Source organism: Sciurus vulgaris, assembly GCF_902686455.1.
Source record: "Sciurus vulgaris genome assembly, chromosome: 19".
NCBI classification, from domain to species: domain Eukaryota; kingdom Metazoa; phylum Chordata; class Mammalia; order Rodentia; family Sciuridae; genus Sciurus; species Sciurus vulgaris.
Genome location: NC_136480.1, coordinates 4,379,556 through 4,523,734, shown reverse-complemented (window position 1 = coordinate 4,523,734; position 144,179 = coordinate 4,379,556). Strand labels below are relative to the sequence as shown.

At 37.3% G+C, this 144,179-nt stretch overlaps 1 protein-coding gene and 5 pseudogenes across 6 annotated transcripts; 1 reads left to right on the top strand and 5 right to left on the bottom strand.

The window, feature by feature from the left end:
• Positions 1 to 10,606: 10,606 nt before the first annotated feature.
• Positions 10,607 to 11,868, bottom strand: LOC306650429 (ankyrin repeat domain-containing protein 46-like; annotated as a pseudogene). Its single transcript has 2 exons — positions 11,845 to 11,868; positions 10,607 to 11,285 (listed from the first exon to the last, which is right to left on the bottom strand). The product of its transcript is annotated as an ankyrin repeat domain-containing protein 46-like (transcript).
• A 23,066-nt stretch (positions 11,869 to 34,934) lies between these two features.
• On the top strand, positions 34,935 to 125,178 carry LOC306650484 (uncharacterized protein; the record flags this gene model as incomplete). Its single annotated transcript, XM_079122491.1, has 4 exons — positions 34,935 to 35,069; positions 47,736 to 47,817; positions 61,424 to 61,502; positions 124,142 to 125,178. 4 exons carry the CDS (start codon positions 34,935 to 34,937, stop codon positions 125,097 to 125,099), a joined length of 1,254 nt encoding a protein of 417 aa, XP_078978617.1. The 3' UTR covers positions 125,100 to 125,178.
• On the bottom strand, positions 57,109 to 58,008 carry LOC306650324 (dnaJ homolog subfamily B member 6-like; annotated as a pseudogene). The gene has a single exon. The product of its transcript is annotated as a dnaJ homolog subfamily B member 6-like (transcript).
• LOC306650428 (ankyrin repeat domain-containing protein 46-like) lies at positions 58,928 to 60,805 on the bottom strand (annotated as a pseudogene). The gene is made up of 2 exons: positions 60,784 to 60,805; positions 58,928 to 59,737 (listed from the first exon to the last, which is right to left on the bottom strand). The product of its transcript is annotated as an ankyrin repeat domain-containing protein 46-like (transcript).
• Positions 93,575 to 97,941, bottom strand: LOC306650427 (E3 ubiquitin-protein ligase RNF168-like; annotated as a pseudogene). Its single transcript has 2 exons — positions 97,874 to 97,941; positions 93,575 to 95,325 (listed from the first exon to the last, which is right to left on the bottom strand). The product of its transcript is annotated as an E3 ubiquitin-protein ligase RNF168-like (transcript).
• Positions 111,843 to 122,334, bottom strand: LOC306650426 (ankyrin repeat domain-containing protein 46-like; annotated as a pseudogene). The gene is made up of 2 exons: positions 122,314 to 122,334; positions 111,843 to 113,768 (listed from the first exon to the last, which is right to left on the bottom strand). The product of its transcript is annotated as an ankyrin repeat domain-containing protein 46-like (transcript).
• Positions 125,179 to 144,179: the final 19,001 nt, after the last annotated feature.

Here is a 144,179-nt window from a genome sequence, read left to right as displayed (position 1 = left end):
GAAACATTTGCACAGATAAAATGTGAAGTAAAACTTTTATCAGAAGAAGATTGACATTTTGCTCTACTTTTTATTTTATTTTGCTTCATTGTGGCCACTCATCAAAATCATTGTGCTGTCCTTTTACATGTATTGATACTTTATACAAAATCTATCTGCCAGATTCTTCCCAATAATGATAATGGATCTCTTTATTAAGTATCTCCTTAGAATGTTTTTAAATATTCTATGTAAACCATCTTGTTTTATACAGAATTTGTTTTTTAACTTCTCTTTACTTGTGACTTGCTTTGTTTATTAGACATTGGCTTTGTAATTGGAGGCTTGAAGGAAACCATAGCTTTGTATGTCTTCATTTTATTACACCTCAAGTTCAGAGACATACACATTCTCATCTCCCTGCATTTTCAATAGAAGAAACAGTTAAAAAAAAAGCCTATTTCTCAGTACATTAATGTTCAAAAATGTAGTTCATAGGTGGTAAGTGAAAAATATCAAAAAGAATAAAAGACTCAGAAATTTTAACTCTTTATATTCTGTTCTTCAATGTTATATCTCAGTAATGTCATAAAAAACAAAGCATCAATCCAAAGTTGAATTATAATTTTAAAAAAGTGAATGCTTTTACTTTCATTTACATGAAAGGTTGTGGTTTTAGTGCATTAAAAAGTTGCTTTTTTTGCATATGACCTAAAATGAAAATTTAATCAATTTGATTTTATGGCACTCTTAATATGTTTGCATTACTCTTCTCAGTTATAATAACTATCAATAACTGCTCTGAAAATTCTTTAATTTCAGACTTCATTTTGACATTTATGTTCCTTTTTATGAATTGTAGGCCAGGTAGACTTGAAAAACCCAGGAAAGCATTCAGTGGATGTTTGACAACATGCCCTCAAAGATTACAAAAAAAGAAAAAAGAAAAGTAATAGATCATTTTGGGAGTATGCATTAAGATATGAGAAATTCTTGGAGTGGTAGGTATATATTTGAAATGATCAAAAAGGATTCTTGTTGCTATTTGCTTTGCACAAACTGCTGAAAATATTTGAATTCAGATTCATGAATGAACTCTTGTTTAGTGTTCTACCTCACTGTTTTTCTTAGACCAGTGCCACTGGCATTAATAGAGAGCTTGCTACATACTCAGAAACTCACATCCTGTCCCAGGACTAGTGACTCCATCTATGCATTAGCAACACGTCCAATCCTTGTCTGTGCTCATTACAATTTGGGAAGCAATCATCTAACTCAGTATAAGTGTCTCATCTGAGAAATATACAAAATTCATTTAATAGAATAAAAATGTAGTCCTCAAATATAATATTATGTTTATTTTAATTTTAAATTTCACAAATGTGTAGAATATACCATCTTTTCAACTGTCTTCCTCTTTCCTCAGAGTTACATAATACACTACACAAGCATGCTGTTATAAAGTATCATATTGAATCATTGAGGTTCCTCATCTTTGTCAGAACCAGTTCTCTTAACTCTCATTGGGTCAACTTAAAATCTCTGTGAATGATCATGTGGTCAAAGTGTCATTAATACACATATTCTTATTTCAGGAACCCTTGACATTCATGGATGTGGCCATTGATTTCTCCCAAGAGGAATGGGAATGCCTGGACCCAGCTCAGCAGAAATTATACAGAGATGTGATGTTGGAGAACTACAGAAACCTGGTCTTTCTGAGTGAGTGAGCTTCCCTTCAGAATCTTGATTCACTATCAGTACTGAGTGTCCTTCCTTTGTAGAGTATCTCTTGGTAGCTTCCTCTGTGCATGAATGAGTTTCAGACACTTTCATGGAAATATATTGGAAAATTGTTGATATAGACAGGAAAATGTTAATTATATTTCTTTTTATGTTTAACCTCATTCTTTCTTGATATGATGTACACCCCTCCCTTCAGATTTGTCAAAGAAATTCAACAGGATCATATATTGTGACCTACCCCTTAAATGCATTTCCTCATCTTTGATTCATTCTCTTTACTGTTGATAGTTGGAAATTGTGCTCAGTATTAGAAGAGTGAAATGTTTTTTATATATTCTAATGGGTCTGTCAAGAAACAATACTTGGGGAAATAATTTTCCAGAATCTGGTCTTACTCTAATGAACACAGTAGTAGGACATAAACATCAGTAATTACAAGAGGATTCCCAACAGTCATTCCACTTTCCAGTAAACAATCCTCACTGTCTCCAAGCCATTCCTAGTCACCTTTATGGATCAAAGGAATGATCCATGGAATCTAAAGAGACAAGAGACACTAGTTGTTTTAATGAGTTTTTTTTGTTTGTTTGTTTGTTTTTTGTTTTTTCTGCTGTGACCAAAAGATCTGACAAGATCATTTTAAGGAAGAAAATTTTATTTGTGGTTCATGGTTTCAAAGGTCCTTGTCTATAAGTAGCCAGCTCCATTTCTTGGGGCTTGACAGGAGGCTGAACATTATGCTGAAAGGGTTTGCTGGAGGAACATGGTTCACATGATGATCAGAAAACTGAGAGGTACAGACTCCAGAGACCAGTTACAGAGACGTCCTTGAGGTGTGCCTCCAATGACCCACCTCCTCCAACCAAACCTAGCAGACCACAGCTACCTACAGCTCAGTTAATTTTATCCAAGGACCAGTTTTCTGATTGGGTAAATGGTCTCATAACCCCATCACTTCACCCCCAACCTTTTCACATCATCTCACACATGGGCTTTTGGGGATAATTTACCTCCAAAATATAAGAGCAGCCATTATACAGGTGGGTAGATGTGAATAAAACCAAAGATTACTGAAGATAGGTCCCAATGTGAAGGAGGAAACCACACTTAAATATGTTAATTGAGAAGCTCTAATCCAATAGAAATGAATTTTCAGAAACCTAGTTTTATCTGTCTTGCAGTCATAAAAGGGCATACCCTTCCGTATACTTATCATAATTTCAAATCCTTTTAGGGTTCTTCTTCCCCTTAGTGATCCCTGAGTATATTCAAAGTAACAGCCAAAGTACCCCCCTTTGTCTATTAGGTTCTGCATCGTCTGACATCACTTTATTGATTTTGAAGGCCACTAGAATACCTGTTTACATTTGTGACTGTCTCTAGGTTAAATCATTGCAATATATTAGTATCTGGAAACAGTTTCTCTAATATGATTTAAATATTTATTCATTTAAGTTTTCTCCTCAGGGCTCTTTATTGCTCTGGGTTTTCTGTTAGTATTCTCTGCCATGTAATGAATGTTCCTTACAATTCCAATTCTTTGTGAGTGCATAGTTATGACTCAAAATTATCATTGTAAATAGGATTTTTCTAATAATATGGTTATTGATGATTTTAAGGATTAAATTTTCTATCATTTTCATGCCAATGTGTTTCATTGTTTAGAATAGGTTCCCTGTTGAGACATAGATGGGTTTCCTCCCATCAATGAATAATGTGTTTATTTTTGTAATGTTTACATTATGATTGAAAGTAAACTGCTTTTACTTCACATTTTTGAACAATGTAAGTTGAAATATGCATGAACTATGTGCCTGTTCCCTTAGAATTACATGTTTTACATGGTTTTATAAATATTGCTCCTGTTTTGTTTATGATTGCATATTGTGTCTTGTTTCTTTTCTCCATCTAGGTATTTGTAGAACTTATCTAATGAACATGTGGATATATGTACATATACTGAGGTTTGTACCCAGGGGTGCTCTAATCCTTAGTTACATCTGTAGCCCCATTTTATTTTTATTTTGAAATAGATTCTTGCTAAGGTGTTCAAACTGGCTTCAAATTTGCAATTCTTCCTCACTCTTTCTCCCAGTCAGAATTACTAGCATGCATATCATATGTTTATTGATAAAACTCTTCCCTTGTCCAAAATAAAGATTTTAGCATTTTAAAGTAGGACTTTCAAATATTTTTACATTTCTGTTTATCTTTTACGTATTTTTTAAATGTAAATGCAATAAAACCACACAAAATTAAACCCATTGTTTCAATATTTCAAGTGCTGAAATAATTCAAGTTGTTTTGCAACATTTTTCTTAGAAATTTGCATCTTCCAAAACAAAGTTGGATTTTCCCAAAAATCAAGTGCTCCTTTGTTTCCTATCACAAACACCATTCCTTCTGTGCAAAGGGTTTTATTCCTTTAGATGTCTCATATAAGTAGAATCACACAACATTTGACTGTTGATGAATGGTTATTTCAGTAAGCATAATGTCTTTAAGATGAATCTTTATGATAGATGGTACACAGTTTCTCATCTATGTAAAGTTGAAAAATATTTTATAGTTTTTTTTTTTTTTTCCCAAATTGCCCTCATTCATGCATATGAAAGGACATTTATTTTTTGCTACCCCTGTTGGCCCTCTTGAATGATTTAATGATTGCAAGTGTGTAACTACGTCTTAAATCACACAAATTAGTGAGGATTTACTCTGTTGTGTTCCATATGGCTACTTTTCTGAGTCCATTTCCATATTAATCTATGGAAAACTGTAGCTTTTTTTCCCTGTTATATCACAAAGCATTACTCAAATTTATTTCTATTTTGAATAATTTTGAATCATTTATAAGCTCTTGTAATTGCGCAGGATTTTAAACAGTCTTTCTGAGTTTGAATTTAAAAATATTGGAATTTTGATAGCTTATACCAGGACTCTCTAGATCATTTAAGTAGTATAGACAATACCTAATTTTATCTTTCATTTCTTGAATGAGCCCATGTTTAAGAGTGCAGCATTGCACACATTTTTGGTGTTTTGGATGTCACTTCCCCTTTTTTATTATTATTATTTTTATTTAGATTTTAGTTTTTTACATACTGCATTTTGCTTCATTGTACACAAATGGGGTACATAATTTCATTTCTATGGTTGTACACAGTGTAGATTCATACCATTCATGTCATCATACATGTCCATAGGTAATGATGTTTGTCTCTCTCCACCATTTTTCATACTCCCCTCTCTCTCATTTCCTTCTACATATTCTAAAGTTCCCCCATTATTCTCTCATTCCCCACTTCCCACACCCATTAGATATCATTCTCCACTTACGGGGAAAACATTAGGCCTTTGGTTTTTTGGGCTTGACTTATTTCACTTAGCATGATATTCTCCAATTTCATCCATTTATTTGCAAATGCCGTAATATTATTCTTCTGTATGGCTGAATAGTATATACGAGAGTTTCTTTATGCATTCATCTGTGGTAGGGCATCTGGGTTGGTTCCACAATCAAGCTATTGTGAACTGAGCTGCTTTAACATTGATGTGGCTGTGTTACTGTAGTTTGCTGAGCCCACCCCCACATCAATTCCCCTTTTGATTTCTAATTTCCTATAATATGTGTATAAAGTCATTTAAATATTGTCATTTCTTAAGGTATTTTCTGCTTTTAAGCTGTTCAATCCAGAATGTTTCATGAGTTATTGAGAAGGTTGGGTCTGTAATCTAATTGATTTATACTACTTCCTGAAGTCTTCTAGTCCCTGTTTACCATTCTGCCTGGTTTATTTTCTCTCAGTCATTGGGCATTGGTGTCTCCAAATATTACTGTGTCACTATTTCTTTCAATTCTTTCAAGGTAGCCTCTCTATATTTGGAAGTATAATGTGAGTTAAACATGTATTCAGTAGTATTTTAAGGTTTTACAGATTGGTGTCTTCTATCTTTATATAATACTCTAGTTTGTCTCTTTTCAAAATATTTTCCCTTAGGAAACTTTTTATCTCACATAACTTTTTCCTTCATTGTTTTACATAATATTGCCATCTCTGATTTCTTTCTTTCATCTTTGCATGTAATGTCTTTTTCATCATTTCACTTTTACTAAAACTGACCCTAAATTTAAATAAAATGTCATGTAGAGACCAAACAGGAATTTTGAGATTTAATCCTCTTAGTCATGTTTTGTGTTCTGATTGGTGTTTAATAATAATCCATTTATACTTGGATAAATTACTGAAAATAATGCACTTATTACTGTTACTTGATACATTGCTTTCTCTAGTTCTTATAATTGTTTTCCCTACTTTTTTGTGTTAATACTCAGTTCATAGATTTTTATTGTGACAAACTTTGAAGTCTGTCCATATTCTCTTTATATATTTTATGGTTATTATGCCATTAGATTGGGATTATATGAAACAGTTTAAGTTTACACTACATTATGTATTGATACTAAATTTACTTAAATGCCATATAAAAATCAACATCTTTGCATGTCCTCTTAAAGTCATTATTGATTTCACAGCTATTTTATATTGTACACTAGTTAACAGGTTTATGAGAGCCTCGTCTTTGTCTTTGAAATTCTATAGCAAAATTCTGTTATGTATCATCATTACAGTGTAATAGAATTCATATTTGTGTGTGTTTGTTCTTTTACCAGAAAATTTTTAGATTTCAAATGATTTGTTTTATGAAGATTTATTTCACATTCAGTTGAAAGGATTCATTATAGAATTTCTTGTAGGAGTGGTCTAGAAGTCAGAAACTTTTTTTGCATTTGTGTATCTTGATATGCTTTCCTTTAATTTGCTATTGAAAAATAGTGGTTTTGGATATAGTATTTATGGATGTCAATTTTTTTTCTTTTTTTTATTCATTGGATTATATATTCCAGTTCTTTTCTGGAAGTCTTCGTAAGAAAATCAACTAATAATTCTATAGATGTCCTTGTAAGTGATACATCTGTTATCTTTTGATCCTCTCAAAATTTGAATGTGAATTTTGAAACTTTGATTAGATGTGCTTTATTTTGAATGTTTTTGTGCTTATTTTTGGAAATGCTTGTGCCTCTTAATGTTTGACAGCTTTCCTTCCTCACATTTTCAATTTCTGTGACCTTATTTTTTAAGAAATAATTTATGTACATAATTTCTGCTGATTTCTGTTACTAACATTTTTCTTTCAATTAATTTACTTCAATTATTTAATTTATATTTTCAATTTTTATTAATTTTTCAGAATTTTTACAGACTGCCTTTGGATTCATTGTACACAAATGAGGGTACATCTTTTTCTTTCTGTTTGTGCACAATGTAGATTTATACCATTCGTGTAGTCATCTGTACATAGGGTTGTGATGTCTGTCTCATTCCACCATTTTTCATACCCCTCCCTCTCATTTCCTTCTACATAATATAATGTTTCTCAATTCTTCTCTCACTCTCCCCTCCTCACCTCCATATATATCATCATCCCTTATCAGGGAAAATATTCAGCCTTTGGTTTTTGGGATTGACTTATTTCACTTAGCATGATATTCTCCAATTCCATCCATTTATCTGCAAATGCCATAATGTTATGCTTCTTTATGGCTAAATAATATTCCATTGTCTATATACATTAGTTTCTTTCTTCATTCATCTTTGAAGGGCATCTAGGTAAGTTTGGTAATCTAGCTATCAGGAATAGAGCTGCTATAAATGTTGATGTAGCTGTGTTACTCTACTATGCTAATTTTAAATCCTTTGGGTGTAAACCAAGGAGTGGGATAACTGGGTGAAAAAGTAGGTCCATTGCAATTTAAAACTCCACTAGCAATGTAAAATGTGCTTTTTTTCTCAAATCCAGGGCACCATTTACTATTATTATGTATATATTTTCTTTTTTTGCACGGTACTGGGGATTGAACCCATGGCCTTGTGCTCGCAAGGCAAGCACTCTAAAACTGAGCTATCCCCCCAGCCCTATTATTTATATTTTTGATAGTAGCCATTCTAATTGGAATAAAGTGATATCATAGAGTTGTTTGAATTTTCATTTACTTTAATTCTTGGTCAGCACATTGAATATCACAAAAATGGTTATTTCATCTTGTTTAGTAAATTCATAACTTTGGCATACTTATTGTCTTTTCCTAGTTTTTTTCTATTGTTGCTTTGATTGATCCAAGTTTCCCTTTTTTCTTTGTGTGCTATTATTCCCACTGAGGTTTTTCTACTTAAAAACAAGCTTAGAGTAAATGATTATAGTTATTTTGAAAATGTTTGGAAATTACTAAAGAAATAAACGCTAGATAATATAAACAGACACGTGCCTATAATTCCAGATAAGTGGGAGGCTGAGGCAGAATGAATGCACGTTTTGGTGATTTCCTGTCTCAAAAGTAAGCAATCTAGAAAAGGCCTGGGGGGACTGTGGTCGAAGCTCAGTGCTAGAGCAGTTTCCTACCATGTGTGATCTTGTGGTTTTATCCTCTGCACTCCATAAAATCTAAGAAGAATAATTTTTAAAAAAGGTAATAGGGATTGGGGAAGTAACTCAGTGGAACCTGCCCCTGTATTCAATCCCAGTTAAACTCCCCTGATGAAAGAAGAGGGAAAAAATGAGGTAAGAAGTCAGTTGTGGGGCTGGGGAGATAGCTCAGCTGGTAGAGTGCTTGTCTCCCAGGCACAGGGCCCTGAGTTCGATCCCCAGTACTGCAAAAAAAAAAAAAAAAAGAGAGAGTCAATTGTTACATCACTTGACTCATATGTGAAATCTGAGCAAGTTGAATTTTGGCGCTATGATTTGGGAGATATTAGAGTAATGTCAGTCAAAGTTTTTATTTTATTTTATTTTTTCGTGGTGCTGGTGCTTGATCCCAGGGCTTTTGGTTGCATGGCGAGCACTCTACCAACTGAGCTATGTCCCCAGCCCTGCTAGTTTTTATTTTAATGGGCAAACGTCAAGTGTCTGTACAGCATGGTGGGTGTAGTTTATTATATTTTTCTTTTTATTTTGTATTTGGAATTGAGCCCAGTAGACTTTACCACTGGTCAATACCATCAGCTCTTTTTCTTTTTGTTTTTTAGTTAGTGTCTTGCTAAATTCCTGAGGTTGGTCTTGAATAGGCACTCCTTCTGTCTCAGCCTCCTGAGTCACTGGGATTAAAATTATGTCCCAACCACCATGCCTGGCTAATATATTGTATTCCTTTTTTTTTTTTTTAGAGATTTATAAATATATTATTAGTGGTTTTACTTAATAGTGAATCCAGAGAATAGAAAGAAATCAGCACTTAAAAGGAAACATTAATATTCAAATCAGTGTAATATATTTACATATATTGACCAGTTTTCTATGTTTAGAATTACAAACAAATAAAGCTTTTATTCTGAATACACTTTGAATTTGAGGTTTTTTTTGTTTTTTTTTTTTTTTTGCTCTATTTATACCATGTATGATTAATTTGGTTCATATCTAACCTAAAAGCAAGACTTTGCAAGATGATCATGAAACAAAACAGGAAATCAGAAATTTTAAAACTGCTTTTTAGTGGAGGATAAATCCACACAAAAGAATAAAGTTTCAATACCAGATAGATAAATACAAAGGAGGAAAATCAAGGAGCAAACAGAATCACAAGTACCAATTCTATTCTAACTGTGATTTCTAATTCTAGCAACAATTCAACCAGCAGTAACTTAGATGCGTTGTTCTAGAAAATAAAAGCATTAATTCTTTCACTACAACTTTCAGACTTCACTTGAACAATTATTAAGCATTCAGATTATTTTGTATTTACAGAAAAAATGATTTATACATATACAAACATTAACAAAAGAGTCCTTCAGGCACTGCTGAAAGCCACAATATAGTTTGGGGGCCATATTTCAATGTACATAATGTTATGAGTAATAAAGAGCATATGACAGTACAGTACTCAGGACTGTTGACTGAGTACTCCACCTCTTCGTACCATTAAAGAGTCACTGATGTGGATGGGACTGCAATGACAGTACTGACAGACTTCTAAACAGGACTCCCTTTTAATTAATTATGATACAACTGTGATGCACAGCTAGCTTATAGACCTGATGTTTCCACTGTAATAGCACTACAGAATTCTAGTGACATTAAATATTAGTTATTTCTCCCTGCTAATTCTTCAGCAGAAAAACAGTTTTCTGACTGCATATTTGATGAACAGAAGAGCTCTAAAGTACACAGAAAAGGAAAGTAGAAAGTGAGCAAAGTGAACTCCCAAAGCTGATTTTTCACAGATACTAAGAAGCAAAGCAGTTTGCAGTAAATCAAAATCATCCTAAAGCAAAGATTAAATCAATCTGTTCTGAAGAAAATATAGCTCATTTTGAAAGTTTTGTTTGGTTTGTGATTAGACTTCAAAGTGTTGAAATAAACCAAACAGATTCTAACAATATTAATTTGCCATACAGGAGTTCAAAGGTTTTATCCTCTCCCCAGAGAAAGTAAATAAAAAGAAAAAAGGAGCTCTTGCAAAAATAAACAAAACTAAACCCACCACCCCAAACATTCATAAATGGAAGGCTTTTTCCTTTTTGAATACTTCAGTTGGTCCAAGATCAGGGTAAGGTTTCTATCCTAAGGACTTCTACTGTCTTCCTTTACCTTCTGTTCTCCAGTCATTTCCATGTGTTCATCACACAAGGCTATGGGCAGATTTTCTTAAGAAGTCAGGTTGAGTCAGAGGTAGCATTAGGATGCACTATAGTTGACTACAGTATGAAGTTCAAATGAACACATTTTTCTTCTAGAGGATTACAATAAGTGAAAGTGCCTTGCACTAAGCAAAATTTTGAGAAACTGGGAATCAATGTTGGGAGCCAAGAAATAGGCATTGACTTCACCTCTTTGAGCTCCCTTAATGCACCAGCTCAGGCTGGTTTTCCATGAAGGGCAGCACTCCACTCTCGTAGTAGGCAATGCCAAGAGACAGCAAAGCAATGGCAAAGATCAGGAGCAGGACACTCCAGAAGCCCAGATCCTCTACAAATTCCTGCCAAGTGGTTTGAAAGCTGGACAGGATACCTTCACCTGGCTGTAGGGTGGGATAAGGACAGAACAACTTTCCGTGGTACTTTCACTGTCAGACATCTGCATGGTCTCCAGTTTTGAGTGGGTTCCTCTGTGAAATCCTTTTACCTCCTGTTCTTCCAAAGATTCCAGCAATCAGATGACATCTTTATTCACTCCCCTGCACTTTGCCAGAACTAAAGGAGCTGCACCATCGTGATTGCATGTATCAATTCTTGGAAGCCAAGAATTGAATGGAATCCACATGGCCACAGAGGTGAGGAGCTGTTTCCTTGATAATCTGTGGCCAGCAGATCAGCAGCCATTTTATGCAACAGTTGGCAGATGGCTACATTCCCTCGGGCTGCTGCAAGGTGAAGGCCTGTCCTGCCTCTGCTGTCATGGATATTTGAGTCAAAGCCACTTTCCAGAAGCCTCTTAGAATAGGTAATATCTCCATCAATACAGGCTTGTAGCAATGGCATATTAGTTTGAGAAGAATCATTTGCAAAAACCTAGGAGCTTGTTCTAATGCGGCTGGAATATGGGTCAGCTGTAAGATGAGACTTTCCCTCCAGTGGTCACTCAGCAGTTTCTCTCAATTCTTAAGCAGGTTCAACAAAGCATTCACTAATATATCAGCAAGAATTTGCGAGACAAGCAGCAGTGATAGCAGGAGCACCTCTCTGCAGGTTGCAGAGGGAGTAGGCGCAGCCACACTATATTGTTTTTAATGAGTGCTACTAGAATGTATGTAAAGTTTACTAAAAATACATCTAATTATGTAAAATAATGCATGTATTAATTACTGATATATTGTCATTTGTGTGCCATAGAATATGAAGTATATAAAAAGTTATTAATGTAATTAGGTAATAAATAACAAAATCTATGAACATTAAAACCTCAGTCTTTTTTTTTGATTTCTATGGTTTGACTTTATTCTGGACATACTGAAATCAACTGTGATAGGCTTTTGTTGCCCCTCAAACCAGTTTTTTGCTGTATCTTCACTAGATGTGTGTGTGTACGTTTCTCCCACTGTAAATGCACATATTTCTTATTAAGCAGTACTTTTTTAAACCCATGATGAATCATCTTTGGCACTGTCATCCAAAATTTACCTTTTATCTCCAGCTCTCTGTGCAGACAAAAACTAGTTTGCATAAAGGTGTCAAAAAAGTCATAGCTATTTGTTTGTTTCACACTTCCTGTTTGCTCATGGGAGAATAAAGGGGTTGATAGTTTTTTTTTCTTATTACACAATGACCTCCTGTGGTTTAGGAATGACTGTGTTGATCAAAGTAACACATTTTCCTTTTTTCTACTATGTGACTCACTCTAGTGTGCTCATCTGAGGTTCTATAAAATCTAAGATGGTTTTGGAAGTTCTCACAAGTCAATTTTTCAGTGCATTTTTATGAAGTTTATTTTTATTTGTATTTGTTCTTAGTAATATATGACATTCACATCCATTTTCATAAAATTTTACTAGCATGGGATATATGTTCTTCTAATTAGGATCAATTCTTGTGGGTGTTCATGCTGGTGAAATTCACTTATCGATTTCCATATGTGTACATAGAAAAATTATGTTAGATTTATTCTACTGTCTCTTCCACTCCTACCCTCTTTATACTATGATTTCTTTATTCATTCGTTTGTTGATTTGCTTCTAGGTTTGTTTCATACCTTAACTACTGTGAATTGTGCTGTTTTAAACATTAATGTGGCTGTGTCATTGCACTATGCTCATTTAAAACACTTTGGATATGTTGAATGTCATAACTGGGTCAAATGGTGGTTTCATTCATAGTTTGTTTTCACCAGGTATTCAACCCAGAGGTGCTTAACCACTGAATTGCATCTCCAGCCCTTTTAATGTTTTATTTAGGGACAGGATCTCACTGCATTGCTAAGGGCCTCAGTATGTTGCTGAGACTGGTTTTGAACTCATGAACCTCCTGCCTCAGCCTCCAATGCTCATCCCTCCTTTTTGAGGAATCTCCATTATCTTGCTCAAATTTTCAGTCCTGCAGTGTATGCACATCCCCTTTTCCCCTCATCTGTGCCAACATTTGTTGTTACATGGACTCTTGGTAATTCCCATTCTGTCTGGAGTGTAGAGCAATCTCAGTATAGTTTTATTGTGCATTTCTCTAATTGCTAGAGATATTGGTCAGTTTTTATATATTACCCCTGGTGATCCTTCCTATTTCTTCTTTTGAGAAGGACATGTTAAGATTTCTTGCCCATTTATTGATTAGGTTTTTTGGTTTTTTAATCTATGGATTAATTATAATCTTGGATTTTCTTTGCTGTTCCCTTTCTGATGTCCTCACATTGAAAATAACTTCCTTTTTTTTTTGCAAAGTATATTCACAAGAGTGTAGCAAATCAAATAATTTATTCCTTTGATTCCTTTCAGTTATGTATTCTCATCAAACCCAAGAATTTTCATCAGAGCTGGGAATAAAACGTTCATTTCATCAGGTGATAAAGGGAAGGTATGGAAACTGTGACATTGAAGATATATGCTTAAAGAAAGAATGGAAATATGTGGAGGAGAGTAATGTTCAGGAATATTCTCATGGTGAATATAATAGTTGTGAGATAGCTGCATAATACAATTTTCATCACAAATTGATATCAAGAACATATGAAGACTCAGAAAAACCTCAATTTTGCTAGTCAGTTTTGAGGACGGTTTTGAGTGTCTTGAAAATTTATCTGCACTTACTTTTTGATAATATAACCTTGTGAAATGAAATTTGAAAATATGGAATAAAATCTGTTGCATGCGTCAGTTCATAATAATAAACATTTGAAATGTAGAATTTCTTTAAAGTTTTACTCAAATATTTTTGTATATAATAGATTTAGTAATATAAAATAAATTACTAAGTCTGATCAGTTTTTTTAACATAATGAAGTATCTGTTGTACTACATTCAACAAACAGTCCTTCCTTGTGTCAAAATACAACATTTTAATGAATGTAGGAAGATCTGTACTTATACATTATTACTTGATATAGAATCAGGTATAGCTATTTGGTGAGAATCCTACATTTATCATAATATTTTCAAGACCTTTCATCCAGGTCTCTACCCTACATAAATATGAGTGCATTTGTATTGTTGAAAAATGTAAGAAATGCAGTGAAACTCACATATTTAATATTTTTTAAATCCTAGAAAATATCATTGTGATCATTTTGCAAAGAAGCTTTACAAAGGCAACAAATGCAAACAAGTACTTCATCAGTGCTCAAAATTTATCATTCCAAGCATCCATATTCAAGGAAAAGATTGCAAACATCAACAAGGTGGAAGAATTTTAAATAAAATCACAAGAATTATTCAGTGCAAGAACATTCAGGTGGGAAGAATGCCGTACAGATTTAAGAAATGTGTTAAAGCATTTAAGGATTTCTCAACCCTTTTCCACAGTAGTTATAAACCCTATAGATGTAAAGATTGTGGTAAAGATTTTAATCAAAGGTCAGTCCTTACTGAACACAAGAAGAATCATGCTGGAGAGAAGCCCTACAAATGTACAGAATGTGGAAAGGCATTTATTTTCACCTCAAAACTTACTAGGCATCAGAGGATTCATACTGGAGAGAAGCCCTACAAATGTACAGAATGTGGTAAAGCATTTACACGATTTTCAAACTTCACTGAACACCAGAAGATTCATAGTGATGAGAGACCATATGAATGTAAAGAATGTGGCAAAGGCTTTAAGTGTAGTAGAGTCCTTATTCAACACCAGAAGATTCATAGTGATGAGAGACCATATAAATGTAAGGAATGTGACAAAGACTTTAAGGATAGTGCCACCCTTTTTAGACACCAGAGTGTTCATAGTGATGAGAGACCTTACGAATGTAAGGAGTGTGGCAAAGGCTTTAAGTATAATAGAGGCCTTATTCGACACCAGAAGATTCATAGGGTTGAGAGACCATATATATGTAAGCAGTGTGGGAAATGCTTTATGAGTATTAGTGCACTTATTAAACACCACAGGATTCATAGTAATGAGAGGCCATACAAATGTAATGAATGTGAAAAAGAATTTAAATATATCTCATTCCTTATTCAACACCAGAAGATTCATACTTCTGAGAAGCCCTACAAATGTGCAGAATGTGGGAAAGGATTTATTCAGTTTTCACACTTTACTAAGCACCAGAGGATTCATAGTGATGAGAGACCATATGAATGTAAGGAATGTGGCAAAGCCTTTAAGTATAGTACAAACCTTTTTAGACACCAGAGAATTCATAGTGATGAGAGACCATATGAATGTAAGGAGTGTGGCAAATGCTTTAAGTATAGTGCAGTCCTTATTCAACACCACAAGATTCATACTGGAGTGAGGCCCTACAAATGTGCAGAATGTGAGAATGTATTTACTCACATTTCACAATTGACTCGACACCAGAGGATTCATATAGATGAGAGACCATACGAATGTAAGGAATGTGGCAAAGGCTTTAAGTTTACTACAGCCCTTATTCAACATCAGAGGATTCATAGGGATGAGAGACCATATGAATGTAAGGAATGTGGCAAAGGCTTTAAGTGTAGAAGAGTTCTTGTTGAACACCAGAAGATTCATAGGGATGAGAGACCTTATGAATGTAAGAAATGTGGCAAAGGCTTTAAGTGTAGTAGAGCCCTTAGTCGACACTGGAGGGTTCATAGGGATGAGAGACCATATGAATGTAAGGAATGTAGAAAAGGCTTTAAGTATAGTTCAGGACTTCTTAGACACCAGAGGATTCATAGGGATGAGAGATCATACAAATGTAAAGAATCAAATGTAAAGACTGAGGCAAACCTTTTAAATTCATCTCTTCTCTGACCGAACACCAGACTCTTCATACTGCAGGGAAGCCATATAAATGCAAATAATGTGGAAAAGCTTTTATTCATAGCTCACATCTTATTCAACACCACAGGATTCTTAATGATGAATTTAAAGAGTGCTGCAAAGGCTTTAAGGACTGCCCAACCCTTATTAAACATCACAAGGTTTATAGTGATGACAGACCATACAAATGTATGGACTGTGGCAAAGATTTTCAACTCAACCCTTTCTCACTGCCAGAGAATTCATATTGGAGAAAATTCATGTGAATGTAAAGAATGAGGCAAAGCTCTTAACCGGAGTTCCTTTTTGTTTTTTAACTTGACTTGGTTTCCCTTTTGATTGACTTTTTCTCTAGTGTACTTTCTCCCTCTGCTGACTTTCATTATTGTCTTTCATTTTGTCTTCATGGAATATTTTTCTTAGAATGTTCAGTTGTCCATGCTTTCAATTGTAAATTCTCTTAACTTTTGTTTATCATGGAAGATTTTTATTTCATCATCAAATCTGAATGTTAGTTTTGCTGGGTATAAGATTTTTGGTTGGCTTCCATGTTATTTTAGACTTTGAAAAGAGCTATATCCAGTGTCATTTTATTATTTCTATGCTTATTACAGAAAATATATATGATGTAAGAGTAATCATTTTAATTTTTAGTGGTATTAACTACATTCATATTATTGTAGAACTTCAACTACCAGCCATCCCCAGTAACTTTTTTCTTTTAAAATCAACTCTATCATTCAAGCTAGAATTCCCCATTGCCCTTCTTTCTGAGTCTCTAAAATGTGCCATTCTGTTTTCTGATCCTAAAAATTAGAAGAATCTAACTCTACTTTCTACATGTGAAATATTACAATAATTTTTTCTTTCGTAATACATTGAACTTGACACAGGGTCTTGAAATTTCATCTGTGGTGAACCATATGCCATAATTTCCTTCCTGTGGAAAGCCAAATAATTCCATGCCAGACTTTGATTATAGATTTGTCTACTTGGGACATTGTATTGTTTCTACCATGGGCTACTGTAAATGATACAACTATAAGCATAGGAATACAAATACTAGATTCAATCCCTGAGTTCAACTTTTTTCCTGCTGAACACATAGAAGTACAGTTAATGGACCATGTATTAATTTATAGTGATAAATGTTAACATATTTAATTAGGTAAAAAGGAGATTACTGAGAATATAGAATTAAAAAAGTTGCTGTACTTTTGTATGTATATATCAGTATGGGTTAACATTAGTCATGAAATTTAGCCCCACCTCCCAATTATCCTTTCCTGATATCAAGCAGAAATTTAGAATTTTGTGTCAACTCAGAGGTAAATGATTGAATTATCTATTACATATTTGCAATCCACATGTACAAAAGTAAAATGATTTATCTAAAATTTATAAAACCATGTATTTATTTAACCTAGAATACACACAGACTATGTCACGATTACAAAACTGTTCAGTGGCTCATTAACAGAACTCATCCATCATTTAATAATTAATTAGTATACTCTTTATAAGGGAATGTATGCTATAAGGATTTCAAAAATTCATAAATCATTTTTCATTAGTGATTTACAGCAATGTACTAATTGTGGATAGCTGCTAACCACCATGATGGGGCTAGAATCATGGACTGGGTCTGGGTCATTGTTTTGCATAGTACTTGAAGAAGAGATGATGCAGTCCAAACTGTAGAGGAACATAAAGAATCCCATGAACAACAGAATGGACTGTGTGGCTCATTTTTCTGGGGATGCAGTTAAAGGCAGGATGGAACTGTGAAGGTGCTGGGATTACCTCTTACACTTGCACAAGGGAGTCACCATGTACCCACTCGAGAGGTCCATGAGCCCCAAAAAGACACATCACTGAATATTCCCAATGTAGAAAATAACTTATGGGTCAAATTGTGTAGGATTCAGTAATAAATATAAGACCATGCATATTGACCATGGAGTTTATAACAGCAAAGATTGAGAAGTGGACACTGACTGACATGTAGAAGACCCACAGGAAAAGAAGGAACATGGTCTCTGATGTGGACTTATGTTTGAGGTTTGCCAAGCAGGAGTTTCTGGGGTTGAGGTTGATCATCTGGGGTACAATCTGCTGGCAGGTGGCACAAATGGAGAATCCCCTCAACAACCTGTGCAAGTAGATTAGTGATTTACATTTGATGTCATCCCCCAAATTCTGAGATCAAAGAACCTCTGTAGCTATGAGTTCCATGATGAGCAGCATTTCTAGGCAAGATGGAGCCAGGCGACCAATGGTCAGATCTGTGGGCTTGAGCCTGTGCTGCAGAAGGAATGGGAAGGTGTGGAAGAGAAGAAGAATGGTGTTGCCTGAGATCCGAAGGACCACATCAGAGAAAAATGCATATCTCAATAATGGTATCATATTGGAATCAAATGATAAGTGAGGAGAAAAGCTGAAAAATTATCAAAGATCTCGACAGATCCATCAATCTCAGTATACACATAGCTATTGAGGATGCATGTGGATTCCTCTTGCTTCATTCTTTCCTGACACCCTCTAGAAGGCATCATTTTATTTTACTCAATAACGAATGGATTTTTTTTTTCTCCACTCCTGGTCTGCCACATTGCATCTGGTTTTCTGTACCTTCAAAATCATATGTAGTCTGGGTCAGGAATATCACAAGTTCAAATCCAGCCTCAGCAAGTTAGTGAGGGACCCAAGCAACGTACTGAATTCTTGTCTCAAAATAAAATATAAAAAGGGCTACCAATGTGACTCAGAGATTAAACATTCCTAGGTTTACTCCCTGGTATAATTTATCTTGTGTCTTAGAAAATATTTCCCCATTTTTACCTCAACTTGTGGTTTTCAGAGGCTGTATCTTATTTGATTTTCATATTTGTCATCTTGTGAATGGTCAGATACATATTGAATGCTCTACAATTTTTGGTAAATTCAAATGGGTGGATTGCATAACTAAATAATTCCACTTTCCTATAATGGTTGATTTGAATTGTCAACTTGATTAGATTAAAAGATGCCGATGATTAAGGGGATTTGGGCATGTCCATGAGGGCATGTTTAGGAATGATTGGGATGCGGGATAGTTAAGTGAATGTGCTTCTGTAGCTTGGGCAGAACCACTGAATAGGATAGTAGTTTGGATGGAATAAAAGTTGGAAGAACAAGGAAGAAGATTCAGGGGCAAGATTGACACTTCTTGAATGAGTTCTTGATTGCTGCTTCAGTTGTCTGAGGATATTGGGCACTTGCTTCTTCACTCTTCCAAAGTGGACTTTGCCAGTGATTCTCCAGGTAGTTTTTAGAAGCCTTGGTCTCAGGCTAGGGTAGCACTTTTGCTCATTCATGTTCTGGGACTTCCACTTCTTAGACTGCACAGCTACAGGTTCTTCCAGCTCTCCAATCTGCAGACAGCAATTGTGGACTATTCAGCATGTAAACTGCTCCCTTTTTACACTTGTACTTTCTGTTGATTCTGTAGAGATCCCTGACTAATACACTTCCCAACCAATGAGTCAATGAAGTAGACAAACCATAGATGTGCGATTTCAGAGCTGTCTTCATTTAAATTTATTACCATAGCAAGTATCTTTATATAGTAACCAAGCAAATGTTGATAAATGTGCATTCTTAGGACACATTGTTTGAATTTATAGGTGTGATCTACCATTGAGTACAAGTGTGAATGTGAAGAGTCTATAATAGTAAACTGGTCGACTTATCTAGGGACAGTCTTATTATGTATATCCTAGAGGCATTATATATGACAGAAGATGAACTATGCATACCAAGTATATATGCTTTATCATTGTAAATGGAGAAAAATTGAAAGCATTCCTTCAAAACACTGGACCAAACAGGGATATCCTCTTTCACCACTTGTACTCAAAAGCATCTTTGAAATTCTATCCAAAGAAATTAAAGAGATATGAATAGGAAGAGAAAAACTCAAACTATTACCATTTGCCAATGACATATTTCTGTATAGGAGGATCCAAAAATCCCTCAGAAAACTTGTAGAAGTTATAAAGGAATTCAGAAAACTAGCAGGATAAAAAATCAAAAATCAAAAACCTTATTCATTTCTATTCATAAGTGATGAACCTTCTGAAAGAGAAATTAGGAAAACTACCCCATTCACAATAGACTCAAAAAAAAAAAAAAAAATACATGGGGATCGATCTAACAAAAGAGATGAAAGACCTCTACAAGGAGAACTATAGAACACTAAAGAAAGAGATTAAAGCACTCCTTTGAAGGTGGTAAGATCTACCATGTTCTTGTATAGGCAGAATTTATATTGCCAAATTGGCTATACTACCAAAAGTGCTACACAGATTCAATGTGATTTCAATTAAAATGCCAAGAGTAATAAAACTTACATGGATTGGGCACCAAGATAGGCAGGTAGACCAATGCTATAGAATAGAGAAAGCAGAGCCAAATCCACATAAATACAGTTATCCCATACTACACAAAAGCACCAAAAACATACATTGGAGAAAAGGTATACTCTTCAACAAATGATGATAGGATAACTGTAAATCAATCCAGCAACATGAAACTAAACTACTCCCATCCTGTACAAAGCTCAAAGTGGATGAAGGACCTAGGAGTTATACCAGAGACCCTGCACCAAACAGAAGAAAATGTATGCTCAGATCTTCATCATGTTAACTTAAAACCAGTATTTCTTAACAATGTTCGCAAATTGCAACAAAGGAAAACAAGAATCAATAAATGTGATGGATTCAAACTAAAAATCTCTTGTCGGCAAAGGAAACGAAAGTGTGAAGAGAGCCTACGCAGTGGGAGAAAATCTTCACCACACACACTTCAGCTAGTGCACTAATCTCCAGAATTTATAAAAAACTCAAAAATCTTAACACCAAAATAATACCTAACCCAATCAATAAATAGGTAAGGAACTGAGCAGAAACTTAAGACATACAAGTGATCAATGAACATGAAAAAGTGTTCAACTTCTCCAGTAATTAGAGAAATGCAAATCAAAGCTACCCTAAGATTTTATCTGTCTCCAATTAGAATGGCTATTATCAAGAATACAAGCAACAATAAGTGTTGGTGAGGAGGTGGAGAAAAAGGTACACTCATACATTTCTGGTGGGATTGGAAATTGGTGCAACCACTCTGGAAAGCAGTGTAAAAATTCCTCAGAAAACTTGGAATGAAAGCACAATTTTACCCTCATGTCCCAGTTCTTGGCCTATACCAAAAGGACTTAAAATCAGTGCACTACAGTGATGCAGCCTATCTGTGTTTATAGCAGCTCAGCATACATTTTCTTCTGTTTGGTGGAGGGTCTTTGGATTGTGTAGGGGGAAATGAGGGGAGAGGAGGGGCAGTGGAAATGAAAGATGTTTGAATGAGACAAAGATCATTACCCTGTGTACATGTATTTTTCATAAATGGTGTGACTCTTCATCGTGTACAGAAAAATGAATAGTTGTACTCCATTTGTGTACAATGAATCAAAATTTATTCTTCTGTCATGTATAACTAAATAAAGCATACATTAAAAATATACTCTAAAGTGGCAAAAAAACAACAATTTCAGAGCAGGGTGTGGTGGTACATGCCTTTAATCCCAGTGGCTTAGGAGGCTGAGGCAGGAGGATTGTAAGTCCAGGCCAGTCTCAGCAATTTAGAGAGCCCCTAAGCAACTTTGCCAAATCCTGTACCTACATATAATATAAAAACTGGTAGAAATAGTTAAGCACCCCTGGGTAAAATTCCTGATACACGCACACACACACACACACACACACAGAAAATATCCATCTCAATTATACCCTGTAACCAATAAAATAAAAATAATGTTCCAGATATCTGACAAAACTTATGTTAATTCAGCAGGACAATTCATGTAACTGAGGAATGCATTAAAAACAAGTAATTGTGTCTGATACCATAAACATTTGTTGATATTAAGAGTAACTAGTATTTGGCTTTTGGGGTAGCCCCACCTTTTTTTTCTATTTTCCTAACAATATAACCCTTCTCCCTGTGGTTTATCCATTCCTGAATTTGGGTGGTGTCTGACAGTATCAGCCAGAGACAGGTATCAGGGCCTGTCTGCTTCCTTTCTTGGTGACATCAGTTACTGAGGATAATGTAAAATTTCACCTCAGTCCTTGAGGTCACTGAATACAAAGAAAACTAAGAGGAAACATCAGAGTTCTGCCAATCACAGAAAGAGACTGAAGGAAAACTTCTAGCCACACTGGACATCCTGGAGGAACACAGGAAGGCACTAATTCTCCCCTTTGTGGTGTCCTTGTCTTCCTTGCAGAGCCCTGGAGTCTTGGGTGGATTCCCCTCTGGTCTGAAGATTTACTCTTTTCTTTGAGCTCCCTGATATCTTTTGATTTTGAGGTACCATGGGTTACTTTATGCTATGAGGAGAAGCTTCACCTCTGGACTTGTTGACTTTGTCAAGTCACTAGGAAGAGTTGCATTTTTAAAGTAACTAATGGGGTGGTGAGATATAAGTACATTGGATTAGACAAAGAAAATGAAGGGAAAGGAGGGGAATGGAAAACAAAAATACAATAGAATGTATGGGAAATCACTTCCTATGTTCATATTTGAATACATGACCAGAGAATCTTCACAACATGTACAACCACAGGAATGGAAAATTATAGTCCATGTATGTATGATATGTAAAATATATTCTACTGTAATGTATATCTGAAAGGAACAAATGAAAATTAAAATGGAAAGCAAAAGCAGTTGCAATAAACTGTCATTACTACAGAGGGAAAAATTCTGACTTCCTATTCTGTTTCATGGCGTGGTTTGTTAAGAAAAATCTCAAGACGGCTGTTCAGATCAAATAGTCAGCACATGGCAATTGTCAAAAATTGTTGGCTAGATTGCTCAGGGGAATCTGGTATGCAGGGCCATGTCTTGGTGACCTGGGCATTAGGGAATTATTGGAGCTCTAATCATTGAGGACAGAGATCTCATGGGAGGTAGGTAGGTACCAGAATCTGCTGGTTAACAATGAGGTGCCAACCAACTGTGAATAGATATATTCACAATGATCTGCACCATAGAAATAATGGGTAGTCCATCATCGTGGCATTCCTCATTTGGGCCTCAGTTCTGGGGGAAGAGGTTACAGGATTAAGTCCAGCAATAAAAGGAAAGTGGCTAATAAACATGTAAGCACATAAACATGTTGCTATGGGAAACAGCTCTTCTAAAATGCCACATCACTCTGAATCTAGGAAAAAATGTGAAATAATAGGCCATGAAGACATTAAAGGTTGCTGGAGATTCAGAAAAACTGGGAAGACTGAACATCTGAAGAAGGGGAACCTTGGTGTGGTGAACTGAAACTGTAAGTCCCTGTGATGGTGGCTACTCAACAGTATGATTTTTGTCAACAGTTATAGAATTACAAACCAAATAGTCTGTTTAATAATGATATATTGACATCAATAATTATAATAAGTCTTTCAGAAATGCAAGGTGTAAATTACAGAGGAACCTCAGGTGAATAGGAAGATGGGAACTCTGCATTATATCCTCATTTTTCTGTCCATGTGACTTTGATCTAAAAAAAATGTTTAACTGAAATAAGAATATTCTCAGGAATTTTCACAGCCTCAGAACTACCCTCTGCAGAATGAGCCCTCACCCAAAGAACACAGATGCATTAGTACTGATAATTAATGATGCAGAATCTATCGCCCTAATTTTTACATAGTTTCTCTTTGAGGTTTTGGTGGCCCTTTTCTATCAGTAGGTCAAACAAATTAATCTTTTCTATTTTCACACGTTTTAATGAGAAGCATGAAGTTCTTAGGAAGGAAACAAGTTCCTTATGTTCACATGAATATTTCATTCATCCTTCCATCACACAAGAGGGATTACTCATCTCCCAGTATTATAATTAGTAATTCCTTAAATAGTGAAGAAAACGTGTCCCAACATGATTTTACTACACTCGGGCTTAAGGAGAAATTGACCTGAAGTCATCCTAAAATATAGTCCAGCTAATGGCCAGGCATGCTTGCACATGCATTTAATACCACAAGTCCAGGAAGCTGAGACAGGAGGATTCTGAGTTTAAGACCACACTTAGTAACTTGGTGAGGCTCTAAAAAAACTTAGAGAGACCCTGTTGGCAAATAAAAAATAAAAAAGTGCTAGGGTTGTAGCTCAGTGCTTAAGCACCTCTCAGTTCAATCCCTGGTAGCAAAGAAGATAAAAGATGTAGCTTCTCTTGTGACAGATTGGCTCATATAGATTGGCTCGTAAGCAGCTTCACATCAAAAATGACACTGCAGGAGTTGGATGGTTGCAAGCTTGTGGCAAGCAGATTGTAAACTTGTTTACCGAAGGAACAGTTATGCATTTTATAGATTTCTTTTCCATTCACAATGCACCACGGGGGGTCAGACCACCAGGTTCCTACAGGGGTTCCCTTGGTAACACTGAGTCAATTTGGAGGAGTTGTGTGCTTTCTTACGTGCTGAAGCGGGACGCTCCTCCCTGCAGATTTACACACTTCAGACGTTCACCACTGCCGGTCAAGAACTAGGATTTCTCCCAACAAAATGGGATGAAGGATGGTGGGTGAGAAGTGAAGGAGTATTTCTTATAGCTCAGCTACTCAATGGGAATACTGCTTCTTCCTGAGATGAATGAAAATGGAATTGCACTAATATTCAATATTGGGCAAAGAGTGTGAAGAAAAATAGTTTGAGTAAATTAAGTGAGAAAAAGGGACAAAATTAGAGAAAGCTGCTTTGCATAAAGGGTGGAATTGCCACACAGGATAGAAAATGCTGAAAAATTCCAGAAACAGGTTTAATGAAGAAATTCCTGAGGCTAACTGGTCACACACCCTAGCCAATACAGAGGATGTTTGACTCCTGAAGTCCACAGAAGACACAATGAGACCAGCTATCATCTGTGGGAAGCTGGCCCAGGTGCCAGACAACATCTTTGGATTGCCATGCACCAGTGCAAAAGCAATTTTGAAGTCAGATTTGGAAGTCTGCAAGTGGGTCAGCATAACTTTATCTGAGACTAGCAAAGACATTAGTGAGCCCAGCAAACCAGGGGACATTCAGACCCACCTCTTTTCCACTGTTCCATCTGGCAGCTCACAGGTGTAACATATGGAAAATGACAAACCCCAAGTATTGTAGCCTGGAAAAGGGAGTGAGGACGAGGGCTAGACATTGATAACATTGATTCATTTTCAATGTATTCTTTCCCCCTGACAGGACAATCCTTAGAAAGGAAGTGAACAACATCTTGTGGCAAGACAAGTCCTGGGAAGGAGACATCCATCAAGCCTAAAATGACAGTCTCTGAGAAGAATCCAAAGATTGTTCCTTCCCCAAATTAATTCATTCCCAGTGACAGTACAATGGGACCCTGAAGGGAAAGAGATAAGCACTGAATGCTGATCCCAGACCCTCCATTATTCCCCAAGTAAAAATATTGCCCAGGAAAACAAACATCAAATTCTCAAAAACCTGTTTCCCGAGTGTCCAAACTGACATGCTGTGTCCATAATTCACCTCTCAGTGTAACCTATGTAAGCACAGACTCCCGCCTTGACCAGTGGTTCATTTTTCACCAAGAATGTGGGTCCATCAGAGGATGGACCTATTCCTCCTTTAATGTCCTTCATCATTGATGATTAAAGGCTGTGTGATTCAAGAAGTTTGCAGCTGCCTCAGTCATTCTGTGCTAACATTTTGATTCCCAGACCAGGGAACAGAAAAAGGTAATATTTATTCATTCCCTGAGTCTCAAAAACACATTCACTCTCCCCACAGTCAAAGTTAAATGACTGATGAGTCCTGGAAAGTGACCATCGAAAGTCCAGCACTTCTGTGATTTTCTGAAAGCTGTGGGTCACCACAGTCACCACTCAGACAAGCTATGATTGAATCTCCAAACTCACTGTGCCAACCATCCTTGTAGAATGTAGTCCTGTTGTGTCCAGTGCGGTCCACTCTAGCTGAGCAACTACCAGCTTTTGTGTGAGAGAAATTTGGTGTGTGGGTGGCCGACAAAAGGCAAGTTAAGGCAGCTTGCCAGGGCTGTTCTCTGGTGCTGTATGAAGGTCTTATATCTCACATATGGTTCTAACAACCCACAGGGTTACCAAAGATCAACCAGCTGCTACATTATTGCAGCTCCATGCCACATGAAAAGTGCGAGGATTTATGGCAAATCCTTTATTGGCATTAAAGTTGTCCCATTTCTATTTTCTCCCCTCCCCAATCTACCCATCCCTACACACCCAGAATACCTCATGAATCAAAGACACCTGCCATTCTGCTGCTGCCTGCAAGAATGGCCTCCACATTCTCCCCAGAAAGGTAAGACTCCATCTCTCTCCAGCAGATAAGTATGTACCCTTTAGCTAGCCAGGGTAGATTCCTTGCCACTGGGGTTTCCTTGCCATTGAAACTGGGTGAAGACTTTCCTCTAATCCCCAGTGGAAAAAGTCCAGACTAGTGACTGGCACACCTATGGCATATGAATCCAGACAATGCTCTGCCATCAAATCATCAATACCATTGAGCCTCTCCAAACATGGGACTTACCCAATCATTTTCGAGGACACCCAGTTGAACTTTCTCTTTAGCAGTTTTAAGAACTCCACTCGCATGGGCTGGGGAGATAGCTCAGTTGGTAGAGTGCTTGCCTCACAAACACAAGGCCCTGGGTTCAATCCCCACCACCACAAAAAAAAAAAAAAAAAAACCTCTACTCACAAACTGACCTCAAATTTCAACCCCTCATCAGGCTCAGGACTCAATTTGGCCATAGTACAAATTAGATAACCAGTACACATGTCACAAGAACAGAATTGTTGATAAAGATATTCTCCAGGCTTTGGGAAAATATTTAATGCACAATGGCAAATGGTTTGAGGTTCTCTACATTCTACCTTTGTTTTCCTTTACTCCATTACCACATATACCACCCTACACCTTCACACTTTTAATGATACTCTCTGACCAATTTATCAATGGGTCTGCACTTGATACCATAAGAATCACAAACAGAGAAGGGCACCAAGTCTTCTCAGAAGCAATTTCTAGATACTGCTTTCAAGACCTTAACAATAAGGAAGATGAGGCCAACAGGAGAAAGAAATTCATGTTAAACTAAACACCAATTCTGAGCCCCAGCCATCCATGGACCTAAAAAAGTCACTGCTGTTCTTGTCCCCACCGTCCCTCTAACAAAACCCCCTGAACCCTGTTTCTGATATGGGTAGACTGCACTTCGGGCAAAATCTTATTATACCTCAAAATCCCTATGAAGCCACATCCCCAATGCTGGCAATGGGGATGCTGGAAAGCATACCTTCCCTGGGGAAAATCAACCCTTCCTCAGTGCAGCCTAATTTCCAGGTCCCATAATACATCTGTGGAGGTCCATGTTATAGGGATGGTGAAGAGCCAAACACCAGGTTAATATTGCCATTCTGAAGAGATTTTAAGGGTAGAATTATCTGGCAAATGTTCTCCCTTACTTAAAATAATTATCAAAAGTGTAATTAGTATCTTACATTCTGAGTGTGTTACATTCTCAGCCTCAAGTTATGTAAAAAGGAGTCATATTACAATCCTCCACCCTCAGCTTACACAGCACCCTCATCCTCAAAATAATGGGAGATGTTTCATAATTGTCTGCACCCAAATCTGGCCAGCCTGATTACCAACCAAGGAAAAAAGGGTTGAAATGTTTTAGGCATCAGTTTCCCTAGCCAGACCATGCTGAAGCTTGCATTGGAATGTAGACAGCAGCAGCCTGCAGGCTCAGCAAGAGACTGATCTGAGACTGAAGGAACAAAAATGTCAGTTTAACTTCTCTCTAGCTTCTCTCTTCCACTCTTTCTCTCCCTCTTTCTCCTTCTCTCATTCTCTCATGTTGCTTTACTAGTATAATTAATGGCCATGTCATTTTTTCTGTATGATTCGTGTTAATTTGTATATACTCACACCACACATACACATTGATTTCAATCTGGCACAACTAGGTTAATGTATTTTTTGTACAGAACTACTTTACCCATCTATAAAAGTGTTTTTTTTTTTTTTATACACTCTGTTCAGAGGCCAATTTGCAAAAGTTAGTTCTCAATCTGATAGATTTTAAAATACTGTAAGGCCTTTGTAGAGGTTCAGGGCAGTCAAAGAACAGAAGAGGGAGCAAAGTTCTCAGGACAATGAAGATCTTCTGTTGGAATGGCTTAGACACTCTGCAACTTCTCTGTCCTTGAGGGCTGGGGACACTATCTTATTAGAAAAACATATGGTACTAGTGGACTCTGAATAGCAAGCAAGTTATATGATCTGCACATACAGAAAGTTAACTGCACTAATGTACCTAATGTAACTGAATATAACCCTGGAATATTGTTCATTTTATTAAAGTGTCTTAACTGATGTTTTTACTTCCTATTGCTTTCAATGCAGCCCTGGATGAATGCCTTTCCTTACTGTGTCAAGTCTTTCATGATCCTTCCTCTATATTCTCCATTCCACTTTGCAATGGGATTATTGTCTATACTGATGGAGGAAAACATTGGGGTGTGATGTCTATATTCACTGACAAAAAATTGACTTGTTACACATTGCCTCAATCTTCTCGTGAGTACAATTACCTGCAATTATTTTGGCTGTTTGTATATTTCCCAACAACTTAAACATCATTGCAGACTCTCAGTATATAGCCAAACTGATGCCACATATTTTCTCTGCAATTTTGCCACCTCATTTGGATCCCTGTTTATCACTCCTTAATCTCTTTTATAGGATCATGTGGCTCCGATATTTCTTGCTCACATGTATAGTCACACTAAAATTCCTGGACTGCTCACTGAAGGAAATACACATGCTGATACTGCTATAAAACCACTTTATCCTCTTTTCAGATGCCATGGAATCACACAATTTTTTTTTCACCAAAATGCTCACTCTTTAATAAAGACCTTTTCTATTTCCTCTCAATGGGCCTGATTTATCATTAATAATTGCTGTCATTGCACATTCTTTCATTCCTCTACTTGGGAAAACATGAACCCTCAAGGTTTATATTCTAATCCCCCTTGGCAGATGGATGTAACTCATCTTCCTCCCTTACACACCTAGTCTTCCATGTTTCCATAGATACACCCTCAGGCCTTATATGGGCCAGTGCACATCATTCAGAGAGTTTCTCAGCCTGTATGTCTCACCTGTTCCTTGAATTTCCACTATGGGTAAACCTCATCCTTTAGAAACTCATAGTGCCCCTGCTTGTACGTCTAGTGCCTTTGCTCAGCGCTGTAATCAATGGAATATAATTCTAACCCATGGAATTCTTCAAAATCTTACTGGACAGGCTATAGTTGAACATGCATATCACACATTTGAAATGTGCATAAAACGGGTGGACCAGACTTACTCTTAATAATAATGCTCTCATTATTGACTTGTTCACAATAAATGATCTTAATGTACAATATGAAGGTAATACTCATTGCTGGTCCTCTGCCTTGGACAGACACTTTACCCCTAAGTTATCGCTATGAAAGATTTATATAAAATATTGTGTTCCACCAGATTTGATATGGCAGGATCCCATACATTTCAATACATGGGTGAGGGGGATGTCCTGATGTTTTTACTCCTATAGGTTCAGTCTGGATTCCTGCCAGGTGTGTAAGACTCATCAGTCATCATGTGTTGGCATCAAAGACTTCAGAATTTGATTCCCAAATTCCATTTGATCCTAGTTGAAGAGGACCATGATTCCAAGAAGGAACCTCTGACAAGAGCAAGATGTTCAAGAGACCCCTGATCCTTGAATCATCTATTGGTTTGGAGGGATATAAAGAATTAAACAACATCTGCTCAATATTTGCTAATGCAGGTAGGTTTAGAATGTACCCCAGAATACTTGGTTGCATCTCTGTTTGCAAAATTTGCCCAGAAATCCACAACTATGCTGGCGACTGTTGCGTTTTATCCCTGTTGGAGGTGACTCTGTATAAAAATCTGTTTCATCTTTGGCTTCCGGCACTCATTATAATATTTGGATCTGCTCAGTGGAAATTGTTCATTCTTCTGAAAATTTGTATTCATCAAAATATTCTTGATAATAGGGGTGCGACTGATTGTTTGATGTTGTTATATCATAAGGGGTGCCATGAATTTCATAATGTGTATTATTGTAATTTAACTGATAATGGCAATCCAATTCTAAAGAAATTGGATCATTTAAAGACACTCTAAAGAAGGTGCAACAAGATGATCAAGGTTGGGATTTATTAGATTGATTAAACTCATGGTTGCCAAACTTTATATGGATAAAACAGCTTTTCAATGGAGGATGTTTATTGATACTTGCCTTATTTTGTTGTGCTTGTTTTTGCCAATACCTTCCTTTCTTTCTCCCTCTACCTTCCTTACACAAAGGACAAGTCACGTCTATTGAAAAGGCCATACAAAACAAAAAAGGGGAGTTGTAGATGTTCAGGTCAGTCAAAGTACAGAGAAGCCTCAGTCCTTTGAGTGAGCAAACTCTTCAGGACAATTAAGGCTTTCTGTTTGAATAGCTTAGAAACACTCTGCAACTCCTCTGTCCTTGAGGCCTGGAGATTCTTGGACAGAGGGGAAGCAGGATTAAGTGCGGTCCACCTACTAGGATCTATGCACAGGAAGCAGCAACAGCTTGATAGCAAGGTGACATTCATCTGCTCTGAGGGAGATGGAAAGGAGCCACACAGATGTCTTTGAATTTGGAACTGCAGTGTGATGGATAAATTTGGCTCTTGTTCTGGGGTGATCAGAAGGTAAATTTGAGAAGTTTAAGAGCTGACAGGCTGTGATTTTGCAGGCTGACACACAGCAGGGCTTCTTATGGCTATTGAGCATAGAGGCTTGCAGAGGATGCAGGTACATGTAGGAAGTGAATCACAGTAGAAGCAGGAGCCAAAAGGAAGGGACAGAGCCATGCCTCTTTAGTCTTAGTGCAGTAAAAGTCTGCTGTATATGAGCTGAATTTCCTAGGCTGATGACAGACTTCTATCTCTATAAGGAATATAAATTGTACCCTCCAACTGAACTGCACCATGTCCCTTGCCTTGGTGTACCCCCAACTTGCTTATTATAACACTAAATTTCCTGCTGTGCATGGGGCTCATGCTGTGGGAATTACCTCTCTGTGCTCTGGCACCACTAATAAACATACTTCCAGATCTTGGTGTTCTGATTCTCATTTCTCATGCCATTTTCATACTTCAGTCTTCATTGTGAATGGGGAGGCAAAATGACCTGTACAGGAAGCCCAGCAGGGTCCACTGGGACTAGTTTCCTCTATACCCATCAACTAACCCCATGCCTGGGACACAGATAGCAAGTACACTCATTTGACTTCAGGGGTTACTGGTGCCCTTAATGCAGTCATTCATTAGGTCCCTATTTTCACATCGTTATCAATGTTTAATTACCAAGAATTAAAACCCACTACCTTCAAATATGTGGCAGGACAACAGCAGAATCCAGAATTTTTAGGTGAACTTTGGCACCGTGATTGGAGCAGCACATGAGCAGAGGAAACCTGTAAGAGCTGTTCCCAGGGCCCATTTCTTGTGACATTACAGAAGCTGTAAATATATTTCATAAGGGTCTGTGTAAGAGATGATTATGTACCAGTTTAAGAGTTGTTAATATTAGTTATACATTCACTTAGTGGTCAGAATAACTGTCCCAAGACCAAGTTGGATACATAACAACTAGTGTGTACCCATCTGACCAACACACATAATTTGACTTCATTTTCAATTCCTGGCTTTACACAATAAGGAAAACTTGTTACATGTGAGTAGAGCATCTGGTGATACTTGATAAAAGATTTACCTGCTACCTGTGATTATTCTGTCATGGTTAAGTCATACCTTTTCTTACCACAGATGTTTCCTAAAGGATGTAAAATTCATAATGACTCTTTTATTTTTTAATGCTTAAAGAAGAAATGAGTATTGCAAGTCCTTGGTACTGACCCTTAGACCATTAAAAAGATTCTTAATTCCATGTACTAATTTGTGACCCATAAATACATTGTGTGCAACCATTGGAAAAAGATTTCTTTTCATACACTAGGATAAAATATCAGGGAAATAGGGTGTGTGCAATTCAAAATGATAGTTCAGGCAGACACAGTGGTATATATGTGTGCAATCTCAAGGTCTTGGTGGCTGAGGCAAGATAATCTCAAATTGGAGGTCAGTTTTGACAACTTTTTGAGACCATATCTTAAAATGAAAATGACCAGATATGTTGCTCAGTGGTAGAGAACCACGGAATTCAATCTCCACATGCATAACCATGGTGGAAATTTAAAAGTTCCACCATCTGGCAGCTTCTTGTGAAGAAGCACATCTTCAGATGGAGTAGTGTTTCCAAATTTCCACCAGTCCATCTACATCAGTTCTTTTAAGACTTCATTATTTTATCCTGAGGGCTGTATTAGAATTGTACACATTTCTTCTTTGTTTCTCCTAATTGACAATGAATTAGGTGCAATTAATTCACTGAATTCTTGCCTTCAATCACTGCTCCTCTAAAAATGAGAATCATACATTTCCTTGTGACCAGAGTTGATGTGGGCTTGAGTAGTGACCACATAGTGGCAGCGATCCTTACCCCCTTATCTATCCCTGGTTTTCTTTCTGCCTAAGGTATGATCTGCCCATTTCAGTTTCCTGAAACCTGCAATTGCCACTGAGTGAAATTATTTTGCCAATCAAGGAAACTCAACCTGGATCTTCAATCAGTTCCTCCATCCCAGGACACAGAAGAAATTGTGTTCTTAATATATAGGTCTCCAGGTTATGTTCTCTGAAATTAAAAAATGCCCTTGCAAAAATAAAGTTACTAGGTTTATACACTCTTGCAGCCAATCCTAATATCTTTTCCACAAATTGTTGTTATTGTACTGATTATCACTGGGAGGAAAGTATACATAACTCTACAAACAGGAAGTATTCATACTGAGATTGGAGACATTGATTTTAGGAGGAGGATATTTCTAAGAATAGGCAGTGGGAATATTATACAAGTTGATTTTTGGATCATCTTAAACAACTCATTTTCTCTCCCTGAGTCTTAGTTATATATTCTGTGCATGGATTGATCATAATTTTGAGCACCTACTCAATGACAGGGGTCCCAAATGTTAACTTGTTTTGAACACATGTAGTAATAGTCCTTGTGGTAAATATAAAGGCAAAGATGAAAAGAAAGTCAAGTTTAGAATTCTGCAAGTTTTAAGACTTAAGGTTAGTATTCTACTCAATAAAATAAAATATGCGATTGAGTATTGTGACATCTAATGATTTTGTAATTATTGAAGAGCCTTCAAGAAGATATCCAGGTAAGTTTATTTTCACCTTTTTCTATTGTCATCTGAAGTTCATACCTGTGAGTTAATTACCTTTATTCATCCAGTAAATATGCTTCAGACACTTCCATCCTTTTATATCCATATATGCATATTTAGATTGCATCATGCATGAGGAAAGTCACATTTTATAGGATTTTTCAAGGGATTTGAACACAGCATCTAAAATATTACACACAGAACTTGACTGAATATAAACATCTTAAAGAGCTTCCTTGTGACATAATTCAATTATTCTAAAATTCAAGAGTTAAAGTTGTACAGTTCAACTTGCATATTCACAGATTTTTGAAACCATCACATATCAATTTATGAATTATTTCATTACTTCAAAAAACACATCCTTTGTTCAGGTTCCCCTAACAGCATGTACCGTGAAAATCAGTTGCTCTCACTTTCTATAGATTTTCCTGTACTGGCATTACATATAATAAATTATGGATTCAAAATGTTCTCAGTACCACTATCCCAATGTGTGACAGACTCTAAGATGCATGGGAGTCGGGGTCCTATCGCTCATATACATGGACACAGAAGAAAGCAACAAAAGTTCATTGGAAATTTACAGTAATTTTATTAACTTTTATTCATGAATATCACACACAATAAGTTAATATGGCCTTATAATCAAAATTAAATGCAAATATCATGCTGGTTAGTCTAGAGTCTACTACTGCAAGGAAAACCAACATTAAAATAGGTGCAGCCTGAAGCTCTGGGTTCAATTCTTAGCAATGCAAAAGTAAACCAAACAAAGAAATAATAGCCAGGTGTTGTGGAGTGTGCCTACATTCTGTGACTGGAGAGATGCACTCCTGTAATTCCAGTCACTTGGGAAGCTGATGTAGGAGAATTGCAAGTTTAAAGCCAGTCTCAGAAACTCAGCATGGCCCTGAGCAACTTAGCTGACACCTTGTCTCTAAATAAAATATAAAAAGAATAGGGAATGTGACTTAGTGGTTTAGCACCCCTGGGACCACTCCCTGAGTGCCGCTCCCTGCCCCCCACCCCCACTAAAACAACACCAGCATTCCCATAAGACCAGATAACAGAAACATTATTTGGATCTTAAAATAAATTCCATTATATCATTTACATTCATGAACCATATGTACATATATAATTCATAAGTCATTATGACCATATATACAATGATAAATATAAATTTCCTCCTCTCTAGGTTGGACTGCACCACTGCAAGGAAACCTTCCCTTAAAGTAGCTGTAAGCTGAAGCTCTAGGTTCAATTCACAGCAAGTCAAACACAAAAACTAAAGCCAGGTGTGGTGGCACATGCCTCTAATCCTGAGGCCAGCCAAACAAATCCATGAGCCCCTGTCTAAAACATTGGAAAGGAGTGGGAATTTGCCTCAGTGTAAAGTGCCCTTGGGTTGAGTCTCTAGTATCCCCAAAACCAAAAGCAACAGCCCAAAGTCTGATCTGTTCTCAATAATTCCTGGATTGGCCACATTGGACTGTCACTCAGAGGTGGTTCTCTAGGCTCAGAGTCAGGGGGCGGGGCCTGAAGCCCTGTCCAATCAGAGGCACCGGGGTGAGAACCGTCCAATCCGCACGCAGCCCGCGAGGAGGGCGGGCTTCTGAAACCTTGCGCTGGCCTTGGTCTGGGAGCCGCCATTCTCCGATCCACTTCTGGCGTCTCCTCCTGAGCTCAGGAGCCCCAGGTTTCTGTGCGACACAGGGAAGGAGAGACTCCGAGGGAGAACGGGGCCGAGTGAAGAGCAGGGATGGTGAGTGTGCTTCAGGCCGCTGGAGACGGGCGAAGCCCAAGCCCTCGGGACTGGCGGTGGCGGGAGGGGAAATGGCGGCGGGCCGCTCCTGGTCCTCTCAGTCTGCAGCCATCGTCCTCCTCTGTGGGGCTCAGCGCTCAGTCCCCACGTCTACATCTACTGCGTCCAGTAGCTGGGCCCTGTGCATCTTGTCACCTGAGTGCACGGTGTCCTCAGCCTCTGCCTGAGGCCCCATGAGGACATCAGGGTGCTGGCAGCCCAGCGTCTCCTGGGTTGAGAGCAGAGCACTTGGAGGGTCTTTAGAGGAGGACGAGGGTGTCCCTGTGCTGGCAGCCCAGCACCTCCGCAGGCTGTGTGCTGAAGACTGAGGATGGTGAAAGGAGGACCCCGACTCCATGGGGTTCCTGCATGAGAGGAGCTGTGGTCTCTAGAGGCCTGGGTTCATCCTTCCTGCTGAGCTAGCTGAATATTCAGGAAGCAGCATCTCAGACCCAGAACCCTGGGCTCCATCCCAGCTATTCGGTGGTCTGTGAGTGAATTACTAAATTTTGTTTTTTTATTTGGTTCTTTTTAGTTGCACATGACAATTCATTTTGGTATAATTATTCAAGCATGGAATATATCTCTAATTTAGGTCCCATTTCTTGTAGATGTTCATGATTGTGAAATACTCTATGGTTTATTTGTGAATATATGCAGGAAAATTTTCTAAATTTTCAGCTCCAGTTCACATTCCCAATGCCAATTTTCCCTTTCAACATTATCAATTTGTTTCCCATGCTAGTTTCAGTTGGTCGAAATATTTTGTTACTTCTTCAAATACTGGATGGCACATGTTGAACTTTTTGTTTCATGTTTATGAACAATTTATGTGAGAGGGAAGTACGGAAGTATTACTTGAGCATTTGAACAAACTCTGTGTGCCTTTTGTCCCTCTGTCTTCCAAGGCACAGACACATTATATCACAATATTTTGTATTAAGATTCATCAGTGAAGAATTGACTGTGTGATGCTTCCTTATCTCAACCTCTCATCTCTTCCCAGTCCTGTCCTTCAGAACTGACCCATATAAGATGCCCACATCTGCTCTGTCCATGGGGTATGTGGTGAATATCAGCCTCTGAGTCTCGTCCTCTTGGAGAGCAGTTTGAATTATTGGGTGGAGTCTCTCAAGAGAATAGCTGGATGCCCTACATCTGTGAGGAATGTCTTGATATTAAATGACTCTAAATATCATTGCAGTGGCCAGGAGGCTGAGGAAGGAGGATCACAATTCAAAGCCAGCTGCAGCAACTTATGCATGCACTTAGCAACTCAGGAAGACCCTGTCTCTAAATGAAACACAAAAATGTGCTGGAGATGTGGCTCAGTGTTTAAATGCCCCTGGTTTTATTCCTCTGTACCAAGAAAACAATATTCTTCCTAATGACTGTTTTTTTAAATTTTTTGCTACCATGAATAGTGCTGCAATGAAAATGAAATTCAGCTATTTCTTTGACAGAATGATTTCAACTCTTTTAGATGTATACTCACTGTTATTACTGAATCACATATTTCTGTTTTAATTTTTTTTAAATGGCTTTGCAAACTCTTTTTGAAAAAAATGTTCCTAAATTTATATTCTAATCAGCAGCTGTACAAAGGTTTTGTTTATCCATTTCCTTGTAATCTAGAGCACTTTTATCTTTCACATGTTTTATAATATCCATTTCTACAGTTGTGTCAAGCTGCAGGAATTCTGTTTCACTGGTATCTTTAATCCTAATTCAAGTTTGTTAGCATTTACATTTTCAAGAAGCCACTGTATGCTATACACAAACAGAAATCTGTGATATTCAACCTTGTTTTGTAAAACTGCTGTTGGGGATTTTCATCATGCTTGCAGGACAACGCCAATTCACTTGATTGTAATTATGGAGATTTGAACATGTTCAGTCACATTTACTCCAGAGATTGGAGTTTAGGGTTGTAGTTCTTTGAATGAAAGGTGCTAAAGTTAGAACGTCAGTGCCTATTCAAAGTTCTAGGAGTAAATGTTAGACCTGGAGATAATACTGGGGTGAGTAGTGGAGGGACAATAATCAGGAAGTGAACTGTCACCCAGGCTATCAATGGCATACTATGTTTCCCCATATTAATTTCATGACTCAAGCTAAATAGAAACTCTTGTGTCAGCAATAGCAGGTGGCAGAATATTCTGTCAATTCTCTTCTATGGAAAAACTCACAACTTTGAGATATAACTCCTCTTTCCTGATCCCTGTTGATGAAATCTATGGATATACTTGAATATTCAGAAAGTCTGCACTTTTTGTGGTTTTGATATTGTGCATATCTAGTCACTTTTTTCTTCTGATACAGGGTCAAAGTTTTAATACGAGAGCTGAAAAGGGGTAAGCAAAGATAAAGAATTGTTGAAACTTGCAGAAGAAAAAAAGAATAGCAGCAGTAGGCAACAATTCAGAAATCAGGATACTTCCAAGTTCCTTTAGGAAATTACCCCTAATGACAATCAAGTTCAACCAAGGCCAATTTCTTGGTCACAGTAATTATTTAGTGTGTGTTGGGAGGGTGGCTCTACTTATTGTGGTCACCCAGGCACCCAATGTGAGAGAACTCCATCTTAGCCTAGCTGTTTCCAACATGGAGGCAGGAAATGTACTGTATGGAATGATCTAGTTTATCTTGATATTATGAGCTGTGGCACACAACATCCGCTCATGTTTCATTGGTCAAAGTATGTCACAGTCCACTGTCTTAACTTCTTTTGTTTTAAAAACTTTTAAATTTTCATTTGTTCTAATTATACATGAGAGTAGAACACTTATGCATTTTGATAAATCATACATATTTGGGGTATGACTTATTTTCCCAGTTCTATATAAATTAAGATGAAAACCACAGAAAAATTTAGAACTGGTTTGTGTGGTCCTGATCTCCCTTTACTCAAGGTAACACTGGCTCTTGGGGATTTGGTTCCAATTAGATGGCACACTGCATTGCTCAGGGCAGGATGTCTTTGCAAGTTTATCCCAGATTTTCCTACATGTTTGAGGGTTAATATTTTCTCGGTGTTCTTATGTATTCTAGTCATTCAAGTGTTTTAAAACGTTGTCAAACAGGGACCTTAAACATGAGCAGATGTTTATTTTATCAATTTCTAAAGATTTGAACTTTTGTGATTATCAAACACATATCTCCTGCATAAAGGGTTATTCAAGTCTCTTGGGTGATTTCATTTTGGCATCTATTTTTTTCCTTTTAATTCTTTAGTCACATGTGAGGTAATTATTTTCCTCTTTCACTTCTAATGATATATTTTATTTGTATATTGTCCCTTATATAATTTTTTTAGCCTGTTTTGTGTTACTGTGAATTGAGTTTCTTTATTTCTTCCTTGAGATTGAATTCCAGTGTGGCCTACCATTGATCTTTATCTCAGCAATCTCCAAAATTTAATTTGGAGACTTGGTCTCACTGAGTTGTTCAAGTTGGCCTTGAAATTGCAGTCCCCTTTATTAGCCAAAGTGGCTAGTATTGCAACTGTGTACCACCAGACCCCCCCACCCCAACTCCCTTGCTTATAACAACTTGAATATTTTACATCTTGCTTTAATATATCAGTATGTATTACCTCTGAAAATGATTTACTTCATGTTATGAGGAAATGACACAATAACATTTTCATCACACAGATACCACCAGATGGCATGCATGTGTGTATGTGTATATGTGTGTGTATAAATGTATATATGTATATGTGTGTGTATATATATACATATATAGATATTCCAAATCACTGGAAGGCACATTTTAAGCATTTCTTTTTCTGTTTGTATACATTTATTGTGAGAGAAGAATCACTTGACCCTCTGTGAAACAATGTTTCTGTCCTGCATTTGTCTTCCATTGGCACAATTTTCAGAATGTCTCTGAGTTAAAATTCTATGTCATTGACTTTACACTATGTTGTATCTCCATCCTTCCTCCACCAGAACTTTTTCTGAGCTTTTGGACTGCTTTCCATGACATGCCCACAATGGTTATGTCTCAGGTCTTTGGAATATCGAATGAATATCATCCCTGGTCCCTGGCTTCTCTGCTCTAAGAGAGCAAGCTATCTGAAGTATGGGGTGAAGCCTTTTGGGAAATAGGAAGATGTATGTCCTGCAGCTGGAAGGACCTTGGGCCTCCCAATGTACCCTTCATCTAAAGGCACTTCCATTGTCTTTGCTACTATGAAGTTTGCTACAATGAAAATGGGAGTGGAGCTATTTCTTTGACCTACTCTTTGTAATTTCTTTGGCTATATAATCAGAATTATGTTTAGTGGTCATATGTTAGTTCCATTTGTAGTTCAAAAACCTTCATACTACTTTCAAAACTAGTTGTGCTAAATTCACATCCTTACCAATAGTGTCCAAGTGTTTCCTTTTGTCCATACCATGTCTTCTGGAGTATTTGTTATCTTTCAATGTTTTATGAAAGTCAGTCTAATAGTAGTGTTCAGGGTGCATGATGTCTGCTATTTGAGTTGCATATTAAATCCCTGATGGAATATTTTAGAATCCAGGCTGTCCAGTAGGTACTGGGAGATTGTGTTCTAAATTTCCTATGGACTCAAACAAGTATCTGTTCTTTTGAACCCCTTCTCTGCACTACTGCTGTTTGTTGTAGGTCGTGGAGTGTCTTGCACACCACTTATTTGTGATCTAAGGAGATTTGGACGTGGAGAGTAAATTTTGACCCTAGAGCTTGGGAGTTTAAGATGCAGTCCACAGAATGAAAGATGTTAGAGGTGAGCTATCCAGTGAATAGGAAAACTTCTTCCAAGAGGAATTGTCAGGGCTGCAGTTATAATAGGGGCAAGCTGGGAGAGAGAGCTCAGGAAATGCTAAACACCCACTAAGGCTGCAATTGGTGCAATAATTTTCCCTTTGAACTCTTTGATGCAGGAGACGATAGAGAGTGGCCCAACTGTTTCCTACATTAGTACCCTAGCAAATCTCTTCTAGGAATAAAACATGTCCCTCGTGATTTAACTTCATTTCTCCCCTGATCCCAGATGTTGAAGTCCATGGAAGTACTTGCATGACCATAGATGACAACCACTCTTTCTGTGGTCTTGATACTTATTACTGTCTTGATTTTTTCCCTTAAGTACTAGATAAATTACGCAGCAAATTTTAAAAAAAAATTTTAAAAAAGTACACAGCAAACTTTAGAGTTAGCATGTGTCGTATGTGTATATATGGTCACAATATTTCTCTCCTCGGGGTAACACTGGCTATGGGTGATTCTGTTCTGCAGTACTTTTTCTGAAACTGGGCTAATGCCCAAGGTGATCCTAGGTTTTCTTCCACATTTGATGGCAGATATTTCCTCTGTGGTCCAAAGTACATAAGTCTATTGACTCATTTATTATTTTGTCAAGAGGGACTTGAAACATTATGTTTATGCAATGTGGTCCTGGAGGAGGAATGGTCAGCAGCACCATATGGTGTTATATTTCCAATGTCATCCTCCCTCTACTCTGAGCATAAGCCTTTTATTTTTGTGCTGGAGCTTAAGCCCAGGGCCTTGCACATTCTGTATGCACACTTTCACTGAACTGTGCCCCAAGCACAAACATCTACTTTTACATTTGTTTGTATTCTGCCTTCACATTTAATGTTAATCTCAATGTCATTGGATTTACATAGTCCCTTCTATTTCTATTTAAAATACAAATAGTTTTTATATACCTATGGATTCAATTTATCGATTTCTTTGTTTCATGATTGCTTGATCTTTATTATTGCAAATGTACATTTTAATAATACACATTGGTGTCAGGAAAGGATAATGACTTTTTTTATCTTAGAATTCAAAGTTACTTGGATAAGCTTATTGCAGGATCTTCCATGTTCAGTTTGATGGTGCCCAGACCCTTTGCAGTTTGAGGGTTGTAACATGTTGTGGTACTACTATGATCTATGGAAGGGTAGATTATGTATCTTCAAATTTTCATGGCTACATCATCACAGAGGGAAGAGAAGCATTTATGAACATAAGTCAAGGAGTGCTAGTAGCAACCAGAAGGTAGAATGATTCTCCCTTGAGTCTGAAGGCAGTGTGAGTGTGCTAACCCTTTGATATTAGTCTACAGCCCTGAAAGCATACATTTCTATAAAAGAATAAGCTTGTGTTACTTTAAGCTCTGATGTTTTTGGTGTTGTCTTTCAGAAAATATAAAAATGCAGAATTTTCTGCACCTTAGACTATGTGACCAAATTGAATCATGTTAATGTGGTAAATGTCAAACATAAGTCATAGTTGTTCAGATTGTGCAAACATTCGTTCATCATGATGGACAGGTGAGTCCTTACTGTCAGAAATAGCAAGACCTTGGCCAGGCAAATGCTTGAGTGTGAACTCTTAATAAACTGTGATCCTAAATGGCAATTTTCTCATAATCACTGGGCATCTCTGTATCTCCAGATTTAGTGTAGAGTGCCTAAAATGTCATGAGGCAAGACTTCAGATAAATATATCTGTTTCCTGTGTCAGAAGAGCTGTGTTCCCACAGGACATCAGTTCATTCTTTATCCCCAGGTGTCTCCCCTTCTGAGTCTTCCACAGTATAAGAAGGGTCTCAAATCTAAAATCCTCTTTCCTCATTCTAGCTGCTCATGGGTGTGATAAATTCTCACATTTTGAGTTCCCTCACTGCATTTCCAATTGTCTGTTGTCCCTGTCCAGTTCACCAGGAAAATCAACTCTTTTTCCTAGGAAACACTGAATCAGACACAGCATATTCCCATTTTTCTCCAAGTAAAGAATGATAGTTTAAAAAATATTTATATTCAGGTGATTAATACTTCACATGAGAGTTTAGTAGATAAGAATTGCCTGATTCTGCTGGGAAAAGATTTTATACCTCTCTTCCTTCAATCTTCTGTAGGTACAGTCATCTTATCAGAATGTATTTGGAAACTCTTCTTATTTGAAACTGGACTGTCCCCCAAATAATATGTGTTGGTGGCCTAGTCACCAGTGCAGCAAGACTCAGAGGTGGGACTTTGAGGCTAATATAGAATCAAAAAGTTCTGCATCTTCAGTGGATGAGTGTGTCAGTATCTGCCTGTCATCCTGGGAGCTGGAACATACTTAGAGGAAATGATCACTGGCAGGTGCACTGCACAGGTTTAGCTTCTTCCCAACCTCTTCCTACCTCTCTCTACTTCCTAGATTCCATGAGCTCAGCAGATTTTTTTCCATGTCTTCCTTTCGTGATGTTTATGCTTGGAGACAACTGAGCATGGACAGAACTTTTTGAAACTATGATTCAAAATAAATAATTCCTGTTTTATGTTATTCCTGTCAGGTATATTTGGACACATAGATGAAAAGTTAACTAATACTGAAAGGACATAAAATAGTGTTCTCATCCACTATCATTTTTTTTCCAAGCAATGAATATTACAGCTCCAGGGCATTAAACTTCTTATGCATAGGGGTGATTCTCTTGGCTTTTGTAGAGCCTTATTGGTGTCTGGTCATCTCTTAGATGATAGTCAGTGAAATAGGGTGATGATTATCAGGAGAGTAGCTGGTTGTCTATGGCTTAGAAGGGTTTCCTATTATCTCTTTGGTCTCCATAGGTAACCTTTTGGAAAATGAAGATATGAAGATTTTCCTTCACTACCTCCTTTTTATGGAGACTTTTGGTAGCCTATAAATTGGATAGTGGTGTTGAGAGGAAAATACAGAATTTAATTTCCCCTCTGATATGTGAAAGAAGGGAAATTAGAACAAACTCTAAGGAGAACTCATACATGTTAGTGTGTTCCAAAATACACAATGTCCTTCAGTAAGTAAAGTAGGTATTGGAGAACACCACAGGTGACACAGTGTGTGGACTTGAAGAGTAGGTCTAATAGTTAGCACTGTCCTTTTCTTGTTTTCTAACCTTGAAAAGATTTGTTCACTTATTTCGTTTCATTTTTAAAATTTCCAAAATGCATTTTATTAGTAGAGCTTCAAACACTAGAAAATATATCCAAAGGAGGATAGAGTTGGTTTCAGAAAAATTATTTACTTACTTTACATTAATCAAAAATTTTGTTCATGATTTTCTTTTCCCTGAATGCTGATAGTAAGTTTATCACATCTTTTTCATTTTGGGAGGTGATTTCAAATAAAATTCCAGACCTTAACTTTGTAAAATCTATCAGAAAAATAAATAGATATAAAAAATTCTCCTCCATTGTGACTGCATAAAAATCAGTACATTTTCTCAAGTTTGTGTGGCTGATAAGTTGGTGAGTTACAGCTTTACCACATCCGATTTTCTCTCCTAAGTTTTGTGACTGTCAATCATATATCCTATTCTCTGGATATTGCAGTTTAATGCTACATCATTGTTATATCTTGCATGTAAGTTGTTCCTCAAAAGCTCACTTATGAGAAAATGCCAGAGATTTCAGAGAAGAAGTAATTGGGTTGTGAGAGTCTTAACTCCATCAGGTATTCAATGCCCTGATTGGAATTAACTGCGGTAACTGAATGGGTAGCGTGTAGGTGGAGGAGATTGGAATTGGAGCATGACTTTGTGGTATGTATTTTTATCTGGAGAGTGAAGATTCTCTCTCTCTCTCTTTTTTTTTTTTTTTTTTTTTTGCTTTCTGATTGCAGTATGAGCTGTTATTCTCTGCTTCCCTGTTCCACTCTGATGTTCAGACTCATGTCAAACCCTGAGAAATGGAGGTGACAGAATGTGTGGACTTGAATAGTAGGTCTAACAAATAGCGTTATCTTTTCTTGGTTTGTAACCTTCTATAGACTAAGACCTCTGAAACCATCAGCCCTTAAATAAACTTTACATCCTCTATAATTTTTAGAGTCAGGTCTTTAGTCACAGTAGCAAAATAACTGACTAAAATAATCATATATATTGAAGTACTTGGCAAATCCTAGAATTACTCACATAAGATTCATTGTCTGTTAAGTAATTATTGCTATGGAGGTAGCAACAAAATTACATATATATTTTCTGAAAAATAGAAATACCTGTGCTTTTCTTCTTGAATATATTGTAAACACCCTACGCTTTTATTTCCTCTTGTACACATAAACTTAGAGTTTGGGCAGGCATGGTCATGCACACCTGTAATCCCAGCTACTCAGGAGACTACTGCAGGAGAATTAAAAGTTCAACATTAGCCTTCACAATTTGGTGAGACCCAGTCTTAGAATAAACAACAAAAATATAAGGAATGCTATTGATGTCGCTCAGTCATAACTCGGTCAGTTTTCCCCGGGTTCAATACGTAGTACAAAAGAACATAAGCAAAATCCACTGAATTGGAATATTTTTACTCACATCACAGTGGATATTTTCTCAATGAAACTGTATCAATAAAATTATGTAGAGGAAAGACCTGAACTCCATGACTTCCAGCTAAAACTAGTCTTGAGCCTACAAAAGGACTTCTATGAAGGTCCATGTGTTGTGATGCATTAGAGGCAGATTTTTAAGAGCTAGATTTGATTGTAGGTGATCACTCCTGAGAACGAAGTCCAGAGAAGAAGAAGGCAGAGGTAGCTGGTTTTCAGGTGTGGGGATCCATTTTCCTTCCAAAATGTCATGTATTTTAAATTTGCAAACTTCCTTTCCTACTTTTATTTATTTTTTGGTAGCATGTCTTAAATTACTTTATTTCCTCCACAGAACAGTTAATTTGTAGCCCTTTATAATAGAAGTATCTCCTTAGTCTTCACACTTCAGTTTTATTCATGTGATGGATTCATGACCTGTAGTGTTGAACATATTTTCTCTTTCATATTTAAATGTGTTAGTACCATAGATTTGCATTTGCTATTCTTGAGTCATTAAATTTTGCTAAGGGAGTGAAAAATGTTTATATTTTTTACATTCCATCTGAATGCTCCATCAACTTCAAAAATTAACAAAATGCACATTGAAAGAGGATTCCATTCATTGCCTATGGTAACATAAAGTTTTGAGAATAATTAGAAAATAATTATTCTCTATTGCATTCAGGGAGCACAAATCTGTCTTTTCTTGGCCCCTTATCATCCACATGAGTCTTGGCAAGGCTAGTTTTTGTCTTCCCTGCCTACAGGAGTCAGGATGGAACTACCTCATTTGGCATATTAACTCACGTTTGGAGCATTGAATCATGGTTGCTATCAGACCAGGCATGGACTCTGAAGTCTCTGGAAATCCCCATCCATTCACTCCTCACCTGCTTTCTCAAGGGAACCCCCTCCCCTCCCCTATCACAACTGCCCAGTCTCACTAGAGGAAGATTTCCAAAGTACTCAGCCAGCAGGATGTCCTGCAGCTCTGTGCATGTCTGAAGTCTTGAGAGATAGAGATGAACCAGCTCACTTCAGAAACAAGTTGGGTCCTGTCTGTCATGCTGTCTTGAACAAAACTGAGCTACTCTGTCCACCATTCTCCCAAACTGCCCACCATGTGCTTAATGGGGCTGTGTCAGTCCCACATGGGAGACAGATTAGGAATGTCTTTGTCTTTGTGCTTCCACTGGCTCAGGCATGAAGTTTGGACTGCTGTCCCTTGTGTGGGCTTTGCAGACTGTCATGGCCATAGGAGTTTATTGCCCTCCAGGCATGTCCTGCTACCTGGACCTCTAGCTCCTCTGAACTTTCCAGCACACTGTGCCAAGCCCTCACTTGGTGCCAGCACCCCTTTTTTCTCTATCCATCTTCCTTGGAGGAGCCCTGTCCAAGTGTGACATGGGAAGATTTCCAACACTGCCACTGGATTTAATCCATCACTTCGTTTACTCTGACAGGCATGATGTCCACCATATTAACCTTGAGAATCAGCCTGAGGGGACTGCGAGAAAAGTTGACATAGGGAGCAAGGAAGAGGTTCCAGCTGGAAACCCATGCTCTGAGAGTCCATCTTCATCTTTCCCACCAATGTCTGTAGAATTGACCCTTATATCTCCCATGGGGACAAAATTCTTTGAGCCCAATTCAGTGATCTTTCCCTCAGTTTTACATGATCATAATGGATGACATTAATTTTGAATCTTTTGGCATCCCTTCCATTAAATCAGAATTGCTTACTCATAGTTTATATTAGAAATATGTTCATTTTACTAAATCAAGCCAGGAAAAGAGGAGACTCTCTCTCTAGAATTTTAAAGTGTTATTCAATCACCTTTTAGCAATTCTATAGCATGGAACATGTGCACAGATCAAACTTCAAGTACAACATTTATCAGAATAAGATTCACATTATATTATGCTCCCCTTTTTATTTCATTTGCTTCCTTGTGGCCAGTTGTATCGAAACCATGATGTCGTACCTTTATGTATATAAATCTATCTGCCAGATTCTTCCCAATAATGATAATGAATTTGTCTTTATTATTAAGTATCTCCTTAGAAATTTTTAATTATTCTATGTAAACCACCTTGTTTTATACAGAAATTGTTTTCTTTTTTTTTGTTTTTTGATTTTTGTTTACTTGTGTCTTGCTTTGGAGAACAAAACTCTCATGTTTGTTTACTAAAAATTGACTTTGTAACTGGAGAGTTGAAGAAAAACAGAGCTCTGTATGGCTTCCTTTTATACCATCTCAATATCAAAGGCATACACATTCTAATCTCCTTACATTTTCAGTAAAAGAAACAGTTATAAAAGCCTATTAAAATTAAAATTGAAAAATATATTTCTTAGATAAGTGAAATATATCAAAGAAAATAAAAGACTCAGTAATTCTAACACTTTTTATTCTGTTCTTCAATGTTATATCTCAGTAGTGTCATAAAAAAGCATCAATCCCAAGTTGAATTATAATTTTAAACACTTGATTACTTTTACTTTCATTTACAAGAATGGTTGACTTGTTTTAGTGCATAAAATGTTCTTCTTTTCGCATATGTACTAAAATGTAAAATTTAATCGGCTTGATTTTATTGCCTTCTTAATATGTTTGCATTACTCTTCTCAGATATAATAGTTATCAATTACTGCTCTGAAAATTCTTTTAATTTCAGACTGTATTTTGACATTTATGTTCCTTTTTATGAATTGTAGGCCAGGTTGACTTGCAAAACAACCCAGTAAGAGCATTAGTTGGATGTTTGTCAACATGTCCTCAAAAATTACAAAAAAAAAAAAAAAAAAAAAAAAAAAAAGAAAAGTGTTATCACTGTCAATAGATTATTTTGGGTGTATGCATTAAGATTTCAGAAACTCTTGGAGTGATAGGTATATATTTGAAATGATCAAAAATAATTCTTGTTGCTATTTGCTATTGTAGCAAAATGCACGAACTGCTGAAAATATTTGAATTCAGATTCATGAATCAACTCATTTTTAGTGTCCTGCCTCATTGTTATTCTTGGACCAGTGCCACTGGCATCAATAGAGAGCTTGCTACATGCTCAAAAACCCAGATCCTTTCCAGACTACTGAATCCATGTATGCATTAACAATGCATCCAATCCATGTTTGTGCTCATTAGTATTTGGGAAGCAATCATCTAACTCAGTATATCTTTCTCATGTGAGAAATATACATAATGTACAAATATATTGTTTTATTTTAATTTTACATTTTATTTCACAAATGTGTAGTATATACACTTCTTTGGGACTTCTGTTTTTCTCTTTCCTCAGAGTTACATAATACACTAGACAAGCATGCTGTGTTATAAAGTATCATATTGAATCATTGAGGTTCCTCATCTTCGTCAGAACCAGTTCTATTAACTCTCATTGGGTCAACTTAAAATCTCTGTGAATGATCATGTGGTCAAAGTGTCATTTATACACATATTCTTATTTCAGGAACCCTTGATATTCATGGATGTGGCCATTGATTTGAGGAATGGGAATGCCTGGACCCAGCTCAGCAGAAATTATACAGAGACGTGATGTTGGAGAACTACAGAAACCTGGTCTTTCTGGGTGAGTGAGCTTCCCTTCAGAATCTTGATTCACTATCAGTACTGAATGTCCTTCCTTTGTAGAGTATCTCTTGGTAGTTCCACTGTGCACAAATGAGTTTCCCATACTTACTTTCATGGGAATATATTGGGAAATTATTGATATAGACAGGAAAATGTTAATTATATTTCTTTTTATGTTTAACCTCATTCTTTCTTGATACGATGTACACCTCTCCCTTCAGATTAGTTAAAGAAATTCAACAGAATAATATATTGTGACCTACCCCTTAAAGTCCAATATATTTCCTTATCTTTGACTCATTCCCTTTACTGTTGATTGTTGGAAATTGTGCTCAGGATTTGAAGAGTGAAATGTTTTTTATATATTCTAATGGGTGTGTCAGGAAACAATATTTGGAGAAATAATTTTCCAGAATCTGGTCTTACTCTAATGAACACAGTAGTAGGACATACACCTCAGTAATTACATGGAGGATTCCCAACAGTCACTCCATTTTCCAGTAAACAATCCTCACTGTCTCCAAGTCATTCCTAGTCACCTTTATGGACCAAAGGAAAGATGCATGGAATCTAAAGAGACAAGAGACACTAGTTTTTTTTTGTTGTTGTTGTTGTTTGTCTTTTTTGCGGTGCTGGGGATTAAACCCAGGGCCTTGTGCTTGTGAGGCAATAACTCTACCAACTGAGCTATATTCCCAGCCCACTAGTTGCTTTAATGAGTTTCTTTTTCTGCTGTGACTAAAAGATCTGGCAAGATCATTTTAAGGAGGAAAAGTTTACTTCTGGCTCATGGTTTCAAAGGTCCTTGTTCATAAACAGCCAGCTCCAGTTCTTGGGGCTTCACAAAGGCTGAACATCATGGTGAAAGGGTTTGATGGGGGATCGTGGTTCACATGATGATAAGAAAACTGAGAGATATGGACTCCAGAGAGCAGATACAGAGATGCCCTAGAGATGTGCCTCCAATCACCCACCTTCTCCAGCCAACCTTACCAGACCACAGCTACCTAGAGCTCAGTTAATTTTATCCAAGGATCAATTTTCTGATTGGGTTAATGCTCTCATAACCCAATCACTTCACCCCCAACCTCTTCATATCATCTCACACATGGGCTTTTGGGGATACTTCACATCCAAAATATAAGTGCAGCCATATATACATATATACATATATGGGTAGATATGGATAAAACCAAAGATTACTGATCATAGGTCCCGATGTGAAGGAGGAAACCACACTTTAATATGTTAATTGAGAAACTCTAATCCAACAGAAATGAATTTCAGAAACCTAGTTTTCTCTGTCTTGCAGTCACAAAGGGCATGCCCCTCCCTATGCTTATCATAATTTCAAATCCTTTTAGGGTTCTTCTTTCCCTTAGTGATCCCTGAGTATATTCAAGGTAACAGCCAAAGTACTCCCCTTTGTCTGTTAGGATCTGTGTGGCCTGACATCTCTTTATTGATTTTGAAGGCCACTAGAATACCTATTTACATTTGTGAATATCTCTAGGTTAAATCATTGCAATACATTAGTATCCTAAAACAGTTTCTCTAATATGATTTAAATATTAATTCATTTAAATTTTCTTCTCAGGGCTCTTTATTGATCTGGGTTTTCTGTAATAGTCTCTGACATGTAATGAATGTTCCTTACAATTCCAGTTCTTTGTGAGTGCATAGTTATGAATGAAAATTATTATTGTAAAACAGGACTTTTAAAGTAATATGATTATTGCTAATTTTATGAATTGAATTTTCTATCATTCTTGTGCCTATGTGTGTGTTCCATTTTTTAGAATAGATTCCCTGTTGACATGTAGGTTTCCTCCCATCAATGAATAATGTGTTTATTTTTGTAATGTATGTATTATGATTGAAAGTAAACTGCCTTTACTTCACAATTTGGATCAATGTAAGTTGAAATATGCATGAACCATGTGCCTATTCTCTTAGAATTACATGGTGGGCTGGGGAGATAGCTCAGTCGGTAGAGTGTTCGCCTGGCAAGCATAAGGTCCTGGGTTCAATCCCCAGCACTGCAAAAAAAAAAAAAAAAAAAAAAAGAATTACATGTTTTATTTGCTTTTATGCATATTGCTCCTGTTTTGTTTATGATTGCATATTGTGTCTTCTCTATCTAGGTATTTGTGTAGTTTATCTAATTAAAATATGTGGATATATGTACATTTCCTGAGGTTTGTACTCAGGGGTACTCTAATCCTTAGTTACATCTGTTGCCCCACTTTATTTTTATTCTGAAATGATTCTTGCTAAGGTTTTCAAACTGGCTTCAAACTTGCAACTCTTCTTCAGCCTTTCTCTCAGCCAGAATTACTAGCATGCTTATCATATTTTTATTGATAAAACTCTTCTTTTGTCCAGGATAAAGATTTTAGCATTTTAAAGTCAGACTTTCAAATATTTTTACATTTCTGTTATCTTTTATGTATTTTTAAATTTTAAATGTAATGAAACCACATAAAATTAAACCTACCGTTTCAATATTTGAAGTATTATTTAGTAGTTTTAATTCAGGTGGTTTTGCAACATCCTTCTTGGAAGTTTACATCTCCCAAAGTAAAGTTGGATTTCCACACAAAAAACATGTGCTCCTTTGTCTCCCATCACAAACCCCATTCCTTCTGTGCACAGGGTTTGATTCCTTTAGATGTCTTACATGAGTAGAATCACACAAGATTTGGCTTTTCATGAATGGTTATTTCAGTAAGTGTAATGTCTTTAAGATGAATCTTTATGAAAGTTGGTATGCAATTTCTCATCTTTGTAAAGTTGGAAAACATTTTATAGTTTTTTTTTTTTTCCAAAATGCCCTCATTCACGCATATGAAAGGACATTTATTTTTTGCTACCCCTGTTGGCCCTCTTGAATGATTTAATGATTGCAAGTGTGTAACTATGATGTCTTAAGTCACACATATAAGTGAGGATTAACTGTTGTGTTCCATATGGCTACTTTTCTGTGTCCATGTCTATATTAATCTATTGAATACTATAGCTTTTATTCCCTGTTAAATCAGAAAGCATTACTCAAATTTGTTTCTATTTTGAGTAATTTTGAACTATTTATAAGCACTTGTAATTCCACAGGATTTTAAACATAGTCTTTTTGTGTTTGAAAAAAATAATATTGGAATTTTGATAGCTTATACCAGGAGGCTCTAGATCATTTGGTTAGTATAGACAATATCTAATTTTGTCTTTCATTTCTTGAATGAGCCCATGTTTAAGAGTGCAGCATTGCCACACATCTTTGGAGTTTTAAATGTCACTTCCCCTTTTTTTATTTATTTTTTTTAGCTTTTAATTTTTTTTTTTGGAAATCACTTAATGGAGTTTATTAAGCAAACAGAGTGTGTCCCTGCAGGATAAGAGAGAAAATGAGAGGAAAAGAGAAAGGGTGCACTAGACAGAGTGGAAAAGTGAGGAGGAGAGAGAAAGCAAGAGAAGAGATGGTGGGGAAGCTATGTTTAAGCAGTTGAATTCCACGGGGCTAACAGGGAACCAATAACAGAAGGATACTTGCAAGCTGACTGATGAACCAATAGCTAGCTAGGATGGTCCAGACTGACAAGAAGTTGGGAGGCGGGGAAATGGCTGTAAGAGAAAGGGTGGGGGAGCAGCTTTGTATTACATTCCCCCATTTCTGTTTTTATAAGAAAATCTTTTGTTCTCCAGTTCTTTCCCACCTTATCTCTCCATCCTGCCTAAGTGACTAGGGCTGGTTTTGCAGTTGAGATGTAAAAAAAAACTCCCAGGGGCAGTCTTCAACTTCCAGATTTCCAGAGGCAGATGCTCTTCATGGACTTCATCTCCTCAGTTTGACTGATCCCCTATTTCTACACTAACTGCCTGCCCTCAATTCTGGCTTTATTACCCCCTCTAATTTTAGGAACTTCTTTACTGCTGTAGGGAAAGGGGGTGATGACCTCTCTGGTTTCTTTGAGCTGGAAGGGGGCAGCATGGGTCAAGCAGTTTGGAGTTCCCTTTTTAGAAATTGTTTTCAAGTCTTACCATTTTCTTTTTATATATTTTATGGTTATTATGCCATTAAATTAGGATTGTATTTAACTTTTTAAGTTTAAACTACATTACGTATTGATATTAAATTTACTTAAATTCCATTTAAAAATCAACATCCTTGCATATCCACTTAAAATTGTCATTCATTTCACAACTATTTTTTTTGTATGCTAATTAACTGGTTTAGGAGAGCCTTGCCTTTGTCTTTGAAATTCCATAGCAAAATTGTGTTATGTATCATCATTACAGTGTAATGGAATTCATATTTGTTTGTATTTGTTCTTTTACCAGAAAGTTTTGAGATTTCAATTGATTTGTTTTGTGAAGATTTGTTTCACATTCAATTGAAAGGATTCTCTATAGAATTTCTTGTAGGACAGGTCTAGAAGTCAGAAACTTTTTTAGCATTTGTGTATCTTGATATGCTTTCTTTTCCTTGACTATTGAAAAATAGTGGTTTTGGATACAGTATTTATGGATGTCAGATTTTTTCTTTTTTATGTTTTTCATTCATTGGATTATATATTCCAATTCTTTCCTGGAAGTCTTCCAGTAAAAAATCAACTAATAATTATATAGATGTCCTTGTAAGTGATACATCTCTTATCCTTTGATCATCTCAAAATTTGTATGTGAATTTTGAAACTTGATTATATGTGCTTTATTTTCACTGTTTTTGTACTAATCCTTGGAAATGATTGTGCTTCTGAATGTTTGATAGCTTTCCTTTTTCACATTTTCAATTTCTCTGACCTTATTTCTTAAGGAACATTTTATGTACATAATTTCTGCTGATTTCTATTAGTAACATTTTTCTCTCAATTTCATTTACTTTACTTCTTTTTTATTTTTATTTTTCATTTTTATTAATTTTTTATAATTTTTACTGACTGCATTTTGATTCATTGTACACAAATATGGTACATCCTTTTCTTTTTGTTTGTGCACAATGTAGATTTATACCATTGGTGTAATCATATCTGTGCATAGGGTTGTGATGTCTGTCTCATTCCATCATTTTTCATACCTCTCCCTCTCATTTCCTTCTACATAATCTAATGTTCCTCTATTCTTCTCTCAACCCCCCACGTGCCCATAATATATCATCATCCCTTATCAGGGAAAACATTCAGCCTTTGGTTTTTTGGGATTGGCTTATTTCACTTAGCACGGTATTCTCCAATTCCATCCATTTATTTGCAAATGCCATAATATTATTATTCTTTATGGCTGAATAATATTCCATTATCTATATATATTACAATTTCTTTATCCATTCATCTGTTGAAGAGCATCTAGGTTATTTTGACAATCTAGCTATTGAGCTGCTATAAATATTGGTGTAGCTGTTTTACTGTAGTATGCTAATTTTATTTTTTTATTTTTTATTTTTTTATTCTTTTTTTTTGGAGTGGCGGAGCTACTTCATTTATGTAACACATTTACAATTTACATAAGTTTTTTGCTGACATGATTTCACTTTTCCCTCAGAACAATGTATAAGGCAGAACATTCATCACATTTCACAAGTCAGGAATTGCTGCTTACCTTTGGCAATGCTTCCTTGGTTTGGGACACTATCTCCTTTAGGTTTTCCCCCCATTCTTTTCTCAGGAAAGTCTCCTTCTTCTGTATTCCCCTTAAAATAGCTATTCTTGGGCCTCTCCTCTTCTACTTTCTTCTTAGATGCCCTCTTCTACTCTCATGATTAAAAGATCACACATCAACTAATATCTGCCCAATCTGCTACCCAGAGCTCAGTTCCTTCCAAGAGCAACTGACCTACACGCTTCCAACTTCCTGCCTGGGCTCTCACTTTCACGTCCAAACTTTGTTTTTATCCCACCCTTGCTGTTCCTCCAACAAACCCAGTGACCACTGCCCCCTGTAGCTTTTCTTTAGCTTATTTCAAAAGACAACTTTTTGTCTAAAACAGAAGGAGATGACTCAAGGCTAACCATCCCATTTACTAGCAGTCCCCAATCATAAAGAAATCAAAAAGCAGGGACTGTGGGGGAGGAGCTGGTGTCAAGCAGAGGACAGGACTGGCAAAAGCTACTGAGCTCAGAATATGTGAATCCATTATTTTGTAATATTTTGATTTTGGATCTGCACCGTAAGTCTTTTTATACAAGGTCTTAATTTTAAGTTGCTTCAATTTTTTTCATTGAAAGCAAGAGAGGCTTCAAATGATGCTCACAAGAAACCTTTGTGGCAGACAAGGCAGGTTTTATCAGTCTCCTTCTGCAGTCATGCACTCCCTGATCTGTCCGACACTCACTGAGCACTCCCAGTGGGCCAGGCATGGTGCAAGGTGCTGGGATATAACAATGATCATGACAAAGTCCCTCAAGGCGTCACAGTCTAATGGTACACTACTGAGTAAACTGAGGCACAGAGTGGTAAATGACTTACCCACTGAGGTAGAAATAGCTAGGTCTTGGGAAGGGGGGACTCGAGCTGGAGAGAGGGCAGGGTACAACTCATGGTAAGTAAAACCCCTCCGACCGAGGAGGAACGCTGCACACAGACACATATTACAAATCTGCTCACAAAAAGCTTAACACAGTTTCCAATTTCACATGACTGGATTCATGTCACAGTGAATTAGGCTACTCCACGATGGCATTTCTATACTTTTCCTCAAGGATCTGGGGCATGCCACCAATCTGCTGGGACACAATAACTCTGTAGGCAGCTCAACATCAAGAAGCATCCGACTCCAATTTTAGTGCTAGGAACCACATTAAAATACTTGAATTAGTATTATAAACTTAAATGTGTAGCACACTGTGATACTTCTACATGTAGAAGTTTGGAAAAACTCTCCTCTAACCCTCATTCAGAGGATTCTAATAAGTTATAGGTTCCAAAGAAATTAGAGCATCTGTCTGTCACTTTTCATATACACATTATTTTGGCTGTACAAGGGTGAAAATTGTCACTTAGACATATTTCATAAGTAATCTAAACATTATACATATATATACAAAAACATCACATTTAGATCTGTGTGTACACCTAGCCAATGTACAACACTTAACTGCAAACGAGAACCAGTGTAAGGCAATTATTTTTGTGGTATACCACATGATCCTTTAAGGAAGGCAGAGTCCATGAAGAACTGTCGGTGCCAGGCCTGACCATCTGTTTTGTGATACTCTTTGTGATGAAGTTATTTTAGGAGGAGAAATGTCCGTTTCACTGACAAAATGCAGTGAACAATCATTAAAAAAAGTTGTTTTTGAATGCAGAAACCATAATTACCTAGTAATCTAATAGGGGAGCTACTCGAAGACACTACTGGCCTTAATGCTGCTACTGACTGATAATGAGAGCACTTCCTGGATGATTATTGCTCTGAAATTCAAATTGGTGTAGAATTCATCCACATAGGATGTTCCAAAATGAAAAGGAAAAAACTTTCAATCCATCAATCCTCAAATGCTATCAGTTATCTCTAGAAATGAGACTGAAAAACACATCTAAGGACATTTTGGTTGCTTTTTAAAATTCCCAAAGCTCCACCATAAATGTAAATCTTAGTGTTTTAAAATGATTACATTTTAAGGTACATAAGCATGGGTTATACAAATATCAATGCTATAGTAACATCCTGAAACAAAACAAGCACAAAAGTGCTCCTTCTGTCTCAGCCTCCTGAGTCACTGGGATTAAAATTGTGTGCCAGCCACCATGTCTGGCTAGTATATTGTATTCCTTATTTTTTTTAAGAATTTATAAATATTTTATTGGTGGTTTTACTTAATACTGAATGCAGAGAATACAAAGAAATCAGCACTTAAAAAGAAATATTTATCTTTAAAATGTGTAATATATTTATATATATTGATGAGTTTTGTATGTTTAGAATTACAAAAAAATTTAAAACTTTCATTCTGAATATACTTTGAATTTGAGTTTTTTTTTTTTTTTTTTTGCTGTAGTTATACCAATTATGATTAATTTTGTTGGTTCTAACCTAATAGGAAGAATTTGCAAGATGATCCTGAAACAAAACAGTAAATCAGAAATTTTAAAACAGATTTTTAGGGGAGGATAAAGCCACACAAAAGAAAAAAGTTTCAATACCAGATATATAAATATACAAAGGAGGACATGTCATGGAGCAAAAAGAGTCAAAAGTATCAATTTTTCTCTACCTGTGATTTCTAATTCTACCAGCAATTCAACTAGCAGTAACTTAGATGCTGTTGTTCTAGAAAATAAACCATTAATTCTTTCACTACAATTTACACACTTCATTCAATGAACACTTATTAAGCATTCAGATTCTTTTGTATTAACAGAAGAAATGATTTATACATATAGAAACATTAACAAAAGAGGCCTTCATACATACTGCTGAAACCCACAATATAGTTTGGGGGCCAAATTTCAATGTACACAATGTTATGAGTAATAAAGAGCTTATGACAGTACAGTACGACTCAGGGCTGTTGACTGAGTACTCCACCTGTTCCTATGTGGATGGGACTGCAATGAAAACTCTGCCAGGTCTCTAAACAGGACTGCCCATTAAATAATTATGACATAACTGTGATGCACAGATAGCTTATAGAACTGATGTTTCCACTCTAATAGCACTACAGAATTCTTTATTTTTTACTTTTCAGTTGTACATGGACACAACATCTTTATTTTTTATTTTTAAGGCAGATTACAAAGACCCAGTTTACCAGCTTTTTTAAATCTAAGCTTAACATTACATATTTAAACAATTGTCAGAACTTTACTAAGTTGCCAGCATTCATGCACAACTAGAAAACATCCTTCAATTTATATTAAACCAGAAATGTGTTACCATTAATGCATTAATATCTTTCATTACTAAATACTGGAAAAAAAAACAAAATCCATTATTTCTACAGGAGACTCATCCTGGCAATGTTAGCTCACAGCAGGCTGACACTACTTGACTCACATGTCAAACACAATGGAAAGCAGATCCATGCTGGTGTTTGAATACAATCTTGTCCTAGCACTACTCAAAGTCAAGGCTCACCTTGGATTACATTTAATAAAAAAGCAAAGTGAGGGGTGGGAGGGGAGGGGGGAAGGGAAAAAAATAACAGAATGAATCAAACAACATTGCCCTATGTAAATTTATGATTTTTTAATTAAAATAAAAAAACTTAAAAAAATAAAATATAAAAAAGCAAAGTGCATACAGAGATTACAACAATTTTAAAGACAAAAGAAAATGGTCCTATTGTGTGTCCCAACAATAAACTCAAAAGTCTATGACAAATAGGGGCTCCCATGAGCTGTTTATAAATACTTTAGATTAGGTACAATTACACTGAGAGTTGAGTTAGTCTGAAATCTTCAAAAAAATGTTCCTGTTAATTCTCAAATGGTGCTTGTTACAGTTTAACATTTCTGTTAAATGCGTGTGTTGAATTGTTATCCAAGCGTAGCAGCTGCTCCTTACCATTTATCATTAAGGACTTTAACTGGCCATCTACTTCAACTTCTACTCTTTCTTGACCATTCTTGACAATTCTTTTTGTAGTGATTTTTCTGCCATTTACTATTTTGGTAGAAGTTGATATAGATTTGAAGTTACCCATTCCTCTGTCCCCAAATGATGTAGAAGAGAATGAAGTAAGGCCTCAGTGGCCTAGTGACCCAAATGATGTAAATCCAGTATCAAATGAAGAAAATCCACCTCCAAATGATGGAAATCCACTGAAAGCAGAGAAAAATGAGCCTGCACCTCGGTTTCTGCTTCCTTGGGGACCCCTTCGGTTCCCAAAAAAGTCTTCAAATGAGTCTTTGAAGAAGTCGAATGAAAACGGATCCCTTCCACCAAAAAATTTCCTGAAGACATCATCTGGGTTCTGGATCACGAAGCCAAACTAAAAAGGACTGTCGAAATGACTTTCACCTCCACCTCCACCATTTAAGCCTTCTTTGCCATACTTCTCATAGATGTCCCGTTTTTTAGCATCTGATAACACCTCATACGCTTCAGCTACTTGTTTGAATTTTCTCTCTGCTTCTTCTTTATTCTCAGGATTTTGTCTGGATGCCGCTTTAGTGCCAGTTTCCGATATGCCTTTTTGATATCATTGGGAAAGGCATGTCTCTACACGCCTAGAACTTCATAGTAATCCACCATGTTTTAACAGATTTTTGGAACAAGTCCAAAGACAAGGTGGATGGGACAGGGTGGGCGGCTGGGTGCTTGTGGTCCAGCAGGGCTGTGCTGGTGGCCAACATCTTTATTTTTATGTGGTGCTGAGGACTGAACACAGTACCTTGCATGTGCGAGGCAATTGCTCTACTACTGAGCTACCATCTCAGCCCAGCACTACAGAATTCTAGCAACATTAAATATTAGAATTATTTCTCCCTGCTAATTATTCAGCAGAAAAAGTTTTCTGACTGCATTTTTGAGGAACAGAATACCTCTAAAATACACACAATGGGTAAGTAGAAAGTGAGCAATGTGGACTCCTGAAGCAGATTTTTCACAGACACTAACAAGCAAAGCAGTTTGCAATAAATTAAAATGATCGTAAAGTAAAGATTAAAGCAATCGGTTCTGAAGAAAGTATAGCTCATTTTGAAAGTTTTGTTTGGTTTGTGATTAGAATTCAAAATGTTAAAATAAACCAGATTCTAGCAATATTAAATTGCCATACAGGATTTTAACAATGTACTCTAAGTTCAAAGGTTTTGTCCTCTCCCCAGAGAAAGTTAAAAAAAAAAAAAAAGCTCTTGCAAAAATAAACAAAACTAAACCCACCACCCCATTCATAAACGGAAGGCTTTTTCCTTTTTGAATACTTCAATTGGTCCAAGATCAGGGTAAGGTTTCTATCCTAAGGACTTCTACTGTCTTCCTTTACCTTCTGTTCTCCAGTCATTTCCATGTGTTCATCACACAAGGCTATGGGCAGATTTTCTTAAGAAGTCAGGTTGAGTCAGAGGTAGCATTAGGATGCACTATAGTTGACTACAGTGTGAAGTTCAAATGAACACATTGTTCTTCTAAAAGGATTGAAATAAGTAAAAGTGTAAAGAAAAATGTTCAGCCCTCACTGCCATGCACTAAGAAAAGTTCTGAGAAACTGGGAATCAATATTGGGAGTCAAGAAATAGGCATTGGCCTCACCTCTTTGAGCTCCTTTATTGCACCAGTTCAGGCTGGTTTTCCGTGAAGGGCAGCACTCCACTCACGTACTAGCCAATGCCAAGAGACAGCAAAGCAATGACAAAGATCAGGAGCAGGACCCTCCAGAAGCCTAGATCCTCTACAAATTCCTTCCAAGTCATTCAAAAGCTGGACAGGACCCCTTCAGCTGGCTGTAGGGTGGGATTAAGGAGAGAATGGCTTTCCATGGTGCTTTCACTCTCAACCATGTGCATGGTCTTCTGTTTTGAGTGGGTTCCTCTGTGAAATCCTTTTACCTCCTGTTTTTCCAAAGGTTCCAGCAATCGGATGACTTCTTTATTCACTCCCCTGCACTTTGCCAGAACTAAAGGAGTTGCACCTTGATGATTGCATATATCAGTTTTGAGTCCATTGGAAACTGAGGATTGAATGGAATCCACATGGCCACAGAGATCAAGAGCTGTGTCTCTTTGATAATCTGTAGTTAGCAGATCAGCACCAAATTTATGCAACAGCTGGCAGGTGGCTACATTCCCTTGGGCTGCTCCAAGGTGAAGGCCTGTCCTGCCTTTGCTGTCCCAGACATTTGAGTCAAAGTCACTTTCCAGAACCATCTTAGAATATGTAATGTCTCCATCAATAGAGGCTTGTAGCAAGGGCACGTTAGTTTTAGAAGAATCATTTACAAAAACGTAGGAGCTTGTTCTAGTGTGGATGGAATATGGGTCCACTGTAAGATTAGACCTTTCCTCCAGTGGTCACTCAGCAGTGTCTCTGAATTCTTAAACAGGTTCAACAAAAATATTCAGTAAATGCCAGCAAGAATTTGAGAGACAAGCAGCAGAGATAGCAGCAGCACCTCTCTGCAGGTTACAGATGGAGTAGGGCCCAGCCACTCGTATATTGTGTTTTCAAGGAGTACTACTAGAATGTATGTAAAGTTTACTAAAAATAAATCTAATGTAAAATAATGCATGTATTAATTAGTTATATTTTGTCATTTGTGTGCCATAGAACATGAAGTACATAAAAAGTTATTAGTGTAATCAGGCAATAAATAACAAAAAGTATGAACATTAAAAAAATCAGTCCTTTTTGTTGATTTCTGTGGTTTCACTTTACCTTTTATCTCCAGCTCTCTGTGGAGACAAAAACTAGTTTGTGTAAAGTTGTCAAGAAAGTCATAGCTGTTTGTTTGTTTCACACTTCCCTTTTGCTCATGGGAGAATAAAGGGGTTGATAGTTTTTTTTTATTGCACAATGACCTACTGTGGTTTAGAAATGACTGTGTTGAGGAAAATAACAAATTTTTCTTTTTCTACTACATGACTCTATTGTGCTCATCTGTGGTTCTGTAAAATCAAAGATAGTTTTGGAAGTTCTCACAAGTCAATTTTTTCAGTGCATTTTTATGAGGTTCCTTTTTATTTTTTATTTGTTCCTAGTAATATATGACATTCAAATCCATTTTGATAAAATTTTACAAGCATGGGATATATGTTATTCTCTTAGGACCAATTCTTGTGGGTGGTCATGCTGATGAAATTCACTTATGGATTGTCATATGTACATAGAAAAATTATGTTAGATTTATTCTAGTGTCTTTTCCATTCCTACCCTCCCTATGCCATGATTTGTTATTCATTCATTTTCTGATGTGCTTCTAGGTTTGTTCATACCTTAGCTAGTGTGAATTGTGCTTTTTTAAACATTAATGTGGCTGTGTCATTGCAGTATGCTCATTTTAAATAGTTTGGATATGTTGAAGTGGTATACCTGGGTCAAACGGTGGTTCCATTCCTAGTTTGTTTTTACCAGATATTCAACCCAGAGGTGTTTAACCACTGAATTGCATCTTCAGTCCTTTTAATGTTTTATTTAGGGACAGGATCTCACTGAGTTGCTAAGGGCTTCAGTATGTTACTGAGACTGGTTTTGAACTCATAAACCTCCTACTTCAGCCTCTAATGCTCATTCCTAATTTTTGAGTAATCTCCATACTGCTTGCTCCAATTTTCAGTCCTAAAATGTATGCACATCTCCCTTTCCCCTCATCTATGCCAATATTGGTTGTTACATGTATTCTTGGTAATTCCGATTCTGTCTGGAGTGTGGAGGAATCTCAGTATAGTTTTATTTTGCATTTCTCTAATTGCTAGAATTATTGGCCAGTTTTTTTTTTATATATTTGGTGATCCCTTCTCTTTCTTCTTTTGAGAAGGACATGTTAAGATTTCTTGCCCATTTATTGATTATGTTTTTTGGGTTTTTTAATCTATGGATTAATTATAATCTTTGATTTTCTTTTCTGTTCCCTTTCTGATGTCTTCACATTGAAAATAACGTCCTTTTTTTTGCAAAGTATATCCACAAGGGTGTAGCAAATCAAATAATTTATTCCTTTGATTTCTTTCAGTGATGTATTCTCATCAAACCCAAGAATTGTCATCAGAGCTGGGAATAAAATGTTCATTCCATCAGGTGATAAAGGGAAGGTATGGAAACTGTGGTATTGAAAATGTATGCTTAGAGAAAGAATGGAAATATGTGGAGGAGAGTAATGTTCAGGAATATTCTCATGGTGAATATAATAATTGTGAGGTACCTACACAATAAAATTTTTAACACAAATCAATAAAAAGAACATATTAAGTCCCAGAAAGCACCTCAATTTTGCTAGTCAGTTTTTAGGAAGATTTTGAATGTCTTGAAAATTTATCTGCACTGAATTTTTGATAACAACTTTGTAAAATAAAATTTGTAAAATACGAAATAAAATCGGTTGCATGCTTCAGTTCTTAACAATAAACATTTGAAATGTAGAATTTGTTTAAATTTTTACCTCAAATATTTTTGTAGACAACAGATTTAGTAATATAAAATAAATTACTAAGTATGATCAGTTTTTTTTAACATAATGAAGCATCTGTTGTTCTACATTCAACAAACACTCCTTCCTTGTGTCCCAATGTAACATTTTAATATATGTAGGAAGACCTGTACTTATACATTATTACTTAATAAAGAATCAGGTGTAGCTATTTGATGAGAATTCTACATTTATCATAAAACTTTAAAGACGTTTTAGCCAAGTCAGTACCCTAAATAAATATGAGTCTATTGGTATTGGTGAAAAATATAAGAAATGCAGTGAAACTCACAAATATTTAATATTTTTTAAATCCTAGAAAATATCATTGTGATCATTTAACAAAGAAGTTTTATAAAGGCAACAAATGCAAACGAGTATTTCATCAGTGCTCAAAATTTATCATTCCAAGCATTCATATTCAAGGAAAGAATTGCAAATATCAACAGTGTGGAAGAACTTTAAATAAAATCACAAGAATTATTCAGTGCAAGAAAATTCAGGTGGGAAGAATGCCATACAGATTTAAGAAATGTGTTAAGGCATTTAAGGACTTCTCAACCCTTTTTCACAGTAGTGATAAACCCTATGGATGTGAAGATTGTGGTGAAAATGTTAATCAAAGGTCAGTCCTTATTAAACACAAGAAGAATCATGCTGGAGAGAAGCCCTATACTTGTAATGAATGTGGAGAAGCATTTATTTACATCTCAAAACTTACTGATTCATAGTTAGAAGAGATCATACAAATGTATAGAATGTGAAAAAGATTTTAAATACACCTCAAGCCTTGCTCAACACCAGAGGATTCATACTGAAGAAAAGTCCTACAAATGTACAGAATGTGGTAAAGCATTTACACAATTTTCAATGTTCACTAAACACCAGAGTGTTCATAGTAATGAGAGACCACATGAATGTAAGGAATGCGGCAAAGGCTTTAAATGTAATGCAGCCCTTAGTCAACACCAGAGGATTCATAATAATGAGGGACCATAAAAATTTAAGGATTGTGAAAGAGATTTTAAATATATCTCACTCCTTACTCAACACCAGAAGATTCATACTGCTGAGAAGCCCTATAAATGTACAGAATGTGAGAAAGGATTTATTCAGTTTTCACACTTTACTCAACACCAGAGGATTCATAGTGATGAGAGACCATATGAATGTAAGGAATGTGGCAAAGGCTTTAAGCATATTACAAACCTTTTTAGACACCAGAGGATTCATAGTGATGAGAGACCATATGAATGTAAGGAATGTGGCAAATGCTTTAAGTATACTACAGTCCTTATTCAGTACCAGAAGATTCATACAGGAGAGAAATCGTACAAATGTACAGAATGTGGGAAAGCATTTATACAAATTTCACACTTCACTCAACACCAGAGTGTTCATACTGATGAGAGACCATATGAATGTACGGCATGTGGCAAAGGCTTTAAGTATAGTAGAGTCCTTATTCAACACCAGAAGATTCACAGGGATGAGAGACCTTATGAATGTAAGGAGTGTGGCAAAGGCTTTAAGTGTAGTACAGACCTTAGTGTACACTGGAGGGTTCATAGGGATGAGACACCATATGAATATGAATGTAAGGAATGCAACAAAGGCTTTAAGTATAGTGCAGCCCTTATTAGACACCAGAGGATTCATAGGGATGAGAGACCATACAAATGTAAAGAATGAGGCAAACCTTTTAAATTCATCTCTACTCGTACTCGACACCAGACTCTTCATACTGGAGGGAAGCCATATAAATGTTAATGATGTGGAAAAGCTTTATTCATAGCTCACATCTTATTTAACACCATAGGAATCTTTTTTTTATTGTAAACAAATGAGATACATGTTTCTCTGTACATGGAGTAAAGGCATCGAACTTGTGTAATCATAAATTTACATAGGGTAATATTGTTTGATTCATTGCTATTTTATCCCTCCCCCCACCCTTCCCACCCCTCCCACCCCTCTTTTCTCTATATGCAGTCCTTCTTTCCTCCATTTTGCCCCCCTCCCTAAACCTAACCCTAAACCTAACCATCACACTAACCCCTCCCATCCCCTATTATGTGTCCTCATCTGCTTATCAGTGAGATCATTCATCCTTTGTTTTTTTGAGATTGGCTTATCTCACTTAGCATGATATTCTCCAATTTTATCCATTTGTCTGCAAATGCCAAATTTTTATCATTCTTTATGCTGGAGTAATATTCCATTGTATATATATACCACAGTTTCTTTATCCATTCATCAATTGAAGGACTTCTAGGTTGGTTTCATGCTCTGGCTATTGTGAGTCGAGCAGCTATGAACATTGATGTGGCTGTATCTCTGTAGTTCACTGATTTTTAAGTCCGTTGGATATAGGCCAAGGAGTGGGATAGCTGGGTCAAATGGTGATTTCATTCCACATTTTCTGAGGAATCTTCATACTGCTTTCCAGAGTAGCTGCTCTAAATTGCAACCCCACCAGCAATGTATGAGTGCACCTTTTTCCCCACATCCTCGCCAACACCTACTGCTTGTGTTTTTTTTTTTTTTTTTTTTTTTTTTTTTTTTTTTTTTTTTTTTTTGCGGTGCTGGGGATTTGAACTCAGGGCACTCTACTGACTGAGCCCCTGCTTGTGTTCATGATAATCACCATTTTAATTGGGGTGAGATGGACTCTTAGTGTAGTTTTGATTTGCATTTCTTTTATTACTAGAGAATTTGAACATTTTTTCATACATCTGTTGATTGCTTGTAGATCTTCTTCTGTGAAGTGTCATTTCCTTAGCCCATATGTTGATTGGATTATTTGTATTCTTGGTGTAGAGTTTTTTGAGTTCTTTATACATTCTGGAAATTAGTGCTCTATCTGAAGTATGAGTGGTAAAGATATTCTCCCATTCTGTACACTCTCTCTTCACATTACTGATAGTTTCCTTTGCTGAGAGAAAGCTTTTTAGTTTGAATCTATCCCAGTTGTTGATTCTTGCTTTTATTTCCTGTGCTATGGGAGTCTTGTAAAGGAAGTCTGATCATAAGCTGACATGATGAATATTTGAACCTACTTTTTCTTCTATAAGATGAAGGGTTTCTGGTCTGATTCTGAGGTCCTTGATCCATTTTGAGTTGAGATTTGTGCAGGGTGAGACATAGGGGTTTAATTTCATTCTGTTGCATATGGATTTCCAGTTTTCCCAGCACCATTTGTTGAAGAGGCTATCTTTTCTCCATTGCATATTTTTGGCCCCTTTGTCTAATATGAGAAAATCGTATTTATTTGGGTTATTTTCCATGTCCTCTATTTTGTACCATTAATCTACCTATTTTGGTACCAATACCATGCTGTTTTTGTTACTATTGCTTTGTAATAGAGTTGAAGATCTGATATTGCGATACCCCCTGCTTCATTTTTCCTGCTAAGGATTGCTTTAGCTATTCTGGGTTTCTTATTCTTCCAGATGAATTTCATAATTGCTTGCTCTATTTCTGTAGGGTACATCATTGGGATTTTAATTGGAATTGCATTGAATCTGTATAGTACTTTTTCTAGTATGATCATTTTGACAATATTAATTCTGCCTATCCAAGAGCATGGGAGATCTTTTCATCTTCTAAGATTTTCTTTAATTTCTTTCTTTAGTGTTCTGTAGTTCTCATTGTAGAGGTCTTTAACCTCTTTTGTGAAATTGATTCCCAAATATTTTATTTTATTTTTTGAGGCTATTTTGATTGGGGTAGTTTTCCTAACTGCTCTTTTTGAAGGTTCATCATGTATGTATAAAAATGCATTGGGTTTATGAGCATTGATCGTGTAACCTGCTACTTTACTGAATTCACTTAGGAGTTCTAATAGTTATCTGGTGGAATTTCCGGATTCCTCTAATTATATAATCATGTCTTCAGCGAACAGGGATACTTTGGGTTCTTCTTTTCCTATTCATATCCCTTTAATTTCTTTGGTTTGTCTAATTGCTCTGGCTAGAGTTTCAAAGATGTTGAATAGAAGTGGTGAAAGAGAGCATCCCTGCCTTGTTCCAGTTTTTAGCAGGAATGCTTTCAGATTTTCACCATTTAGAATAATATTGGCCATGGGGTTAACATAGATGGCCTTTACAACGTTAAGGAATGTTCCCACTATCCCTATTTTTTCTAGTGTTTTGAGCATGAAGGGATGCAGCTGTATTTTATCAAATGCTTTTTCTGCATCTATTGAAATAATCATGTGATTCTTAACTTTTAGTCTGTTGATATGGTGAATGACATTTATTGATTTCCAGATGTTGAACCAACCTTGCATCCCTGGGATAAAACCCACTTGATTGTGGTGCTCTATCTTTTTAATATATTTTTGTATGCAATTTGCTAAAATTTTGTTGAGAATATTTGCATCGATGTTCATTAAGGATATTGGTCTGAAATTTTCTTTCCTCATTGTGTCTCTGTCTGGTTCAGTTATCAGTGTGACATTGGCTTTACAGAATGAGTTTGGGAGGGTTCCCTTCTCTTCTATTTCACAGAATAATTTGAGAAGTATTGGAATGATCTCTTCTTTAAAGGTTTTGTAGAACTCAGCTCAGAACCCATCTGGTCCCAGACATTTTTTAGTTGGTTAGTTTTTGATGATGTCTTCTATTTCATTGCTTGAAATTGATTTATATAAGTTGTGTATGTCCTCCTGGTTCAGTTTAGGTGATTCATATGTCTCTAGAAACTTGTTGATGTCTTCGAGGTTTTCTGTTTTGTTGGAGTATAGATTTTCAAAATAGCTTCTAATTATGTTTTGTATTTCACTCTTGTCTGTAGTGATATTTCCTTGTTCATTCTGAATTTTAGTAATTTGAATTTTCTCTCTCCTTCTCTTTGTTAGTGTGGCTAATTGTTTATCAATTTTGTTTATTTTTTCAAAGAACCAACTATTTTTATTAACTTTTTGATTGTTTCTTTTGTTTCAATTTCATTGATTTCAGCTCTGACTTTAACAATTTCCTGTATTCTACTACTTTTGGTGTTGGTCTCCTCTTTCTAGGGCTTTGAGCTGCAGTGTTAAGTCATTTATTTGTTGGTTTTTATTTCTTCTGTTGAATGTGCCCCATGAAATAAATCTTCCTCTAAGTTCTGCTTTCATAGTGTCCCAGAGATTTTGATATGATGTGTCTTTGTTCTCGTTTACTTCTAAGAATTTTTTTTTATTTCCCTCCTGATGTCTTCTGTTATCCATTCATCATATAATAGCCTGTCATTTAATCTCCAGGCATTGGAGGAGTTTCTGTTTTTTATTCTCATTTATTTCTAATTTCAATCCATTATGATCTGATAGAATACAAGGTAGTATCTCCATCTTCTTGTTTTTGCTAACAGTAGCTTTGTGGCATAAAATATGGTCTATTTTAGAGAAGGATCCATGTGCTGCTGAGAAGAAAGTGTATTTGTTCTTTGTTGTATGGTATATTCTGTATATGTCCATTAAGTCTAAATTGTTGATTGTGTTATTGTTACTGTGTTATTGTTGCTTGGTAAATGTTGTTCCAGGCCCTTCTAGCTGTTAGGGTCTGGATTGAAACATCTGCTGATATCCGTATTGGTTTCCCCCTGAATGTAATTTGATTCCTCTCTCTCACAGCCTTTAAAATTCTGTCTTTATTTTATGGTTTCTTTGTTCAATTTTTGTTTGGAAGATCTATCTAGTGGTGAGAGAGATGTTAAAATCGCCTAGTATTATTGTGTTGTGGTCTATTTGATTTCTGAAATTGAGAAGGATTTGTTTGTCGTACATGGATGAGCCAATGTTCGGGGCATAGGTATTTATGATTGTCATGACTTGCTGATTTATGCTTCCCTTAAGCAGTATGTAATGTCCTTCTTTATCTCTTCTGACTTGTTTTGGCTTGAAGTGCACATTATCTGAAATGAGGTTGGATACCCAGCTTTTTGCTGTTTCCATGTGCATGGTATGTTTTTTTCCCATTCTTTCACATTTTGTCTGTAGGTATCTCTATGAGATGAGTCTCTTGCAGGCAGCATATTGTTGGATTTTTCTTTTTAATCCAATCTGCCAGTCTGTGTCTTTTGATTGATGAGTTCAGGCCATTAACATTCAGGGTTATTATTGTGATATGATTTGTATTTCCAGTCATTTGACTCACTTTTGTTTTTTTGACATGATTTGGTTTCTCCTTCATTTGGCTATTCCTTTAGGCTAGTTCCTTCATTGCTGATTTGCATTCTTGTTTTTCATCTCTTCCTCATGGAATATTTTGCTGAGAATGTTCTGTAATGCTGGCTTTCTCTTTGTAAATTCTTTTAGCTTTTGTTTATCATGGAAGGATTTTATTTCATCGTCAAATTTGAAGGTAAGTTTTGCTGGGTAAAAGATTCTTGGTTGGCATCCATTTTCTTTCTGGGCTTGGTAAATGTTGTTCCAGGCCCTTCTAGCTTTTAGGGTCTGGATTGAAAAATCTGCTGATATCCGTATTGGTTTCCCCCTGAATGTAATTTGATTCTTCTCTCTCACAGCCTTTAAAATTCTGTCTTTGTTTTATGTGTTAGGTATTTTCATAATAATGTGCCTTGGGGTGGGTCTGTTGTAATTTTGTATATTTGGAGTTGTATAAGCCTCTTGTACCTGGTTTTCTGTTTCATTGTTCAGATTTGGGAAATTTTCTGATATTATTTCATTGAATAGATTGTTCATTCCTTTGGTTTGTTTCTCTAAGCCTTCCTCAATCCCAATAATTCTTAAACTGGCCTTTTCATAATATCTCATAATTCTTATTGATTCTGTTCATGATTTTTTACCATCTTCTCTGTTTGGTTAATTTTGTTTTCAAGATGAAATATTTTGTGTTCAGTGTCTGAGGTTCTGTCTTCCAGGTGTTCTATCCTATTGGTTATGCTTCCTATGGAGTTTTTAACTTGGTTTATTGTTTCCTTTATTTCAAGGTTTTCTGTTTGTTTTATTTTTTTCAGTATGTCTAACTCTTTATTTAAATGATCTTTTGCTTCCCATATTTGCTCTTTTAACTGTTGAATGGTGTGATCATTTAATGCCTGCATTTGCTCTTTCATCTCCTCCTTCAATGCCTGCATTTGCTCTTTCATCTCCTCGTGTGCTTCCCTGATTGTTTTAATTATGTACATTTTGAACTCCCTTTCTGACATTCCTTCTGCCGTGCTGTCATTGGGTTTTATTGATATAGTATCTAGGTTTGTTTGGGACATTTTCTTCGTTTGTTTTCTCATATTGGTCAGATGTCCGTGGGACTCTGAGATATTGCAGATTTCCTATATTGGCTTATAGTGTCCCTGTAGATTTCCAGTGTTTCACCTCCCAGCCTTCAGTAGCCTGACGTCTTGGAGGAAATTGATAATGCAGTGCTTCCGAAGAAAGCTGCCCCTAGCCTGCTACTGGTTCCAGGGCTGGGGGCTGGTTCTGCTTGGAAATCCTCTCACTGGGTGATCCTATTCCTAGAAGTTGGCTATAGACAGGGCCTGGCCCCACCTGAGGGAGCCAGGCTGCTGTGGGAAAGCCTCTCTCTATCCTGCCTTGGTCCCAGGAGCCACCTGTATGTAGGCCAGGGATCACTGCTAGGTTTAGGGCTTGTGGTTGGCTGTGTGTGGAATAGCTCTCACTGGGCGAGACTCCTCCCAGAAGCTGTCTGTGGTCCCTGCCTGCCGCTGGAGGGAGCAGGGCTACTTGGGGAAGCCTGTCGCTGCCCTGCCCTGGTCCCAGAAGCCATCTGTGGGCCGGGGCCCACCGCTGGGTTCAGGGCTTGTGGTTGGCTCTGTGTGGAAAAGTCTCACTGGGCAGGCCTGTTCCGAGGAGCTGGCTGTAGATCGTGCCTGCCGCTGGAGGGAGCAGGGCTGCTTGGGGAAGTCTCTTGCTGCCCTGCCCTTGTCCCAGAAGCTGACTGTGGGCCGGGGCCACCACTGGGTGATGCTTTCCATTGAGATTTTAATTTGGTTTATTGTTTCCTTTATTTTGAGGTTTTCTGCCTCTTTTTGTTTTAGAATCTCCATCTCTGTATTGAAATAAACTTTTGTTTTCTGCATTTGATCTTTTAACTGTTATTAAAGTGATGGTTCATTGCTTAAACTTGCTCTCTTATATCCTACTTTATTTCAGAGATCATTTTTATACATTCCGAACTCCATTTTTAACATTTCTTCTACAGTGCAGTCAATGTATTCTATTAATATAGCATCTTGATTTGTTTGGGGTGTATTCTTCCCTTGTTTTCTCATGTTGTTCATGTGCCTTTTCCTCTTGCAGTTCAGACCTGAGTTATTATAATTTCCACCCTAGAGATTTAAAGTGTACCTGCAAGTTTCCAATATGTGAGCTTTAAGGGAGATATCAATATTGACATTACTTATTGCAAATAGTAGAAATCTTAAAGAAAATATCCCTTAAGATGCTAACAGTTTCGTTACAATAATCAAAGATGATATGTTCATTTATGTTGTATCATCTACAACATAAATATTAGGTTTGCAATTTCTAGTGGTGACTAGAGAACTGGAGAGGGATGTAGGAAATGATGTTAATGAGATAGGAGGTGAGATTATACAGGTGTTTGATCATAGAAAGTGTGAAAGAGGAATCAGAAGAAGTAGATTGGAGAAAAGAGAAAGAGACTTCAAGGGAACAGATAAATAAAAGGAAAGTAGAGTAAAAAAAGGAAAAAGAAAAACATGAAAAAAATAAAAGAATATACAACCAAAGTATAACACACTACTGAAATCCCAGTCCCGATGTATGAAAACTACTTGATTTCATAAATGTTGGGGATGTGAGAGCAGGCAATGAAAAAAACATAGGGATAAAAATGTAGCTTTGCAGGAAGATTGGATATTTATTTCCATTGGGAATCAATATTTTCTGTGTTTCCCTTCTCATAAGTGTGGATTTCTGGAGTTTGTTGGTAACTGCACCCTCAGGATGGTAAAAGTGACTACAGTGGGAGGACTAGACTTGGAGGTTGGACTCCTGGAAGTGTAGTATAGCAATTGCCTGTCCCACTGGAAGACTTCACCCAAGGACTCTCCTGTGGGGTCCTCTCATGTGATTCAGGACCCTGATCTTAGCCCTTTACCTCACTTGTAGGCTTCACAGTTCCTGGTCTCTCTTTCAGTCTCTAAATTATATCTCTCCTGCCTCCACCCTTTTGACTTACTAATCAGGAACTTCTCTCCTGAGATGTCCTGGGGTCTGAGTGCTGGGATCTGGGTGCCTGTCCAGGAAAATTTTTCTGTCTTGGGCATATCAATACCAGGTATTGAGAGCTGAGGACCAGCCACATAGCTGCAGGTGCTGAGCCATGTTAGTGTCTAGGGGGTGGTTGGGAGCCTGGGGATTGAGGAGCTCGGGACCCCTGTTGACTGCCATACCAGTGTTTCTTTTAATGTTTTTCCTCAGACAATTTTTTTTTTTTATTGACCTGAGTATGTAGGTCAGTGATAGAGGAACTGCCTAGCATGTGCATCGCCCTTGGTTTCAGCCCTAGCATCATAAAAACAAATCAATAAAATGCAATATAAGATAAAAAATAATCATTGATGTGACTTCATCACTGTAGTATGCTGATTTTAAGTCCTTTTGATATAAACAGAGGACTTGAAAAATTGAGTCAATTGGTGGTTCCATTCCAAGTTTTCTGAGGAATCTCCTGTTTCTTGTATTCTTGATATTTGCCATTCTTATTGAAGTGAGATGGAATCTTAGAGTAATTTTGATTTGCATTTCTCTACTTGCTAACAGATGTTGAACATTTTTTCATATACATGTTGTTCAGTTTTATTTCTTATTCTGTTAATTGTCTATTTAGTTCCTTAGCCATTTAACAATTATATGCTGTAAGGATTTCAAAAATTCATAAATTATTTCTCTGTAATGATTAACAACAAAGAACTAATTGTGGATAGTTGCTAACCAACATGATGGGGATAGAAAGATGGACTGGGTCATTGGCATAATTCTTGAAGAGGGGATGATGCAGTCCAAACTGTACTATGAACATAAACCCATAAACAACAGAATGGACTGTGTGGCTCTTTGCTCTGGGGAAGCAATTAATGACAGGATCGTACTGTGAAGGTGCTGAGACTACCTCTTAAACTTGCATAAGAGGGTCACCATGTACCCACTTGAGAGGCTCATGAGCCCCATAGAAAACTGAATATTCCCAATGTAGAAAATAAATGCTGAAGAAAATAACATGGGTCAAATTGTGTAGGATTCAGTAGTAAATATAACAGCATGCATATTGACCATGGAGTTTTAAGAACAGAGATTGAGAAGTGAGCACTGAGTGACATGTAGAAGACCCACAGGAAAAGAAGGTACATGGTCTCTGATGTGGACTTAAGTTTGAGCTTTGCCTGGCAGGAGCTTCTGGGGCTGAGGTTGATCATCTGGGGTACAATCTGCTGGCAGGTGGCACAAATGGAGAATCCCCTCAACAACCTGTGCAAGTAGATTATTGATTTACATTTGATGTCATCCCCCAAATCCTGAGACAAAAGAACATCTGTAGCTATGAGTTCCATGATGAGCAGCATCTCTAGGTGAAATGGAGCCAGGCGACCAATGGTCAGATCTGTGGGCTTGAGCCTGTGCTGTAGAAGAAATGTGAAGGTGTGGAAGAGAAGAAGAATGGTGTTGCCTGAGATCTGAGGGACAACATCAGAGAAAAATGCATGTCTTAACAATGGTATCTTTTTGGTCAAGGAATCAAATGCTAAGTGAGGAGAAAAGCAAGAAAAGTTCTTTATCACAGAACTGGACACATCCATCAATCTCGCATACACATAGCTACAAACAACACATGTGGATCCCTCTTGCTTCATTCTTTCGGACACCCTCCAAAAGGCATTGCCTCATTTTACCCATTAGGGAATGAATTTTTTTCTCCATTCCTGGTTTGCCACATTGCATCAGGTTTCCTGTACCTTAAAAATATCACGATTTCTAATCCAGCCTTAACAACTTACTGAGTGACACAAGCAACTTAGTGAAACCCTGTCTCAAAATAAAATATAAAAAGGGCTGAAATGTGACTCAGAGGTTAAGCATACCTAGGTTTACTCCTTGGTACAAACAATTTATCATGTGTTGTAGAAATATTTTCCCATTTTTACCTCATCTTGCAGTTTTCAGAGGCTGTATCTTATTTGATTTTCATTTTTGTCATCTTGTGAATAGTCAGATACATATTGAATGCTCATATCCCACTTCTTGGCCTATACCCAAAGGACTTAAAATCAGCACACTACAGTGATGCAGCTACATCAGTGTTTATAGCAGCCCAATTTCCAATAGGTAAGTTATGGAACCAACCTAGATGAATGGATAAATAAACTGTGGTATATATACACAAAGGAATATTACTCAGCCATAAGGAAGGATAAAATTATGGCATTTATTGGTAATTGGATGGAGTTGGATAATATCATCCTAAGTGAAATGCCAATCCCCAAAATCAAAGGCTAATTGTTACCTATGATATGTGACTGCTGATGCATAATGTGGGAGGACAAGGGAAAAATGGAGGAACTTTGGATTGTGTAGGGGAAAATGAGGAGAGAGGAGGGGCAGTGGAAAGGAAAGATGTTGGAAAGAGACAAACATCATTACCTATGTACATATATGATTACATGAATGTTATGACTCTTCATCATGTACAACCAGGGAAATAGTTATGCTCCATTTGTGTACAATGAGTCAAAATTTATTCTTCTGTCATGTATAACTCAATAGAGCATACAATAAAAAAGATACTCTAAAGTGGAAAAAAAAAAAAACAATTTCAGAGGAGGGTGTGGTGGTACATGCCTCTAATCCCAGTGGCTTCGGAGGCTGAGGCAGGAGGATTGTAAGTCTACACCTGTCTCATGAATATAGAGAGGCTCTAAGCAACTTAGCCAAACCCTGTCCCTAAATACAATATAAAAACTGGCTGGAAAATGTTAAGCACCCCTGTGTTAAATTCCTGACACACACAGAAAATATCCATCTCAATTACACCCTGTAACCAATAAAATAAAAATAATGTTCCAGATATCTGACAAAATTTATGGTAATTCAGCAGGACACTTAAGGTATTTGAGGAATGCATTAAAAACAAGTAATTGTGTTTGATACCATAAACATTTGTTGATATTAAGAGTAACTAGTATTTGACTTTTGGCATAGCCCCACATATTTCTCTATTTTCTTAGCAATATAACCCTTCTCCCTGTGCTTTATCCATTTCTGAATTTTGCTGGTTACTAACACTATCAACCAGAGACAGAAATCAGGGCCTGTGAATCAGTTCTGGCCAGCTCAGCTCCTCTGGGTCTTCATCATAGGTGGACACAACCAGGGCTACTAAAAGCATCAAAGATGTCCTATTTTTGAGGTAGAAATGAGATTCCTGGGGGGATGGCATCCATGGTTTCCACCTACTCTTGGCTAAGCTACAAACTACAGAAGCTGAGAGAAAATACTTCTATGAGAAGTCATGGCCCATAAAACTTTCTTGGTGGATTTTTGTTCAATAATGAAAACAGATCTGCAAATTCAAGCTTGACTTGAATGAGAGAAGTGGAGGAATGAACTAAAATGGGAGATTAACTGAGGATCCACAGTTACTGAGGGAAGGTACAAACATCTGAATGCACAGAAATCTGGCTCACTCATGAAGGAGGCCTCTAACATGTCTCATGCCAGATTATAGAAATCCCATTAGTCATGAATTATTTCTTCCTGATTTTCTTTCCCCCTTCTGTCTTTTCTCCCACCCTGTTCACTCCCTACCTTTCATTGTAGAACTAGATTTTCCAGTTCAATATCCATATTTTCTTCTCACGACCAAGGTATTGAGAACTACAATCTTACTCTGAGCTACATAAATTGTCCATGGGTGCCATTACTGTGATCTGTTTTTTGTAGATACATCTCAAAAATATATCATCTAAATGTATTTCCAATAAAAAACATTAAATAATGTTCTTAGTACACTTGATATGTCCCTCCCATTTGGGTACATGTGAGGCCATCAATTCATTTGTTTTGATGGGTACCCAATTAAAATCATAGGGTCATTACCTTGAAAAATGAGAGGCATAATCAAAAACTTTTTACCAGATGGTACTTGTTTATGATAGTCTGAAAATGGAAAACTTTCCTCTTTTCCAATGGGGAATTTCTTTCCACATACAGCAAGACAAGTCTTGTCAAATAGTAGATACAATAACAAGATTACCAGTCTACTGAGACACTTTGTCATTATAAAGAGTAAGATAATTGGAATAGCACTAGGATAAGATAGTCAAAGAATTCTAGCACCTGTCATAAAATAAAAACTAGCTTTAATCTGGTTACCAAGGGGTATGGAAAAGTGAGATATTAGGAAGTAACATTCCAGGTGCATGAAATTGGTGCTACAAATCACATCACCCATGATTATTCACAATTAACTACCATTATCTACAAGTCATTGTCAAGCAGTCCTCAAGCTGCAATATGTTCACTGACAGGACCAGAAAGTTTACAATTGCAGCTTTCCTACCTCTGTGGAGGATACAACAAGCCTAAATGGAATCTGACAGTTTATTACCATCATAAGCAGCAAAGAGAAGCATAATATCAGCTCTGCAGACATCTAGTCCCATAGGATGACATCACCCAGTAGCCACACGTGGTGGTTTATTCTGCCATCTAGAAGCTGATTCTGTACTACAGCCAAGTAGTGAACTTACATAAACTTTCATGAACTTACATAAAAGCTGAAAAGAAGTTTATCACAAAAATTTTTTCTTGTTGAAAAAAATTCTACATAATTTAGTTTTTAAAATTTTAATGCAAACTGTAATTGGTAATAGTTCATATTGTTTATATATTTGAATAATCTGTGCTTCACATGATTCTGTTGCATATACACTCTATTGAAAACTAACAAATATGCTCCTACAGTTTGGAGGTATTACTGAATTTATTTCTTGTAAATTCTCAATATACATCAGAGCTCTTTTGGCTGCCACATGGGAGTGGTCTGGAGTTTGGGTGTTCTGTTTCTCTATTTGTTGTCTTTGGCTACAGGTATAAGGAAGTTGTTGATAGTTTGGATCTTCATCAGCCCCAAATGTTTATATGGTTAAGGCTTGGTTTCCAATATGGAGCAATTGGGATGTGAGGGAGCCTGTAAGTGGTGAGACCTAGTACCTGAAGATTTGGCTCAGTGGTAGAGTGCTTGCCTAGCATGTTGAAAGACATGGATTCTATCCTGACTACCATAGAAAGAAAAACAGAGAAGGGGAGAGTTGAAACCCAATACATCATTGGGAGCATACTCTAGTGGGATCATTAGAGTCCCACCCTTTTATCTATTTTTCTCTGAAATTTTGTTTCTCTGTACACTCCCATCACCCCAAAACAACATGATCAACAATTGATAAACCAAAACCACCAAAGCTGTGAATCAAAAGAAACCTTAGTATATCTGTAAGTTTTTATCTCAGTTATTTGTTATACAGACTCATAACTGACTAACAGGACTTATTTAGTATTGAGTCACTTGTTAAATGTGGCTCTGGTTAGGCAGCATGATGGCACACACTGATACATCTAGTTTCTCAGGAGGCTAATGTGAGAGAATCATTTGAATCCCAGAAAATGTACCAAAATCCTATCTACAACACACACACCTGACTGATTTAAAATCTTGGTTCATATTCAATAAAAGTCATTAATTTGTGTTAAGCTAACATGTTGTCTGATCCCTGTCTGCTTCCTTTCTTGGTGACCTCATTTGCTGAGGATAACGTAAAATTTCATGTCAAGTCCTTCAGGTCAATGAATGAAAAAAAAAAAAAATAAGAGGAAACATCAGAGTTCTGGCTATCACAGGAAGAGAATGAAGGCATACTTGTAGCAACACTGGACATCCTGGAGGAACACAAGAAAGTACTAATTCTCCCTTTTGGAGTGTCCTTTGTCTTCTTTGCAGAACCCTGGAGACTTGGGTGCATTCACCTCAGGTCTGAAGCTTTACTCTTTTACTTTGAGCTCCCTGATCTGTTTTGCTTTTGAGGTACCATGGGTTACTTTATGCTATGAGGAGAAAGTTTACCTCTGAACTTGAGTTTGTCGAGTCACTAGGAAGAGTAGCACTATTTAAAGTAACTAATGGGTTGGGGAGATTAGTTCATCCAATGTAAGTTCATTGGATTATACAAAGGAAAATGAAGGGAAAGTAGGGGAGTGATAAACAAAAAGACAAAAGAATGAATGGAAATGAATGGAAATAACTTCCTATGTTCATAATTGAAGACATGACCAGAGAAACTTAACATGGACAACCACAAGAATGGAAAATTATAGTCCATGTATGCATGATATGTCAAAATATATTCTACTGTCATGTATATCTAAAAGGAATAAATGAAAATTAAAATGTAAAGTAACAGCAGTTGCAATAAATGGTCATTACTACAGAGGGAAAATTCTGAATTCCTATTCTGTTTCTTGGCGTGGTTCATTAAGAAAAATCTCAAGATGGCTGTCAGATCAAATAGGCAGTGCATGGCCATTTGTTGTCAAAAATTGTTGGCTAGGTTACTCAGGGGAATCTGGTATGCAGGGCCATGTCTTGGTGGCATGGGCATTAGGGAGCTACTCAAGCTCTAATCACTGAGGACTGAGATCTCATGGGAGGTAAGGAGGTAACGGAAATGCTGGTTAGCAATGAGGTGTCCACCAATATGTGAATAGATGTATTCACAATGAGCTGCACCGTAGGAATAATGGGCAGCCCGTCACCATGGCATTGCCCATTTGGGCCTCAGTTCTGGGGAACCAGGAACAGCATTAAGTCCAGCAATAAAAGGAAAGTGGCTAATAAACATGTAAGCACATAAACATGTTGCTATGGGAAACAGCTGGTCTAAAATGCCACATCACTGAATCCAGGAAAAAATGAGAAATAATAGGCCATGAAAACATTAAAGTTTGCTGGAGATTCAGGGAAAATGGGAAGACTGAACATCTGAAGAAGGGGAACCTTGGTGTGGTGAACTTAATCTGTAAGTCACTATGACAGTGTCTACTCAACAGTATGATCGTTGTCAATAGTTATAGAATTACAAACCAAGTAGTCTATTTAATAATGATATATCAACATCAGTATTATTATGTCGGTCCATTAATTGTAATAAATGTTACGGAAATGCAAGATGTAAATTATAGAGAAAACTGGTGAATAGGCACTCGGGAACTCTGCATTATATCCTCATTTTTTGTCCCTGTGACTCTGATATAAAAAAAAAATGTTGAACTGAAACAAGAAGAATATTGTCAGGAATTTTCACAGCCTCAGTCATACCCTCTGCAGAATGATTCCTCACCCAAAGAACACAGACGCCTTACTACTGATAATTAATGATGCAAAACCAATCATCCTATTTTTTACTGAATTTCCCTTTGAGGTTTTTATGGCCTTTTTCTATCAGTAGGTCAAACAAATCTTTTCTATTTTCATACATTTTAATGAGATACACGAAGTTCTTAGGAGGGAAACAAGTTCCTTATGTCCGCTTGAATGATCATCCATCCAATTAGTCATCTCCCAGTATTATAATTAGTAATTCCTTAAGTAGTGAAGAAAATGTCGCCCAAAGTGATTTTACTACACTCAGGCTTGAGGAGAAATTGGCCTGAAATGATCCTAAAATATATTCCAGTTAATGGGAAGGCATGCTTGCACATGCATTCAATGCCAGAAGCTCAGGAAGCTGAGACAGGAGGATTCTGAGTTTAAGACAACCTTCAGCAATGTGGTGAAGTCCTAAGAAACTTAGAGAGACCCTGTCTATAAATAAAAAAATAAAAAGTGCTGTGACTGTGGCTCAGTGCTTAAGCACTTTTAAGTTCAATCCCTGGTAGCAAACAAGATAAAAGGTATAGCTTCTCTTGTGCCAGATTGGCTCATACATGGGGTAAGGAGCTCAGAGTTAAGATTGACACTCCCGGAGTTGGGTGGAAGCAAGCTTGTGGCAAGAAGATTGTAAACTCATTTATTGCAGGAACAGACATACGATTTATAGGTTTCTTTCCCAATCACAATGCACCATGGGGAATAAGACCACCATGTTCCTATACGGATTCCCTTGGTAACACTGAGTCAGTTTGGGGGAGTTGTGTACTTTCCTAGGTGGCCAAGGCAGAACACTCCTCCCTGCAGGTTTACACACTTGAGATTTTCACTGCTGCTGGCCAAGAACTAGGATTTCTCCCAACAAAATGGGATGAAAGATGGTGGGTGAGAAGTGAAGCAGTATTTCTTATAGCTCAGCTACTCAGTGGGAATACTGCTTCTCCCTGAGGTGGATGAAAATGGGATGCATTAATATTCAATATTGGGCAAAGAGTGTGAGAAAAATAGTTTGAGTACATTAAATGAGAAAAAGGAACAAAATTAAGAGAAAGCGCCTTTGCAGAAAGGGTGGAATTGCCACACAGGATAGAAAATGCTGAAAAATTCTATAAACAGGCTTAATGAAGAAATTCCTGAGGCTAACTGGTCACACACCCTAGCCAATACAGAGGATGTTTGACTCCTGAAGTCCACAGAAGACACAATGAGCTCAGAAATCATCTGTGGGAAGATGGGCAAGGTGCTAGGCAACATCTTGCAATTACCATGCACCAATTGAAAAGCAATTTTGAAGTCAGATTTGGAAGTCTGCAAATGGGTCAGCATGATTTTATCTGAGACTAGCAAATAGTGAACTGAGTCCAGCAAACCAGGGGAAAATCAGACCCACCTCTTTCCCACTGTTCCATCTGGCATGTCATAGGTATAAGATATGGAAAATAAGCCCCAAATATTGTAACCTGGGAAAAGGGAGTGAGGACGAGGGCTAGACATTGATGGAGTTGATTCATTTTTGTGTATTCTTTCCCAATGACAGGACAATTCTTAGGAAGGAAGTGACCATCATCTAGTGGTAAGACAAGTCCTGGGAAGGAGACATCCATCAAGCCTAAAATGACAGTCTCTGAGAGGAATCCAAACCATTGATCCTTCCCCAAAATAAATTTGTTCCCAGCTACAGTACAATGGGACCCTGAAGGGAAACAGATAAGCACTGTATGGTGACCACAGACCCTCCATTATTCCCCAAATAAAAATATTGCCCTGTGAAACAAACTTCATATTCTCAAAAACCTGTTTCCTGCATGCCCAAGCTGACAAGCTGTCTCCATAAGTCACTTCTCAGTGTAGCCTATGTAAGAACAGACTCCTACTTTGACCAGTGGCTCATTTTCCTCCAAGAAAGTGGGTCCATCAGAGGATGGACCTTTTCCTCATTTAATGTACTTCATCATTGATTTCATTGATGAGTAGATGCTGTGCTTATCCAAGAAGTTTGCAACTGGCTCAGACATTCTGTGCTAATATTTTGATTCCCAGACCAGGAAACAGAAAAAGTTATATTTATTCATTCCCTGTATCTCAAAAGCCCATTCCCTCTCCCCACAGTCAAAGTTAAATGACTGATGAGTCCTGAAAGTGACCATCGAACATTCAGCACTTTTGTGGCTTTCTGAAAGTTGGGGGTCACCACAGCTACAACTTAAACTATGTCTGAATTCCAAAACTCACTGTGCCAACCCTCCTTGTAGAATGGAGGACCTTTATGTCCTCTGAACTCCACTCTAGCTGAGCAACTGCCAGGTTTTGTGTGAGAGAAATTTGGTGTGTGGGAGAGAGGGGGACCAAAGGCAAATTAAGGCAGCTTTTCAGGGTCATTTTCTGGTGCTGCATGAAGGTCTTATGTCTCACATGTGGTTCTGACCGCCAACATGGGTACAAAATATCAACCAGCTACTACATTAGTGTAGCTCTATGCCACATGGAAAGTGCAAGATTTTGTGGCAAAATTTTTAACGGCATTAAAATTGTCCCGTTTTGATTTCCTCTGCTCCCAAATCTACTCTTCCCTACACACTCAGCAACCTCATAAATCAAAGACATCTGTCATTCTGTTCCTGCCTGCAGGAACGGCCTCCCCATTCTTCCCAGAAAGGTAAGACTCCATCTATCTGGGCTTCCAGCAGATAAGTACCTACCCTTCAGCTAGTCAGCATTCTGGGTTTTCCCTGCTATTAAGATTGGGTGAAGACTTTCCCCTAATCCCTAGTAGAAAAAGTCCAGTCCAGTGACTGGCACACTTGTGGCATATGAATCCAGACAATTCTCTGCCCTGAAATCATCAACTCCATTGAGCCTCTCCAAACATGAGAGTTACCCAGTCATTTCCCAGAGACACCAAGTTGAACTTTCTCTTTACTAATTTTAACAACTCTTCTCCCAAACTGACCTCAAAATTCATCACCTCATCAGACTCACAACTCAACTTCAGCTATACTGCAAATTAGATAACAAGCACACATGTCACAAGAACAGAATTCTTGATAAAGGAATTCTCCAAGCTTTGGGAAAATATTTAATACACAATGGCAAAATTTTTGAGGTTCCCTAAATTCAACTTTTGTTTTTCCTTCACTCCATTACCAAATATACAACCCTACACCTCACACATTTACTGATACTCTCTCTGACCAATTTATCAGTGGGTCTGCACTTGATAACATAAAAAGCATAAATAGTTAGAAAAGGGCACCAATTCTTTACAGAAGCAATTTTTAGATACTGCTTTCAAGACCTGTAACAATAAGGAAGATGAGGTCCAACAGGAAAAAGAAACTCATCTTAAACTAAACCCCAATTCTGAGCCTCAGCCATCCATAGGCCTAAAAAAGTCACTGCTGTTCTTGTCCCAACAGTCCCTCTAATACACCCCCTGAACCCTGTTTCTGATGTGAGTGGACTGTACATTGGGCAAAATTTTGCTATATCTCAAGAACCCCACGAAGCTGGAAAGCAGAGTGTTCCTGAGGAAAAACAACCCTTCCTCAGTGCAGCCTAATTTCCAAGTCCCATAATACATCTGGGGAGCTCCAAGTTATAGGGAGGGTGAAGAGCAAAGCACCAGATTAATATTATACTTCTTTTTTTTTTTTGGGCCCCCCATGTTCATTAAGGATATTGGTCTGAAATTTTCTTTCCTCGATGTGTCTCTGTTTGGTTTGGGTATCAGGGTAATATTGCTTCATAGAATGAGTTTGGGAGGGTTCCCTCCTCTTCTATTTCATGGAATACTTTGAGAAGTATTGGAATGAGCTCTTCTTTAAAGGTTTTGTAGAACTCAGCTGAGAACCCATCTGGTCCTGGACTTTTCTTTGTTGGTAGGCTTTTGATGACTTCTTCTATTACATTACTTGAAATTGGTCTATTTAAATTGTGTATGTTCTCCTCGTTCAGTTTAGGCAATTCATATGTCTCTAGAAACCTGTCGATGTCTTCGAAATTTTCTATTTTGTTGGAATATAGATTTTCAAAATAGCTTCTAATTATGTTTTGTATTTCACTCGTGTCTCTTGTGATATTTCCTTGTTCATTCCAAATTTTAGTGATTTGGGTTTTCTCTCATCTTCTCTTTGTTAGAGTGACTAAGGGTTTATCAATTTTGCTTATTTTTTCAAAGAACCAACTATTTATTTTGTCAATTTTTTGTATTGTTTCTTTTGTTTCAATTTCGTTGATTTCAGCTCTGAGTTTAACTATTTCCTGTCTTCTACTACTTTTTGTGTTGGTCTGTTGTTCTTTTTCTAGGGCTTTGAGCTGTAGTGTTAAGTCATTTATTTGTTGAGTTTTACTTCTTTTATTGAATGTGCTCCATGAAATAAATTTCCCTCTAAGTACTGCTTTCATAGTGTCCCAGAGATTTTGATATGATGTTTCTTTGTTCTCATTTACCTCTAAGAATTTTTTAATTTCCTTCCTAATATCTTCTGTTATCCATTCATCATGTAATAGCATATTGTTTAATCTCCAGGTGTTGGAGTAGCTTCTGTTTTTTACTCTTTCATTTATTTCTAATTTCAACCCATTATGATCTGATAGAATACAAGGTAGTGTCTCTATCTTCTTGTATTTGCTAACATTAGCTTTGTGGCATAATATATGGTCTATTTTAGAGAAGGATCCATGTGCTGCTGAGAAGAAAGTGTATTCGCTCTTGGTTGGATGGTATATTCTATAAATGTCCGTTAAGTCTAAATTATTGATTGTGTTATTGAGATCTATGGTTTCTTTGTTCAATTTCTGTTTGGAAGATCTGTCCAGTGATGAGAGAGGTGTGTTAAAATCACCTAGTATTATTGTGTTATGGTCTATTTGGTTTCTGAAATTGAGAAGGATTTGTTTGACATACATGGATGAGCCACTGTTTGGGGCATAGATGTTTATGACTGTTATGTCTTGCTGATTTATGGTTCCCAATATTACACTTCTGAAGAGATTTTAAGGGTAGAATAATCTGGCAAATGTTCTCCCTTACTTCAAATAATTATCAAATGTGTAATTGGTATCTTAAATTCTGAGTGAGGTCTCAGCCTCAAGTCATATGAAAAGGAACCATATTAAAATCCCCTACCCTCAGCTTACACAGCACCCACATCCTCAAAAGTAATGGGAGATGTTTCTTAATTGTCTGCACCCAAATCTGGTCAGCCTGATTACCAACCAAGGACAAAATGGTTGAAAGCCGTAGGCATCAATTTCTCTACCCAGACCATGCTGAAGCTTGCATTGGAATGTAGACAGCAGAGGTCGGCAGGCTCAGCCAGAGACTGATCTGAGACTGAAGGAGCAAAACTGTCAGTTTCACTTTGTAAGGCCCCCAAAAAGGAAACCCCAACTCTGTCCCATGGATCAACGGCAACCCCAATCAACCGCAGGAGGCGTCACTTGATGCAAACCGCAAGAGGTGTTTATTCCAGCGCGCTGGAACCGAACTCCAGGAGTCGAGTCCCGAGCAAAAAATCTTGTAGGTTTATAAAGGCAGAAACCACACATCGCACATGAAAGGGAAAAGGGGGACAAAGCTGCCGGGAAATTTCAAAGGGGGTCTGGGTTTGCTGATAACATACAACATGTTTCACAATGTTTTACAACAGGGCGTAGATTCTGGTCAATAGTTTCTGGTAATCCTACTGTTTGAGCACTATCTGGCTATCTGGCTCAATTTACCCTTTTATTCTCTGTTTGGGGCTGATTCTTGGAACAGCTTTAAGGGCTTTGTTCCCATTCCTGGGAGGGTGACCTTAGGGAGTTGAGATGACTGGGAGGGTGACCTCAGACAGCTTAAAAAAATGTCCATTCTTTCAACTTCTCTCTGGTTTCTCTCTTTCACTCTTTCTCTCCCTCTTTCTCCATTGCTCATTCTCTCCTGCTGCTTTACTAAAATAATTGATGGTCATGCCATTTTTTTCTCTATGGTTCTTGTTAATTTCTACATACTCACACACACACTCATACATATATATTGATTTTAATCTGGCACACGTAGGTTAATGTATTTTTTTGATCAGAACTGTTTTATCCAAGTATTAAGTTGTTATTTTTACACTCTGCTTTGTTCAGAGGCCAATTGGCAAAAGTTATTTCTCAATCTGATAAATTGTAAAGACAATAAGGCTTTTGTCTGTACAGGTTCAGGGCAGACAAGGAACAGAAGAGTGAGCAAAGTCATCAGGACAATAAAGATCTTCTGTTGGAATGGCTTAGGAACACTCTGCAACCTCTCTGCCCTTGAGGGCTGGAGACACTATCTTATTAGAAAAACATATGGTACTAGTGGACTCTCAGTAGCAAGCAACTTATATGATCTGCACATACAGAAAGTTAACTGCACTAATGTAACCTAATGTAACTGTGTACAACCCTGGAATATTCTTCATATTATCAAACTGTCTGAACTGACATTTTTATCTCCTATTGCTTTCCATGCAACCCTGGATGAATGCCTTTCCTTATTTTGTCAAGTATTTCATGCGCCTTCTTCAATAATCTCCATTCCACTTTCCAATGGGATTATTGTCTATACTGATGGAGGAAAACATTGTAGTGTGATGTCTATATTCACTGATAAAAATTAACTGATTATTACACATTGTCTCAATCTTCTCCTCAGTGAGCAGAATTACCTGCAATTATTTTGGCTCTTTGTATATTTCACAACACCTTAAACATCATTGCAGACTCTCAGTATATAGCCAAACTGATGCCACATATTTCCTCTGTAATGTTGTCACCTCATTTGGATTCCTGTTTATCACTCCTTCATCTCTTTTATAGGGTCATATGGCCTCAATAGTTCTTGCTCACATATATAGTCACACTAAAATTCCTGGACTGCTCACTGAAGGAAATATTTGTGCTGATACTAATATAAAATCACTTTATCCTCTTTTAAGATGCAATGGAGGACTGGGGATATAGCTCAGTTGGTAGAGTGTTTGCCTCACAAGCATAAGGCCCTAGGTTCAATCCCCAGTACTGAAGAAAAAAAAAAAATGCAATGGAATCATCACACAATTTTTTTCATCAAAATGCTCACTCTTTTTAAAATTTATTTTTATTGCAAACAAATGGGATACATGTTGTTTCTGTTTGTACATAGAGTAATAGCGTACCATTTGTGTAATCATACATTTACATAGGGTAATGGTGTTTAATTCATTCTGTTATTTTCCCTTCCCCCACCCCTCTTTTCCCTCTATACAGTTCCTCCTTCCTCCATTCTTGCCCCCCACCCCCCATTATGTGTCAGCATCACCTAATCTGCGAGATATTCGTACTTTGGTATTTTGAGATTGGCTTATCTCACTTAGCATGATTCTCTAATTGCATCCATTTTCCTGCAAATGCCATAATTTTATTATTGTTTATAGCTGAGTAATATTCTATTGTGTATGTATACCAAAATTTCTTTTTTTTTTTGACTCTTTTTTTATTGTAAATAAATGGAATACATGTTGTTTCTCTGTTTGTACATGGCATAAAGGCATACCATTTTTTTTTTATTGTAAACAAATGGGATACATGTTGTTTCTCTGTTTGTACATGGCGTAAAGGCATACCATTTGTGTAATCATAACTTTACATAGAGTAATGTTGTTTGATTCATTCTGTTATTTTTTCCCTTCCCCCCACCCCTCCCACCCCTCTTTTCCCTCTATACAGTCCTTCCTTCCTCCATTCTTGCCCCCCTCCCTAACCCTAACTCTAACCCTAACACTAACCCTTCTCCCCCCCCAAAAAAATGTCTTTATCCACTCATCAATTGAAGGACATCTAGGTTGGTTCCACAAGCTGGCTATTGTGAATTGAGCAGCTATGAACATTGATGTGACTGTATCTCTGTAGAATGCTGATCTTACATCCTTTGTGTACAGTCCGAGGAGTGGGATAGCTGGGTCAAATGGTGGCTTCATTCCAAGTTTTCTAAGGAATCTCCACTCTGATTTCCAGAGTGGCTGCACTAATTTGCATCCCCACCAGCAAAAAATGCTCACTCTTTAATAAAGATCTTTTCTATTTCCTCTCTACAGGCCTGGTTCATCATTAATAATTGCTCTCACTGCACATACTTTCATTCCTCTACTCGGGAAAACATGAACCCTCAAGGTTTACATTCTAATGCTCTTTGGCAGATGGATGTAACTCACCTTCCTCCCTTACACACCTAGTCTTTCTTCCATGTTACCATCGATACACCCTCAGGTCTTATATGGGCCAGTGTCCATCATTCAGAGAGGGTCTCAGCCTGTGTCTGTCACCTGTTCCTTTGCATTCCCAGTGTGGGTAAACCTAATCATTTAAAAACTGATAGTGCCCCTGCCTATATGTCTAGTGCCTTTGCTCAGTTCTGTAATCAATGGCATATAATTCTAACCCATGGAATTCTCCAAAATCTTACTGGACAGACTTTACTTGAACATGTATATCACACATTTAAAATGTGCATTAAAAAAGTGGGGACCAGACTTTCACTTATTAATAATGCTTTCAATATTGCCTTGTTCACAATAAATGACCTTAATATATAATATAAAGGTAATACTCATTGTTAGTCGTCTGCCTTGGACAGAAAATTTACCCCTAAGGTACCACTATAAAAGATTTATATAAAATATTGAGTTCCACCAGATCTGATATGGCAGGATCATGTAAATTTCAGTACATGGGTGAGGTGATATCCTATTTTTACTCATACAGGTTCTGTCTGGATTCCTGCAGTCCTATTTGATTGAATATAAACATTTTAAACAGCTTCATTGTGACATAATTCAATTATTCTAAAGTGCCCTTGGGTTGAGTCCCTAGTATTTGGAACAATCAAGAGCAACAGTCCAAAGTCTGTGATCTGTTCTCTTTAATTCCTAGGTTGGCCACATTCCACTGTCCCTCAGAGGTGATCACCAGGCTCAAAGTCAGGGGGCGGGGCCTGAAGCCCTGTCCAATCAGAGGCACCGGGGTGAGAACCGTCCAATCGCACGCAGCCCGCGAGGAGGGCGGGCTTCTGAAACCTAGCACGGGCTTTGGTCTGGGAGCCGCCATTCTCCGATCCACTGCTGGCGTCTCCTCCTGAGCTCAGGAGCCCCAGGTTTCTGTGCCACACAGGGAAGGAGAGACTCCGAGGGAGAACGGGGCCGAGTGAAGAGCAGGGATGGTGAGTGTGCTTCAGGCCGCTGGAGACGGGCGAAGCCCAAGCCCTCGGGACTGGCGGTGGCGGGAGGGGAAATGGCGGCGGGCCGCTCCTGGTCCTCTCAGTCTGCCGCCATCGTCCTCCTCTGTGGGGCTCAGCGCTCAGTCCCCACGTCTACATCTACTGCGTCCAGTAGCTGGGCCCTGTGCATCTTGTCACCTGAGTGCACGGTGTCCTCAGCCTCTGCCTGAGGCCCCATGAGGACATCAGGGTGCTGGCAGCCCAGAGATCCTGGGTTGAGAGCAGAGCACTTGGAGGGTCTTTAGAGGAGCACGAGGGTGTCCCTGTGCTGGCAGCCCAGCACCTCCGCAGGCTGTGTGCTGAAGACTGAGGATGGTGAAAGGAGGACCCCGACTCCATGGGGTTCCTGCATGAGAGGAGCTGTGGTCTCTAGAGGCCTGGGTTTCCTCCTTCCTGCTGAGCTAGCTGAATATTCAGGAAGCAGCATCTCAGATCCAGAACCATGGGCTCCATCCCAGCTATTCGGTGGTCTGTGAGTGAATTACTAATTTTTGTTTTTTGATTGGTTCTTTTGAGTTGCACATGGCAATTCATTTTGGTATAGTTATACAAGCATGGAATATATCTCTAATTAGGCCCCATTTCTTGTAGATGTTCATGATTGTGAAATACTCTATGGTGTATTCTTGAGTATATACAGGAAAATTTTCTCCATTTTCAACTACAGTTCACATTCCCAATGCCAATTTTCCCTCTCAACATTATCAATTTTATTTTGCCAGGCTAGTTTCAATTTGATGAAATATTTTATTGCTTCTTCTAATACTGAATGAACATGATGAAGTTTTTGTTTCATGTTTATGAACAATTTATGTGAGAGGGAAGCAAAAAGGTATCACTTGAACATTTGAACAAATTGTGTGTGCCTCTTGTCCCTCTGTCTTCCAATGCACAGGCACATTAGGACAATAATTTGTGATGAGGGTCACCGTTGAAGAATTGACTGTGTGATGTGTCCTTATCTCAACCTCTCATGTCTTCCTTGTCCTGTACTTCAGAACTGACCCATATAAGATGCCCACATCTGCTGTGTCTATAACTTCATGGGGTCTGTAGTGAATATCAGTCTCTGAGTCTTGTCCTCTTGGAAAGCAGTTTGAATTGATGATGGAGTATCTCAAGAGAGTAGCTGGATGCCTTAGAGCTGGGAGGAATCTCCCAACATTTAATGACTCTAAATATACTTTCAGTGGCCCAGGAGGCTGAGGCAGGAGGATCACAATTCAAAGTCAGCTGCAGCAACTTATCCAGTCACTTAGCAACTCACAAGACCCTGTCTCCAAATAAATCAGAAAAATGTGCTGGGCATATGACTCAGTGTTTAAATGCCCCTGGGTTTATTCCTCTGTAGCAAGAAAAATAATTCTTTTAAAAGACCGTTTTGTTTTTTAAATTGTTGGTACCATGAATAGTGCTGCAATGAAAATGGAGTTCAGCTATTTCTTTGACAGAATGATTCCAACTCTTTTAGATGTTTTCTTCCACATTTAATGGCAGATATTTTCTCTGCGGTCCAATATATATGATTCTGTTGACACACTTATTATTTTGCCAAGAGGGACCTGAAACAATATGCTTATGCAATGTGTTCCTAGAGGAGGAATGGTCAGCAGCATTGTATGGTGTTATATTTCCCATGTCATCCTCCCTCTATTTTGGGCATAGGTCTTTTATTTTTGTGCTGGAGTTTGAGCCCAGGGCCTTGCACATTGTCTATGCACACTTTCAGTGAATTGTGCCTCAAGCACAAACATGTACCTTTAGATTTGGTTGTATCATGCCTCCACATTTAATGTTAGTCTCAATGTCATTGGACTTATATAGACCCTTCTGTTTCTATTTAAAATACAACTAGTTTTTTTATACCTATGGATTTCTTTGTTTCAAGATTGCTTGGTCTTTATTATTGCAAATTTATACTTTAATAATACACATTGGTATCAGGAAAGGATAATGAGTTTTTTTTTTTTTTTTCTCTTAGAATTCAAGGTTTCTTGGATAAGCTTATTGCAGGATCTGCCATCTCTGGTTTTATGGTGCCCAGACCCTGTGCAATTTGAGGGTTGTAACATGTTGTGGTACTACTATGATCTGTGTAAGGGTAGATGATGTATATTCAAGTTTTCATGGCTACATCAACACAAAGGGAAGAGAAGCATTTATGCACGTAAGTCAAGGAGTGGTAGTAGTAACCAGAAGATAGAATGATTCTCCCCTGAGTCTCTGATGGCAGTGTGGTTCTGCTAACCCTTTGACATTGGTCTATGGCAGGGAAAACATACATTTGTATTAAAGAATAAGGTTTTGTTACTTTAAGCTCTGACATTTTTGGTGTTTTCTTTCAGCAAAAATAAGAATACAGGATTTTCTGCACCTCAGACTATGTGACCAAATTGAATCATGTTAATGTGGTAAATGTCAAAGATAAGCCATAGTTGTCCAGATTGTGTAAACATTTGGTCATAACGATGGACAGGTGAGTCCTTACTGTCAGAAATAGCAACACCTTGGCCAGCCAAATGCTTCAGTGTGAACTCTTACTGAATTTTGATCCTAAATTGCAACTTTCTCATAATGCCATCCATCACTGGGCATCTCTGTATCTCCACAGTTTGTGTAGAGTGCCTAAAATGGTCATGAAGCAAGACTCCAGATGGACATGTTTCCTGTGTGTGAGGATGTTTTCCTCAGTTCTTTCTTTCTCCCCAGATGCCACCTGTTTTCTGAGTCTTTCACAATATAAGAAGGGTCACAAATCAAGGATACTCTTTCCTCACTGTAGCTACTCATGGGTGTGATAAATTCTCCATTTTGAGTTCCCTCACCACATTTCCAATTGTCCATTTACCCTTTCCCGTTCACAGAATTATCAGCTATCTTTCCCATTCAATACTGAATCAGACACAGCATATTCTCATTATTCTCTAAGTAATGAATGTCATTTTAAAGCATATTTATATTCAGGTGATTAAAATTTCACATGAGAGTTTATCACATAATAATTGCCTGCCTCTGCTGGCAAAAGATTTTGTATTTCTCTTCCTTCAATCTTCTGTAGGCACAGTCTATGAGTGTATTTGGAAACTTCTTATTTGAACTGGACTGTCCCCCAAATAATATGTGTTGTTAGCCTTGTCACCAGTGTGGTAAGACTCAGGGATGGGGCTTTTAGGCTAATATAGAATCACAAAGATTCTGCATCTTCAGTGGATGAGTGTGTCAGTATCTGCCTGTCGTCCTGGGAGCTGGATACTACTTAGAGGAAATGGTCACTGGCAGTTTATCTTCTTCCAACCTCTTCCTGCCTCTCTCTGCTTCCTAGATTCCATGAGCTCAGCAGATTTTCTCCATGTCTTTCTTCCATGATGTTTATGCCTTGCAGACAGCCTAGCACGGACTGAATTCTTTGAAATTATAATTCAAAATGATTAAAGCCTCTTTTAAATTATTCTCTTCAGGCATTTTGGTCACATAGATGAAAAAAGTTAACTAATACTGAAAGAATACAAAGTAATGTCCACCATCATTTTTTTGCAAGCAATAAATATCACAGCTGTGAGGGCATTAAACTTGATGCCCACAGAGGTGATTTCTCTTGGCTTTTGTACAGCCTCACTGGTGTCTGGTCATCTCTTCTTAGATGACAGAGGAAAGGGGAGATGATTATCAGGAGAGTAGCTGGTTGTCTATGGCTTAGAAGGATTTCCTATTATCCTTTTAGTCTACATAAGCAACCTTTTGGGAAATGAATATATAAAGATTTTTCTTCACTACCTTCTTTTTATGCAGATTTTTGGTAGTCTATAAGTTGGACACTGGTATTGAAGGGGAAAATACAGAATTTATTTTTCCCTCTGATATGTGAAAGAAGGGAAATTAAAACAAAGCCTAAGGAAAACTCATACACGTTCCTGTGTTCCAGAATAAACAATGCCCATCAGTAAGTAAAAGTAGATTTTGGAGAATATCACAGGTGACACAATGTGTGGACTTGAAGAGTAGGTTTAACAATTAGAACTGTTCTTTTCTTGGATTGTAACCTTGAAAAGATTTGTTCGTTTATTTCAAGTTCCATTTTTAATAATTTTAAAATGCATTCTGTTTGTAGATACACTATAAAATATACCCAAAGAAGAAGGATAGAATTGCATTTCAGAAAAATTATTGACCTTACTTTACATTAATCAAAATGTTCATTCACCATTTTCTTTTCCCTGAATGCTGATAGTAAGTCTATCACATCCTTTCCATTTTGGGAGGTGATTTTAATTGAGATTTCAAAGCCCAACCTTGGAAAATCTATCAGAAAAATAAATAGAAATAAAAAATTCTCCTCCATTATGACTGCATAAAAATCAGTACATTTCCTCAAGTTTGTGTGGCAGATAATTTATTGAATTACAGCTTTACCGCATCAGATTTTCTCTCCTAAGGAAGTGTGACTGTCAATCATATATCCCATTCTTTGGATATTGCAGTTTAATGGTAAATCATTGGTATATTTTGCAGGTAGGGTGTCCCCCAAAAGCTCGCTTATGAGAAAATGCAAGAGCATTCAGAGAAGAAGTAATGGGGTTGTGAAAGTCTTAACTCCGTCAGGTATTTAATGCCCTGATTGGAATTAACTGTGGTAACTGAAGGGGTAGGGTAGGCTGTGACTGGGGGAGACTGGAATTGTGGCATGACTTTGGGGTATGCATTTTTTTTTTTTTTGACTGGCACAAAATATTTATGCATACAAAATAACATGCATACATGTTAGGAAGAGCATAAAGACTAATAGAGAAATTAAAATTTATCTTAAAGTCAGCTCTAGTTAGGAAGACTTCTTCACAAATGAATAAGTGGTTAAATAAATAAATCCTAAATATATCACACCATGGGGTTATTGATCATTTCTTTCCTTTTTGGTCATAGAACTTTTCAGGAAGCTTTGAATAACTCAATTCAAGGAGATCCAACAATGTCTATGATAAGACATTAAGTGAATTGCTCTTAGGAAAATACTGGTTTGATGGCAGATCTTTCTCTGTTTTGGACAAATTTGGTTAGTTTCTCACTATACCTCATCTCACCATGATCATTACTCAGAGGTCAAAAATTTTTTTCTTGAGAAAGAAAATACTAAAATTTTAAATGAGCAGCAGAATTAAGAGCATTAATCTCTAAAGTTTCTCGAATGAAATCACTGCTTCTGATTTAACTTTCAGCGGTAAGAGCAAAACCTACATACATTCTCACTGTCCATAAGCACAAAGAAAAGTAGCAGCACAAATGATAGTATAAGAAAATAAACTCATGGTTGCTTCAGATTCCAAAACATAAGACATTTTGATGTGACTCTTCTATAGCAAATTTTCATTTTTTCAGGAAATAGATTAATAGAAGGATGAATTTCTAAAAATTCAGAAAACTAATTTGGATTTTGACAGTGAATACTATGGTGTGAAAAGGTAAATTTTCACCAAATTTTTTTCTGTGTTATTTTTAGCAAAGAAAGAGAGAACATTATTCCAAATAACATCAACTATTAGAACGTGGGTCCAGAATGCTCCTAAATTGTCAATCCACCCCACTTGGTCTCATCCTATCTCTTTCTTTATGCATAAAAAAATCTGGTTTTCCTTTCTGTCAACTGAATTTTAATTTACTAGAAAACTCTGATTTAACATTGATCCTAATCCATTTTAAGTCAAAGAAAATGCTATAATGTTTAAAATTTAATTAGTGATGGAAATTAACTACTCAAGTGTTATGGTAGATGTATTTCAAGTGCTGTGTAAATATAAGGAAAAGTAAAAAAGAAAATCTAGACTCTAAATTCTACAAGGATTCCTTAACTATTTGATACAGTATCATCTTTTTTTGATTATTCATGACAGTAAATGAGCCAAGGCCATAAAACTTATTATTATTATTTAGAGTGGCACTTTAAGGCTTCTTAGGTTTTCCAAATGCATTTGTACATACAAAAGGATTGTTAAACTTAGTATGTGTTAGTTATTAACAATGGATAGGGACCCTTGCTTATCACTGAGTTTTACAGAAACATTTTTATATTCTTCTTTTGTAATCACATTCTTTAAAAATAATAAGTATACTCAGAAAGCAGAGATTAATGTGAAATTTATAAAGATTCTATGACAGAAGAGAGCTTCACAATCTAGTTTTACTAGAAGACACTCCCTTTGCCCACATTATTTGGTGTATCTCTGAAACATTTGAAAAATGCTTTTCTGTGAATTACTAGGGTGTAGAAATGAGTACTTTTAGATACATTACAACTTTCTCTAGTAGAGTTTGACATCTTTTTTCCATTGACTGAACGCTCAATTGGATTTTAAAAGAAGGTTGCCAATTTTCATCTCTTGAGCCTCTCTGAGGTTTAGGATGTTCTACATCAGTCTGCCTTTTGAAGTTCTTATCTTTGTAATTCTTCTGCCCACTGACAAATTATCTGGAGGTGAGGATGTAGCACGTAACTGGTACTCATCTGGGGATCTTTTTTGCCGGTTTGGTTTCTTTAGTTCTTTATCCACCTGTTTCTGTAGTTGTAATGCTAATAACTGGTCCTGTTCCTCTTTTTTATGTCTCTCAAAAAGTGAATGCTCCAAATCTATCAGTTTTGGAATAAAGTTCATTTGTTCACTCTTGATCTGAAGAAAATAATGGGAACATTTTCTTCCATTTAAAAGAAATGCATGGATTCCTGACTTCTTCAATTGAAGATTCCTGACTTTTTCTTTTTGAAATACCTTTACACATCATTTGGCTAGACTCTTCATTTTCTGTCTCAACTGGGTTGCCTCCAATTACTTGGGTTTTATCTGAGGAAGTACACCCATTCTCTGTCTTGCCACAAGGCTTAATTATAGTTTGTTTAGAATAGGGAGCTTTGGTTTTAGGTCCTTCATATTTTATGACACAAACTCTTGATCATGATTGTTGAATTGTGTTTTGGCTTTTCCTTCAAGGCACTGTTCTGCGTCATAGACACATAACCATGGCATAGGTGACTCTGATAAAGACTTTCCACGTCGTTCTTGAATTTCAAGGCATATTTGAGGAGAAAGTGTTGGCATGTTTTCTTCAATTTCTTTGTCTTGCCATTTAGGGCTCTTCATATCACTACTGTCAATTTCTTCTGAATATGTCCAATGTTTCTTTGTTTGTTCTTATTTTTCTTTTGTGACTTGCTTGTGAGTCGATCAGATTTTCTGGAATTCAAACGCGAAGCCAAGGTACTTCCCTCATACAGATTATTAATATTAATGCTTAGTTTTCTTGCCAGTTCTTCATCATGTTTTAGTTGTTCTTCCACTTCACTTCGCCTTTTCTCTGCCTGTTGTTTTTCCTCTTCTTCCTCCTCTGCCAATAATCTCTGTATATATTTGTCACTGGCTTTGTGTTCTTCTTCCTCACTGGCTTCATGGCTCAGCGTCAACGTTGCTTGTCTCTTCTTCATATTCTCTTCTTAATTCCCGAGGTTCACTTAACAGATGAATGGGCTGATGATCATCAACGATTTCTTCCGATCCTTGCCCAGAGACTCTACGCTTGCATTCCTTTGGATAGTGTTTCTGAATTATTTCCCATAGTTCCATATTAATAAGAGAATTTCTTCAGGTATGGTACCAAGTCCATGAAGAGACCCAGCGGTGACAGAAGGGACAGCACAAACTTGCCTTTTTGATAGTCGACTAGAAGCACAGATACAGAGCGTGTGGTTACAAGGAAGGGTAACAGGCTCAATTAGGATTTCCACACAGATCTGGCACCTGCATTGGGTAGAGCCATTTTAATATGCTAAGGAGGCCTATTCAACATCAACACCAGGTCCCCATGCTCCTGGTGGCTCTCTGGCCACTGCTGAGAGGATGCTGCTCCCACCAGGACACCGGGCTCAGACTGCAGGACTTCTGTTTCACTGTTGCTGTGGGGGCAGCTCACGAGCCCCTTGTGTTCCAGCGTTAGGAGGCCTGGCGCAGTGTCCTAGGGCCCCGTGACTGACGGGCCCCTCACAGCTCTTCGGTCAACCACAAACAAGGGGGTATGCATTTTTATCTGGAGAGTGGACACTCTGTTTTTGCTTCCTCATTGCAATGTGAGCTGTTTCCCTCTGCCACACTCTTCCACTGTGATGTTCAGGCTCAACTCAATCCCTGAGAAATGGAGGTGACAGAATGTGTGGACTTGAATAGTAGGTCTAACAATGACCACTGTCTTTTCTTGGTTTATAAACTTCTGTAGACTAAGACCTCGGAAACCATCAGTCCTGAAATAAACTTTTCCTCCTCTACAATTTTTATGGTCAGGTCTTTAGTTACAGCAGCAAAATAACAGACTAAAATAATCATATATATCATACTACTTGGCAAATCCTAGAATTGCTCACATAAGATTCATTGTCTACTACGTAATTATTACTTTGGAGGTAGCAACAAAATTACATATATATTTTCTGAAAAATATAAGTGCTTTTGCTTTTGAATATTGTAAACACCCTACACATTTGTTTCCTCTGTACTCATAAACATTGAGCTTGGGCAGGCATGCTCATGCACATTCTATTCCCAGCTACTCAGGAGATTAACACAGGAGAATTAAAAGTTTGACATTAACCTTCACAATTTAGTGAGACCCAGTCTCAGAATAAAAACACAAAAATATAAGGAATGCTATTGATGTCGCTCAGTCATAAATCAGTCAGTTTTCCCCAGGTTCAATACGTAGTACAAAAGAACATAAGCAAAACCCACTGAATTGGAATACTTTTACTCACATCACAGTGGATATTTTCTCAATGAAACTGTATCAATAAAATTATGTAGAGGAAAGACCTGAACTCCATGACTTCCAGCTAAAACTAGTCTTGAGCCTACAAAATGATTCTTTGTGTTGTGATGCATGTAGAGGCAGAGTTTGAAGAGCTAGATTTGATTGTAGGTGATCACTCCTGAGAAGGAAGCTCGAGAAGGAGGAGAAGGCAGAGGTAGCTGGTTTTCAGCCATGTTTCAGGTTTGGGGCTGCATTTTCCTTCCAAAATGTTATGTATTTTAAATTTGCAAATTTCCTTCCCTACTGTTTATTTTGGTAACATGTCTTGAACTACTTTATTTTCTTTATACAATAGTTAATTCGTAGCCCTTTATAATAGAAGCATCTCCTCAATGTGCACACTTCAGTTTTGTTCATGTGATGGATTCAGGACCTGTAGTGTTGAACACATTTTCTTTTAGATATTTAAAAGTGTCAGTACCATTGACTTGCATTTGCTATTGTTGAGTTATTAGATATTGCTAAGGAAGTAAACCATGATTTTTTTCTTAGATTCCATCTGGATGCTCCATCAACTTAAGAATTAACAAAATGCACATTGAAAGAGGATTCCATTCATTGCCTATGGTAACATAAAATTTTGAAAGAGAATAATTAGGAGAGAATTACACTCCATTGCATTCTGGGAGCCCAAATCTTTCTTTCTGGGCCCCTTTTCATCCACATGAGTCTTGGCAAGGCCTATTTTTGTCCTCCCTGCCTAGAGGAGTCAGGATGGAACCACCTCATTTGGCAAGTTATCCCAAATTTGGAGCATTAAATCATGGTTCCTAGCAGACCAGGCATGGGCTCTGAAATCTCTGCAAATCCCCATGCATCCACTATTCAGCTGCTGTCTCAAGGAAGCCCCCTCTCCTACACTGCCACAACTGCCCAGTCTCACTAGAGGAAGATTTCCAACAGATTTCAACCAGAAAGATGTCCTGCAGCTCTGTGCATGTCCAAAGACTTTGAGCAGATGAACCAGCTCACCACAGAAACAAGATGGGTCCTGTCTGTCATGTTGTCCTGAACAAAATTGGGCTGCCCTGTCCACCACTCTCCCAAACTGCCCACCATGTGCTTAATGGGGCTGTTCCACATGGGTGACAGGTTAGGCATGTCCTTATCTTTGTGCTTCCACTGGCTCAGGCATAATGAAGTTTGGACTGCTGTCCCTTGTGTGGGCATGCAGACTCTCATGGCCATAGGAGTTTATTCCTCCCCAGGCATGTCCTGGCACCTGGGCCTCTAGCTCCTCTAAATTTCCAGCACCCTGTGCCAAGCCCTCACTTGGTGCCAGCACCTCTTTTCCCTCTGTCCATCTGCCTTGGAGAAGCCCTGTCCAAGTGTGACATGGGAAGATTTCTAACATTATCATTAGGTTCAACCCATCACTTCCTTTACTATGACAAACATGATGTGCACCATATTAACCTAGAGAATCAGCCTGAGGGGACTGGGAGAAAAAGTTGGCAGAGTGAGCAAGGAAAGATTCCGGGTGGAAACCCATGCTCTGAGAGTCCATCTTCAATTTTTGCATCGAAGTCTGTAGACATGACCCTTACATCTCCCATGGGGGCAAAATTCTTTGAGCCCAATTCAGTGATCTTTTCCTCAGTTTTACATGCTCAGAATGGATGACATTAATCTTGAATCTTTTGGCATCCCTTCCATTAAACCAGAGTTGCTTTCTTAGTGTTCATATTATAAAGATGTTTATTGTACTAAAGCAAACCATGAAATAAAGACACTAACTCTCTAGAATATTAAAGTGCCTATTCAACTACCTTTTAGCACTTCTATAGTGTGGAGAACATGCACATATCAAACTTCCAGTACAACATTTATCATAAGAAGGTTGACATTATATTATACTCTACTTTTTATTTCATTTTGCTTCCTGGAGGCCACTTGTATCAAAACCATGATGCTGTTTTTTTTTTTTTTTTTTTTATGGGCATTGATACTTTATATAAAATTCTTCCCAATAATGATAATGAATTTGTCTTAATTATTAAGTATCTCCTTAGAAAATTTTAAATATTATATGTAAACCGCCTTGTTTTATACAGAGGTTGTTTTCTTTTTTTTTTTGGATTTCTCTTTACTTGTAACTTGCTTTGGAGAACAAAAACTCTCATGTTTGTTTACTCCATCTTGGCTTTGTAACTAGAGGCTTGAAGGAAACCATAGCTCTGTATATTTTCATTTTATTTTACCTCAAGTTCAAAGGCATACACATTCTAATCTCCTTACATTTTCAGTAAAAGAAACAGTTTAAAAAAGCCTATTTCTCAGTACATTAAAATTTGAAAATACAGTTCATAGATAAGTGAAAAATATCAAAGAAAATAAAAGACTCACAAATTTTAACTCTTTATTCTGCTCTTCAATATTATATCTCAGTAGTATCATAAAAAAAGCATCAATCCCAAGCTGAATTATAATTTCAAATAATTGGATGTTTTTAGTTTGATTTACATGAAAGGTTGTCTTGTTTTCATGCATAAAATCTTGCTCTTTTCACATATGTACTAAAATGTAAAATTTAATCAATATGATTTTATTGCCTTTTTAATGTTTGCATTGCTCTTCTCAGTTATAACTGTCAATAACTGCTCTGAAAATTCTTTTAATTTCAGACTTTATTTTGACATTTATGTTCCTTTTTATGAATTGTAGGCCATTTAAACTTGCAAACAAACCCAGGAAGAGCATTAATTGGATGTTTGACAACATGTCCTTAAAGATTATTAAAACAAAAGAAAAGTATTATCACTCTCAAAAGATTATTTTGGGTGTATGCATTAAGATATGAGAAACTCTTGGAGTGATAGATATATATTTGACATGATCAAAAAGGATTCTTGTTGCTATTTGCTATTGCATAAACTGATTAAAATATTTCAATTCAGATTCATGAATGAACTCTTCTTTAGTGTTCTACCTCATTGTTATTCTTGGACCAGTGCCACTGGCATCAATAGAGAGCTTGCTACATACTCAGAAACCCAGATCCTGTCCCAGGACTAGTGACTCCATCTATGCATTAGCAACACATCCAATCCATGTTTGTGCTCATTACAATTTGGGAAGCAATCATCTAACTCAGTGTAACTTTCTTATCTGAGAAATATACAAAATGTGCAAATATATTCTTTTATTTTAATTTTATATTTTTTTTTTCACAAAAGTGTAGGGTATACACTTCTTTTGGACTTATGTTTTCCTCTTTCCTCAGAGTTACATAATACTTTAGATAAGGAAGCTTGTAAAAAATTATCCTATTGAATCATCTTTGTCAGAACCAGTTCTCTTACCTCTCAATGGTTTAAGTTAAAACCTCTGTGAATGATCATGTGGTCAAAGTGCCATTTAGACATTTATTCTTATTTCAGGAACCCTTGACATTCATGGATGTGGCCATTGATTTCTCCCAAGAGGAATGGGAATGCATGGACCCAGCTCAGCAGAAATTATATAGAGACGTGATGTTGGAGAACTACAGAAACCTGGTCTTTATGGGTGAGTGAGCTTCCCTTCAGAATCTTGACTCACTATCAGTACTGAATGTCCTTCCTTTGTAGAGTATCTCTTGGTAGCTTCCACTGTGCATGAATGAGTTTCAGATACTTTCATGGAAATATATTGGGAAATTATTGATATAGACAGGAAAATATTAATTATATTTCTTTTATGCTTAACCTCATTCTTTCTTGATATGATGTACACCCCTAACTTCAGATTTGTCAAAAAAATCAACAGGATTATATATTTTGACCAACCCCTTAAAGTCCAATATATTTCCTTATCTTTGATTTTTTCCCTTTGTTGGTTGTTTTTTTTTTTTTTTTTTTTTTTTTTTTTTGCGGTACTGGGGATCAAACTCAGGGCCTTGTGCTTGCGTGGTGAGCACTCTACCAGCTGAGCTGTCTCCCCAGCCCCCCTTTACTGTTGATAGTTGGAAATTTGCTCAGGATTCAAAGAGTGAAATGTTTTTTATATATTCTAATGGGTGTGTCAAGAAACAATATTTGGAGAAATAATTTTCCAGAATCTGGCCTTACTCTAATAAACACAGTAGTAGGACATAAACATCAGTAATTACAAGAGGATTCCCAACAGTCATTCCATTTTCCAGTAAACAATCCTCACTGTCTCCAAGCCATTCCTAGTCACCTTTATGGACCAAAGGAAAGATCCATGGAATCTAAAGAAAAAAGGGACACTAGATGTTTTAGATGTTTTAATGAGTTGGTTTTTTTTTTTTTTTTTTTTTTTTGCTGCTGTGACCAAGAGATCTGACAAGATAATTGTCAGGAATAAATGTTTACTTGTGGCTATGATTTCAAAGGTCCTTGACCATAAACAGCCAGAATCCTATTAGTCATGTTTTGTGTTCTGATTGGTGTATAATAATAATCCATTTATACTTAGACAAATTACTAAAAATAATGAACTTATTACTGTTAATTTGTAAATTGTTTTCTCTAGTTTTTATAATTGTTTTCCCTACTTTTTTATTTGAGTTAATTTTTGGTTCATAGATTTTTATTGTGACATGGTTTAAACTCTACCCACATTCTCTTTATATATTTTATGGTTATTATGCCATTAAATTGGGATTATATGCAGCAGTTTAAGTTTAAACTACATTATGTATTGATATTAAATTTACATAATTCCATATAAAAATCAACATCTTTACATGTCCTCTTAAAGTCATTATTGATTTCACAGCTACTTTATATTGTACACTATTTAACAGGTTTATGAGAGCCTCACCTTTTTCTTGGAAATACTATAGCAAAATTTTGTTATGTATCATCATTACAGTGTAATAGAATACATATTTGTGTGTATTTGTTCTTTTACCAGAAAATTTTGAGATTTCAAATGATTTATTTTGTGAAGATTTATTTTACATTCAATAGAAAGGATTCTCGATCAGACTTCCTTAACAGGACTCCCATAGCACAAGAAATAAAAGCTAGAATCAACCACTGGGATAGATTCAAACTAAAAAGCTTTCTCTCAGCAAAGGAAACTATCAGCAATGCGAAGAAAGAGCCTACAGAGTGGGAGAATATCTTTGCCAATCATACTTGAGATAGAGCACTAATCTCCAGAATCTATAAAGAACTCAAAAAACTCTACTCCAAGAATTCAAATAATCCAGTCGACAAATGGGCTAAGGAAATGAATAGACACTTCACAGAAGAAGATCTACAAGCAATCAACAAACATTTGGAAAAATGTTCAACATCTCTAGTAATAAGAGAAATGCAAATCAAAACCACCCTAAGATTCCATCTCACCCCAATTAGAATGGCGATTATCAAGAATACGAGCAACAACAGGTGATGGCGAGGATGTGGGGAGAAAGGTACACTCATACATTGCTGGTGGGGCTGCAAATTAGTGCAGCTACTCTGGAAAGCAGTGTGGAGATTCCTCAGAAAACTTGGAATGGACCCTCCATTTGACCCAGCTATCCCACTCCTTGGCCTATACCCAAAGGACTGAAAATCAGCATACTACAGAGATACAGCCACATCAATGTTCATAGCTGCTCAATTCACAATAGCCAGACTGTGGAACCAACCTAGATGCCCTTCAATTGATGAGTGGATAAAGAAACTGTGGTATATATATACAATGGAATATTACTCAGCCATAAAGAATGATAAAATTATGGCATTTGCAGGCAAATGGATGAAATTGGAGAATATCATGCTAAGTGAGATAAGCCAATCTCAAAAAGCCAAAGGACGAATGATATCGCTAATAAGTGGAGGATGACACATAATGGGGGGGGAAGGAAGGGTTAGTGTTTGGGTTAGACTTAGGGTTAGGGAGGGGGGCAAGTATGGAGGAAGGAAGTACTGTATAGAGGGTAAAGAGGGGTGGAGGGGTGGGGGGAAGGGAAAAAAATAACAGAATGAATCAAACAACATTACTCTATGTAAATTTATGATTACACAAATGGTATGCCTTTACGCCATGTACAAACAGAGAAACAACATGTATCCCATTTGTTTACAGTAAAAAAAATAAATAAATAAATAAATAAATTTTAAAAAAAAGGATTCTCTATAGAATTTCTCATAGGAGAAGTCTAGAAGTCAGAAACTTTTTTAGCATTTGTGTATCTTGATATGCTTTCTTTTTCTTTACTATTGAAAAATACTGCTTTTGGATGCAGTATTTATGGATGTTATTTTTTTCTTTTTCTTTTTTTCATTCATTGGATTATATAGTCCAATTCTTTTCTGGAAGTCTTCCAGTAAAACAATCAACTAATAATTATATAGATGCCCTTGTAAGTGATACATCTGTTATCTTTTGATCTTCTCAAAATTTGTATGTGAATTTTGAAACTTTTTGATTATATGTGCTTTATTTTCAAAGTTTTTGTGCTTATCCTTGCTTCTTACTGTTTGATAGCTTTCCTTCCTCACATTTTAAATTTCTCTGACCTCTTTTCTTAAAGAATATTATGTACATAATTTCTGCTGATTTCTATTAGCAATGTAGTTCTCTCAGTTTCATTTACTTTAATTCTTTTTTAATTTTTATTTTTAATTTTTATTTTTTTTTACTTTTTTTCTTTTTATTTTTTTCCTTCCCCCACACCCCTCCCACCTCTCTTTTCCCTCTATACAGTCCCTCTTTCCTCCCTTCTTTTCCCCCTCCCACCCCCCATTAAGTGTCATCATCCTCTTATCAGTGAGATCATTCCTTTTTGTGGATTTTTGAGATTGGCTTATGTCACTTAACATGATATTCTCCAATTTCATCCATTTGCCTGCAAATGCCATAATTTTATTATTCTTTATAGCTGAGTAATATTCCATTGTATATATATACCACAGTTTCTTTATCCATTCATCAATTGAAGGGCATCTAGGTTGGTTCCATAGTCTGGCTATTGTGAATTCAGCAGCTATGAACATTGATGTGGCTGTATCTCTGTAGTATGCTGATTGTAAGTCCTTTGAGTATAGACCGAGGAGTGGGATAGCTGGGTCAAATGGTAGGTCCATTCCAAGTTGTCTAAAGAATCTCCACACTGCTTTCCAGAGTGGCTGCACTAACTTGCAGTCCCACCAGCAATGTATGAGTGTACCTTTTTCCCCACATCCTCTCCAACACCTATTGTTGCTTGTATTCTTGACGATCGCCATTCTAATTGGGGTAAGATGGAATCTTAGTGTAGTTTTGATTTGCATTTCTCTTATTACTAAAGATGTTGAACATTTTTTCATATGTTTGTTGATTGCTTGTACATCTTCTTCTGTGAAGTGTTCATTTCCTTAGCCCATTTGTTGATTGGGTTATTTGTATTCTTGATGTAGGGTTTTTTGAGTTCTTTATATATTCTGGAAATTAGTGCTCTATCTGAAGTTTGAGTGGCAAAGATATTCTCCCACTCTGTAGGCTCTCTCTTCGAATTGCTAATAGTTTCCTTTGCTAGGAGAAAGCTATTTAGTTTGAATCTATCCCAGTTATTGATTCTTGTTTTTATTTCTTGTGCTGTGGGAGTCCTGTTAAGGAAGCCTGATCCTAAGCCAACAAGTTGAAGATTTGGGCCTACATTTTCTTTTATAAGATGCAGGGTCTCTGGTCTGATTTCAAGGTCCTTGATCCATTGTGAGTTGAGTTTTGTACAGGGTGAGAGACAGGGGTTTAGTTTCATTCTGTTGCATATGGATTTCCAGTTTTCCCAGCACCATTTGTTGAAGAGTCTGTCTTTTCTCCATTGCATATTTTTGGCACCTTTGTCTAGTATGAGAAAATTGTATTTATTTGGGTTTGTGTCCATGTCCTCTATTCTGTACCATTGATCTACCTGTCGATTTTGGTGCCAATACCATATCGTTTTTGTTAGTATTGCTTTGTAGTATAGTTGAAGTTCTGGTATTGCAATACCCCCTGTTTCATTCTTCCTGCTAAGGATTGCTTTAGCTATTCTGGCTTTCTTATTCTTCCAGATAAATTTCATGATTGCTTGCTGTATTTCTGTGAGGTACGTCATTGAGATTTTAATTGGAATTGCATTGAATCTGTATAGCACTTTTGGTAGTATGGTCATTTTGACAATATTAATTCTGCCTATCCAAGAACATGGGAGATCTTTCCATCTTCTAAGGTCTTCCTTAATTTCTTTCTTCAGTGTTTTGTAGTTTTCATTGTAGAGATCTTTTACCTCTTTTGTTAGATTGATACCCAAGTATTTTGTTTTTTTTTTTTGAGGCTATTGTAAATGGAGTTGTTTTCCTCATTTCCCTTTCAGCTGTTTCATCACTTGCGTATAAAAATGCTGTAGATTTATGTGTGTTGATTTTATAGCCTGCTATTTTGCTGAATTCATTGATGATGTCTAGAAGTTTTCTGGAGGAAGTTATTGGATCCTGTAAATATAGAATCATGTCATCCACAAAGAGTGACAGCTTAAGTTCCTCTTTTTCTATTCGTATCCCTTTAATTTCTTTAGTCTGCCTACTTGCTCTGGCTTGAGTTTCGAGGACAATGTTGAATAGAAGTGGTGAAAGAGGACATCCCTGTCTTGTTCCCGTTTTTAAAGGGAATGGTTTCAGTTTTTCTCCATTAAGAATGATGTTGGCCATGGGCTTAGCATAAATAGCCTTTACAATGTTCAGGTATGTTCCTACTATCCCTATTTTTTCTAGTGTTTTAAGCATGAAGGGGTGTTGTATATTGTCAAACGCTTTTTCTGCATCAATTGAAATAACCATATAATTCTTATCCTTAAATATATTGATATGATGGATTATATTTATTGATTTACGAATGTTGAACCATCCTTGCATTCAAGGAATGAGCCCACTTGATCGTGGTGCACAATTTTCTTAATATGTTTTTGGATACGGTTTGCCAGTATTTTGTTAAGGATCTTTGCATCTATATTCATCATGGATATTGGTCTAAAATTGTCTTTCCTTGATGTGTCTTTTCCCTGGTTTGGGTATGAGGGTGATATTAGCTTCATAGAATGAGTTTGGTAGGGTACCCTCCTTTTCTATTTCCTGGAATACTTTGAGAAGTATTGGAATGAGTTCTTCTTTGAAGGTCTTGTAGATCTCGTCTGAGAATCCGTCTGGTCCTGGACTTTTCTTGGATGGTAGATTTTTAATGGCTTCTTCTATTTCGTTGCTTGATTTTGATCTGTTTAAATCGTATATGTCCTGGTTCAGTTTGGGAGGAGCATATGTCTAGAAATTTGTCAATGTCTTCGGTAGTTTCTATTTTGTTGGAATACAGTAGTTTCTCATTATGTTCTGTATCTCAGTGATGTCTGTCATGATATTTGCTTTTGCATCATGTATTTTAGTAATTTGAGTCTTCTCTCTCCTTCTCTTTGTTGGTGTGGCTAAGGGTTTATCTATTTTGTTTACTTTCTCAAAGAACCAACTTTTTATTATGTCAATTTTTTGAATAGTTTCTTTTGTTTCAATTTCATTGATTTCAGCTCTGATTTTAATTATTTCCTGTCTTCCACTACTTTTGCTGTTATTCTCTTCTTCTTTTTCTAGGGCTTTGAGCTGTAATGTTAGGTCATTTAATTTTTGACTTTTCATTCTTTTCTGGAATGCGCTCCATGCAATGAATTTTCCTCTTACTACCACTTTCATGGTGTCCCAGAGATTTTGATATGTTGTATCATCATTGTCATTGACCTCTAAGAATTTTTCAATCTCCTCCCTGATGTTTTTTGTTATCCATGTTCCATTCAATAGCATATTATTTAATCTCCAAGTGTTGGAGTAATTTCCTTTTTTTACTTTGTCATTGATTTCTACTGTCAGTCCATTATGATCTGATAGAACACAAGGCAGTATCTCTATTCTTTTGCATTTCCTAAGGGCTGCTTTGTGGCATAACATATGGTGTATTTTCAAGAAGGTTCCATGTGCTGCTGAGAAGAAAGTGAATCTGCTCGTTGATGGATGGAATATTCTATATATGTCTATTAAGTCTAGGTTATTGATTGTGTTATTGAGTTCTATGGTTTCTTTGGTTGGATTTTGTTTGGAAGATCTATCTAGTGGTGATAGCAGTGCGTTAAAGTCACCCAGAATTATTGTGTTGTGGTCTATGTGATTCTTGAAATTGAGAAGGATTTGTTTGATGTACAAGGATGCACCATTGTTTGGGGCATAAATATTTACTATCATTATGTCTTCCTGATTTATGGTTCCCTTAAGCAGTATGAAATGTCCTTCTTTATCCCTTCTGACTAACTTTGGCTTGAAGTCCACTTTATCTGATATAAGGATGGAAACCCCCGCTTTTTTTACTGAGTCCATGTGCATGGTATGTTTTTTCCCATCCTTTCACCTGTAGTCTGTGGATGTCTTTTTCTATGAGATGAGTCTCTTGCAGGCAGCATATTGTTGGGTCTTTCTTTTTAATCCATACTGCCAGTCTATGTCCTTTGATTGATGAGTTTAGGCCATTAACGTTCAGGGTTATTATTGAGAAATGATTTGTATTCCCAGTCATTTGGCTTACTTTTGGTTTTTAAGTTGGCTTGGTTTCTCCTTCGAGTGGTTTTTCTCTAAGGTAGTTCCTCCCTTTGCTGACCTACATTGTTGTTTTTCATTTCCTCCTCATGGAATATTTTGTTGAGAACATTCTGTAGTGCAGGCTTTCTATTTGTAAATTCTTTTAACTTTTGTTTATCATGGAAGGATTTTATTTCATCTTCAAATCTGAAGGTTAGTTTTGCTGGGTATAGGATTCTTGGTTGGCAACCATGTTCTTTCAGAGCTTGAAATATGTTGTTCCAGGCCCTTCTAACTTTTAGAGTCTGGGTTGAGAAGTCGGCTGCTATCTGTATTGGTCTCCCCCTATATGTAATCTGATGCTTTTCTCTCACGGCCTTCAAAATCCTATCTTTATTTTGAATGTTAGGCATTGTCATTACAATGTGCCTTGTTGTGGATCTGTTGTGATTCTGTGCATTTGGTGTTCTGTAAGCCTCTTGTATTTGACTTTCCATTTCATTCTTCTGGTTTGGGAAATTTTCTGATATTATTTCATTGAATAGGTTATTCATTCCTTTGGTTTGTATCTCTGTGCCTTCCTCAATCCCAATAATTTTTAAATCTGGTCTTTTCATGATATCCCATAGTTCTTGGAGATTCTGTTCATGATTTCTTACCATCTTCTCTGTTTGGGCGACTTTATATTCAAGATTAAATATTTTGTCTTCATTGTCTGAGGTTCTGTCTTCCAAGTGGTCTAGTCTTTAGGTGATGCTTTCCATTGAGTTTTTTATTTGGTTTATTGTCTCCTTCATTTCAAGGACTTCCATTTTTTTTTTTTTTTTTGAGAATCTCTATTTCTTTTTTGAAATGATCTTTTGCTTCCTGCAGGTGCTCTTTCAGCTTATTGGTATTATCATTCATTGCCTGAATTTGCTCTCTTATCTCATCCTTTGCTTCATGAATCTTCTTAATCATGTATAATCTGAAGTCCTTTTCTGACATTTCTCCTACCATACTGTCATTGGTATTATCATTCATTGCCTGCATTTGCTCTCTTATCTCATCCTTTGCTTCACGAATCATCTTAATCATGTATAATCTGAAGTCCTTTTTCTGACATTTCTTCTAACATGCTGTCATTGGATTCTATTACTATAGAATCTAGATTTGTTTGGATCATTTTCTTCCCTTGTTTTTTCATGTTGTTCATGTATCTTCCCCTGTAGCAGTGCAGATCTGGGGTATTGCAGATTTCCCCCTATAGGCTTTTAGTGGCCCTATAGGTTTCCAAAACCCTTTCTTTATGGGGAGATCAATATTAGCAGTGCCCAATTCAGACACTATGCAATCCTAGACCAAATAGCCCCTATGGGGATAATAACAAAATTGTCATAATAAACAAAATGTGTTCAAATGTTATCTTCGGTAAAACAAACAGGTTTACATTAATGTCTGCAGTTTCTAATGGAGGACAAAGAGGATGCAGAGGGATGAAGAATATGGCTGTTAATGGGATAATAAAAGAATATACAGAAGTTCTAGAAAATAGAAAGTGTGAGAATGTAATCCAGAGAAATCGGATGTTAGCATGTAAATAAGGGAGAAAGCGACTCTGAGGGAAGAGGTAAACAGAAGGAAAAGAGAGCAAGAAAAGTAAAGAAGTAAAAACTTAAATTTTTTTTTAAAAAGGAGAAAAAGAAAATCTACTGTTTAACAGTCCTATACTAATGAAACCTCCCAATGTTCAGTAGCCCGATGCATGTGAGGTACCTGACAATGAGCTTCAAGCCTCCAGCTTGTGTCTCAGGATGGGATTTGCCTCACCCGAAGATCGGAGCTATGGCTTCTAGGGTTATCCAAGATGGCTGCTCTGGCTTCCAAATGTGTTGTCAGATGGGGAGCTGCAGCTCAGGGGTGGACGTGGTCAGCTGGAGGTCCTGGAGACGGGATGCAGTTGGTCCAGCAGTGGTCCTGGAGGTTCGGTGTGTTTGGTGTGGTTGTGGGATCGAGGAGGCCAGGTATATTCAGTCAGTCTGGTGTCCCAGTGATAGGGCGCAGTCAGTTGGTCTGGGGGTCCTGGCAGCAGCGAGCGGTCAGTTGATGTGAGGGCTCCAGAGGCAGGGAGTGATTGGTGGGGCTGAGGGATCCTGGAGACAGGAATCAGTCAGTCTGGCCAGGGGTCCTACAGGGCCTGGCTGTTGTCTCAAAATGGCAGCAGCCACGTGTAATCAAACCTGCAGGTACTGTGACAGTGAACTTCCAGGCAGCAGCAGGCAGCTGGTCTCCACTGGTGGTCCGCGGTCAGTCTGCTGGACGATCGTGAGGTGAATGTCGAGCGTTGGGTGATGGATAGGGGTAAGGCAGGTGATGGACAGGTGAGAAGCAGGCAAATGGTGGATGATAGACTCCTGACAGTGAGAAATCTGCTCTCAAAATAGGCATCGATATGCTGGCAGATTGCAGGTGATCACAGGAGATCACAGAAGACAAATGGGGTAAAGAGCAGGGGATCGGTAAGCAGCAAAAACTGCCTCACAGAAAAACAGATATCCTCTGCTTGAATCCATTGTTGCAGAGCAACAGCCTCCCTCTAGACTGCCATCTTGGATCTCTAATTTTTATTAATTTAAAAAAATTTTACCAACTGCATTTTGATTCGTTGTACACAAATGGGGTACATCTTTTTCTGTTTGTGCACAATGTAGATTTATACCATTCATGTAATCATATCTGTGCACAGGGTATTGATGACTGTCTCATTCCACCATTTTTATACCCCTCCCTCTCATTTCCTTTTGCATAATCTAATGTTCCTCCATTCTTCTCTCACCCCCCACCTCCCACCCCCATTATATGTCATACTCCCTTATCAGGGAATACATTCAGGCTTTGGTTTTTTTTTTTTTTTTTTTTGGTGTTGGCTTATGTCACTTAGCATGATATGCCCCAATTCCATCCATTTATCTGCAAATGCCATAATATTCTTCTTCTTTATGGCTGAATAATATTCCATTGTCTATATATATTGCAGTTTCTTTATTCATTCATCTGTTGAAGGGCATCTAGGTTATTTTGACAATCTACATATTGGGAATTAAGCTGCTATAAATATTGTTGTAGCTGTGTTACTGTAGTATGCTCATTTTAAATCCTTTGTGTATAAACCAAGGAGTGGGATAAGTGGATCAAAAGGTAGGTCCATTCCAATTTGAAACTCCACCAGCAATGTAAAAGTGTGCTTCTTTCCTCAAATCCAGGGCAACATTTATTATTATTTGTATTTTTTTCTTTTTCTTTTCTTTTTTTTTTTTTTTTTTTTTTGTGCTGGGGATTGAACCCAGGGCCTTGTGCTTGCAAGGCAAGCACTCTACCAACTGAGCTACATCCCTAGCCCATTATTTGTATTTTTGATAGTAGCCATTCTAAGTGGAGTAAGATGAAATTGTAGAGTTGTTTTAATTTTCATTTACTTTAATTCTTGAGTAGCACTTTGAATAGCACAAAAATGGTTATTTAGTTTTGTTCAGTAAATTCATAACTTTCACATTCTTATTATCTTTTCCTCATTGTTTTATATTGTTGCTTTGATTGACCCACGTTTCTCTTTTTTCTTTGTGTGCTCTTATTTCCACTGAGATTTTTCTACTTAAAACCAAGCTTACAGTACATGCTTATAGTTATTCTGAAAATATTTGGAAATTACTAAATAAATAAACAATTGGTCAGATAAAAAGACATGTGCCTGTAATTCCAGATAAGTAGAAGTCTGAGGCAGAATGACTGCAAGTTTCTTGGTGAAATCCTGTCTCAAAATTAAACAATCTAGAAAAGGCCTGGGGGACTGTGGTTGGAGCTTAGTGTTAGAGCAGTTTCCTACCATGTGTGATCTTGTGGTTTGATCCTCAGCACCCCATAAAATCTAAGAAGAAAAATTTTGAAAAAGGTAAGAGGGACTGGTGAAGTAATTCAGTGGAAAACTGCCCCTGTATTCAATCCCCATAAAAGAAAAGAAGAGGGAAAAAATAAGGTAGAAAGTCAATTGATACATCACCTGACCCGTGAAATCTGAACAAGTTGAATTTAGGAGCTGTGATTTGGGAGATATTAGAGGTAATGTCAGTCAATGTTTTCATTTTATTTTACTTTTTGTGGTTCTGGTGATTAAACCCAGGGCCTTTGGTTGCAAGGCAAGCACTCTACCAACTGAGCTATATCCCCAGCCCTGCATTTTTTATTTTAATGGGCAAAAGTCAAGTGTCTGTACAACATGGTGGGTGTAGTTTATTATGTTATTCTTTTTATTTTGTATTGGGAATTGTGCCCAGTGGACTTTACCACTGGTCAATACCATCAGCTCTTTTTCTGTTTTGTTTTCTAGTTAGCATCTTACTAAATTGCTGAGGTTGGTCTTGAACAGGCCCTCCTTGTGTCTCAGCTCCTGAGTCACTGGGATTACAATTGTGTGCCAGCCATAGTGCCTGGATAATATATTGTATTCCTTTTTTTTTTTTTTTAAGGATTTACAAATATTTTATTGGTGGTTTTACTTAATACTGAATGCAGAGAAATCAAATAAATCAGCACTTAAAAGGAAGCATTAATCTTTAAAGAAGTGTAAAATATTTACATATATTGACTAGTTTTGTATGTTAGCAATCACAAAAAAATGTAAAATTTTAATTCTGAATATACTTTGAATTCGAGGTTATTTATTTATTTTGCTGTAGTTATACCAAGAATGATTAATTTTGTTTGTATCTAACCTAAAAGCAAGACTTTGCAAGATGATCCTGAGACAAAACAGTAAATCAGAAATTTTAAAGCAGCTTTTTAGGGGAGGATAAAGCCACAAAAAAGAAAAAGTTTCTATACCAGATATGTAAATGCAGTGGAGGAAATATGAAGGAGCAAACAAAGCACAAGTACTAATTTTACTCTGTTATTTCTAATTCTAGCAACAATTCAACAAACAATAACTTAATGCTGTCCTAGAAAATAAAACCATTAATTCTTTCACTACAATCTTCAGACTTTACTCAATGAACAATTATTAAACATTCAGATTTTTTTGTATTAACAGAAGAAATGACTTATATTTATAGAAACATTAATGAAAGAGGTCTTCAAACACACTGCTGAAAGCCACAATATAATTTGGGGGCCAGATTTCAATGTACACAATGTTATGAGTGATAAAGAGCTTATGACAGTACAGTGTGGCTCAGGGCTGTTGACTTGAGTACTCCACCTGTTCCTGTGTGGACAGGACTTCAATGACAACTCTGCCAGGTCTCTAAACAGGACTGCCCATTAAATAATTATGACATAACTGTGATGCACAGCTAGCTTATAGAACTGATGTTTCCATTGTAATAGCACTACAGAATTGTAGTGACATTAAATATTAGAATTATGTCTCCTTGCTAACTATTCAGCAGAAAAAGAGTTTTCTGACTGCATTTCTGATGAACAGGACACCTCTAAAATACACACAAGGGGAAAGTAGAAAGTGGGTAGAGTGAACTCCTGAAGCTGATTTTTCACAGACACTAACAAGCAAAGCAGTTTACAATAAATCAAAATCACCTGGAAGCAAAGATTAAATCAATCGGTTCTGAAGAAAATACAGCTCATTATGAAAGTTTTGTTTCCTTTGTGTTTAGACTTCAAAATGTTAAAATAAACCATATTCTAACAATATTAATGTGCCACACAGGATTTTAAAACTGTACTCTGAGTTCAAAGGTTTTGTCTTCTCTCCAGAGAAAGTAAATAAAAGGAAAAAAGGAGCTCTTACAAAAATAACCAAAAGTAAACATTACACCCAAAATATTCATAAAGAGAAGGCTTTTTTCTTTCCAGATACTTCAATTGGTCTAAGATCAGTGTAAGGTTTCCACCCTAAGAACTTCTACTCTCTTCCTTTAGCTTCTATTCTCTAGTCATTTGTGTGTTTTTATTAAAGAAGGCTATGGGCAGATTTTCTTAAGAAGTCAGGTTGAGTCAGAGGTAGCATTAGGATGCACTATAGTTGACTACAGTATGAAATTCAAATGAACACATTATGCTTCTAAAAGGATTGAAATAAGTAAAAGTACATAAAGAAAAATGTTCAGCCCTCACTGCCATGCACTAAGAAAAGTTCTGAGAAACTGGGAATCATTGTTGGGAGTCAAGAAATAGGCATTGGCCTCACCTCTTTGAGCTCCTTTAATGCACCAGTTCAGGCTGGTTTTCCATGAAGGGCAGCACTCCACTCACGTAGTACTCAATGCCAAGAGACAGCAAAGCAATGGCAAAGATCAGGAGCAGGACCCTCCAGAAGCCTAGATCCTCTACAAATTCCTTCCAAGTCATTCAAAAGCTGGACAGGACCCTTCAGCTGGCTGTAGGGTGGGATTAAGGAGAGAATGGCTTTCCATGGTGCTTTCACTCTCAACCATGTGCATGGTCTTCTGTTTTGAGTGGATTCCTCTGTGAAATCCTTTTACCTCCTGTTTTTCCAAAGGTTCCAGCAATCGGATGACTTCTTTATTCACTCCCCTGCACTTTGCCAGAACTAAAGGAGTTGCACCTTGATGATTGCATATATCAGTTTTGAGTCCATTGGAAACTAAGGATTGAATGGAATCCACATGGCCACAGAGATCAAGAGCTGTGTCTCTTTGATAATCTGTAGTCAGCAGATCAGCACAAATTTATGCAACAGCTGGCAGTTGGCTATATTCCCTTGGGCTACTGCAAGGTGAAGGCCTGTCCTGCCTCTGCTGTCGTGGACAATTTGAGTCAAAGCCAGTTTCCAGAACCATCTTAGAATAGGTAATATCTCCATCAATATAGGCTTGTAGCAATGACACATTAGTTTGAGAAGAATCATTTACAAAAACCTAGGATCTTGTCCTAATGTGGATGGAATATGGGTCAGCTGTAAGATTAGACCTTTCCTCCAGTGGTCACTCAGCAGTTTCTCTGAATTCTTAAGCAGGATCAACAAAAGTATTCAGTAAATGCCGGTAAGAATTTGGGAGACAAGCCGCAGTGATAGCAGCAGCACCTCTCTGCAGGTTGCAGATGGAGTATGGATTAGCTACTTGTGTATTGTGTGTTTTTTTTTTTTTCTCTTTTATTTATTTATTTATTTATTTATTTATTTTTATTGTAAACAAATGGGATACATGTTGTTTCTCTGCTTGTACATGGCGTAAAGTCATACCATTTGTGTAATCATAAATTTACATAGAGTAATGTTGTTTGATTCATTCTGTTATTTTTTCCCTTCCCCCACCCCTCCCACCCCTTTACCCTCTATACAGTACTTCCTTCCTCCATACTTGCCCCCCTCCCTAACCCTAACTCTAACCCTAACACTAACCCTTCCCTCCCCCCCATTATGTGTCATCCTCCATTTATTAGCGATATCATTCGTCCTTTGGCTTTTTGAGATTGGCTTATCTCACTTAGCATGATATTCTCCAATTTCATCCATTTGCCTGCAAATGCCATAATTTTATCATTCTTTATGGCTGAGTAATATTCCATTGTATATATATACCACAGTTTCTTTATCCACTCATCAATTGAAGGGCATCTAGGTTGGTTCCACAGTCTGGCTATTGTGAATTGAGCAGCTATGAACATTGATGTGGCTGTATCTCTGTAGTATGCTGATTTTAAGTCCTTTGGGTATAGGCCAAGGAGTGGGATAGCTGGGTCAAATGGAGGGTCCATTCCAAGTTTTCTAAGGAATCTCCACACTGCTTTCCAGAGTGGCTGCACTAATTTGCAGTCCCACCAGGAATGTATGAGTGTACCTTTCTCCCCACATCCTCGCCAACACCTGTTGTTGCTCATATTCTTGATAATCATCATTCTAATTGGGGTGAGATGGAATCTTAGGGTGGTTTTGATTTGCATTTCTCTTATTACTAGAGATATTGAACATTTTTCCATATGTTTGTTGATTGCTTGTAGATCTTCTTCTGTGAAGTGTCTATTCATTTCCTTAGCCCATTTGTCGACTGGATTATTTGAATTCTTGGAGTAGAGTTTTTTGAGTTCTTTATAGATTCTGGAGATTAGTGCTCTATCTCAAGTATGATTGGCAAAGATATTCTCCCACTCTGTAGGCTCTTTCTTCGCATTGCTGATAGTTTCCTTTGCTGAGAGAAAGCTATTTAGTTTGAATCAATCCCAGTGGTTGATTCTAGCTTTTATTTCTTGTGCTATGGGAGTCCTGTTAAGGAAGTCTGATCCTAGACCAACAAGGTGAAGATTTGGACCTACTTTTTCTTCTATAATCTGCAGGGTCTCTGGTCTGATTCCGAGGTCCTTAATCCATTTTGAGTTTAGTTTCGTGCATGGTGAGAGATATGGGTTTAGTTTCATTCTGTTGCATATGGATTTCCAATTCTCCCAGCACTATTTGTTGAAGAGGCTATCTTTTCTCCATTGCATATTTTTGGCACCTTTGTCTAGTATGAGAAAATTGTATTTATTTGGGTTTGTGTCCGTGTCCTCTATTCTGTACCATTGATCTACCTTTCTATTTTGGTACCAATACCATGCCGTTTTTGTTACTATTGCTTTGTAGTAGAGTTGAAGATCTTGTACTGCAATACCCCCTGTTTCACTCTTCCTGCTAAGGATTGCTTTAGCTATTCTGGGTTTCTTATTCTTCCAGATGAATTTCATAATTGCTTGCTCTATTTCTGTAAGGTACGTCATTGGGATTTTAGTTGGAATTGCATTGAATTTGTATAGCACTTTAGGTAGTATGGCCATTTTGACAATATTAATTCTTCCTATCCAAGAACATGGAAGATCTTTCCATCTTCTAAGGTGTTCTTTAATTTCTTTCTTTAGTGCTGTACAGTTCTCATTGTAGAGGTCTTTCACCTCTTTTGTGAGATTGATTCCCAAGTATTTTATTTTTTTCGAGGCTATTGTGAATGGGGTAGTTTTCCTAATTTCTCTTTCTGAAGATTCATCACTTATGTATAAAAATGCGTTGGATTTATCGACATTAATCTTGTAACCTGCTACTTTACTGAATTCACTTATGAGTTCTAAGAGTTTTCTGGTGGAATTTCCAGGTTCCTCTAAATATATAATCATGTCATCAGCGAACAGGGATAATTTGAGTTCTTCTTTTCCAATTCGTATCCCTTTAATTTCTTTGGTTTGTCTAATTGCTCTGGCCAGAGTCTCAAGAATGATGTTGAATAGAAGTGGTGAAAGAGGGCATCCCTGCCTTGTTCCAGTTTTTAGGGGGAATGCTTTCAGTTTTTCACCATTTAGAATGATATTAGCCATGGGCTTAGTATAAATGGCCTTTACAATGTTAAGGAATGTTCCCACTATCCCTATTTTTTCTAGTGTTTTGAGCATGAAGGGGTGCTGTATTTTATCCAATGCTTTTTCTGCATCTATTGAAATAATCATGTGATTCTTGACTTTAAGTCTATTAACATGGTGAATTATGTTTATTGATTTCCTGATGTTGAACCAACCTTGCATTCCTGGGATGAAACCCACTTGATCATGGTACACTATCTTTTTAATATGTTTTTGTATGCGATTTGCTAAAATTTTGTTGAGAATTTTTGCGTCGATGTTCATTAAGGATATTGGTCTGAAATTTTCTTTCCTTGATGAGTCTCTGTCTGGTTTAGGTATCAGGGTGATATTGGCTTCATAGAATGAGTTTGGGAGGGTTCCCTCCTCTTCTATTTTATGGAATACTTTGAGAAGTATTGGAATGAGCTCTTCTTTAAAGGTTTTGTAGAACTCGGCTGAGAACCCATCTGGTCCCGGACTTTTCTTTGTTGGTAGGCTTTTGATGACTTCTTCTATTTCAGTACTTGAAATTGGTCTATTTAAATTGTGTATGTCCTCCTCGTTCAGTTTAGGCAATTCATATGTCTTTAGAAACCTGTTGATGTCTTCGAAATTTTCTATTTTGTTGGAGTATAGATTTTCAAAATAGCTTCTAATTATGTTTTGTATTTCAATCCTGTCTGTTGTGATATTTCCTTGTTCATTCCGAATTTTAGTGATTTGGGTTTTCTCTCATCTTCTCTTTGTTAGTGTGGCTAAAGGTTTATCAATTTTGTTTATTTTTTCGAAGAACCAACTATTTATTTTGTCAATTTTTTGTATTGTTTCTTTTGTTTCAATTTCATTGATTTCAGCTCTGAGTTTAACTATTTCCTGTCTTCTACTACTTTTGGTGCTGGTCTGTTCTTTTTCTAGGGCTTTGAGCTGTAGTGTTAGATCATTTATTTGTTGAGTTTTACTTCTTTTATTAAATGCGCTCCATGAAATAAATTTCCCTCTAAGTACTGCTTTCATAGTGTCCCAGAGATTTTGATATGATGTTTCTTTGTTCTCATTTACCTCTAAGAATTTTTTAATTTCCTTCCTAATATCTTCTGTTATCCATTCATCATATAATAGCATATTGTTTAATCTCCAGATGTTGGAATAGTTTCTGTGTTTTACTCTTTCATTTATTTCTAACTTCAATCCATTATGATCTGATAGAATACATGGTAGTGTCTCTATCTTCTTGTATTTGCTAACATTAGCTTTGTGGCATAATATATGGTCTATTTTAGAGAAGGATCCATGTGCTGCTGAGAAGAAAGTGTATTCACTCTTGGTTGGATGGTATATTCTATAAATGTCCGTTAAGTCTAAATTATTGATTGTGTTATTGAGATCTATGGTTTCTTTGTTCAATTTTTGTCTGGAAGATCTGTCCAGTGGTGAGAGAGGCGTGTTAAAATCACCTAGTATGATTGTGTTGTGGTCTATTTGGTTTCTGAAATTGAGAAGGATTTGTTTGACATACATGGATGAGCTACTGTTTGGGGCATAGATGTTTATGATTGTTATATCTTGCTGATTTATGCTTCCCTTAAGTAGTATGAAATGACCTTCTTTATCCCTTCTGACTAACTTTGGCTTGAAGTCTACATTATCGAAAATGAGGATGGATACTCCAGCTTTTTTACTGAGTCCATGTGCATGGTATGGTTTTCCCCATCCTTTCACCTTTAGTCTATGGGTATCTTTTTCTATGAGATGAGTCTCTTGCAGGCAACATATTGTTGGATCTTTCTTTTTAATCCAATCTGCCAGTCTATGTCTTTTGATTGATGAATTCAGGCCATTAACATTCAGGGTTATTATAGAGATATGATTTGGTTTCCCAGTCATTTGGGTCATTTTTTAAATTTTATTAATTTATTTGTTTGACACAACTTGTTTCCTCCTTTATTTGACAATTCCTTTAGGATAATTCCTCCCTTTGCAGATTTTCTTCTTTGTTTTTCATCTCTTCCTCATGGAATATTTTGCTGAATATGTTCTGTAATGCTGGCTTTCTTTTTGTAAATTCTTTTAGCTTTTGTTTATCATGGAAGAATTTTATTTCATCGTCAAATTTGAAGGTAAGTTTTGCTGGGTATAAGATTCTTGGTTGGCATCCATTTTCTTTCAGGGCTTGAAAAATGTTGTTCCAGGCCCTTCTAGCTTTTAGGGTCTGGATTGAAAAATCTGCTGATATCCGTATTGGTTTCCCCCTGAATGTAATTTGCTTCTTTTCTCTCACAGCCTTTAAAATTCTGTCTTTATTTTGTATGTTAGGTATTTTCATTGTAATGTGCCTTGGTGTGGGTCTGTTGTAATTTTGTGTATTTGGAGTCCTATAAGCCTCTTGAACTTGATTTTCCATTTCATTCTTCAGATTTGGGAAATTTTCTGATATTATTTCATTGAATAAATTGTTCATTCCTTTGGCTTGTTTCTCTAGGCCTTCTCAATCCCAATAATTCTTAAATTTGGCCTTTTCATGATATCCCATAGTTCTTGTAGATTCTGTTCATGATTTCTTACCATCTTCTCTGTTCAACTTTGTTTTCAAGGTTAAATATTTTGTCTTCAATGTCTGAGGTTCTGTCTTCCAGGTGTTCTATGCTATTGGATATGCTTTCTATGGAGTTCTTAATTTGGTTTATTGTTTCCTTCATGTCAAGGATTTCTGTTTGGTTTTTTTTTCAATATCTCTAACTCTTTATTGAAATGATCTTTTACTTCCTGTATTTGCTCTTTTAACTGTCGATTGGTGCGATCATTCAATGCTTGCATTTGCTCTTTCATCTCATCATTCAGTGCATGCATTTGCTGTTTCATCTCATCGTTTGCTTCTCTGATCATTTTAATTATGTACATTCTGAACTCCTTTTCTGTCATTTCTTCTGCCATGCTGTCACTGGGTTTTATTGATGTAACATCTAGATTTGTTTGCAGCGTTTTCTTTCCTTGTTTTCTCATATTGTTCAGGTATCAGTGGACCGCTGAGATATTGCAGATTTCCTCTATTGACTTACAATGTCCCTGAAGATTTCTATATATCCCCCCTTAGCCTTCAGTAGGCTGAAGTCTTGGAGGAAGTTGATAATGCGGTGCTCCACAAGGAAGCTGCCTCTCTAGGAGTGGTGGCCTTCAGGTGGGGTATAATCCCTGCTAGTGGGCAGAGGTGCCTCCACTTGTTGACCAATGGACATCCAAAGGGGACCTAGGCTGCGGGCTGAGGCAAGGCCTGTTTGGGCCTGAGTCTCTGGTTTTACCGTCCTTGTGGGGAAACCTCACCCGGCAGGGAAGACTCACCCGGTGGGGAGGTCTCGCTGGTCAGTTCCCTCCTAGAGGTTCCCCTCAATTTACAGCTACCGCCTGGGCTGGGCTGCCTTCCTCTGCAAAATTCCCAGGGGCCCAGCCCTACCTCCTGGGCCTGGGAGCCTCACCCTTCGCAGATGAATCTCCTTAGGCTGCCCCTCCTCAGAGAATCTGCCCCCAGGCCTGGAACCTTCGCTCCGCCCTAAGCCTGTCTCTGTGCGGCTCTTCCACCAAGAAGCCTCCTGGATCCTGGGACCCTGCTCTGCACTTAATCGCCTGGCTATGCGGCCCCTCCTCTGAGCAGCCACCTGGGGCCCCGTACAATCGCTCTGAGTCCCAGAGACCCGCCACACGCCTCTTCCTCCAGACTGCCGCCCAGTATTCTGGTGCGGTCACTAGGAGTCCAAGAAACTCACTGCGTGCCTCCTCCTCCCACCAACCACCTGTAGCCCGGGGCAATCAATCACTCCGAGTCGAAGTGACCCTCCCCGTTCCTCCTCCTTCTCCAGATAACCCCCGGGGTGTTCAGGTGCGGTCGCTGTGAGTGGCTCTGAATCCACGTGACCCACTGCACGGGTCCTCTGGGCAACCGCCCGGAGCTCTGGTGTGGCCACTCAAGACCAAGCGACCCACCGCGCTTTTCCTCCAGGCAGTCCCCCTGTGTTCAGGAGCTGTCACTTTAAGTCCAAACAACTCACCACTCGCCTTCTCCTCTGAGCAGCCACCTGGAGCGCTAATGCAGTCACTGCGTGTCCACATGTCCCGCTGCGCTCCTCCTCTTCCTCCTCCTCCTCCTCCTCCGGGCAGGCCCCGGGGTTCAGAAGTGGTCTGAGTCCAAACAGCTCGCCACGCAGCCCCTCCTCTGGCAACCGCCTTCAGCTCTGGTGTAGTCGCTCTGAATCCAAGCGGCCACGCTCGTCCCCCTCTTCGTCCTCAGGGCAGGTGCCAGCGTCCAGAAGCGTCATTCTGAGTCCAAACTGCTCACTGCGCGGCTTCTCCTCTGGCAACCGCCTGTAGCTCTGGTGTAGTCACTCTGAATCCAAGCGGCTGCGCTCCTCTTCCTCCTCCTCCTCCTCAGGGCAGGCCCCGGTGTCCTGAGTCCACACAGCTCTCCTCGCCACTCCTCCCCTTGGCAGTCACCGGAGCCCCAGTGGTTGCTCCGAGTCCCAGCGCTGTGCTGAGCGGCCTCCTCTACGATGCTCCCAGTTGTCCGAGTTCACTGCTCCAGTGGGGGGAGGGGTGTCTCGCCGGCAGCTCTACTTCACAAAGTTCCCTGCGTTCGGGGACCACCGTCCCATCCGGGACGCCTTCCCAATGGGTGAGAGTCACCCGGCTGCTTTGAGTTGGTCCCAAGTGTCTCAATATCTCCTCTTTTGAATCCTGAGTCCTGGAGCAACATGAAATGCAGCCACCCTCTAGGCCGCCATCTTGTAACCCCCGTGTATTGTGTTTTAATGAGTGCTACTAGAATGTACATAAAGTTTACTAAAAATAAATCGAATTATGTAACATAATGCATGTATTAATTAGTTATATTTTGTCATTTGTGAGCCATAGAACATGAAGTACATAAAAAGTTATTAGTGTAATCAGATAATATATAACAAAAGTTATGAACATTAAAAAAATCAGTCCTTTCTGTTGATTTCTATGCTTTGACTTCATTCTTGTCATACTAAAATAAACTGTGATAGGCTTTTGTTGCCCCTCAAACCAGTTTTTTGCTGTATCTTCTCTAGATGTGTGTGTATATTTCTCCCACTGTAAATGCCCATATTTCTTCTTAAGCAATAATTGTTTAAACCCATGATGAATCATCTTTGGCACTGTCATCCAAAATTTACCTTTTATCTCCAGCTCTCTGTGGAGACACAAACTAGTTTGCATAAAGTTGTCAAAAAAGTCATAGCTGTTTGTTTCACACTTCCCTTTTGCTCACAGGAGAATAAAACTGTTGATAGTTTTTTCTTATTGCACAATGTCCTACTGTTTTTTGGGAATGACTGTGTTCATCAAATAACACATTTTCCTTTTCTCTACTACATGACTCTCCCTATTGTGCTCATCTGTGGTTCTGTAAAATCAAAGATAGTTTTGAAAGTTCTCACAAGTCATTTTTTTCAGTGAATTTTTATGAAGTTTCTTTTTTATTTTTTATTTGTTCTTAGTAATATAAGACATTCACATCCATTTTGATAAAATTTTACAAGCTTGATATATATTTTATTCTAATTAGGACCAATTCTTGTGGGTGTTCATGCTGGTGAAATTCACATATGGATTTTCATATGTGTACATAGAAAAATTATGTTAGATTTATTCTACTGTCTTTTCCACTCCTACCCTCTTTGTACCATGATTTCTTTATTCATTCATTTGTTGATGTGCTTCTAGGTTTGTTCCATACCTTAGTTACTATGAATTGTGCTTTTGTAAACATTCATGTGGCCGTGTCATTGCACTATGCTCATTTTAAATACATTGGATACGTTGAAGTGGCATAACTGGATCAAACAGTGGTTCCATTCCTAGTTTGTTTTTACCAGGAATTGAACCCAGAGGTGCTTAACCACTGAATTGCATCTCCAGCCCTTTTAATGTTTCATTTAGGGACAGGATCTCACGGAGTTGCTAAGGGCCTCACTATGTTCCTGAGACTGGTTTTGAACTCATGAACCTCCTGCCTCAGCCTCCAACGCTCATCCCTCATTTTTGAGGAATCTCCATTCTGCTTGCTCAAATTTTCCATCCTACTTTTCCTCTCATCTGTGCCATCATTTGTTGCTACATGTATTCTTGGTTACTCCCATTCTGAGTGGAGTATGGGGGAATCTCATTATAGTTTTATTTTGTATTCTCTAATTACTAGAGATATTGGCCATTTTTTTATATATTTGATGATCCTTCCTATTTCATTTTTTGAGGACATGTTATGATTTTTTACCCATTTATTTATTAGGTTTTTTAATCGATTCGTTACAATCTTGGTTTTGCTTTACTGTTTCCTTTCTGATGTCCTCACATTGATAATAACTTTTCTTTTTTTGCAAAGTATATTCACAAAGTGTAGCAAGTAAAATAACTTGTTCCTTTGATTTATTTCAGTGATGTATTTTCATCAAACCCAAGAATTTTCATCAGAGCTGGGAATACAATGTTCATTCCATCAGGTGATAAAGGGAAGGTATGGAGACTGTGGCATTGAGAATGTATGCTTAGAGAAAGAATGGAAATGTGTGGAGGAGAGTAATGTTCAGGACAATTGTCATGGTGAATATAGTAGTTGTGAGATAGCTACAAAATAAAGTTTTTTTTTCACAAATTGATATCAAGAATATATGAAGTCTCAGAAAATACCTTAATTTTGCTTATCAGTTTTGAGGAAGGTTTTGAGTATCTTGAAAATTTATGTCCATTGAATTTTTGATAACATAACCTTGTGAAATGACGAGGATGTGGGGAAAATGGTACACTCAAAGATTGCCGGTGGGGCTGCAAATTAGTGCAGCCACTCTGGAAAGCAGTGTGGAGATTTCCTAGAAAACTTGGAATGGAACCACCATTTGACTCAGCTATCCCACTCTTTGGCCTATACCCAAAGGACTTAAAATCAGCATACTACAGAGACACAGCCACATCAATGTTCATAGTTGCTCAATTCACCATAGCCAGGTTGTGGAACCAACCTAGATGCCCTTCAATTGATGAATGGATAAAGAAATGGTGGTATATAAATACGATGGAATATTACACAGCCATAAAAATAATAAAATTATGGCATTACAGGCAAATGGATAAAATTGAAGAATATCATGCTAAGTGAGATAAGCCAATCTCAAAAATCCAAAGGACAAATGATCTGCCTGAACAGTGGATGATGACACATAGTTGGGGGGTGGGAAGGAGGTAAGAATGGAGGAAAGAGGAACTTTATAGAGGGAAAAGAGGGGTGGGAGGTGTGGGGGGAAGGGAAAAAATTATGGAATGAGTCAAACACTATTATCCTATGTAAAAGTATGACTGCACAAATGGTATGCTTTTACTTCATGTACAGAGAAATATTATGTATCTCATTTGTGTACAATAAAAATAAATTAAAAAATAAATAAAATGAAAAATAAAAAAGTGAAATAAAATTTGGAAAATATGAAATAAAATCTATTCCATTCTTCAGTTCATAACAATGAACATTTGAAATGTAGAATTTGTTTAAATTTTTACTCAAATGTTTTTGTAGGCAATAGATTTAGTAATATAAATCTATATTACTGAGTATAAAATAAATTACTAAGTATGATCAGTTTTTTAACATAATGAAGCATTAGTTGTTCTACATTCAACAAACAGTCCTTCCTTGTGTCCAAATATAACATTTTAATGAATGTAGGAAGATGTGTACTTATACTCTATTACTTTGTAAACAATCAGGTATAGCTATTGGGTATTAATTCTACATTTATTATAAAACTTTCAACATGTTTTTGCTAGTTCAGTACCCTAAATAAATGAGCGCATTTTTATTGGTGAAAAATATAAGAAATGCAGTGAAACTCACAAATATTTAATATTTTTTAAATCCTAGAAAATATCATGGTGATCATTTTACAAAGAAGCTTTACAAAGGCAACAAATGCCAACAAGTATTTCATCAGTGCTCACAATTTATCATTCCAAGCATCCATATTCAAGAAAAGGATTGCAAATATCAACAATGTGGAAGAAGTTTAAATAAAATCACAAGAATTAATCAGTGCTTGAAAAATCATGTGGGGAAAATGCCATACAGATTTCAGAAATGCATTAAAGCGTTTAAGGATTTCTCAACCCTTTATCACAGTAGTGATAAACCCTACAGATGTGAAGATTGTGGTAAATGTTTTAATCAAAGGTCATGCTTTACTAAACACAAGAAGTGTCATACTGGAGAGAAGCCCTATACTTGTAAAGAATGTGGAAAGGCATTTATTTGCCCCTCAAATCTTACTAGGCATAAGAGGATTCATAGTGATGAGAGACCATACAAATGTATAGAATGTGAAAAAGATTTTAAATATATCTCAGGCCTTACTCAACACCAGAGGATTCATACTGGAGAGAAGCCCTACAAATGTACAGAATGTGGTAAAGCATTTACACGATTTTCAAACTTCACTGAACATCAGAGTGTTCATAGTGATGAGCGACCATATGAATGTAAGGAATGTGGCAAAGGCTTTAAGTGTAGTAGAGCCCTTATTGTACACCAGGAAATTCATAGGGATGAGAGACCATATGAATGTAAGGAATGTGGCAAAGGCTTTAAGTATAATAAAGCCCTTATTCAACACCAGAATATTCATACTGGAGAGAAACTGTACAAATGTACAGAATGTGGGAAAGCATTTACTCACTTTTCAGACTTGACTCGACACTACAGGATTCATATAGATGAGAGACCATATGAATGTAAGGAATGTGGCAAAAGTTTCAAGTACAGTGGAACCCTTAGTAGACACCAGAGGATTCATAGGGATGAGAGACCATACAAATGTAATGAATGAGGCAAACATTTGAAATTCATCTCAACTGTTACTCAACAGCAGACTATTCATACAGGAGGGAAGCCATATAAATGCAAATAACGTGGAAAAGCATTGATGTAGAGCTCACATTCAACAGCACAGGATTCTTAATGATGAATGTAAAGTGTTGCAAAGGCTTTAAGGACTGCCCAACCCTTATTAATCATCACAAGGTTTATAGTGATGAGAGATCATACAAATGTATGGACCGTAGCAAACATTTTCAACGCAACCCTTTCTTACTGCAAGAGAATTCATGTTGGAGAATATTCCTATGATTGTAAAGAATGAGGCAAAGCTCTTCATAGGAGTTCATTCTTGGTTTTTAACTGGACTTGGTTTCCCGTTTGATTGACTTTTTTTGTAGTGTAGATTCTCCCTCTGCTAACTCATTGGTTTTCATTTCCTCCTTGTGGAATATTTTTCTTAGAATGTTCGTTAGTTCATGCTTTCAATTTGTAAATTCTTTTAACTTTCGTTTATCATGGAAGCATTTTATTTCATCATGAAATTTGAATGTTAGTTTTGCTGGGTATAACATTCTTGGTTGTCTTCCATGTTGTTTAGAGTTTGAAATATGTTGTTCCAGAACCTCCTACACTTTAATGTGACTGAGAAATCTGCTGATGTTCATATTGGATTCCCTATATATGTAATCTGATGGTTTTTCTCTCAGGCTTTAAAATTCTATCTTTATTTTGTATGCTAGACTTTTTCTTTAAAATATGCCTTAGTGCGGGTCTGGTGTAATTGTATACAATGGTGTAATTTGCTGACCTGTAAGCCTTTTGTAATTGATTTTCCATTTCATCCTTCAGGTTTTGGAAATTTTCTGACATTATTTCATTGGGCAGATTTTTCATTCATTTGGTTTGTAACTCTGTGTCTTTCTCAATCCAAATAATTCTTAAATTTGGCCTTTTCATGTTATCTCATAATTCTTGGAGGTTCTGTTCATGATTTCTTTCAATCTTCTCTTTTTAGTGAAATTTATTTTCAGGATGAAATATTTTGTCTTCATTATCTGAGGTTGTGGGGAAAAGGTACACTCATAAATTGCTGGTGAGGTTGCAAATTAGTGCATCCACTCTGGAAAGCAGTATGGAGATTCCTCAGAAAGCTTGGAATGGAACCACCATTTGACCCAGCTATCCCACTCCTTGGCCTATATCCAAAAGACTTCAAATCAGCATACTACAGAGACACAGCCACATCAATGTTCATAGCTGCTCAATTCACAATAGTCAGATTGTGGAACCAACCTAGATGTCCTTCAATTGATGAATGGATAAACTGTGGTGTATATATATACATGTATATATATATATATATATGTATATATGGTATATATATGTATATATATACAATGGAATATTATGCAACCATAAGGAATGACAAAATTATGACATTTCTAGGCAAATGGATGAAATTGGAGAATATCATGCTAAGTGAGATAAGCCAATCTCAAAAAGCCAAAGGACAAATGATCTCGCTCATAAGCGGATGATGACACATAATGAGGGGTGGGAGGGATTAGTGTTAGGGATAGTGATAGGTTTAGGGTTAGGGTTAGGGAGGGTGGCAAAAATGGAGGAAGGAAGGACTACATAGAGGGAAAAGAGGGGTGGGAGAGGTGGGCGGAGGGAAAAATAACAGAATGAGTCAACATTATCTTTGTTAATTTATGATTACACAAATGGTATGCCTTTACTCTATGTACAAATAGAGAAACAACATGTATCCCATTTGTTTACAATAAAAAAATATAGGAATCTTAAACAAAATATACCTTCTTAAAATATTAACAGTTTTGTTATAATAGTCAAAGGTGATGTGTTCAATTATCATCTACAACATAAATATTAGGTTTGTGATAAGGTGTACAATTTCTGATGGTGGGTAGAGAACAGGAGAGGGTGTAGGATGTGATATTAATGAGGTAGGAGGTGAGAGCATAGAGATGTTTGATCATAGAAAGTGTGAAAGAGGAATCGAAAGAAGTTGGTTGTTAGCAGAAGAAAAGAGAAAGCGACTCCAAGGAAGCAAATAAATAAAAGGAAGGTAGAGTGAGTGAAATAGGAAAAAAAGAAACATGAAAAAAAAAAAAGACATACAACCAAAGTGTAATACGCCACTCCCAATGAATGGAAAGTAGTTCATTTCGCAAATGTTGGGGATGTGATAGCAGGCAATGAAAAAAAAATTAGGTGTTGAAAAGGAGCATTGAAGAAAGACTGAAGTTATTTCCATTGGAAGTCAATATCTTCTGTTTCCCTTCTCATGTAGTAAGTGTGGATTTCTGGAGTTTGTTGGTAACTCCACCCTAGGATGGTAACAGTTACTACTCTGGGAATACTAGACTTGGAGGTCAGACTCCTGGAGGTGGGGTAGAGCAATTGCCTGTCCTACTGGAAGACTTCACCCAAGGACTCTCCTTTGGGGTCCACTCATGTGATTCAGGACCCTGGTCTTTCCCTTTTAACTCACTTGTGGGCTCCACAGTTCCTGGTGTCTAATTCAGTCTCTAAATTGTATCTCTCCTGCCTCCACCCTTTTGACTTACTAATCAGGAACTTCTCTCCCTAGACATCCTGGGGCCTGAATGCTGGGATCTGGGTGCCTGTCCAGGAAAATTTTTCTGTCTTGGAAAGATCAAGACCAGGTATTGAGAGCTGTAGACAAGCCATGTAGCTGCAAGTGCTGGGCCATGTTACTGGCCAGGGAGTGAATGGGAGACTGGGGATTGAGGAGCTCCCTGGCCCTGTTGGTTGCCAAACCAGTGGGACCAGGAAATCAGTGGATGCTCTACGAGGGAAGAAGCTGTGGAACAGATTCATGTCAGGTCCCAGGAAGTGCTCCCATGTTGTCTTAAATCCCAGTGGTGCTGGGCAGGTTGTTTGGGTGAGATGGAATCAAGATGCCCTGATACCCTCTTCCAACCTACTGACCCCTTCTAAGGTACTCTCCTGCCTCTGTGACAATATGGTGGCTATTGGCACACCTAGCAGAGATATCTCAGCTATAACATTGCCTCCAGGGACCTTGGTAATATATCAGACCCTGCTATCCCTAGATGGAAGCAGCCACGTTCTCCGAAGTCACTGGGATTATAGGTACACACCCCCCACACCTATTTTGTGTCTTTTAAATTTTTTTCTCAGACTTAATTTTTAACTTTTGTTTGTATTTAGCTTGGTATGTAGGTCAGTGTAGAGGCATTGCCTAGCCTGTGCATAGCCCTTCGTTTCAGCCCCATCATTACAAAAACAAATCAATAAATGCAATATAAAGATAAAAAACATCATTGATGTGACTACATCACTGTAGTACGCTGATTTTAAGCCCTTTTGATATAAACTGAAGAACTGAATAATTGAGTCAATTGGTGGTTCAATTCCAAGTGTTCTGAGGAATATCCAAATTGATTTCCACAGTTCTTGCACCAATTTGTATTCCTACCAGCAAATGTATGAGTGTACCTTTTCCCCCCATCCTCACCAATATATATTGTTGCTTGTATTCTCGATAATTGCCATTCTGATAGAAGTGAGATGAGATCTCAGGGTAATTTTGATTTGCATTTCTCTACTTGCTAAGAGATGTGAACACTTTTTCATATACATGTTGGTCAACTGTATTTCTCATACTGTGAATTCTCTATTCAGTTCCTTAGCCATCATATTAACTGGGTTTATTTTTTGGTGTTAAATTTTTTGAGTGATACAGCCATATCAATATTTATAGCAGCTCAACTCACAATAGCTACACTATGTAACTATGCTTGGTGTCCTTCTACACATGAATAAAGAAAATGTGTTGTGTGTGTGTGAAGGAATATTGCCCAGCATTAAGGAAAAATGAAATTATGGCATTTGCTGGCAAATAGATGGGGTTGGAGAATATCGAGCTAAGCATAATACATCAAACCCAAAAAACCAAAGGTTGAATGTTTACTTGAACGTGCGAATCGTAAATCACTATAAGGGGAGTGTGTTAGGAAAAAGCAGTTTCTTTAGATTAGGTAGAGGGGACTGCAAAGTGTGAAAGGGGTAAGGGGTAGAAACAATAGTAGAGTGTAACAGATTATTACCTCAGAATATGAGAAATTATACTCCATTGTTTATGATTTATCAAAATATATAAATGCATGCTGCTGTCATGTATAACTACTTAGAATAAAAATTTATAATAAATTTTGGATTGACCCATAATAATAGCACCTATTTATGGTGAGCAGTATGATATTTTCATACATTCATACAGTTTGTAATTGTAAAACCAGAGCCATTAGTACATGTAACACCTTAGGTGTGAGAAAGTGGGTAGAGATTCATAAATGTATTCCACATATTCTTATAGGAGTATTGTAGATTCAGGTACCACATGTCAATCTTTATAGTTTGTTTTGATTTCTTCTTTAATATGATGTAAGATAAAGTTCTAATTTCTTCTGTATGTGGATATGAAGTTTCATAAGCACCATCTGCTGAGTAGACCGTAAAAGGAGTAAAAGGCTCACCTTTCCCATTACAGATTCTTGGCATCTATAATGAAAGGGTGATTGTGTATGTATGCATATATTTCTGGGTGAAATAAATTAAAAGAGTTTTAGAGTTTGATGGTGTATGTATGGACTTCTTTCTGGGTTTTCCTTCCTATTTCATTTGTCTGTATGTTTACTCTTATTCCAGAATCACAATGTTTTAGTCCCTACATGTATGTAATACCAAGGAAATTTGATGTCTTCTTTGTCCTATAGAAGTCTTCATGGCCTCCTTCTATAGAATGCTTTAAATAGTATGGATGTTTTAACAATATTGTTTCTCTCAATTCATGAACATAGGATGCCTTTCCAACTATTCTTAACTGATTTAATTTCTCTCAACATAGTAAGATATTCAGGGTTAATGTCTTTCACTTCCCTTGTTATATTTATTCCCATGCATTTGATTATAATTCATGCTTAAATTCTTTACATTTAAAATGATGCAGTCCTAAATGTACATGAACATAAACCCATGAACAAAAGAATGGACTGTGTGGCTCTTCATTCTGGGGATGAAGTTAAAGACAGGATGGTATTGTGAAAGTGCTGAAACTACCTCTTAAACTTGCACAAGGGGGTCACCATGTACCCACTCAATAGGCCCATGAACCCCATAAAAGACACACACTGAATATTCCCAATGTAGAAAATAAATGCTGAAGAAAATAACTTATGGGTATAATTGTGTAGGATTCAGTAATAAATATAAGACCATGCATATTGGCCATGGAATTTTTAACAGCAGAGATTGAGAATTGAGCACTGACTGGCATGTAGAAGACCCACAGGAAAAGAAGGTACATGGTTTCTGTTGTGGACTTATGTTTGAGATTTGCCAAGCAGGATTTTTTCTGGGGCTGAGGTTGATCAGCAGGGGTAAAATCTGCTGGCATGTGGCATAAATGAAGAATCCCCTTAACAACCTGTGCAAGTAGATTAGTGATTTACATTTGATGTCATCCCCCAAATACTGAGACAAAAGAACATCTGTAGCTATGAGTTTAAATAAAAGTTAAATATGACAGCTAAAAAAAAAAAAAAAAGTTCATGATGAGCAGCATCTCTAGGCAAAATGGAGTCAGGCAACCAATTGTCAGATCTGTGGGCTTGATCCTGTGGTGTAGAAGAAATGTGAAGGTGTGGAAGAGAAGAAGAATGGTGTTGCCCAAAATCTGAAGGACAACATCAGAGAAAAATGCATATCTTATAATGGTATTTTATTGGTCAAGGAATCAAATGGTGAGGAGAAAAGCAAGAAAAATTCTTTACCACAGATCTGGACACATCCATCAATCTCAGGATGCACACAGCTATTGAGGATTCATATGGATCCTCTTGCTTCATTCCTTCCTCACACTCTCCAGAAGACATCTCCTCATTTTACTGATTAGAGAATAATTTTTTTTTCTGCATTCCTGGTCTGCCACATTGCATCAGGTTTCCTGTACCTTAAAAATCATATGTAGGGAGATCCAGTATGGCAGACGAGAGGGTGACTATATCTCCCATTGCTCCAAAACCCAGAATTCAAGAAGGGGAGGCAATGAGAGACTCGGACTAACATAGAGCCGCAGGGTGAGTCTCTCCCACCGTGTGAAGTTCGGCCCAGGCCGCAGGCCCAAACAGGGGCAGCTTCTTGGAGCAGGGCAGGGCATTTAGAATCATCCCCAAGCAGCCCTGCTTCCTCTGGCAGCAGACTCGTTCCACAGTAAGCTTCTGGAGCAGGCTGCCCAGTGAGAGCCTTTCTACACAGAGCCAGCTCCAAGCCCCACACCCAGCGGCGGGCCCCGGCCCACAGGTGGCTTCTGGGACCAGGGCAGTGAGACTTCCCCAAGCAGCCCTGCTCCCTCTGGCAGCAAGCTCCTTCCACAGCGAGCTTCTTGGAGCAGGCCTCCCAGTGACAGCCTTTCCGCACAGAGCCAGCCCCCAGCCCTGGAACCAGTAGTGAGCTAGGGGCAGCTTTCTTCAAAAGCACTGCATTATCAAATTCCTCCAGGACTTCAGGCTACAGAAGACTGGGAGGTGATATACTGGAAATCTATAGGGACACTATAAGCCAAAGAGGAAATCTGCAATATCTCAGAGTCCCACTGACATCTGGCCAATATGGGAAAACAAGGGAAGAAAATGTCCCAAACAAACCTAGATACTATATCAATAAAACCCAATGACAGCACAGCAGAAGAAAGATCAGAAAGGGAGTTCAGAATGTACATAATTAAAACAATCAGGGAAGCAAACGAAGAGATGAAAGAGCAAATGCAGGCATTGAAGGAAGAGATGAAAGAGCAAATGCAGGCATTAAGTGATCGCACCAATCAACAGTTAAAAGAGCAAATATGGGAAGCAAGAGATCATTTCAATAAAGAGTTAGAGATACTGAAAAAAAAAAAAAAAAAAAAAACCAAACAGAAATTCTTGAAATGAAGGAAACAATAAACCAAGTTAAAAATGCCATAGAAAGCATAACCAATAGGATAGAACACCTGTAAGACAGAACCTCAGATATTGAGGTTCAAGATTAAAAAATATTTAATCTTGAAAACAAAGTTGACCAAACAGAAAAGATGGTAAGAAATCATGAACAGAATCTACAAGAATTATGGGATATCATGAAAAGGCCAAATTTAAGAATTATTGGGATTGAAGAAGGCTTAGAGAAACAAACCAAAGGAATGAAGAGACTATTCAATAAAATAATATCATAAAATTTCCCAAATAAGAAGAATGAAATGGAAAACCAGATACAAGAGGCTTATAGGACTCCAAATATACAAAATTACAACAGACCTACACCAAGGCCCATTATTATGAAAATACCTAACACATAAAGACAGAATTTTAAAGGCCACGAGAGAAAAGAATCAAACTACATTCAGGGTAAAACCAATAAAAATATCAGCAGATTTTTCAATCCAGACCCTAAAAGCCAGAAGGACCTGGAACAACATTTACCAAGCACTGAAAGAAAAAGGATGCCAATGACAAATCTTATACCCAGCAAAACTTATTTCAGATTTGATGATGAAATAAAATCCTTCCATGATAATCAAAAACTAAATGAATTTAACAAAAAGAAAGCCGGCATTACAGAACATTATCAGCAAAATATTCCATGAGGAAGAGATAAAAAACAATGATGCAAATCAGCAATGGGAGGAACTAGCCTAAAGGAATAGCCAAATAAAGGAGAAACCAAATCATGTCAAGAAACAAAAATGAGTCAAATGACTGGGAATACAAATCATATCACAATAATAACCCTGAATGTTAATGGCCTGAACTCATCAATCAAAAGACATAGACTGGCAGATTGGATTAAAAAAAAAATTCAACAACATGGTGCCTGCAAGAGACTCATCTCATAGAAAGACATACCATAGACTAAAGGTGAAAGGATGGGAAAAAATATACCATGCACATGGAAACAGCAAAAAAGCTGGAGTATCCATACGCATTTCAGATAATGTGGACTTCAAGCCAAAACTAGTCAGATGGGATAAAGGACTTTACATACTGCTTAAGGGAAGCATAAATCAGGAAGACATAACAATCATAAATATCTATGCCCCAAACATTGGCTCATCCATGTACGTCAAACAAATCCTTCTCAATTCCAGAAATTAAATAGACCACAACACAATAATTCTAGGCGATTTTAACACACCTCTCTCACCAGTGGATAGATCTTCCAAACAAAAATTGAGTAAAGAAACCATAGATCTCAATAACACAATCAACAATTTAGACTTAACAGACATATATAGAACATACCATCCAAAGAATGAACAAACTTTCTTCTCAGCAGCACATGGATCCTTCTCTAAAATAGACCATATTTTATGCCACAAAGCTACTGTTAGCAAATACAAGAAGATAGAGATATTACCCTTTTTCTATCAGATCATAATGGATTAAAATTAGAAATAAATGGCAGAATAAAAAACAAAGTTCTCCAATACATGGAGATTAAATAATACATTATTACATGATGAATGGATAATGGAAGACATCAGGAGGGAAATAAATTCTTAGAAGTAAACGAGAACAAAGACATATCAAAATCTCTGGGACACTATGAAAGCAGTACCTAGAGGAAGATTTATTTTATCGGGCGCATTCAAAAAAAGAAGTAGAAATCAACAAATAAATGACTTAACACTACAGCTCAAAGCCCTAGAAAAAGAAGAGCAGACTAACATCAAAAGTAGAAAACAGGAAATAGTTAAAATCACAACTGAGATCAATGAAATTGAAACAAGAGAAACAATCAGAAAAATTAACAAAATAAATAGTTGGTTCTTTGAAAAAATAAACAAAATTGATAAACCCTTAGCCACACTAACAAAGAGAAAGAGGGAGAAAACTCAAATTACTAAAATTTGTAATGAACAAGGAAATATCACAACAGACACGAGTGAAATACAAAACATAATTAGAAGCTATTTTGAAAATCTATATTCCAACAAAACAGAAAACCTCGAAGACATCAGCAAGTTTCTAGAGACATATGAATTACCTATTGAACAAGGAGGACATACACAAGTTAAATAAATCAATTTCAAGCAATGAAATAGAAGAGGTCATCAAAAGCCTACCAACAAAAAAAGTCCGGGACCAGATGGGTTCTCAGGCGAGTTCTACAAAACCTTTAAAGAAGAGGTCATTCCAATTCTCCTGTCAAAGACTTGGCTTTCTGAAAGTTTTGGTTGTACCTAGCACACTGATGGTCACTGACAGTAAAGACTGAAGAAATGGTAAAGGCCAAATATTAAGCAAGATTCATCATAACACATTATGCTATCTTTTATAAAATATGATTGTTTTCCTTTCTACTAAGAGATATTAGGTTGTTAAATGAGTGACATAATAGTGTTAAAAGTTGTTAATACATATCTATGTCAAGAAGTCTTTGTATATGCTTAATAGTCATCTGAATTTTTATAAATGCCTCTTAAGACAAAGATGAAAAAAATTCATATGTACACTGAGTCAGGAATACCACAAGTTCTAATCCAGCTTTAACAACTTATTGAGGGACCCAAGCAACTTACTGAAACCCTGTCTCAAATTAAAATATAAAAAGGGCTGGAAATGTGACTCAGAGGATAAGCACAGCTAGGTGTACTCCTTGGTACAAACAGCTTATCATGTGTCATAGTAATATTTTCCCATTTTTACCTCATCTTGCAGTTTTCAGAGGCTGTATCTTATTTAACTTTCATTTTTGTCATCTTTTGAATGGTCAGATACATATTCAATGCTCTAAAATTTTTTGTAAATTCAAATGGGAGGACTGCATAACAGTAAAAAATTCCAGCCTTCCTGTAATAGTTAATTTGAATTGTCAACTAGATTATATTAAAAGATGCAGATGATTAAGAGGATTTGGGTGTGTCCATGAGGGCATGTCTAAGAACGATTGGAATGCAGGATAGTTAACTGAAGTGGAGATGCTCCCTTAGCATGGGAAGAAACACCGAATAGGATGGTAGTTTGAATGGAATAAAAGTTGGTAGAATAAGGAAGCAGATACAGATGCAAGTTTGCATGAGTTCTTGATTGCTGCTTCAGTTGTCTGAGGACATTGGACACTTGCTTCTTCATTCATCCAAAGTGGACTCTGCCAGCAATTCTCCAGGTAGTTTCCGGAAGCCTTGGTCTCAAACTAGGATAGCACTGTTGCTCCCTCATGTTCTGGGACTTCTACTTCTTGGACTGCACAGCTACAGGTTCTTCCAGCTCTCCAACCTGCAAACAGCAATTGTGGAATATTCAGTGTGTAAGCCAATCCCTTTTTACACTCATAGATTCTGTTGATTCTGTTTCTGTAGAGATCCCTGACTAATACACTTCCCAACCAATGAGTCTCACTGTAGTAGACAAACCATAGACATGTGATTTCAGAGCTGTCTTCATTCAACTTTATTACCAGAGGAAGTATCTTTATATAGTAACTGAGTAAATGTTGATAAATGTGCATTGTAAGGAAACATTGTTTGAATTTATGATCTTCCATTTAGTACAAGTGTGAATATGAACAGTCTATGATGGGAAACTGGTCGACTTATCTATAGAATAGGGATAATCATATTATGTATATCCTAGAGGCATTATATATGACAGAAGATCAATAATACATAACAAATATACATGCTTTAGCATTCTAAATGGAGAAAAATTGAAAGCATTCCCTCAAAACACTGGAACAAGAGAGGGATGCCCTCTTTCACCACTTGTACTCAACATCGTCCTGAAAACTCTCTCCAAAGAAATTAAAGAGATAGGAATAGGAAGAGAAAAACTCAAACTATTATCATTTGCCAATGACATAGTTCTATATCTAGAGGATCCAAAAACTTCCACCAGAAAACTTCTAGAATGCAAAAAATGAATTCAGAAATGTAGCAGGATATAAAATAAAAAATCATAAATTTAATTCATTTCTAGTCATAAGTGATGAATCTTCTGAAAGAGAAATTCAGAAAACTATCCCATTCACAATAGCCTGAAAAAAATAAAGTGAACTACATGGGAATCAATCTAACAAAAGAGGTGAAAGACCTCTACTATGAGAACTATACAACACTAAAGAAAGAAATTAAAGCAATCCTTGAAGATTGTAAGATCTACCATGTTCTTGGATAGGCAGAATTTATATTGTCAAAATGGCCATACTACCAAAAGTGCTATGCAGATTCAATGTGATTTCAATTAAAATGCCAAGAGCAATAAAAATTACATGGATTGAGCACCAAAACAGATAGGTAGACCAACGGTACAAAATAGAGAAAACAGAGCCAAATCCACATAAATACAGTTATCTCATTCTGGACAAAAGCACCAAAAACATACATTGGAGAAAAGGTATTCTCTTCAACAAATAGTGCTGGCAAAACTGTAAATAAATATACAGCAACATAAAATGAAACTACTCTCACCCTGCACAAACAAATTGGACGAAGAACCTAGGAATTAGATCAGAGATGCTGCACCAAACAGAAGAAAAAGTAGGCTCAGATATTCATCATGTTAGCTTAGGACAAGTATTCCTTAATAATGCTCCCAAATTGTAACAAACAAAAACCAGAATCGATGTGATTGATTCAAACTAAAAACTGTTGTCAACAAAGGAAGCAAAAGTGTAAAGAGAGAGCTTACACAGTGAGAGAAAATCTTCACCTCACACACTTCAGCTAGCACTCTAATCTCCAGAATCTATAAATAACTCAAATATCTTCACACAAAAATTATATATAACCCAATCAATAAATGGGTAAGGAACTGAGCAAGCACTTCCCAGAAGAATTTAGAGAAGCAAACAATGAACATGAAAAAAATGTTCAACTTCTCCAGTAGAGAAATGCAAACCAAAACTACCCTAAGATTTTATCTCTCTCCAATTATAATGGCTATAAGAATACAAGCCCCAATAAGTTTTGGTGAGGATGTGGAGAAAAAAGTACACTCCTACATTTCTGGTGGGATTGGTGCAACCACTCTGGAAAGCAGTATGGAGATTCCTCAGAAAACTTAGAATGGAAGCACAATTTTACCCTCCTATCCCACTTCTTGGCCTATACCCAAAGTACTTAAAATCACCACACTACAGTGATGCAGCTACATCAATGTTTATAGCAGCCCAATTTCCAATAGGTAAGTTATGGAACCAACCTAGATAAATGGATAAATAAACTGTGGTATATATACACAAAGGAATATTACTCAGCCATAAGGAAGAATAAAATTATGGCATTTATTGGTAATTGGATGGAGTTGAATAATATCGTCCTAAGTGAAATGCCAATCCCCAAAAGCAAAGGCCAATTGTTATCTCTGATATGTGACTGCTGATGCATAATGGGGGAGGGCAAGGGAAAATGAAGGAACTCTGGATTGTGTAGGGGGAAGTGAGAAGAGAGGAGAGGCAGTGGAAAGGGTAGATGTTGGAATGAGACAAACATCATTAATTACCCTATGTACACATATGATTACATGAATGTTGTGACTCTTCATCATGTGCAACCAGAGAAATGAATAGTTGTACTCCACTTGTGTAGAATGAATCAAAATTTATTCTTCTGTCATGTATAACTAAATAGAGCAATGACACTATCAACCAGAGACAGGAATAAGTGCCTATGAATCAGTTCTGGTCAGATCAGCTCTGTGTCTTCACCATAGGTGGACAGGAGCAGGGCTACTCAAAGTTAACAGCAAAGATGTTCCATTTTTGAGGTACTAAAGTGGAAATGAGAGATTCCTGGGGTGATGGCATCCATGGTTCTTACAGTATCTACTCATGGCTAAGCTACAATCTACAGAAGCTGCAGAAAATAATTCTATGAAGAGTCATGGCCCATAAAACTTCCTTGGTAGATTTGTGTTCAATAATGGAAACAGATCTGCACATTCAAGCTTGACTTGAATGAGAGAATTGGAGGAATGGACTAAAATGGGAGATTAACTGAGGACCCACAGTTATTTAGGGAAGGTACAATCATCTGAATGCACAGAAATCTGGCTCACTCATGAAGGAGGCCTCTTTAACATGTCTCATGCCAGATTATAGAAATCCCAATAGTCATGAATTCTTTCTTTACTTCCTGGTTTCCGTGCCCCCTTCTGCCTTTTCTCCCACCCTGCTCACTCCCTACCTTTCACTCTAGAAGTAGATTTTTCCAGGTCAATCTCCATATTTTCTTCTCATGACCAAGGTATTTAGGACTAAAATCTTACTGTGAGCTACGTGAATTTTTCATGGGTGCCATTACTCTTCTCTGTTTTCAGAAGATAAATCTCACAAATACATCATCTAAATGTATTCACAATCAAAAAACATTAAATAATATTCTTAGTACACTTTATGATAGGTCCTACACATTTGGGTACAAGTGAGGTCATCAATTCATTTGTTTTGATGGGTACCCAATTAAAACCACAGGGTCATTACCTTGGAAAATGAGAGGTATAATCAAAAAGTTTTTTACCACATGGTGCTTGTTTATGATAGTCTGAAAGTGGAAATATTTCCTCTTTTCCAATGGGGAGTTCCTTTCTGCCTACAGTCAAACATTAGATACAACAACAAGATTACCAGTCTACTGAGACACTTTATCATTATAAAGAGTAAGATAATTGGAATAGCACTAGGGTAAGATGGTCAAAGCAATTCTAGGCCCTGTCATAAAATAAAATCTAGTTTTAATCTGATTACCAAGGGGTATAGAAAGTATTTGAGATATTAGTAAGTACATTCCAGGTGCATGAAATTGCTGCTACAAATCACATCACACATGATTATTCACAATTAACTCCCATTATCTACAAGTCACTGTCAAGCAGTCCCCAAGCTGCATATGTTCACTGACAGGACCATAAAGATCATAATTGCAGTGTTCCCACTGCTGTGGAGGATACAACAAGCCTAAATGGAATCTGACAGTTTATTACCATCATAAGCAGCAAAGAGAAGCATGATGTCAGCTCCGCAGACACCTAGTCCCATAGGTTGACATCACCCAGTGGCCACAGATGGTGGTTTATTCTGCCACCTAGAAGCTGATTCTGCACTACAGCCAAGTAGTGAACTTACATAAACTTTCACGAACTTACATAAAAGCTATCACAAACATTTTTCTTCTTGAAAAAAATCTTCAGAATTTAGTTTTTAAATTTTTAATGCAAACTATAAATGGTAATAGTTCATATTGTTTATATATTTAAAGAAATCCGTGCCTCCCTTTTCACATGATTCTGTTGCATATACACTCTATTGAAAACTACCAAATATGCTTCTACAGTCTGGAGGTATTACTGAATTTATTTCTCGTAATTTCTCAATATACATTTTGGCTGCCACATGGGAGTGGTCTGGAGTTTGGTGTACTGTTCCCCTCTTTGTTGTCTTTGGCTATAGTACAAAGAAGATGTTGATAGTTGGGATCTTCATCAGCACCAAATGTCCATATGATCAAGGCTTGGTTTCCAGAATGGAGCTATTGGGATGTGGGGGAGACTGTAAGTGGCAAGACCTAGGATGTGAGTATGTGACTCAGTGGTAGAGTCCTTGCACAACATGTTCAATGACCTGGATTCTATCCTGACTACCATAGAAAGAACAAGAGAGAGATGGAGAGAGATGAAACCCAGTACATCATTGGGAGCATACTCTAGTGGGATCATTAGAGTGCCACCCTTTTATCTGTTATTTTCTGAAATTTTGTTCCATCCTGCACTCTCACCACCCTAAAACAAAATTATCAACAATTGATAAACCAAAACCTCTAAAGTTGTGAACCAAAAGAAACCTTGGCATATCTTTGTTTATCTCAGTTATTTGTTACTCAGACAAAAAAACTGACTAACAGGACTTATTTAGTATTGAGTCACTTGTTAAATGTGGCTCTGGTTAGGCAGCATGATGGCACACACTGATACATCTAGTTTCTCAGGAGGCTAAGGTGAGAGAATCACTTGAAACCCAGAAAATGTACCAAAACCCTATCTAAAACACACACACACACACACACACACACAAGATACATGCATGCACACACACCTGACTGATTTAAAATCTTGGTTCATATTTAATAAATGTCATTAACTTGTGTTGAGCTAAAATGATCTCTGATCCCTGTGTGCTTCCTTACTTGGTGACATCACTGCTGAGGATAATGTAAAATTTCACCTCATGTCCTTGAGGTCAATGAATAAAAATAAACCTAAGAGGAAACATCAGAGTTCTGGCTATCACAGGAAGAGACTGAAGAGAAACTTCTAGCAACACTGGACATTCTGGAAGAAGACAGAGAGTCACTAATTCCCCCCTTTGGGGTGTCCTTTTTCTTCCTTGCAGAACGCTGGAGTCTTGGGTGGATTCACCTCAGTTCTGAACCTTTTCTCTTTTACTTTTAGCTCCCTGATCTCTTTTGCATTTGAGGTACCATCGGTTACTTTATGCTATGAGGAGAAAGTTCACCTCTGGACTTGTTGACTTTGTCAGATCACTAGGAAGGGTAGCACTATTTAAACTAATGGGGGTGGAAAGATATAAGTTCATCGCATTAGACAAAGGAAAATAAAAGGAAAGGCGGGGAGTGGAAAACAAAAAGACAATACAATGAATGAAAATTATGTCCTATGTTCATATATGAATACATGAGCAGTGAAACTTCACAACATGTACAAACACAAGAATGGAGAGTTATAGTCAGTCCATGTATGCATGATATGTCACAATATATTCTACTGTCATGTATATCTAAAAGGAACAAATGAAAATTAAAATGGAAAGTAACAGCAGTTGCAATGAATTGTCATTACTACAGAGGGAAAATTCTGACTCCCTATCCTGTTTCTTGGCATGGTTTGTTAAGAAAAATCTCAAGATGTCTGTTCAGATCAAATAGGCAGTGTATGGCAATTTGTTGTCAAAAATTGTTGGCTAGGTTGCTGAGCCGAATCTGTTATACATGGCCATGTGTTGGTGGCATGGACATTAGGGAACTACTCAAACTCTAATCACTGAGGACAGAGATGTCATGGGAGGTAGGGAGGTACCAGAAATGCTGGCTAGCAATGAGGTGTCCACCAGTCTGTGAATAGATGTATTCACAATGATCTGCACTGTAGGAATAATGGGTAGGCCATCACCATGGCATTGCCTTTTTGGGTTCTGGCCTCAGTTCTGGGGTAGAGGTACAGGATTAAGTCCAGCAATAAAAGGAAAGTGGCTAATAAACATGTAAGCACATAAACATGTTGCTATGGGAAACAGCTGGTCTAAAATGCCACATCACTGAATCCAGGAAAAAATGAGAAATAATAGGCCATGGAAGTATTAAAGTTTGCTGGAGATTCAGGGAAAATGGGAAGACTGAACATCTGAGGAAGGGGAACCTTGGTGTGGTGAACCTAAATTGTAAGTCACTGTGAGAGTGGCTACTCAATAGTATGATTTTTGTCAATAGTTATAGAATTACAAACCAAGTAGTCTATTTAATAATGATATATCAATATCATTATTATTATGTTGGTCCAATAATTACAATAAATGTTACAGATATGCAAGATGTAAATTATAGAGAAAACTCTGGTGAATAGGCACTCGGGAACTCTGCATTATATCCTCATTTTTTTGTCCACGTGACTCTGATCTTAAAAAAATGTTGAACTGAAACAAGCAGAATATTGTCAGGAATTTTCACAGCCTCAGTCATATCCTCTGCAGAATAAGCCCTCACCAAAGAACACAGATGCCTTAGTACTGATAATTAATAATGCAGAACCAATCATCCGAATTTTTACTGAATTTCCCTTTGAGGTTTGGTGGTCTTTTCCTATCAGTAGGTCAAACCAATTAATCTTTTCTATTTTCACACATTTTTATGAGATACACAAAGTTGTTAGCAAGGAAACATGTTCCTAATGTCCACACGGATGTTCATCCATGTGATTAGTCATCTCCCAGTCTTATAATTAGTAATTCCTTAAATACTGGTTGTCCGGAGCCGGCAGGTCATGCCCCCTGCCTCGCCTCATGTTGAGCTAAGATGGCGCCTGCCAGATGCATGCCAAGCCGCTATAAGACCATACAGAAAGAAGACAGATTTAACAGGATATATTCGTCTGTGCTCAGATATAGGACCTTCTTATCAGCAGGGCTTAGCAATGGCAGCTGCTTTTAGTGTACAGACAGTGAGGGACTTTCTTAATAATAAAGACAAAAACAAAAGGGCCTGTTTTAAATGTGGCAAGGGCGGACACTTTGCCAAAGACTGCAGATCAAATTTACAAAAAACTCTTGAGGCCAAAATACCTGGTCTCTGCCCTAGGTGCAAGAGAGGAAAACATTGGGCTAATGAATGCAAGTCCAAAAGAGACAATCAGGGAAATCTCCTTCTGCCACATCAGGGAAACGGGAGGAGCGGCCAGCCTCAGGCCCCAAAACAAGCATATGGGGCAGTCAGTTTCATTCCAGCCAACAGCAGCAACAACAATCCATTTCAGACCTCAGTAGAGCAACCCCAGGGAGCGCAGGATTGGACCTCAGTTCCACCTCCCATGTCGTTTTAACTCCTGACATGGGCCCTCAAGCCTTGAATACTGGAATTTTTGGCCCAGTGCCCTCAGGTTATTTTGGCTTAATTTTAGAAAGAAGAAGTTCTACCATGAAAGGTTTACAAGTACTCCCAGGAGTTGTAGATCAAGATTTCTTGGGAGAAATTAAGATCATGGCTAAAACAGATAACATTATTACTGTTACTCAGGGAGAAAGAATAGCACAGCTGATACTGTTACCATTAGTTCCAACCAAATACCCAGTTCAAAATCCTAGGAGAGGATATGGAAGTTTTGGATCCTCTAATGTATATTGGGTACAACACATAACTGATCAAAAACCTTATTTGACCTTATGGCTAGATGGCAAATCCTTTACAGGTCTAATAGATACAGGAGCAGATGTGACCATAATTAAACAAGAGGATTGGCCTTCTTCTTGGCCTACCACAGAAACTATGACTAATATTAGGGGTATTGGTCAAAGTACAAATCCAAAGAAGAGTTCTAACTACCTCACTTGGAGAGACAAAGAAAACAACACAGGTCTCAGTAAGCCTTATATCATACCTCATTTGCCTGTTAATCTGTGGGTAAGAGACCTACTATCTCAGATGAAAGTAATCATGTGCAGCCCCAATGAAACGATTGCTGCCCAAATGCTATCTCAGGGATATACACCAGGAAAAGGGCTAGGAAAGGCCGAAAATGGTATTTTACATCCCATTCCCAATATAGGACAGATAGACAGAAAAGACTTGGGAAATTTTTTATTTCACCCATTGACATGCCTGCACCCCAACTGTGTGCAGATCCAATAACTTGGAAATCAGATGAACCAGTTTGGGTTGATCAATGGCTGCTAACTTCTGAAAAACTTAAAGCTGCTCAAATGTTAGTGCAGGAACAGCTAACAGCTGGACATATCATAGAGAGTAATTCTCCTTGGAATACTCCTATATTTGTAATTAAGAAAAAATTGGTAAATGGAGATTACTACAGGACTTAAGGGCTGTCAATGTCACTATGGTGCTCATGGGAGCCCTGCAACCAGGGCTGCCATCTCCTGTAGCCATCCCTCAAGGATATTTTAAGGTAATTATTGACCTCAAAGACTGTTTTTTTTACTATCCCTCTACATGTAGATGATCAAAAAAGATTTGCTTTTAGTCTACCATCAATAAATTTTAGAGAACCTATGAAAAGATATCAGTGGAAAGTATTGCCACAAGGAATGGCTAATAGTCCAACCTTATGCCAAAAATTTGTCACTCGTGCCTTACAACCTATTAGAGATTCTTGGAAACAAATGTATATTATTCATTATATGGATGATATACTCATAGCAGGACAATCAGGAGAACAGGTATTACTATGTCTCACACAGCTTAAACAGCAGCTGACTACAGTAGGATTACAAATTGCTCCAGAAAAAATTCAGTTACAAGACC